At 52.3% G+C, this 130,659-nt stretch overlaps 31 protein-coding genes and 1 non-coding gene across 32 annotated transcripts in view; 19 read left to right on the plus strand and 13 right to left on the minus strand.

Moving 5' to 3' along the window:
- Window positions 1-6,511: 6,511 nt before the first annotated feature.
- CONPUDRAFT_156906 (uncharacterized protein) lies at window positions 6,512-9,826 on the plus strand (the record flags this gene model as incomplete). Its single annotated transcript, XM_007773900.1, has 11 exons — window positions 6,512-7,108; window positions 7,172-7,575; window positions 7,627-7,755; window positions 7,807-7,919; window positions 7,976-8,593; window positions 8,643-8,676; window positions 8,730-8,786; window positions 8,841-8,882; window positions 8,947-8,987; window positions 9,051-9,699; window positions 9,763-9,826. The coding sequence occupies 11 exons, from the start codon at window positions 6,512-6,514 to the stop codon at window positions 9,824-9,826; spliced, it is 2,748 nt and encodes a 915-aa protein (XP_007772090.1).
- A 941-nt stretch (window positions 9,827-10,767) lies between these two features.
- CONPUDRAFT_75528 (uncharacterized protein) lies at window positions 10,768-11,643 on the minus strand (the record flags this gene model as incomplete). Its single annotated transcript, XM_007773680.1, has 4 exons — window positions 10,768-10,834; window positions 10,944-11,240; window positions 11,293-11,454; window positions 11,504-11,643. The coding sequence occupies 4 exons, from the start codon at window positions 11,641-11,643 to the stop codon at window positions 10,768-10,770; spliced, it is 666 nt and encodes a 221-aa protein (XP_007771870.1).
- A 1,855-nt stretch (window positions 11,644-13,498) lies between these two features.
- On the minus strand, window positions 13,499-14,806 carry CONPUDRAFT_156908 (uncharacterized protein; the record flags this gene model as incomplete). Its single annotated transcript, XM_007773901.1, has 5 exons — window positions 13,499-13,625; window positions 13,678-13,973; window positions 14,034-14,148; window positions 14,227-14,359; window positions 14,413-14,806. 5 exons carry the CDS (start codon window positions 14,804-14,806, stop codon window positions 13,499-13,501), a joined length of 1,065 nt encoding a protein of 354 aa, XP_007772091.1.
- Window positions 14,807-15,660: 854 nt separating this feature from the next.
- Window positions 15,661-19,198, plus strand: CONPUDRAFT_61991 (uncharacterized protein; the record flags this gene model as incomplete). Its single annotated transcript, XM_007773612.1, has 9 exons — window positions 15,661-15,891; window positions 15,946-16,314; window positions 16,376-16,569; window positions 16,622-16,784; window positions 16,849-17,623; window positions 17,674-17,794; window positions 17,851-18,551; window positions 18,603-18,736; window positions 18,851-19,198. Coding segments are annotated over 9 exons (3,036 nt in total), but the record flags the coding sequence as incomplete, so codon positions are not given.
- A 4,019-nt stretch (window positions 19,199-23,217) lies between these two features.
- On the minus strand, window positions 23,218-23,895 carry CONPUDRAFT_61594 (uncharacterized protein; the record flags this gene model as incomplete). Its single annotated transcript, XM_007773578.1, has 1 exon — window positions 23,218-23,895. A coding segment is annotated over one exon (678 nt), but the record flags the coding sequence as incomplete, so codon positions are not given.
- Window positions 23,896-24,050: 155 nt separating this feature from the next.
- Window positions 24,051-24,842, minus strand: CONPUDRAFT_61979 (uncharacterized protein; the record flags this gene model as incomplete). Its single annotated transcript, XM_007773609.1, has 1 exon — window positions 24,051-24,842. One exon carries the CDS (start codon window positions 24,840-24,842, stop codon window positions 24,051-24,053), a length of 792 nt encoding a protein of 263 aa, XP_007771799.1.
- Window positions 24,819-25,471, minus strand: CONPUDRAFT_21885 (uncharacterized protein; the record flags this gene model as incomplete). Its single annotated transcript, XM_007773539.1, has 2 exons — window positions 24,819-25,061; window positions 25,115-25,471. Coding segments are annotated over 2 exons (600 nt in total), but the record flags the coding sequence as incomplete, so codon positions are not given.
- A 3,506-nt stretch (window positions 25,472-28,977) lies between these two features.
- On the plus strand, window positions 28,978-31,160 carry CONPUDRAFT_167798 (uncharacterized protein). Its single transcript, XM_007773902.1, has 11 exons — window positions 28,978-29,189; window positions 29,269-29,282; window positions 29,358-29,493; window positions 29,566-29,605; window positions 29,716-29,777; window positions 29,845-29,976; window positions 30,063-30,259; window positions 30,338-30,347; window positions 30,412-30,452; window positions 30,513-30,538; window positions 30,596-31,160. Exons 1-11 carry the CDS (start codon window positions 29,123-29,125, stop codon window positions 30,927-30,929), a joined length of 1,059 nt encoding a protein of 352 aa, XP_007772092.1. The 5' UTR covers window positions 28,978-29,122; the 3' UTR covers window positions 30,930-31,160.
- An 84-nt stretch (window positions 31,161-31,244) lies between these two features.
- Window positions 31,245-33,391, plus strand: CONPUDRAFT_138951 (PLC-like phosphodiesterase). The gene is made up of 7 exons (XM_007773903.1): window positions 31,245-31,433; window positions 31,542-31,624; window positions 31,680-32,079; window positions 32,141-32,351; window positions 32,419-32,775; window positions 32,835-33,018; window positions 33,077-33,391. Exons 1-7 carry the CDS (start codon window positions 31,287-31,289, stop codon window positions 33,246-33,248), a joined length of 1,554 nt encoding a protein of 517 aa, XP_007772093.1. The 5' UTR covers window positions 31,245-31,286; the 3' UTR covers window positions 33,249-33,391.
- A 23-nt stretch (window positions 33,392-33,414) lies between these two features.
- On the minus strand, window positions 33,415-34,926 carry CONPUDRAFT_128675 (MAGE-domain-containing protein; the record flags this gene model as incomplete). Its single annotated transcript, XM_007773904.1, has 6 exons — window positions 34,700-34,926; window positions 34,551-34,644; window positions 34,308-34,490; window positions 34,004-34,255; window positions 33,558-33,926; window positions 33,415-33,500 (listed from the first exon to the last, which is right to left on the minus strand). Exons 1-6 carry the CDS (start codon window positions 34,856-34,858, stop codon window positions 33,415-33,417), a joined length of 1,143 nt encoding a protein of 380 aa, XP_007772094.1. The 5' UTR covers window positions 34,859-34,926.
- Window positions 34,927-37,286: 2,360 nt separating this feature from the next.
- Window positions 37,287-39,390, plus strand: CONPUDRAFT_75535 (general substrate transporter; the record flags this gene model as incomplete). Its single annotated transcript, XM_007773681.1, has 10 exons — window positions 37,287-37,328; window positions 37,386-37,558; window positions 37,623-37,788; window positions 37,856-37,943; window positions 37,995-38,118; window positions 38,181-38,556; window positions 38,614-38,728; window positions 38,787-38,841; window positions 38,899-39,139; window positions 39,205-39,390. 10 exons carry the CDS (start codon window positions 37,287-37,289, stop codon window positions 39,388-39,390), a joined length of 1,566 nt encoding a protein of 521 aa, XP_007771871.1.
- Window positions 39,391-40,695: 1,305 nt separating this feature from the next.
- CONPUDRAFT_75536 (uncharacterized protein) lies at window positions 40,696-42,478 on the minus strand (the record flags this gene model as incomplete). Its single annotated transcript, XM_007773682.1, has 11 exons — window positions 40,696-40,775; window positions 40,971-41,028; window positions 41,082-41,136; window positions 41,175-41,322; window positions 41,684-41,732; window positions 41,816-41,881; window positions 42,064-42,102; window positions 42,170-42,184; window positions 42,242-42,261; window positions 42,312-42,329; window positions 42,406-42,478. The coding sequence occupies 11 exons, from the start codon at window positions 42,476-42,478 to the stop codon at window positions 40,696-40,698; spliced, it is 621 nt and encodes a 206-aa protein (XP_007771872.1).
- Window positions 42,479-48,236: 5,758 nt separating this feature from the next.
- CONPUDRAFT_156916 (uncharacterized protein) lies at window positions 48,237-48,926 on the plus strand (the record flags this gene model as incomplete). Its single annotated transcript, XM_007773905.1, has 6 exons — window positions 48,237-48,245; window positions 48,305-48,419; window positions 48,477-48,531; window positions 48,589-48,608; window positions 48,644-48,831; window positions 48,891-48,926. 6 exons carry the CDS (start codon window positions 48,237-48,239, stop codon window positions 48,924-48,926), a joined length of 423 nt encoding a protein of 140 aa, XP_007772095.1.
- Window positions 48,927-53,745: 4,819 nt separating this feature from the next.
- CONPUDRAFT_108970 (XPA-binding protein 1) lies at window positions 53,746-55,816 on the plus strand. Its single transcript, XM_007773906.1, has 7 exons — window positions 53,746-54,098; window positions 54,255-54,359; window positions 54,445-54,618; window positions 54,696-54,915; window positions 54,993-55,075; window positions 55,180-55,385; window positions 55,461-55,816. The coding sequence occupies exons 1-7, from the start codon at window positions 53,818-53,820 to the stop codon at window positions 55,547-55,549; spliced, it is 1,158 nt and encodes a 385-aa protein (XP_007772096.1). The 5' UTR covers window positions 53,746-53,817; the 3' UTR covers window positions 55,550-55,816.
- A 2,857-nt stretch (window positions 55,817-58,673) lies between these two features.
- CONPUDRAFT_138956 (Pkinase-domain-containing protein) lies at window positions 58,674-61,261 on the plus strand. The gene is made up of 9 exons (XM_007773907.1): window positions 58,674-58,945; window positions 59,012-59,094; window positions 59,158-59,184; window positions 59,336-59,494; window positions 59,688-59,814; window positions 60,282-60,452; window positions 60,553-60,719; window positions 60,806-60,947; window positions 61,005-61,261. Exons 2-9 carry the CDS (start codon window positions 59,087-59,089, stop codon window positions 61,086-61,088), a joined length of 885 nt encoding a protein of 294 aa, XP_007772097.1. The 5' UTR covers window positions 58,674-58,945; window positions 59,012-59,086; the 3' UTR covers window positions 61,089-61,261.
- Window positions 61,262-61,461: 200 nt separating this feature from the next.
- Window positions 61,462-65,273, plus strand: CONPUDRAFT_84117 (uncharacterized protein). Its single transcript, XM_007773908.1, has 5 exons — window positions 61,462-62,155; window positions 62,359-63,864; window positions 63,940-64,255; window positions 64,312-64,418; window positions 64,478-65,273. Exons 1-5 carry the CDS (start codon window positions 61,574-61,576, stop codon window positions 64,724-64,726), a joined length of 2,760 nt encoding a protein of 919 aa, XP_007772098.1. The 5' UTR covers window positions 61,462-61,573; the 3' UTR covers window positions 64,727-65,273.
- A 3,745-nt stretch (window positions 65,274-69,018) lies between these two features.
- CONPUDRAFT_75540 (uncharacterized protein) lies at window positions 69,019-70,836 on the plus strand (the record flags this gene model as incomplete). Its single annotated transcript, XM_007773683.1, has 11 exons — window positions 69,019-69,091; window positions 69,147-69,179; window positions 69,231-69,250; window positions 69,305-69,319; window positions 69,383-69,421; window positions 69,584-69,676; window positions 69,737-69,738; window positions 69,813-69,814; window positions 70,172-70,412; window positions 70,467-70,527; window positions 70,597-70,836. 11 exons carry the CDS (start codon window positions 69,019-69,021, stop codon window positions 70,834-70,836), a joined length of 819 nt encoding a protein of 272 aa, XP_007771873.1.
- Window positions 70,837-71,557: 721 nt separating this feature from the next.
- CONPUDRAFT_128686 (uncharacterized protein) lies at window positions 71,558-76,802 on the minus strand. The gene is made up of 10 exons (XM_007773909.1): window positions 76,515-76,802; window positions 76,344-76,451; window positions 76,053-76,290; window positions 75,014-75,994; window positions 73,587-74,950; window positions 72,724-73,513; window positions 72,594-72,671; window positions 72,393-72,540; window positions 72,239-72,342; window positions 71,558-72,175 (listed from the first exon to the last, which is right to left on the minus strand). Exons 1-10 carry the CDS (start codon window positions 76,641-76,643, stop codon window positions 71,652-71,654), a joined length of 4,464 nt encoding a protein of 1,487 aa, XP_007772099.1. The 5' UTR covers window positions 76,644-76,802; the 3' UTR covers window positions 71,558-71,651.
- A 1,052-nt stretch (window positions 76,803-77,854) lies between these two features.
- Window positions 77,855-78,182, minus strand: CONPUDRAFT_156921 (uncharacterized protein; the record flags this gene model as incomplete). Its single annotated transcript, XM_007773910.1, has 2 exons — window positions 77,855-77,909; window positions 77,968-78,182. The coding sequence occupies 2 exons, from the start codon at window positions 78,180-78,182 to the stop codon at window positions 77,855-77,857; spliced, it is 270 nt and encodes an 89-aa protein (XP_007772100.1).
- Window positions 78,183-79,469: 1,287 nt separating this feature from the next.
- On the plus strand, window positions 79,470-80,719 carry CONPUDRAFT_75542 (uncharacterized protein; the record flags this gene model as incomplete). Its single annotated transcript, XM_007773684.1, has 5 exons — window positions 79,470-79,568; window positions 79,633-79,841; window positions 79,898-80,124; window positions 80,187-80,526; window positions 80,590-80,719. The coding sequence occupies 5 exons, from the start codon at window positions 79,470-79,472 to the stop codon at window positions 80,717-80,719; spliced, it is 1,005 nt and encodes a 334-aa protein (XP_007771874.1).
- A 583-nt stretch (window positions 80,720-81,302) lies between these two features.
- On the minus strand, window positions 81,303-83,105 carry CONPUDRAFT_61912 (glycoside hydrolase family 16 protein; the record flags this gene model as incomplete). The annotated part of the gene is made up of 9 exons (XM_007773603.1): window positions 81,303-81,333; window positions 81,392-81,473; window positions 81,529-81,621; window positions 81,682-81,845; window positions 81,905-82,054; window positions 82,112-82,224; window positions 82,283-82,289; window positions 82,364-82,729; window positions 82,792-83,105. 9 exons carry the CDS (start codon window positions 83,103-83,105, stop codon window positions 81,303-81,305), a joined length of 1,320 nt encoding a protein of 439 aa, XP_007771793.1.
- Window positions 83,106-83,950: 845 nt separating this feature from the next.
- Window positions 83,951-84,860, minus strand: CONPUDRAFT_138960 (uncharacterized protein). Its single transcript, XM_007773911.1, has 4 exons — window positions 84,832-84,860; window positions 84,617-84,773; window positions 84,284-84,563; window positions 83,951-84,220 (listed from the first exon to the last, which is right to left on the minus strand). Exons 2-4 carry the CDS (start codon window positions 84,651-84,653, stop codon window positions 84,205-84,207), a joined length of 333 nt encoding a protein of 110 aa, XP_007772101.1. The 5' UTR covers window positions 84,654-84,773; window positions 84,832-84,860; the 3' UTR covers window positions 83,951-84,204.
- A 1,305-nt stretch (window positions 84,861-86,165) lies between these two features.
- On the plus strand, window positions 86,166-89,616 carry CONPUDRAFT_62202 (uncharacterized protein; the record flags this gene model as incomplete). Its single annotated transcript, XM_007773631.1, has 15 exons — window positions 86,166-86,213; window positions 86,269-86,465; window positions 86,534-86,642; window positions 86,702-87,116; window positions 87,174-87,283; window positions 87,340-87,377; window positions 87,426-87,566; window positions 87,627-88,171; window positions 88,223-88,464; window positions 88,517-88,625; window positions 88,682-88,804; window positions 88,863-88,877; window positions 88,928-89,150; window positions 89,215-89,481; window positions 89,547-89,616. The coding sequence occupies 15 exons, from the start codon at window positions 86,166-86,168 to the stop codon at window positions 89,614-89,616; spliced, it is 2,652 nt and encodes an 883-aa protein (XP_007771821.1).
- A 2,119-nt stretch (window positions 89,617-91,735) lies between these two features.
- Window positions 91,736-95,197, plus strand: CONPUDRAFT_108985 (uncharacterized protein; the record flags this gene model as incomplete). The annotated part of the gene is made up of 15 exons (XM_007773912.1): window positions 91,736-91,783; window positions 91,837-92,033; window positions 92,098-92,206; window positions 92,267-92,678; window positions 92,739-92,848; window positions 92,906-92,943; window positions 92,992-93,132; window positions 93,194-93,744; window positions 93,796-94,037; window positions 94,098-94,206; window positions 94,263-94,385; window positions 94,446-94,460; window positions 94,511-94,733; window positions 94,796-95,062; window positions 95,125-95,197. 15 exons carry the CDS (start codon window positions 91,736-91,738, stop codon window positions 95,192-95,194), a joined length of 2,655 nt encoding a protein of 884 aa, XP_007772102.1.
- Window positions 95,198-95,963: 766 nt separating this feature from the next.
- On the plus strand, window positions 95,964-97,422 carry CONPUDRAFT_62071 (P-loop containing nucleoside triphosphate hydrolase protein; the record flags this gene model as incomplete). The annotated part of the gene is made up of 5 exons (XM_007773620.1): window positions 95,964-96,246; window positions 96,320-96,558; window positions 96,619-96,811; window positions 96,872-96,993; window positions 97,048-97,422. The coding sequence occupies 5 exons, from the start codon at window positions 95,964-95,966 to the stop codon at window positions 97,420-97,422; spliced, it is 1,212 nt and encodes a 403-aa protein (XP_007771810.1).
- An 810-nt stretch (window positions 97,423-98,232) lies between these two features.
- On the plus strand, window positions 98,233-100,458 carry CONPUDRAFT_128699 (uncharacterized protein). The gene is made up of 8 exons (XM_007773913.1): window positions 98,233-98,537; window positions 98,597-98,650; window positions 98,709-98,801; window positions 98,886-99,432; window positions 99,495-99,730; window positions 99,795-100,175; window positions 100,237-100,285; window positions 100,345-100,458. The coding sequence occupies exons 1-8, from the start codon at window positions 98,464-98,466 to the stop codon at window positions 100,426-100,428; spliced, it is 1,518 nt and encodes a 505-aa protein (XP_007772103.1). The 5' UTR covers window positions 98,233-98,463; the 3' UTR covers window positions 100,429-100,458.
- A 798-nt stretch (window positions 100,459-101,256) lies between these two features.
- Window positions 101,257-101,933, plus strand: CONPUDRAFT_61870 (uncharacterized protein; the record flags this gene model as incomplete). Its single annotated transcript, XM_007773599.1, has 2 exons — window positions 101,257-101,441; window positions 101,723-101,933. The coding sequence occupies 2 exons, from the start codon at window positions 101,257-101,259 to the stop codon at window positions 101,931-101,933; spliced, it is 396 nt and encodes a 131-aa protein (XP_007771789.1).
- A 3,562-nt stretch (window positions 101,934-105,495) lies between these two features.
- Window positions 105,496-116,251, minus strand: CONPUDRAFT_167813 (uncharacterized protein). Its single transcript, XM_007773914.1, has 24 exons — window positions 115,866-116,251; window positions 115,446-115,616; window positions 114,522-115,377; window positions 114,355-114,437; window positions 113,995-114,295; window positions 113,750-113,925; window positions 113,228-113,675; window positions 112,879-113,164; window positions 112,552-112,826; window positions 112,307-112,494; window positions 111,207-112,256; window positions 110,926-111,156; window positions 110,827-110,870; window positions 110,513-110,777; window positions 110,286-110,462; window positions 110,206-110,235; window positions 110,039-110,156; window positions 109,959-109,983; window positions 109,752-109,909; window positions 109,404-109,696; window positions 109,186-109,349; window positions 108,781-109,125; window positions 105,892-108,725; window positions 105,496-105,840 (listed from the first exon to the last, which is right to left on the minus strand). Exons 1-23 carry the CDS (start codon window positions 116,075-116,077, stop codon window positions 108,691-108,693), a joined length of 5,931 nt encoding a protein of 1,976 aa, XP_007772104.1. The 5' UTR covers window positions 116,078-116,251; the 3' UTR covers window positions 105,496-105,840; window positions 105,892-108,690.
- A 10,446-nt stretch (window positions 116,252-126,697) lies between these two features.
- On the plus strand, window positions 126,698-127,534 carry CONPUDRAFT_62245 (HET-domain-containing protein; the record flags this gene model as incomplete). Its single annotated transcript, XM_007773634.1, has 1 exon — window positions 126,698-127,534. A coding segment is annotated over one exon (837 nt), but the record flags the coding sequence as incomplete, so codon positions are not given.
- A 648-nt stretch (window positions 127,535-128,182) lies between these two features.
- Window positions 128,183-128,254, plus strand: CONPUDRAFT_t90. The gene has a single exon. It is a non-coding gene; the product is annotated as a tRNA-Gly (tRNA).
- A 154-nt stretch (window positions 128,255-128,408) lies between these two features.
- CONPUDRAFT_84126 (uncharacterized protein) lies at window positions 128,409-129,188 on the plus strand. Its single transcript, XM_007773915.1, has 3 exons — window positions 128,409-128,575; window positions 128,692-128,982; window positions 129,044-129,188. Exon 2 carries the CDS (start codon window positions 128,692-128,694, stop codon window positions 128,887-128,889), a length of 198 nt encoding a protein of 65 aa, XP_007772105.1. The 5' UTR covers window positions 128,409-128,575; the 3' UTR covers window positions 128,890-128,982; window positions 129,044-129,188.
- A 37-nt stretch (window positions 129,189-129,225) lies between these two features.
- CONPUDRAFT_128710 (GIDA-domain-containing protein) overlaps window positions 129,226-130,659 on the minus strand; it is a gene marked incomplete at its 5' end in the record, with an annotated part of 3,305 nt that continues 1,871 nt past the window's right edge. Inside the window, 6 exons of the mRNA XM_007773916.1 lie at window positions 129,226-129,544; window positions 129,602-129,759; window positions 129,820-129,929; window positions 130,008-130,057; window positions 130,117-130,226; window positions 130,367-130,444. Coding sequence (XP_007772106.1) covers window positions 129,401-129,544; window positions 129,602-129,759; window positions 129,820-129,929; window positions 130,008-130,057; window positions 130,117-130,226; window positions 130,367-130,444 — 650 coding nt within the window. The 3' untranslated portion in view covers window positions 129,226-129,400. The remainder of the gene's footprint in view (window positions 129,545-129,601; window positions 129,760-129,819; window positions 129,930-130,007; window positions 130,058-130,116; window positions 130,227-130,366; window positions 130,445-130,659) is intronic.

Here is a 130,659-nt window from a genome sequence, read left to right on the forward strand (position 1 = left end):
GCTAGGACTAGCTAGCGCTTCTCGTATACACTTTCTTCTTGTTCTTGATCTGGTCTCACTGCTGCCTGTGCTCATTCTCGTTGCTCTGATTGCTCTCGATGCTCTGCTTCTCCTGGCCTCTCTCTGCTCACTGCTCGGTCTTTGGTGGTCTCAAATCTTAGTTTCGTTGTTCAAAAGTACTGTACCACATAGCTTCATCATGTATAAGTATAATGGCATATTTGTTTTGGGCTTAAACTTCGTTCGACGCGTGAAAAACGCGTCTCAGCGCTGGCGAGGGAGGAGGCGACAGAGGCCAACGCTCAGGTTGATCGCCCGATCACGATCTGATCGGCCGAGTCGCCGACCTGCCTGTTCGGGGCGGCTTCTTGACAGGTGGGGTGGTGGTGGTCCCCCCCCTCAAGTAGGCCAGTCGGTGTTTCGTTTCTCACTTACGCACGCCTCTTGACTCTGACACCGGGCTTGTACGTGCTGGCGCACTACTCCGGGCTAAGGTTAGGGTTAGTAACCCACACATGCATAGCTCTTTTTCATGGTAGTGTGTTAGGTGGGCATTAGTTTTTGGAGCCGAATCCACCATATGCTGTCAAAGGGAAGCACCCAGAACAATTATTGTGCCCAAGAGCGACTTCCTGTATGTGTGACAGCACATGCGGAGCGGCGAAGAAACAAAGGGGACTCGAAAGAGAAAAATTGACAGTGTCGCGAATTCAATTTCAGACTCCGATGACAAATGCGGCAACTCCCCTATATTCTACTTGGCTGCGACCATCCGAAATCAACCACACACCACAAGCTAATATATATACTGTATAGCGTAGATTCATTATCCCAGAATGTCTGAATGCAGAAGTAGACAGCTCATGACGGTTCGGGAGGTTCGGGAGAAGCAAGAGAACCAGAGAAGCGGGAACGGGTGAAAGGACAAAAGGGCGTAGAAGAAGCAGAAGGACTTTGGAATGCCAGAGCTTCTGATACTTAAGAGACAGGCGTCTCTCGCCTGACTTCCCCTCGCTGCTAACCTTCTCCCCGTCATGATGCACCACCCTCTCGCCGCCTGTCGTCTCCCCGTCACAATTCGGACATCAGCACCAAGGCCTCTGACAAAGACAGACTGCCTACCAAGGCAACAGACGTGCATCCCGGCCCTCAAACACGGTCCCCATACCCTTTCGTGCGTTTCTTCTGTCGTGTTTCCGAGTCTAACACGCCCACTTCTGTAGCTTGTCACTCATATCATGATAATTATTTGCTGCTCTCTTATTCAACGCGCTTTCTTCAAGGTAATTTCTTGAGCCCCTGTTCTCGTCCACTCGAGTTGTATGTGTTCTTGACCATCTGCATGCTTCGTGTACTCTCTCGTGTTGTCAACAATTATGTTAATTTTTGTCATGTACTATTGCTGCTGTACATTAGTCCGGCTCATGTATGTTATAACAATGGAAAATTACAAGTGTGCTATAATCATAAATTGGCTTGTAAGAGATGTGATCACTATAGTCCACTGCACTCATGACCTGGCCTTGCATCGTAAACAGCGCCTGTACAGCCTACAAGGGTCACAGTGCCTGTAAGCAGACTCAGCCTTGTAACCCTACCTGGATGCTGACACGCTCGAATCGGCTTCTGTCAAATCCTCCTTGTCTTGTCAAAGTTGAAGCTGCTTTGTTTGACTTGTGAGGTACCCTAAGTCGCTTCGACCACTGTGCTCCCTGTAAGCGATTGTGGGCCTTATTGCTTGCATGTAAGTCCACTGCACTTTTAGTGATGACTGTACCAACCTGTTACAACTCATTGACATTTTCCTCCAATATAACGAACGTCATATCGTGAGTCGAACAAAGCTAGAACCGGCTTACGCACCTATACTAGTCTTTGTCGGAAGCCTTGCGACCGTGAGCTGCGAGGTATTCGATTTTCGTGATGGCGGGAGTATCGAGGACGTGTTGAGGGAGCGGAGCGCCGAATCGAGACAGGTCGGGGAGGCCATAGCTGTCGTGATGAACGCGGAGATGCTCGAGGAAGTTGTACCTCCATACGGCGAGCACACGTTTGGTGCCGGTGCGGGATTTCTGTCGACCGGGAGCTGCAGGGACGGGCGGATGGCAGAGTGGGCAAGTGAGTGGGACATTACGAGATGGTCGGACAATCGAGCTCTTTGTTGCCCAGCCGTAAGTGATCGTGTGATGGAGAGGACACGAGCTCTCCGTGTCAGTGACAGCACCCTCGTTGGTGATGGTTACAAACGTGTCGCACTGCCCCACAGCGCACCAGCCGCAGGGCAATGACGACGCAACCTGAAACAAAACCAAAATGAGAAAACATGTGTGAACCCACAAGAATGAGGACGCACCGACGCGATAGACCCGTTGTCAGGCAGGTGCAGCAGACATCGAAGGAGGTGTAGACCATGATGGGAACGGTAGTCGGCGCCCTTGGGGATTTGTGTCCCACAGACATTGCACAGCCCGCGTGTGTCGTTACTGGAGTCGTGCTCGCCGGTGTCAATAACAAACGAGGGCTGACCTATAGACAAGTTAGCTTAATTGAAGAGATAAAATGATAAAAACGCGCACCGTCCATGGCATAGGGGAAAACACAAGAACCCGCAGAGGGGGTGACAGGCTTGAGCGTGCGCTTGGGTGTTAAAACTATGATATGTTAGACCTCACTCGGTGTGGTGCATAACGAGTGTATTCTGTACCTATGATATGTTAGACTAGGTACAGAACAATGTGAGCGTCGTGGTCATGTATCATAGACGAAAGCGTGCTTACCCTCACTCGGTGTGGTGCATAACGAGTGAGGGAAGCGAGACGAGGAACGCTGGTTCGAGTATATCTCACCAGCATTCCATACTGGACGCTTCGGTTGTGCTTCTGTCGGTAGCACTAACCCTGACGCGGTGGACTGGAACCTTCGGTTCCTAACACTCCTCCTCACCGCGAAAACACTCTCCTTCATCCTTCCATCCTCATCAACGACTCCTCCTGAACCTTCATAGCCATAGTCACTCCTCCTGAGCCCAAACATCCCCCCCGCACGTCTTGAGTCATCGCAAACCGAGGCTGTGACGGAGTCTCACGAAGGCAGGACAAGGTAGAGGCTTCGTGAAGATGTCCGCGACGTTGTCAGCCGAGGGTATATCGAGAAGGCGAATGGTGTTGTCTTCGACACGTTTGCGTATGAAGTGATAGCGAACATCGATATGTTTAGTAGCGGCGAAGTTATACGGGTCTTCTGCAATGTGGACTGCGGAGCGGTTGTCGCACCAGATAAAGGTGGGACCAGAGCGAGGGAGGCCAAGGCCGGCAAGTAGGTTACGAACCCACATGACTTCTTTAACAGCGCCATTGGCTGCGACGTATTCTGCCTCGCACGTAGAGCCGGTGACAATCGGCTGCTTGCGAGAGGACCAGGTGACGCAGCCGCCGCCAAGGGTCGTGCAATAGCCGGTGACAGAGCGTCTGGTGTCCGGACAAGCTGCGTAATTGGAGTCCGACCAGGCAGAGAGTTCGAAGGCGCCGAAACCACCCAGTGTGAGCGAGAGGTCCCGAGTACCTCGCAGATAACGCAAGACGCGCTTCGCGACACCCCAATGTTCGTGGCTGTAAGCGTCGAGGTATTGACTGAGCCACTGTACGGTGAAGGAGATATCGGGTCTGGTGCCGACAGCGAGGTAGTTGAGGGAACCGACGAGTGAACGATAGGGCAGTTTGCGAACTTCGGCGAGGACAGATGGGTCCATGAGGGAGTGTGGAGTGCGACGGATCTTCGACACGATATCGGACTCCATGGGAGTGTCGACGGGATTAGCATGCGTCATATTGAACTGTGCGAGAACCTTATCTATGAGAGCAGTCTGGGACAGGGAGACAGTGCGGCGAGCACGATCACGTTGGATGCCCAGACCGACGCAGAACTTGATTGGTCCAAGCTCCGAGATTTCCCATAAGGTCTTCATCTTGTCCTTGAGACGCGCGATGTCGGCTTGTGTCTTGCCGGCAACACCAAAGTCGTCGACGTGGACGGCGAGGGCAGTGAACGATGAGCCCTCGCGTCGGTAATAAACACAATGCTCGCAAGATAGGCGCGTGTATCCCCATTCCGTCAAGGCCTTGTGCAAGGTCTTGTTCCAGACACGCCCTCCCTGTTTCAAACCGTAGAGACCTTTTTCTACCTGCCATACCATGCCTGCGGAGTTGGGTTCCTCATAACCCTTGGGCTGATACATGTAGCAGTACTCCTCGGGCTCTAGGTCGCCGTAGAGGTAAGCAGTTTTGACGTCAATCTGCTCGCATTCGAGGTCAAAAGCGGCGGCAAGGTTGAGTAAGATGCGGAAGGACTCAAGACGGGCAGTGGGCGAAGTAGTGCTGGTATAGTCATGGCCATAGATGGCTTCGAAACCACGGTAAACCCATCGTGCTTTGAAACGTTCGGGGAGTCCCAGCTCGTTCATCTTCAGCTTGAAAACGGCCTTACCGCTCATGATGGTTTTATCCGCAGGGACAGAGGATTCTGGCACAAGACGGTAGACACCTTTGGCACGGAACCCAGAGAACTCTTCCACAAGAGCGCCATCCCACTGCGCACCGAACTCAGAGGCGAGAGCTTCTTTGATGGTAAGAGGATCACGATAGCCGGCCGCGACTGATATAGTGGGGAAGGCTAGAGCGGAGTAGTGAGCGTGAATGTCACCAAGCACACGATCAAACCGTTGTTGCCAGTCAAGGTGGCAAACTTCGGCAATCTTCTCGGAGGGTTTAGATGTACGAGAAGAGCGTCGAGGCTGAGGCGGTGTGGGAGGCATGGAAGAGGAAGGCTGTGGTGCGGGAGAACGTTCCCCCGAAGGTTCTTTAGGCTGTGGTGAAGGAGGACGTCCCCCCGAAGGTGTGTCATCAGGAGTATCGATAGCTGGAGCAGGCTCGGGTGAGATGGGTGAAACGGGTGGAGGACTGCTCACGAAGTGTTCGTCATCATGAGATTCGATGAACGAAACATGGTAGGATGTAAGAATGCGGCCGGTTGCTTTATGATAGCATCTGTACGCCTTGGAATCGACGGCGTAACCGACCAGGGTACACTCGACGGAACGGGCTTGGATTTTCGGATTGTGTGGTTGGGCTAGTACGAACGCTCGAGAACCGATCTCGCGAAGGTTCGAGAGGTCGGGCTTGTGACCATGCCAAAGTTCGTAGGGCGTCTTGCCCTGAACAGCGCGGCAGGGCGTGCGGACAGCGAGATATGTTGCCGTTGTGATGAACTCATCCCAGAATCGAGGAGGGAGTCCGCAAGCAATGCGCATTGCTCGAGCGCGCCCCATGACTGTACGATGATAGCGTTCGACAAGACCGTTTTGCGCAGATGTGTATGGTGCTGTGAACTGTACCTGAGTGCCTCTCGTAGCTAGCCAATCACGAAGATCGGTACGCTTAAGTTCGCCGTTGTCGAAACAAAAGATGCCGACGGTCAGTCCGGTCTCAAGGGACACAGCGCGTTCCCAGTCGCGCAGCGCCGAAAAGGCATCAGCCTTGGAGCGAAGCGGGATGGACCAAGAAAAGCGGCTGAAATCGTCGACAATGTTCATAATGTACAGATGGCCACGAGAGGACGGGCTACCGGAGTTATCCATCAAGTCTACGTGAATCCGCCCCAGCCTCCTAGTTGCCCTGGCACCCTCACGAACTTTTGGCACACTCGAACGCGTCTGCTTCCCCAGAATGCAGTGTTCGCATTTCGGTGGTCGTTCGGAGAGGTTAATTGACAACCCCGTCGCCATGCGGCCGCGTACCAGGTCGATGATTGACTGGTAGCTGGCGTGACCTAGACGACGGTGCCAGGTCAGCAAGGAGGGGACCCGGGAGGCAAGGAATACGTGCAGAGCAAGAGGTCGAGAACCCAGTAGACGATAGAGGTTGGTTCAGGCGTGGCCGTAGATCTAGACCATACTTAGATGGATCTTGCCACCCAATGACTTTGCAAAAGTGGTGGATCTTAGGGAAGCAGCCGGGGTTGTGGTTCTATCCAGGTGTATCAAAAGTGCTAGAATTAAAAAAAAAGATTGAACCGTTGGTGGATCTTTAGGGACCCGAGAAGGGCCAAATCATGGTTCTTGATTTAGCTGTGAAGGATCGATTTATGGATCTTGCGCAATGATAGCGTGTGAATTTCCCAATGCGGGAGCTCCGATTTGGTCAATGTGTGGGTCATGAACGTGAGATACTACCCGACGCCGCGATTTGAATACTGCAACTAGCCATAGCTTCATGTCGGATTTGGTAGGTCAAATATAGCAATGTTTGCCATCGTCACTTAAAGCACTTTAGCTCTCAAATCAGGACTTAGCGCTCGTGCTAGCGCCCTTTATAAAGCTGGGAAGATCCACCCGATTACTTTTCAACCTCGCGTTTTTTTCCTCCTCCCGCTGTCCCTCCCATTCGCACCCGGGCTCCTAATTACAAGGTGTGTAATATAATGTCGGCGAAGATTTCTGACCCTTTTTCTTTTGCAGATGAGCAACAACGGAGATCGTATCGTCGAGCAGCCTGACCCCGCCGATGTCGCGCGTACTGATGGCGCGGTCGCGCAGACTCACAATCCCGAGTTGGCAGTCCCCGTCGTCGCGCCGACTCATGATCCCGCGCCCGCGGCCATGGATAAACCCGCAGCCGGCCTCGGTGAGGCCGCGAGTACGGAAGCTACGACCACCGACGCTGCGCCCGTCGGAGCTGTGAACACCGATCACGCCGCCGCGCCGACCCCTGATGCCTCACCGGCTGTCAAGAAGGGTTCATCACCAGGCAAGAAGTTCCAGCGCCACCCCGACGACCCTCTCCTTTATGTTGAGACACTTACGAAAGGATGGGCTCAGGGCCGCACCCTGACGTTCATGGAGGGGCACCTCGAAGGTTACCGTGTTGCACGCTCCCAATCCTACTCGCGCGCTCGCGATTATACCGACACCGTCACAAATGAATACTTCAACTTCGTACCTTGGCGTAAAGGCGTGCTCGACCCCATTCCTGATGGCTTCAATCCCCAAGCCGTTGAACATCTCTCCGAAATCGAGGAAGATCAGAAGGCCCACAAGATCGAAGCCATGAAATCCGTAAGATCTTCGTTTTTTTTATTCCTCTCAGAGCGCTCATCCCATGATCATGTCTCGCTTTAGTCCATCAAAGCCTGGCTCGATCGTCGCATCGACGGTGCCAAGGCGGCGGGTCGCCCAGGTAGCAAAGAGAACGACGTCTGGACGCGTCTTCTGAAACAGCTATCCGGAGTTCCCAGTGCGAAGCCCAAGAAGCTCTCCGCCATGCAGTTCTGGTCCAAGCAGCACTACACCTCGCTCATCAAGGCCGACTGTGATAGTTGCTGGGACGCACAGAAGGGACGGCTCGGTACCAACCAACGCTCCCAGTTTCGCGAAAAGGTCACCACTGAGTATTTCCACCGGCTTTCCGAGGCCGAACAGCTTTCCTGGGCGGAGAAGGCGAAGCAAGACCACACCCGCGAGGTCGCCAAATGGAACGCGGCTCTCAGCGCTCCCATTGACAAATCCCCCGAGGCTCGACAAACGTACATTTTGAGCGTTGTCTTATTTCGCGCGTTACTGAACATGTCATTTAGTGCCATCGATACCGTGCAGACTTTCCTATCGCCTATACTTGATGAGTTACATGAAGCCACAGGCTTTCAGGTCGCTGTGTTTCTCGGAGGACCAGAGCCTCGCTTCGGCGGACGGATTAACGTCGTCGCGTACGTTTATTCTACTCTCATACAGCCGCAGCTTCTAACTTCATCGCGCAGAATGCATAGGGGGAAGAACATCGCTCCGTCACCGCAGCGCTGGCCAGCTGCTCAACCTCAGGCTCACAAGATCGCACTCAGAAAATTCATGGACTTCGTAGAAACTTGTTTCAGTAAGTCTATCTACTGTTCTGTCACGGAAACCAGCTAACATCGCGCCGTTTTTCAGCCGAGGATATGAAGGCGCAGTCTGCGCTAAAAAAAGCTGACCAATCGAGCAATCCACAGGAATCCTCGTCTGGTTCTTTGATGGGCACGAACGAGCCTGGCGACCAGTCGAAATCCAGCCACGAGGCATCTGGATCCTCCGCGCTTCCTCCTTCGGCTGCACCCCATCCAAATTCTGTGACGCCGCTCCCTCAATCTGACGCGATCCCTCCTCGATCTGCGCTATCCCAAAGTGGCGAAAACGCACGACCTCCGAACGCCAGTCAGCGTCCTGCGAACCCCCCTCAAGATAAATCACCACGAGGGGCGTCTGCCGTCCTGGCTAGCTCACCTCATATCCCCCCCTCCATCCCCAAGCCAAAACCCGCAGCGCGCAAGACTGCAGCCAGCAAAATGCCCTCGCAGCCCATCAGCAAATCCACGGCACGTAAGGCAAAGCGCAAGGATGTAGTGCGCTCCAGCGTCAAAGAAGAAAACGAGGCGATCTACACCACTTCCGAGTCCGAGAGCGCCGTCTCTACTGACGAACAGATTAGTCCACCTATCAAGAAGGTCTACAACATGCGTCGTCGCAGTATTCAAGCGGATGAAGAGCCCTCGCCGTCTCAGAACTCCGACGGTATGCGTCCTTTTGTTTTATTTTTCAGCATTTATTGACCGTCGCTTAGCTCACGCCAAGATCCAATCTGACCGAGGTGCCGCGTAAGTATCCCCGCGCCTTTGTTTCGTTATCTCAATCCCTTATTCCTCCTCAGAAAATCTCCGAAAAAAACCACAGCTACCGAAAAGGCGACGAAGAAGGGTCCCATAAGGTGAGTCAAATGTCGCATGTATACATCCTTCAGCGGTACTCACCAGTTTAGCAGTCCTACAGCAGATAACGAGAGCGCGATTGTCGTCGATCAGAGGTCAGTGTTTTGATTTTACTTTATTCCTAGGTTTTACGCGTGACTTATGATACACTGGCCTCAGACGCGAGCAAGAGTCAGAGGGAGCGGTCATCGTCAACAAAGGTGAGGAGTCTATCTAGCATTCTGGCCGATGTATTCTAATGCACTGATTCATTTATTTGATAGACCCCCGCGCTGGCGTTGAAGGAACCGCCAAGGCGCCCCTCAGCAACTTGAACCTCCTCATCAACCCTCCCGCCTGGATCCTCCATGCGCTGGAGTACCTCAGGCTCCCAGATATCCTCCTGCCCATCGATCGGCGTAAGGTCGATCGCGGTGGATCCCCCACGATCGGAGCACGGCAAGGCTGGACCTTACCCAACCTCTACACGCAGCTTCTGGAAGAATGGCTGCGCCTGGAGCAGTCTGCTGACTTCGCGTCTCCCCAGGGTCCCGCTGGAATGTTGGACTCCAAGGAGAGGCCCCGGGAGGTTCACTGGTGGATCGCGCGTAAGCGCCTCTTTACGGTCCGCCCGTCCATCCCAGACGTCGACAAGTTCGCGGGACAGTGGTGGAAATGGTGGGTCCGCCTTCAACCTGAGTGGCGAGAAATCGCGGCGCCTTCTGGACCGTCACCTTCTCCCCTTCCTCGCCACGGCCTTGATGGGGATTGGTCAGCGCTCGACAAGCCCGGCATCAACGGGTTCTTGTCTGTTGTTGTGTGTCTGAAGTGGTGGGGCTCAGAGACGGCGACTGCGAGCAATGACCCTTTATGGGTGACCGCTGTTGAGGACACCAAGTGGGTCATGAATTGCATCGTGCGCGCTCGCTCTCGGTAAGCCATTCCAACGTTTATGTCCCTCTGTCCCTAAACTACCACCTCCCTCGTTTTCAATAGACGTGACGAGCCAGTCGAAAAGACTGGTAAGGAGAGGCCTGCCAAGCGTCAGCGCACGGTCTAAGACGTCGTCTCACGTACAAGTCTTGTCATTCGAATAAATCTTGTTATTGATCACCGCATGTACGAAATATCATAATGCAGAAAGAAGTCTTTTGTTACTTGAATGAATCATGCGACTGACTTGTCTGAGTCAACTTCTCAAACTCTGAATCACTCTGATAGTTTGCGTCTTTCGCCAATTTTCTACGCCATACACTCGGCGGCGCACGGCGGCGCACGAAGTCCATCTTCCTTGTGTTCATCACGGCAATACAACCCTGTATCCGATTGGTTGATTGGATAGCAAATTTTCACGTTACCTCTGTCTGACTCAGGAAAGAAGTGGCCTATCCATATGCATGTATGTATGTTCAGACGGCTTCGATAAAGGGATGGCTTCTAATTAACTGCAACTACCATTACGAGAATCCTATGTAATACTCTTGTCCGTCCTAAGGTTCTTGCTTCTATCTAAGAAACCGAATAATCAGGCTTGATGTAACTCGGATCACTGTCCCGCGGCTATAACTACGATCACTAATATGATTGGGTTCCCTCTGAGCGTTCGAGCTCTTGCGTATATACGGAGTTATGAGATAATACCGGTATGGCTGCCTACTTACTTAAAATTATCGGCTGTCTATTTCTAGCAATAGGCAACCGAGTGAAGAATATCACTGCCTTGTTATTGGCCGGATTGAATGAGCTTGATTGGATGATATATATGGCACTGATCTAAGTCAATGCTTGAATGTTCGAACTCCAGCTCCTTCTATTTTGACGCAAGGACAGCGAAGGTTACAAGCTTCCACATGTAGGACATATATATCGAGAACCCAAATATGAACCTTCGAAGCTCCGAACCTTCAGCACTTCAGCTTCAATGTTCGATCTAATTATAGGCTCAGCTCGAGGCGAACAAGGCACTTCTGTCAATTTTTTATTCTCGACTATCTCGCGCGGCTAAGTATCCAATACGAGAAAAGCTTCAATAGTCGAGTTGCGCGTACGGCAGTACAACATCATGTAACTAATGAGGTTCAGATTTGTACAGTAATAGATCGCTTAGTAGTGAGTCGAAAATGTCGACCGTCCCACCGTACAAATGGTTCAGTAAGTCCCGGACTATAGCAACATACTTTGTCATCAAACATCCGACCCTATCTGTTTCACGCCATTCTGTTGAGTCGTCGCCGACAAGCTGGCGTAGCGCGTGCTGCACACGATGAATGCGATTATGGTAGCCAAGAAGGCAGTTCACCGTGTACTTCAACTCCTCCAGGACAAACTTTCCCTCCTCCACACCTCGCTCTATCGCCAATTGCCAGCGGAGAAACTCGAGGGAACCGAGCTCGAATGGCGTTCTATCCGATACCAGCTGCATGGTAAGGGATTCGAGATGATACGTAGCGTCCTCGCAGCCACGGACGGTCCACCTTGAACACGTTCAGAAATAGCGGGAGGGAAAACTGGAAAAAATACACTTACAGTCGGAAATGGTCATCGTTGTCCATATCGTCCCAGTCAGCGTACGATAACGTAGCTGTGAGGCAGACCAGCTCGTCGACAAACACGACCGGACGCAGAGGCTCTCCCTTGCGACGGTTTTCGTCGTTTCGGAGTTGCTCTCGGATTACAACCGCTTGCTGCCTGAGGAAATAATCAGCTAGTACTGGGCAGAATACGAGGATACACAAACGTTTTGTAGCCGCTGAGCTGCTCCTGGACCCTCAACCGGTCCCATTCGCGCCTGGCTTCGATGGCAGCAGAGGTCCATTTCCCAACCTGAAGGTCGGAGAAGAAGTCCTCGGTGGTGTTTGACTCGGAGGTAGGAGGCATGTAGGGGTAAGAAGGAAAGCAGGGGGACGGCGCTAGAGTAGGGGGTTGGATTTATATAAGGCGTAAGTCCAGATCCTCAAATCCCCGTTCGCGGATATAGTCTATCCGTTTTGGTAGATCTTGGACGAACTATACGGGCGCTCTTCGTATGAGAGCTCTACGAAGTATTTCAGTGAAATGTATCAGCGTGACAAAAGCAGAATTGACTGGAGACAACACGGATAGTATCAGTAGACTTCACCTTAATTCATTGAGACCTCGACGTGCATGTGTATTAGCATTGGGTAAGAATGTTTCGGAGGGCAGCTTACACGCACGCTGTACTAGGGTTACCAGAATAAAGTTGAGGACTTAGGTGTAGACGCTGAGTGCTGCGCTGAGTACTTGAGGACAAGCTGAACACATTGGATTGTTCTTGAACAAAAACCCTGGCAGCGCCGGATCTCGTGCGCTGCCTTAAACTTGGTCAAGCGCTCTAAATAGACTGTGATCTACACCGGTAGTTAGTAGTACCTAGCTATAGACCCATTTATGAAACGAGGTCGATTGAACCAACCTGTATGTATAGGTTTGAACGAATTCGAGTCACCTAGTGTAAAGTTCTTACAGTTAATGCACATATATATACATCCCGTTTAGTTCTCACCCAGTGGACTGCAGTTCTTCCAGCTGCGCATATACATTCTATTTAGTTCTAAATCAAGCAGATTACCCTGATCTCCCCGCCATGCGTGAATCCAGAAACGAGATCTCAGACATAAGCTCAAGGCATAAGGTACTATCGTACTAACTGTGGGTTCATACTGACCGCCGCATGATATCAGTGTAGTAAATTATAGATCGATACTAGAGTACTAGCTATATCTCAGACTTAAAGTACCATCATTACTGTGGTTTCATACAAGCAGCCGTACGGCGTAGAATAACGTAGTATATTATAGATCAGAACCTGAGCCGAGTGCCATCTACGTATACGTACATTATGCAAGACGAGATCTAGACGCTTATATACATTTCATGAAGCTAACTAGCTATAACATGTCAGGACTACGTACTATATGAAATATTGTTGAACTGGCCCGTTGCATCTAGCCATACCGCTATAGCCCACTTGCCACGTACTATTGCGCACCTCATTCGGGGTTTGCTTGGAGTCAAGCGCAACAATCGTATTCACACTGCTCCTTATGCAGGAGTTACAAACCTCTTGACGGAGATACCACACGTCGGCCGACGCTCGTCAACGTTTGCTTGTGTTCGTTGCTGATTATACCCATTTCGTGTGCATTATCGCTGGCTCTGCGTCAGTAAGTCTTATTCTTTTGGTTCTTCTCATTCTCGTACATTTAAGCCATGTAGTGTAGGGCTTGCACTTGCTATCTATCTAGTTCCTTGTTTATGTCACGGTATACTCGCAGATTGCCATCGTTGCACCTCAGACTTCGAGTTTCTATGTCTGGGCTGAGCTCTCTTTGTGTCATCGCTTGTTACGATGTGTGCTTACTCTACCTTAATAATGAACGCAGTGTTGTTTAGGTGACTATATGACATATATAACAAGACCTTGTCTTTCCGCGTCTGTGTTTTGACCGCGTTGTTCAGTTTCTACACCTCAGATCTACGTGAGCATCCGCTTGTGAACCGCTCAACACTCAATCAACATCATAAAAGAGAAGTATCTGATGTCATTGGTATCTGGTGAATAGTCGCACAGAATTAGGACAAAAGGTGTTTTAATGACATTCAAAAAAGAAACACGCGACAAGTAGATAGTGATACATGAGCTCAAGATGATAGTAACATGAAATGCCAAGCTTTCTACGGATGTATACAATTTACGGCGACAACAAGTCAACTAGCGGATAAGCCCGAAGTAGCCCTCCCGTAGTGCATTATCCATGGCGTCGAGGGCTTCCTCGAGCGAAAATACCTGGTGCCCCACGGACCCTCGACCGCCAGACCACAGACTGTGATATATATCCCTGAATAAATTACGTTAGAATGGTTCTGCAAACAGAGCGTATCAAGACTCACGCGTTCGAGAAGACACCAATTGCATAGCCATATGGGACCCAATAGTATGGCGGCGCGGAAGTAGCATGCGGAGTAATGTACGTTGCCACGACTGACGGCGAGAGCTTCACGGACCTAAGAGGCAGGTCCGCAACCAACGCTCGGAAAGCAGCGTTGAGGTTGCGGTTGATGATGCCGTCCGGCGGGATTACACCGAACGGGAGGCGATCCTCATTCACTCCACGAACCTTAGTGTATTCGACGTTCTGCGAGCGAGGACCGGAGGCAGCACGAGTATTGGTGGGGAGGTGGGAAAACTGCTGGGAAACAATGAGCAGTGAATATTGAGCCGGATTAGACGAGTAAAAACTACGTACCTCTTCGACGATTTCACCATCGCTTCGACTGCGCGCGCTATTGGCGGCAGCGACCCGCGCTCGAGCCAGCTCGTTCTGTCGATGTATCTCCTGCCCAGCGCACTGCTGGAAAAACCTACAAATGAAAGGAAATAGACAAATAAGACGTTAGTGAGGTATACTAGTACAGTTTAGCGAAACTAGAGATACATACCTTGTGAAGTTCTTGTCATTGTAGATGTTGAGGACCTCCTTGCGAACCGCCGCTTGGACCATCTCCTGAAAATCAACGCGATAGTCAGGAGAGTTGACGAAGAGCTCTGCAACGGTCTCTGAAATGAGGTCCACTGAGTGTATTGTGAGCCGACGTTTGCGGTGAATACGACAGACATAGACTTACAACAGCATCGTCGGACACAGGCGGTGACGATTTCGGAGTTGGTGCCGCTACCTTGCATATGGATATTGAAGTGACCGACGTTGAAGTCGACCGCGTACGCGGGCTTCTTGCTCAGAAACGCAAAGGCCTGCAGGGGATCGGAGGGAGAGGGTTGAGCTGGGAATGACGAGGGAGGGTGATGTTGGGTAGGCTGAGTAGGTATGGGAGATTCAGTGCCGGACGAAGGAGGTGCGACGCCAGTGGACGAAGGGGCCGCGTTGTCGGGGGACACAGGAGCAGGGACGTCAACAAAACCCGAGCCAGAGGCCGGCGAGTTGGGAGGGGAGCGCGGGTATGGGGAGCGCGGATAAGGGGAGCGCGGGTATGAGGAGTGCGGGTAGGGTGTATGGGACATGGCGACAAGAGGAGGAACTGAGGTGACGAGCGACTTCCCTTATCGTTTTATAGGTGCGCAGGCCGATCTGCGCCCGACGACGCTTTTGCAGAAGCGGGTACTTGAAATATCAACGGATCTGGATCCGGGATAATTGAAGGCCTCACGTCCGAGAATAGAACAGCGCGTGTAAGAATTCGCCTCGGAGAACGCTTTGATGCGCTTGCAAAGAAGCTTCAGGTTCTTCTTCCGGGAATGAAACAGCATGTGTAGCGTCGCCTCAAAGTACCCTTTGATGCGCTTGGAAAGAAGCTACGAAGACTGCGGGCGCTGGATTAGGCGGCGGAGATCTGGCTAGAAATCGAAGAAGTTAGTGTACCTAACTGGGCCGATGTACTCATTGACAGAGGGAACAGGCGTGCAGAGTATGAGCACCCGCTAATTTTGCTCATTATTCGCACCTATGAACAGAAGGAAACGTCGACAGTGTGAAGACTACAACCACCTTGAGGATAACGAAGACGATGATCCTAGACTAAGGAAGACATATGCGCGAGTAGAGGACGTGTCAAGAGACGGCAGACGCGTCAAAGTCGATTTTATCAGAGACCTGCCAAGGTCCGAGCATAAGGAGAGCGACGAGGGCGATGGAGAGCAGCTATACCGGATGTCAGATGACTGGGAACCTTACATGGACGCGATGGACCCAGAGGACGACGAAGATCGACCCTTGGACTTAGACACCGGCTCAGAGACGGCAGAGCCAAAGGCAAGCGACCATGTGGTCGTGACTTCGGTCCCAAGAAAACATTACTTGTCGTCGGTTCGTTTAGTGCGTCGCAACATGGGAGATATAGATGCTTACCACAACATAGGATACTCCTCTTCTGGTGTGGGTCGGCGGTTCCGAGCGCCCAGGATATCGTGACGAGTATCTCGGCGAATACATACGATCGGAGGGTCGCGGAAATGCGGCCGCTTTCCCGTGTCATTGCCAGAGTGGCAGAGTCAGAGAGTACCGCTGCGAGAGCTGTGGAGGCCGACAAATGTTGTGTAGAGAATGCTGTGTCGCAGCTCATCAGCATCTGCCTCTGCATTTCATTCAGGTATGTGCATATACACGAACCCTCCAGTGTAGACGTAACAAGAACTTGACGCAGAGATGGAATGGCTCATTCTTCGAGCGAGTTTCGCTCAAGTCTCTCGATCTACTGGTTAATATGGGTCACGAAGACGGGAGCAAGTGCATCTTACGACAGGCCGGACATGCAAAATTCGTCGTAATTCACACAAATGGTATACACCGCGTCTCCGTTAATTTTTGCGGCTGCGATAAGAAGATTCCCCATCGTCAACAGCTTCTAAGATACGGTTGGTACCCTTCCACTGTCGACACGCCCGAGACCGCCTGTACAGAGGAAGCCCTGGCGCAGTATTCAGCCCTTATGTCTCGAACAAAGGTATCTCCGCACGGTTATTATCAGGCCCTCGAGAATCTTACAGACCCCCTCGGACTTGATGTACCACCGGTACGTCTACCTTCTTGGGCTTTTTTTTAAATCTCTGTCTAACATTGATGGACGCCTCTAGAGTCACTATAAAGCATTCCTTCGTGTTCTTCGTCAGCATGGATACATAAGCCTCGTGAAGGAGGCTGGTCGCGGTAATGTAGCCAATGGAATAGAAACTACAGGTCCGGGTGAGCTCGCCGTCGCCTGCCCTGCATGTCCACATCCGAACATAAATCTGCCCGAGGGTTGGGAGAACGCCGACCCGTCTCAAAAGTGGGTGCATAAGCTTTATTCATGATTTTATCACCGGACTAATTGCTAGTAGGTTTCTGTATTGTCTTTTTCTCGCCATGGACGCAAATTTTTGGTTGAAGAACCGCGATCGTGGCGGATCGCCGTCCGATATTGAGCTATTCAATGGGTTAGCATACTTCGTAAAGACGGAGCCATACATGGACTACGTTCGAGGTTATCAGAGTCAGAAAGATGTGAGCCACTCTTGTCTTGAGTGTGGTTTGGAGATGAGCTGATCTAACATATTGTCACGCTCAGACGTCTACATGCAGTAGTTTCCGAGCGATGTCAGGCGTAAATTCCAAGCTTTCGAAAGGTCTACAAGCGACGGGCGTCGGCATGGTCATGTGCGCGCGTCATGAGTTCACCCTAGCCCTGGGGGTCGGCGATCTGCAGGCTGGCGAACGGTATGTTCTTATCATGTCCATTGTAGACTGTCTGACCGTAGTACACAGTAACTGCAACATGGACTATATATTCATCTCTGTCTTTGCACGCCTACTACTCCTTCTCGTCGTGATATCCTATGACATAGCCTGTCAGTGGAAAATAAACCTTTTCAAGCGAATGGATTCCCTGCCCCCCGAGATGCAAGTATCGATAGTGATGATGGCTCAGATTCTCGTCTTTGGCATTCCCAAGTTTCATGCCCCGGGCCATAATCAGAAATGCGCCACCGAACATTCTCTCAACCTTATAGCTGGGGCTGGTCGCACTGATGGGGAGGGCATCGAGCGTGGATGGGCGGAATTCAATCTCGCCAGTAACAGCACCAAGGAAATGACACTCGGGTTTCGGCACGACACCCTCAACATTGTATTCACCTCACACAACCTACGAAAATACTACACTTTAGGGAAGACGCTTCGGGGCCGATTACTTCTCGCAACGGAGGCGCACTCGATTCATAGAGACGCCCTGCTCGTCTTTGACGAGTCTATCGAAGAATCTGTCCGATCAGAGTGGACAGCGATGAAGGTCGCATGGCAGAACGACAAGACCAAATCAAATCCGTTCCTACACACGCAAGGCGGTAAGTATTGTCTCCAGCCCAGCACTGGCAGTATACTCATGGATCAGCAGATATTTCAGAGTCTGAGATTCGTGCACAGCTAGCGGATTCAGAGAAAAGCATTACATTCTTGCCGCACGATATGTTGCCTAGCAATTTCATAAAAATGGCTATGAGCATCGAAGACAAACAGTACGTATTTTTTATCATTTAATGCGCGGCGACCCAGGTCTGACGTGCATGTATAGACGCCGCCTTAGCTCGGACATGAAACGTGTGAAAGAGCTGACAGCCGAAGCTCGCGCCCAGATCGAGCTCCGCCGAGTGAACCTCCGCGGCGACATAGTAAAACTTCGAGAAGTACAGACCGTTTACATGCCGGGAATCGAGGCACTGATCAAGCAACACGAACGTCTCGATGGAACAACCTCGGGATGTAGCTGGGAGGATGAACGTCTCTGGCTCCCCTCGGGACTTAGCCCCGAAGAGCGCAGCATATGCACTCACGACGTTGAAAAGGCCGAAAGCAAGCTTCGACAATGGGAGTGCTACTCGTCGCTAAATAAGATTCGGGGCCTCCTGCAAACCAAGTACCATTTCTCGACTCACCAAAAGCTCCACTCTCGAGGACAGCGTGCGATGACGCGCGCTTACAGACTCATTAGCGACTATGAGAGGAAGATCCAGGCTGAACGTACCAAGTACGATAAGGCCCTCAAGGCGCTTGAATCCCTCGAAGGGCCAGACCTATCCCGCTTTCGTTTACAGCCGCTCCACTCCAAAGATATTCGCGCTCTTCGCGAGCCCGAGATTGAACCCAGCACGCCATCACGTCGAGCACGTGAGATGAAGAAGGGATTAGGGGAAGGGCATCGAACCGTCTCGTGGATATGGACGGCAAAACGGGGCGATGGCTCCGATACCGAGAAGGGGCTAGATGATACAGAAGGTAACACAGCCGGTTTTGTATGTTTCGAAAACTCACCATGAACGTTATAAGGTCTCCGTGTCGAGTGGCTAAAGGCATCCGAGCGTACAAAACGATGGGAAGAGGAAGTCAGCTTACTGAAGGAGGAAATGAGGCGGGTGCGGGTGTACCTGGAACACAAAGCGTGTTGGTGGGAAGGGCGCGCGGTCCTGAATGATCCTGACCCCATCGCAACAACATCGGCGACATCAGCAGCGACAGAAGATTCGACAGACTCACCGGGACATCCTGATGGCCGTGCATGGGGGTTCTCGTCTCAGTCTAACGAGAAGGTTCTGACGCGGCAGGCTTTGGCCGAAGGTGTGCATGCTCATGCTCTTCGTCAAGCCCGCCAACAGCGCCGGCTTCGAGAAGAGTTTACGCGCTTGTGGGAGCGTAAATGGGGCTTCGAAGAGGCGGCAAGTTTGACGACGGTCGGAGGACATCCCGACGTTGATTCGGATGTGGAGGAGCAATGCGCGACGCCGCCAGGAGCAACGCGGGGAGGCGACGCGGCGGCGCGGGAAGCGGCGCGGCAGGGAGCAGCAGAAGGGGCAGCGCGGGAAGTGCGGGAAGCGGCGGGGAAGGAAGCGGCGGAAGCGGCAGAGCGTAGCGATCAGAATAGCTAAACATAGACAATCGATGATGGGTTTATGTTCATTATGATGGCCTGAAATAGATTGACTCAACATAACAAAGCGCGAAACATCAACTCCTGCAATGCGTGAGAAATAACTACCTTAGTGATACCATTGTGATTAAAACCACAGGTTGACGAAAAGAGGCCAACAGACCGGGTGACAGAAGAACTACAAGTAGCACATGGATGAAACCATAACCAACGGCAGGGGGACCAGCCTGCAGGGATACCTAAGAACCACAGTCTTTGGAAAAGCCATTTGTGGGTTAATCCATTTTATTAGGGTCTAATCATCTGCCACTGGTGGTTGGTTCGCGTGAGCGATCCGCGCATGACAATAGCACCGCTAGGATTGCGGATGAGGCAATTAGCATCGTCAAAAGTGGATCTAAACTTGGACGAGCGAGCGAGCGACGAGATCGAGACAAGACGGACGGAAGCTGCCGGAATGTACAGTGCGTTGTCTAGATCGACATGAAGCCCTTTTCCGAAGGAGAGACGAATCTTCCCAATCCCTTCTGCATGGATACTAGTCCCTCCGACGCCGTGGACTTCGCGCGGAGAAATACGTGTGAGCTGAAAGAAGTCAGCGGCATCACTGGAAATGTGTGCCGATGCGCCGGAGTCCAAGTAAAAAGGGACAACGTTGGGATCAACAATGGTGGGCGCATGCTGGTTGAGGGCGGTCGACGCAATAAGAGCAGTGACAGGAGGCATCGACGACAGAGAAGACCAGTCAACAGAAGCGCGAAGCTCCTCGGAGTTGAGAAAGTATGACTGATGTTCTTGAACGTTAGCATCGACATCAATCGCAGCGATTTGGTCGTCAGTGAGCTGGTCGGCAGCGATGGACGTGTACTCGGAGTCCTCAGAGTACTCAGGCAAGTAGGCCTGAGATGCATCGTCAAAGAAGTACAGCTTCCGAGGGGGTGCGTTAGCACGCGTGGAGGAGGGTGCGAATGCCCGAGGACGGCGTGAGTCAGGCGCCTCAGGGCGGCGTCCCTCGAGAGCACCGCCTGGCTGCCAGCAGCGGTCGGTAGGGTGACGCCCACCACAAGTCCGACACGGAGGAAACGGTCGGCCACCAGGCAAGCGGGCAGCTAAAGCGGCCTCCGGATCGCGACGATCAATGTCAAGAGCACTCTGCTCCGTCTCGATGCGACGGAGGATCCGAGTCAGAGCTGTAGAGAAATCAGCGTGAGACCCAGCATCAGACAGCAGCGTCGCGACATCGTGTTTGATGTGACCGAAGTCGCGCGTCAGTGCGTTCATGAGAATGATGGCCATGAGCTTCTCCTCGGAGAGAGGGCCCATCAGAAGCAAGGAATGGCATGTCTCCCGAATCCATTTGATCGTGGTGTCAAGGCGATCACTCCGAGCAAAGAAGGTGCTGAAGAGTTTCTGCCACAGCTCAACCTCCATGAGTGGGGCAAGTTTCTCATGACGATCCCGTAGGATCGAGTAAGCAGCCATGCAGGTCTCCTCGGTGGCGATATACTGACGCTCCTCGGGCGCCAGTTTCTCCATGAGCAAGCCAAAAATGGCATTGTTCAGTTGTCCCCAAGTGACGGCGTCATCGTATGGCGTAGCGGCGTCCGGTACGGGATAGAGGCCATCAAAGAAGCCGTCAATGTTATGCATCCGCAAGAAGTTTTGGAATGCAATACTGAACGGCAGCCAGTTCCCTTTGGAGCGATCGAGGACCGGGATAGCGGCAGCGTGGTGGAGCTCGATCCTGACGTTCGAGAGCTTTCCAGGGCGGGGTGGTAGAAGATATGCGCGAGGGCCGAGGCCGCGAGGCAGAACTCCCAGAGGAGGCGGTACAGCGTATGCTAACGCCGCTGCTGGGGCAGGGGCGGGAGCAGGTGCTGGTGCCGGCGCCGGTGCCGGTGCTGGTGCAGGCGCCGGTGCAGGCGCAGGAGCGGATGCGGGAGCCGCAAAGTGGGCAGGCACGGGCTCGGGGACGGGCGCAGTGGTATACTGTGGTGCCGGTGGATGCATAGGTTGTTGGAATGCAAAGGCCGAATAGGGCATGGAATACGGGAAAGGATACTGCGCGAAGGGAAAGAAATTCTGCTGGGGGAACTGCTGTGCTGAGAAAGAAGGCTGTTGCGGGAGAAGCTGCTGCGGAGGGAAGAATTGCTGTTGGGGGAACTGCTGAGGGAGAGACTGTTGGAGAGGAAAAGATGGCTGCAAGGGGGCAATGGGATCGACTGGAGCAGGGTGCTGCAAAGGAGTGAATTGTTGCGGGATGGGTTCATCGATGCAATGGCGGACACGGCCTTGAGAAACGGAGGGAGCGTCAGGCTCGGAGATGTGGGGAGGGGCCTGACGGGCAGGGCGAGAACGCCAAGGTGGGGAGTCGAGAAGCGGTGTACGAGAACGCCGAGGAGGGGAAATGGGAGGTGGGGTTCCCTCGGAGTTCTCAGAGCCCGCGTCGGCGGTACGATACGAGCTACGGGAGGAAGGGCGGCGAATGTGGATGCGACGAGAGAAATTGGCAGGGAGTTGTTGACGAGAGGATAAAGAACTGGGTCGGGGAATGGAACGTAAGGGCAAATACGGGCTGCTGTTATAGACAGACGTCAAATCCATGGATGAGCCGCTGGGAGAAGTACCGCGACTTCGACGAGAAGACATGTGGAGAGCAACAAGAACAAGGACACAAAAGGTGGTCCTGCGGGTCAAGCAGGGACTCTAGCACCAGGTCTGGATCAAAAGAAACGCAGGGCGCTCATAACCTGTTAAAACTATGATATGTTAGACCTCACTCGGTGTGGTGCATAACGAGTGTATTCTGTACCTATGATATGTTAGACTAGGTACAGAACAATGTGAGCGTCGTGGTCATGTATCATAGACGAAAGCGTGCTTACCCTCACTCGGTGTGGTGCATAACGAGTGAGGGAAGCGAGACGAGGAACGCTGGTTCGAGTATATCTCACCAGCATTCCATACTGGACGCTTCGGTTGTGCTTCTGTCGGTAGCACTAACCCTGACGCGGTGGACTGGAACCTTCGGTTCCTAACATTGGGGAGGTTGGCCTCCACGAAACGCTGGTACACCTTCGAAAAGGCAGCACTCAGCGTTTCGTGGGGAATTTCCCAAGTGAAGCTGGCGGAGCTTGGGAGGGCTGGGAACGCGGAGCGGTTGAGGTGTGGGCGCTCGTCGAATGTGGCGAGGATGGGATTTGCTGGCTCGACGAGGGACCCCAGTGACGACACAACCGCAGCCTTCTCCGTAATATCGGTGCTGCCATGGGCAGTGGTGTCCTCGGTGACGTACTCGCCGGTCCAGTACCAGTTGATGACTGGGCCGGTGGTGGTGGTGACAGCAATGGGACAAAGGCGAAAGACCTGGCCCTCGAGTCGGTACTTGGGGTCTGCCATAGCCCCATATGTGATAGAGGGCACGGTGTACCGTTCTCGGATGATGGCAGTGGAGCGTGCGAGAGCGACTGTAAAAAAAGACCCTGTTCGTGCAAGGCAAAAGAATAGGTTGCCGTGGAGGAACGTGTCATTGGGAGAGGCAGATATGGGTGTACTGAGCAGGGACCTCGGTTTCGTTCTGGTGAAGGATCCACAGCGTTCGAGGCGATTGCGTGACTTGGGATCAAAATACCAATTGATGACGAGGCGGACAACCGAGGCTTTGTGAACGTGGTTGCCATTGTACACGCACCAGTCGAGTGGGCGGATCCCAGGGCCGGTGGGAAGCGAGAGCATGCAGTCAGCAGCAGATGAGCTGTCTGGGCAAGCATCCGGATCAATAGCCTCATCAGAGACCATATCACCAATCGCCTGCTCGAACTCTTGGCCCGGGGTGACGAAGCCGTCAGCCTCGCCGTCTTCGTCGTCACCAGAGGGAGTGGGGGGCATGGTCAAGGTAGGAGGAGGAGGAGGAGTATCGGTGGGCTCATCAGCAGCATCGTCAGATCCGATGCCGTAGTACTTGTTGTTGCCGAATGGACGCAGGAAGTCGACATCGCGAGTCTTGAGCAAGTTGTCTTAGTCGTAGAACCTGAATGGGACTTGAGAGATGGAAAGAATAGCAGCGGCGCGTGAACGACCGTGATGCCAAGATGCGGGGAGATTACAGCTGGCCGGCGTGAGGTCACCAGTCCAGTGACGACGGCGTAGATGATCAGATGCCTCGATCCGACCAAACTGCAGCCGACGAGCGCCTGCAACTAGCTCCGGGTGTGAATCGAACGTTGACTTGATGTCGCACGCAGCACCAAGGCGACTTTCGAGCTGGACAAGGCTCATTGCCAAGTCGTGGCTGCCGAGCATGCGGAGATAGGCGAAGAGGCCCTCGAGCTTGTCGTCACCAGTGTCACCAATCCAAATAGAGCGAGAAGGGTCCAGAAGAGACTGCTTGATGATACAAAAGATGAAGTTCTTGACCATGGATTGATAGTCGTAGTACAGCGGATAGGGAGAGAACTGGCGACGATGCTGGCGAAAAAGAGAAAATGCAAGATGGGCAAAAGCGGAGAGAGACGAGACTTGCTGAGAGAGCGAAAACGAAGTGTCAGTGAAGGCGTCAAGAAGAAATTTGAAGAGAGCGCTGAGGAGGCGAATCGCGTCGAGATCTGCAGCTGCTTGAAGGTCATTTGGGGGAGGTTGTATGTCTGCAAGAGAAATGATGGCACGGAGGAGTTTGATGGCACGTGGGACGTCTTGCGGATCGTCGGGGTACAGGAGCCGTGCCACGCTCTGCTCGGTCTCGTTGGGAAGTCAACAGAGATAAATGGCGAGCGTGCCCGGATTGATGACACAGCCACCATTCAGCGTGATACCCTTCGGGCTACGCAAAAACGTACAAAGTCCTAGTTTAATTATAAGCAATGCATAATGAATGTGAAATAGAAAAACTTACGCTTGAATATGTGCTTGGGGTCAAAGTCGAGGGTGACGCACTCGTCGCCAACGAAACAGTTCAGCCCCGGGAGCAAGCGAACATCACCAAAAGGGATGGAAAGCTGGCTGATTTCGGCGAGCTCGTTAATTTTGTGCTTGAGAAACTCGTCGTGAAATCCACGACGCCGGGTGGCATCCCCGTCTGTAGCAACAGACCAGATGGGCCCGAGCTTGTGCTTGGCGCCAGAGTCACTCCAGCTGCGGATTGCGTCCTTGATGATGGCGGCGATCTGAGCCGGCGTTTCGGATTTGCACGAAGCTGCAGCGAGTACAGGGTGGATTGAATCGTTGCCCCAGGTGGTGATCGCGATGACTGTCGCTTCCTTGCCCAGATGACACTCCTCTCCAGAAAGGCTCTCGGCTATGCGGATGGCGGACTCGGCGTCTCTGATGGTGAGGTTGACGGCGTCAGCGTGCTGATGACAGATGCCAACAACACGTTGCGACTTGCTGTCGAAGTCGGCCTTCTCCTGCAACGCGATCTCGTCAATGCAAACGGTATGGCCCGAAAAGGCGGGCGTCGTAGATGCAGAAAGGATTGCGTTCCGGATGTTGGTGATAAAGTCGGACTGCTGGATGGCACCAATCGTCGCGTTGATGTTGATGAAGGTGCCGTTGCGAATGAGAGTGCGGCGGGAGGGGAGTCCGAGACGCCGGTTGAGAGCTACAGAGAGCTGCTCACCGCCGAGGCGATAGATGAGGTTAGCCATCTCGAGATCTTCCTTGGCATAGCCACGGGGTCTGTACACGGTCTTGATGGCCTCCCCGACACGGTTGAGGATGGTGTGCAGGCTGTCACCATGACGGCGGGCTGCGCTGATGAGCTGGTGCACGCGTGGCACATCATGCTTGGCCAGGGCCATCAAGAGCACGTTGAAGGTGTCGAGGCGCGCGAGCGTGTTGCCGATTCGGCGAGTGTTGTTGAGCGACTGCAAGACTCAAATATTAGCACGAGATATAAAACAGCAAAGAAGGTACTTACATTGAGCTTGAGGTCATTGATCTGGGCTCGCAGCGAGCGAGCGAGCGAGCCGAGCTGAAGCATGCTGAGAAGCTGATAGCGGGTATGAGGAGCCGCGCTGACAGCCATTGGGCGAAGTCGGTCCACCTCCTTATGGATAGCCGCACACTCGGAGCAGGGGTCGGTGGTGGCGAGCTGTTGTTGACAAGTCTTGGCTCGCCCCTTGGGATTGTCGAAGGTGGGCATCTCCAGGGTGAACGGCAAAGCGCCGTGACCGTCTGAGAACCGGCCGACTGGGAAGGTTTCGAGGAACGAGCCACCAGGGACGTCCCAAGAGATGGGACACCCTTGGCAGCCGTCCGGAAGAGGTGGTGGTGGGCCAGGAAGGCGGAGAATGAGGGAACTTGAGGCCGAGCTGGTGGTAGACGAGAGCGAGGCCATCGACGAGAACTGGCTGACGCGTGCTGCAGTAGCAACATGATTGGCCGCCAGGACTCCAACAGAGCTCTGAGGGGTCAAGCTGGAGGTGTTGGCGCGAGAGCTGGGGCGGCAGCTGCGGCTGCCTCTGTGCTGGGCAAGCGAGTGCAGATGCCCTGGGACAGAGAACGTGGGGTCCGAGGGTGCCAGACACGTCTGGATCCAGTTGTTGCACTCGGGGCATTGAACCTCTCGGCGCCTGGGGCCAGCTCGGTCGTGGAGGTAGCCGTTTTCGTATAGCCAGAGTAGTGCATCGGTGGTGTTGACAGCGAGCATACGGTCCGGGTCGGGTTCTTCATTGTCCGAGCCAAGCTCTGTGAGGACGTCTGCGACCCGATCATTGCGTGAGTCGTTTGAAGCCTCCGATCGGCGGTCGTCCAGATCGTCACCTTGAAAGACGTTGTCGACATTTTGGTCGTCGTGAATGGGCCCGATATTGAACCAGGGCCGGTAGTCGGCAGGGACATCGCTGAAAGCAGATATATGCGTAAGTTTTGGTCATCAAAACTCATTCGAAGAGAGACTCATACCTCAGATAGTCGTAGCCGGGGATCGACGGACTCGGGTACACCTGGCCGACGTCGAACCAGTCGTTCCAATGTTCTGACGGCGGGATGTCGCTACATCCATATATGAGTAGCTGGTCAATGAAAAGACTGCTTTTCGTACCTCATATTGAGTCTTTTGGACAACTTGAGAGTGGTTTGAGGACTTGAAAGGAGTGTTGAGGGGTGGATGGATGAAGAGAGGAGTGGATGACAGCCGTTGATGGGGTGGTGCAGCGAGGAATGCAAAGAAGACGGTCGATATCGTTTACTACGATCGCGTCTGGGTCACGTGCAACGACTTTTCCGGCCTCCATACCTTGATGCCGCCCGGGTTCGTTTTTTTTGGTGGCAACATATCGATTAGATTACATATTCTGATAGATTCATGTTTATTACCATAACCCCATGTACATTACGGTTATATTTTAGATGATGAATAACGACTTGTGCACTTTCTAACGTCGATTATGGGCAACTCGCGAAAGTGGAGCACCTGAGAAGCCACCTGCTATATGCGGTGGCTCCAAAGATTAGTCGGTGTTTCGTTTCGCGCTAACGCACGCCTCTTGGTCAGAGTGTGAGTAGTATTGTACTCGGGTATCAAACATATACGATTCTGGCAAGGCAGCGACATAAATATAGTGACGATGACAAGCTAACTTGATGCCTTGCCAAATGGCACCCCATTTAGACAATATCTCACATGGCTTTACAATTCGATCTCGAACCTCACAGTGCCTTGCACGCGCGATTCGAGTTCTGCAGACTTCCGGTATAATTTACAAGAGCTCGTATATTAATGTAATTTCTCAGAATGCATGATAAGGTCAACCCTATTCTGACAACAGCCACAGTGGTCGATTGTCCGGCCGCACTTTCTGTGATGGTAAGCATCGTTCGACAAAACTTCGATCGTCCACAGGACGTCGGTCATTAGGCACATTACACGCAAGACCGATCGATGCCCTTTTGGTTTAGACTGCGTTGTGCAATGTGTGTGCCAGATGCGGCTTACCTCGGCTTACTTACTGCCACTGACTTATCCGAGCTTGCAGTAGCAGAGATTGAAGCTTCGAAGGACGGTGGCAGCGCGCACAGATTGGCAGCGACAGGACTCTGTCAGCGAGTTGAATCCCGGTGGGGCCGGTAGGACATGGTGAGATGATGTGTCTTCAAGTTGGACTGTTTCCTACTAATTCGACTAACATACCAGTGTGAAACACACATGCTCCGAACTGGTGCATCTCTCCGAGATCTCGAAAACGAGCCCGAGGACAGCTGAAACTCGGGTTGCACGGTGATATTCAACGCGTGTCTGACATGCAGAGGCGGCTGGCTGGAGCCTTTGTATCCAGCTGCTGTGTACTGATTCGATGTGCCGGCCCCGCACGTTGAACGACGTTGCAAGCCGCGTTGGTCTCGTCAGCAGCCTGCTGTCCCAAGAACTCCTGCATCATATGCATGGCATGAGATCTTTAATGTGCGTTCTCCACATTCCCCAATACACCGGCATGTTGACTTGTCTCGTGTTAGGCTTTCGGCACCTTGTACATATGAAACAGTGGTACGGTTATAATAGGTAGTGACCTGAAGTGTTCTCGTTCGCGTGGACGCCGGAGGAGGTTGCCAAGACAATAATGTCGGGCCCGCACCCGAACGCCACCCGAACGCTAATCCTTATACGCTCATTCGTTTCGTAAGCTCAGAAACAGATCATCTATCTCGAATCTAACAATGTGCTAATGCACGCTGGCGCGTTTTCGGAAGCAAGTTGCGTATCATGCTCGGGGCCTGTGCATTATACACGCACCAGATTGTGCCTGACCACGTCCGACCCTGTCCGACCTCGAGCGGGCGCCCCGCATCTGACAGGTGCTGACAGCGACAGCAGGAGAGACAGGCAGGAACAGCGAGCAATCATAGCGCGGTCGAATATGTGCTAATATGTGTATATGAACTAGTCACGCTGGTGCACGAGGGGTTGTATAAAGCACGCGGGGAGCGTGCTGCCACATCTTCAATGAGGAGATGATGGTGTTGTCGTATGCTGGAAAGGTCGTCAATCCCAGTTCTGAAACACGGCGGAAGACTCGAGTTCAAACCAAGTTCAAACGTTCAGCCTGCTTCTGTCGCATCATTGGCAAGACCGGGGCTTGGAGTCCACATGAGTCCACACGACCCACCACCTGGACTTGTTCAAAGCTTCTTCCATCTTCATCCGAACCTGTCATTTATTGACATCTGGGCCAGGGCTTTCATCCTGTTGCGTGAGCGCTGCCAGCCAAGAAACCGACATTACGCCGCCATTGACAGCCGCTTCTGGCCATTTGTTACCTTCCCGGGTCCATCCGCGAAGCTCGAGGACGAGGAATGAGATTGACGCACGAGAAGGACACGCGTGCGAGCCAACGTTCGATCGACCCTTGACTACCAACAAGCTAAACATATCCTCGAAGCTTCACATACGAAGCTTCTGGGCTTCATGTCGCCGGAACGTTTTAGCCGCCGGAGTCTGACTTGCAAAGTAGACGGTGGACATCGCTGTTGTCCCTGGGGTGCACGAGACCCGCTGGTTGCTAGAGGCAGTGATGTGCCACCATCGGCCACCAAACCAGGCCCCAGCCTTGCTGCTTTGACCAGACAGTAGCCAATGAAGAACGGCGGAGCAGGGCCGGGGAGGCTACGGATATGGCAGGTAAGAAGCTTTCGTCGGATCATTTAGTCGAGTTGTTGAGACAAATTGAAATGGAGATGAAATGAGAAACCGACATCGAAACGACACGAACAGTTTGACATATCCTGATCGCACATAACCGGGTATAAGTCTAAAACCGTTTGTGTGATAAGTCCCAGTGAGTGGGGGACGTGACATCTTGTCCACCGCCCGCCTCGTTCACAGTGCTCGTGCTAGTCGACGTTCCCCACTCGGGTCCCCCTTTCCTTTGGACGACGGCGCTGCAGCCCCCAGCTGAAGGCCCACGAGTCGCCCAGCTCGCAGGCGCACATGGCCGAGACACTGCACGACGTGGAGACGCTCCTGCTGCACCTTAGGGCGTGCCAGTACGTTGCTGGTGAGTCCCTCACCTCCAACCGCCCGTCTGCACAACTGACCACCGTATCTCCTTCCCTCGCGCATCTCACATTGTATAGCGTCCGGCTTCATCGTACGTGTCCTCCTTCAAACCCCTGTCGTCGATATCTTTTCTAAACGGAAACTATGTGCTCCCTAAATGCACCAGATCCTGCTCTACGACCACTTCCTCACGTTCGGCGAAGAGGTGCGGCTCATATGGCAGGCAAAATTCACGCTCGCCAAAGTGCTCTTCCTCTACACCCGCTACATCGTGCCGATGGCGATGTTCGTTCAAACTTTCTGTAAGTTCTTGCATTTTTCAAGTCTTGCCCGAGACCGCGTTAGGCTGAACATGGACCTTCTCGGTGTGGCAGCGTTCAGCGGTATTGGGGGGATAGTTTTCTCAGATGAGGTACGTTGTCCTTCCGTGCGTGGTGGTGCTTTGATGTGCTAATCAAGACCATTGCAGTTGTGCGTTGATTCTCACCTCTGATGTACATACATGAAGCTGAGACGGGTGTTAGCTGCAAGCAGTGGGGCATATCCGCGTTCGCGTTCGGGGTATCCTCGATAGCGATCAGCGACTGTGAGTCTCCGATTTCTGTGCCGTGCGCCACCACCCCATAACCAAATCGCCTGCCTATGGCATATAGTCATGGTTCTCCTGCGCCTCTGGGTGATATGGGACCGCCGGCTCAAGCTCGTCGTTTGGACGTTGTTCCTATTCATCCTCGCAGAAGTAATCACAGTGATCGTCTTTGGCTTTCTCACCGGCCACATCACAGGTACGTTCGCTCACTGCTGTTTTCCTGCCTCAGTCGCTTTGTTCTGCTTGCTAACACTAGCTATCACTTGATTCGGTCTTCTCCAGCCAGCACGTCATACAACCTCTCGCTCCACGTGTGCCAGGTCAGCACCGAGCTGCACCTGAGCAAGCTCTGGGCGCCCGGCGTCGCGTCGCAGATCATGGTCTTCGTGACGGCGCTCTGGAACGCGTACGATAAGCCGCGGGCGCACAATGTGAACCTGGGCGAGGTTCTTTGTCGAGATGGGACACTCTATTTCGCTGTGAGTCAAAGTCGAACTCGGGCTCGAATTCGGGTGCAAGGTGGCCGTTTTTGTTGACGACGTCTTTTTGCTTTTCAGGCCCTTGTTTGTAAGATACCCTAACCAGCTACATCAGTGTCAGGGCACCTCACACACGCTATTTTTTTTCACAGCTCTACGAGTCGTCAACTTGGTTTTGGCTACTTCAACCCCAGTAAGTGATATGACGTACGTCAAAGCAAGCGCCAGTAACAAACTGACCAACTTTTTTCAGGTGTCACTGCAGTTCCTCGGCCTTTTGTAAGCTCACATCCCCATGTTAATCCTCACGAGACTACTAACAAGGCCTCCCCTCAGCTTCGTGTGGTGCGCCACGACCGTGACCGTCTCGCGCCTGGTCCTCAACCTCCGCGCGGTCTCGGCAGACTACAATAACAGCGAATGCGACGACGACGAGTCCGAGGAGCTGACGTCGCTCCCGAGCCTGCACCTGCACGATAGCCTACGGCACTCGATCACGGCAGACATGCTCACGACGGACTCGATTACGGCGGTCGTCGCGCACGACTTCAACCCGCACAAGTCGCTCCCGACGCCGCGCGGCACGTTGAGAGGGTATCCGCGGACTCCGTCTGGGTTTTCGGTGTCGGGTCCGATTTTAGATGATGTGAAGAGTTCTTATCGGTTATGATGATGACGATTGGTATGGGGATATGGTATTTGCATCACATTTTTCGGTTTGGGTATGGATTTGTAGCAAGTTTGTTGTGCTTTTATTACTACTGCTCTGTATACACGACGGTTTTCACCTTTGACTCTTTGTTGCGATCTCCTACGTTATCTAGCCCATCCAGTATACTACTAGCTCTTCTGTACTCGTAATTACGCCCGCCTACGAGCATACCTGTGTTATCATATGGATCCTGCTGATCAATTCTCCGAAGACTCCGGCCTTCCCGGAGCCTGCTTGTGCGTCGGCTGCCTTACAGTGCCTCGTTGAGCTGCTCGTTATCGCACGCCGTCGCACCAGCACGACACTACGTTGACTATGGCGGCAACAACGCTCGAACAAGAGGTGCAGCAGCTCTCCCTCGAGTACGGCATCGAGACCGCGATCAATGTGCAACCGCCCGAGGACGGCAGCGCGGTCAGAATCAGCCCCGAGATTGTCGACTTTCTCAGCGAACAGGGTGTGGTGCGTGCTTTTCATTTCATTTTACTTGTCTGGTCGATCGACGCTTCTTGCACTTGGCGCACGTCAATCACCGCAAATCCGGGGTAAACTTACCACTCGGATGCACAGGACGCACAGGAGCTGCTCAGAAAGTCCGCGGTCAGCCCCGTCGAAGTGGACCCGTCGCGCTCGCTCAAGGACTACTTTATCTCGTGCGTCCTCGTCATCGTTTTCACACTGCACAATAATCGAATGCAACCCCACCAGCTCCTCGCACAACACCTACCTCCTCTCCTGGCAGGTCCTCGGACGCGCCTCGACCGCATCGTATGTGCACGCGCTCTCGCAGAACGCGCGCTGCGTCGAGATCGACGTCTGGTCCTCCCCCAAGGGGCCCATCGTCACGCATGGATACACGTTCAGCCGCAGCGTCCCGTTCGCCGCCGTGTGCGCGACGATCGGCGAGCTTGTGCGCACAGAGGCTGATAGCGTTAATGACTGGCCCGTGCTCGTCAGCCTCGAGTGCCATGTCGCGCCGCAGAAGCAGGGCGAGCTCGTCGAGATTATGCGGGAGGCGTGGGGTGATAAGCTCGTGAGGGGCGAGGTTGATGGGGTGGACGACGATAGTATTTCGCCTGCGGATTTGAAGGGGCGGATTTTGCTGATGGTGAGTCTCAGTTCGCACGTACTGTACTGTATGTAGCTGCTTATCGCTGTCTGCGCTGTAGGTGGAGTACTATCCCGGAACTGAAGATGTCGATCCTGGCGACGAGATCGACGGCTGCGTTGTCCCAGAGGACGATGAAGGACAAGAGCTAGAGATCGACCCCGTCATGGAAGCAGAGCACGAGCACAAGCACGGCAAGATCTCAGAGGAGCTCGCAGCCCTCGGGTTTTACACACGAAGCATGAAACCCTCCAAAGGCTGGGCCGAGCAGTGTACGCGCCTCCCCTCCCTTCACAAATAACGCATGCTCACCCCAGCCATCTCGCACACACGCACCAGACTTCCCCAGCCCGCCCTTCGTGCGCAACATCATGATCAACATCTCCGAGTCCGCGCTCTCCGCGCTCATACCCGAGAGCACCGCCGCGCTGACCGCGAGCGCGTCGCGGCACCTCCGGCGCATCTTCCCGATGGGCATCCGCCTGAGCTCGAGCAACCTCGACCCGCTCAAGTTCTGGCGCACCGGCTCGCAGGTCGCGTGTCTCAACTGGCAGCACTTTGATAGGGGCATGCAGATCAACGAGGCGATGTTCGTCGGCACGAACGGGTGGGTGCCGAAGCCAGCGATGCTCGGGCGGGAGGCTGTTGAGATCGGGAAGACGAGGATTACGGGGGAGGTCGTTGGTGTGAGCTCGTGTGAGTGGGAGCTCATCGTTGCTTTGGAACGGAACGGCGTTCACGGTTTTGAATTGTAGTGACACGGCCGACGAAGTCAAGCTTTTCGGCGTATGTCCAGGCAGAGCTGTTCCATGCCGACGGCGAAGAGAAGTGGCACACCGATCGCGTCAAGTGCAAGGACGAAGCCGAGCAGGTCGACGTGATGTGGAACAATAGGCAGTTTGAGTGGGAGTTTATTGATGACGAGTTGGCGTTCATACGGTGAGTACGGCTGAAACCCGACTTAGGCTGTGACGAAAAAACGCTGACTTTGTGCCAGGTTGACGATCTGCCACCCGGAAGAACTCATACTTCACGAGAACCTGGCCGTATTCTGTGCCCGTGTCAGCAGACTCGAGCAGGGGTGGAGGTTTGTGCGTTTGCTCAACACCAAGGGCAAGGACAGCGGGGCCACGCTTCTGGTTCGCTTCACGATCACCAATGTCGAGTGAGGCCAGCTTTTTGCTTGTTTTAAGGACGACAAGATATAGTAGATTATCTCTCGGAGACATAGCATACCTAGGGAAACAACATGTAGAATCAGCAGAAACCTGCGAACTGTAAAATATATACCCCGATCAACACGTATTGGCGCTCTTACGCGTGCGCACGCACCCATCATCGAATATCAGCCAACTTGCCCCCAGCGGCACGTTCAATGCCCTTGAACATCGCCTGGTGCTTCCGTTCAACCCCCTCCCCCCCTCCCCTCGCGCCCCCGCCCTGCCCTCCGCGCCCGGCACGTCCATTCGCAGCAACACCCTCCTCTTCCTCCTCCTCGATCGCCTCGCCCCTCGACCGCTCGACCATAAACTCCGCCATAAATTCCGCCACCGCCTTCTCCCCCACCTCCGAAAACGCGCGATTGCCCCAGCGCCACTCATACGCCGCCTGCGCGCCGTCTTCGCCCCCGCCCTGCGTCGCAGCAGGCGGGCGCCCGCGCTTACCGGCTCCGCCGCCAGCGCCGCCTTTGGGGTCGCCGAGCCGGACGCGGTCGAGGTAGCCCTGGCGGACGAGCTGGGAGAGGAAAGTGTCGATGGGCATATTGCGGTGCGTGGAGAGCGCGCTCGTCGGGACTGTGCCTGTCCCGGCGGGCAGGCGCAGGCGCTTGAGGTATGCGCGGAGGTCCACTGCGGACGAGGGAGGAGTCGGCGTCAGGATGCCAATGGGCTGGTTCCGATAAGCTTTAGAGAAAAGGAGGGCGTACTGTCGGTGATGACGCGGCCGTTGGCGAGGATGAGCGCGAGGACGACGTGCAGGACGCCGACGGCGCCCAGCTGGTCGGCGGTGCTCCATGACAGCACGCTGCCGTAGCTCCGCGGGAGCTCGTCGTCATCCAGCTCGGGCTCGTCCGCGGTCTGCTCCTCGAGGATGCGCTCGTCCGTGAGCGCCGCGTATTCAATGATTTTGGGGTGGAGCGTGGAGCGCAAGATGTACGTCTTCGACCCCTGCGCGGCGGCTGAGATGCGCGAAGTCAGTCGGAGCGGTACCTCGTGATAGTGGGAAGAGACGAGACGTGCCTTTCTTCCGAGGTCCTATGGCGTCTCGCGCTTCCTGCAGCTCATCCGCGCCGCCATCTGCTTCGCGGTAGTTGCGCGCTTGGAGCTCTACGAGCTCCATGGCGAAAGTCCGCCGGAGCAGGATCTGGGCTTTCTCGAGCACATGGTTGAACGAGCGCGAGCTCGAGCCAAGGACTGGGCGTCATTGCATCTTAGCTGTAAATCACAAGTGATGTGCTTGATGGTAATACAGACCTTTCTTCGTGATGTCCTCGCGCTTCAACGGGACGCGTTTCTGCTCCATGAAGAGCGCGAGACGCACCAAGTCGTTCGCTTTGCGGTCAAGTTCCTATGTCCAGAGGTTAAGTGCCTTTATACTCTGGCATCGAGCTGGCTGAACGTACCGCTTCCAGCCTACCGCCCTGAGTCTCGTCGAGATCCATCAGGTCCCCCTGGGTGGCAGGGAGCTCTTCCTCTTCCTCTTCCTCCTCCTCCTCTTCATGCCTGCGTCGACGAGTCCTCTGAGAAGGCTGCGTTCCGCGTCTTTGTGAGCGTGCAGGCATGTTCAGTTCTTGATATGGTGGATGTTCCGCGTAAATGACAAAACGCGTCGCTGCAATCAAAAGACGCGCTCGCGCTGCCTCCAGGAACGTCACGGCGTGACAACACAGCAATGTGATCATGTTGATGCTGTGATCACCCCGTGAATGTCACACCTACCGTGACGCTGTACCTGACTGCCAACCCGACAAAAATCCGACGCATATATTCAAGCTCCTTGGACCGCGGGCATATGGTAATGAATCCAGCGCTCGCCTCCCTGCACTACGCGTGCTTATCCTCCAGTCGACGCCCTGCACGTCCCAGCCAGCACGTCGTCCAAGTCGTGTACGGGCGTATACAACCTCGCAGCGACCAGCGTTATTGGATCGGCACAATTGCTCTGTCTCTGGGAGTCCAGTCCGATCTCATCGCTCCACCGAACTTGCTTATTCTTAGACCGCGGCCACCAGCTGGCCGAACGTCGCGAGGGCGTTCCCCAGACCTAGACAGCATCACCGCGTTTCAATCAGAACTTCGGAAGCTTCTGACACGACGCTGCAGGGCTGATAACACCATTTGTCTAGGTTCGAGACTCTTCAAGACCGAGTGATACGAGGCGATACGGGACGTGTACTTCAGAAACATCCGTCCACCCCGTTTCCGAACCCGAAGAGTCCGTGCGGCTCTCCACAGACGCCACCGCCTACCCCAGCGATGAGTTATCTGCTCGAAGCTATATTAATTTGAAGCTATATCAAGGAACACCTCTCTGTTCTTGGTATTGCTCTTCCGTAGAGAGACGCATACACTCAGCATAGCGAGTTCGCCCGAGTCCTAGCTTCGCTTCTTCTCTCGCCATGCACATCACGTCTCGGCTCGCAGTCTGCAATCTGGACGCACCCGTCTTATCGATAGCCCTCGATCTCTCAAACAGCTCTCCAGAGTGTCTCACGAATCGTTCCGACGTCTCATCTCTGCTTAATGTCGGAAGAAGTCCCGGGGTCGAATTTTCGCGGATCGCAGGCGCATATGCACTACACTTGGTGGAAAGGAGGATATCGTCCACTCGGGTCCGCCGGCACTCCGCACCGAACAACACAGTGCCACACTCCAGAATGTGTGCCTCGATCGCTGCGGACATTCTCATGACCCCGCCCCCACTGCACTTATTTTTAGGTGAAAATCTGGGACATCACGGCACGACTTTACACGATTGGTCTATCATGAGAAGAAGTGGGGGTGCACCGTGTCTGGGGCAATAGGGCTGAGGGTGAGATTATATCCTACCCACGAATATACGACCACGCCTGATTGCCAGCTTGTTTGCTAAACCTTTCTGCAGTCCGTCGGGCTGTCGTTGTTGTAACGTGTGTTCTTGCTATTCTAAACTGAGGCTCTAGCGCAACACGTACAGCCCGCGCGGGGTCATGTGGAGGACGCATAGTCCAAACCGAACGGCAGACTTTCGGCATAGTGGCCTATGGTGGCCCTGATGACAAAACTTTGACAACATTTGAAGGAGAACTGTGATGTGGCTGACTTTCGAGGGCGCTCTTCGACACTGAAGGTCACGTTAGCCTCTATGAAAGCAGATCCGGGCATTCGGAAGGAACGAAACATGTTGACGCCGATCTTACCGATATACTGAGCAGAAGGAGCAACTTGAAAGGCAGCCGTCGGCCGTAGGCATGCCATGTGCTCCAGGATATTCTTCCTGATCTCTGACGAACGTCGGGGTGAAAAGTCAGCATGAATTGGCGAGTGTTCTAAAGCCGAAGCAAGCCGCTCGATATTACCGACCCTCGGTGCTCCACCTCGATCATCGTTGTTCCTGGCCAGATGTCGTCTGACAGAGCTTACCGGCGGGATCGGGCAAGTCCTGTTATATCGGAAAGTGTGGTGAAAGCCGGCAATGGACTAAGCATGAGCCAGAAAGTTTGTTCCATTTCTCGCCCGCCGAAACCTTCCTGTCTCATAACAAGGCCTATGTTGATTGCAAAGGCATGGGCCTGAGATGTTGCTTACGGGCGGGCCGAGTGGGCTGTGTGGTATAGGAACGTGAGATTGATGCAAGAGCATTTGCCGACACACGCCGCTGTGGGCTGGTTGCATGGGTAAGCGGAGCCACGGAGGAGAGAACCCATAGGCGGGCAGGAGGCCGGGTATCCCAGTATGGCAGGATGACATCAACCCGAGAAGGTTCATAAGCAAGCCGGTCGTCTCGCAGAGAAGCCGGTTTCCCCTCCCCCATCGCCTTTAGCCCTCCATCGCATCCCCCGCACCCCAGAAGGGCTACACGCTATCGATATGGCGCTTTTTTACGTGTATGTTTATCCGTTTCTTATCTTTTTATCTTTTACCTTTGATCTCCTTTTCACGTCGTATGCCTCGTACTCACACTCGCCTCCACCACACAGCCAAGGACTGCCCATAGGATGGGTGGCCATCATGCTGGCGCTTCTCGCGTCTATGGGAGGATTTATCTTCGGTGTAAGCATCTTTCTTTTCATCCTTTCGCTATCTCCATGTCTAACATATCCTCCTCAGTATGACACAGGTCAAATTTCAGACATTCTTCTCATGGAGGACTTCCTTCTGCGCTTTGGAACATGCACAACCCCAGGAGTATCCTCTACCTGCACATTCTCCGTCGTCCGAGAAGGTCTCATCGTCTCTCTCCTCTCCATCGGCACCCTCGTTGGTGCCCTCGCCGGTGCACCGTAAGCATCCACAATTAACCCCTATCTGTCGCGTCGTCTGACAGGGATCGCCGGACACTGACAGGACCGCTGACAAGCTTGGCCGTCGCTGGGCTATGACGACAGAATGCATTGTCTTCATCATCGGTGTCATCATCCAGATTGCGTCCGAGAACGTTTGGCAGCAGTTCGCGTTCGGTCGCTTCATTAGTGGTCTCGGTGTTGGCTCGCTCAGTGCCGCCGTACCCATGGTGAGCATGAGTTACTTCAGGGCTGTGTGGGAGCTTCGTCACTGATGACTCGTTTCCGCGCGATTAGTATCAAGCTGAAACTGCTCCAGCGCAAATCCGTGGTACGCTGACCGCAACATACCAGCTGTTCATCACGTTCGGTATCTTGGTTGCCTGTAAGTTGCGCCCTCTGCGTATTCCTCGCTGGTATTGACAGCGGCTTCCAGACGCCATCTCCATTGGTACTAGATACGTCCCCATGTCGGCCTCCTGGCGTATCGTCGTCGGTATCGGCATCCTCTGGGCTTTGATCCTCGGTATTGGTATCCAATTCATGCCCGAATCTCCCAGGTGAGTCCATCAGAGTCTGCCCCCATTCATATTCGACACGAGGCTCTGACACTATTCACAAGATGGCTCGCAGCCCATGACCGCATGGACGAGGCCAAAGCCTCGCTTGCAACGGTCCGCGGCTTCTCCACCGCAGAGGCTGCTGACCACCCCATCATCCTCCGCGAAGCCGAGGAAATTCGGACCAACGTGACGGACTACATGAAGAACCGTGGTGGCTGGCTCGACTGCTTCAGCCCAGCGAACAAGACGCTCTACCGCACGATCCTGGGCATGACGTTGCAGAGTATACAGCAGCTCACGGGGGCCAACTACTTCTTCTACTACGGCGCGACCGTGTTCCAGTCTGTCGGTCTCCAGGACTCGTTCGTGACGCAGATCATCCTTGGAGCTGTCAACTTCTTCTGCACGTTTGGAGGCATGTACATCATGGAAAAGGTGAGGCTAGCTGCTTGCCGTATCAGCCTTCGTTTGATCTCATGAACTACACTACAGTTTGGTCGTCGCACACCTCTCATAGTAGGTGGTATCTGGCAATCGGCATGGCTGTTCGTGTTCGCGTCTGCCGGAACCGCTGGGAACCCGACACAGAACCAGGGTATTGGCAAGCGTGAGTATTCAGTATCACTTACGTTGCCGCCAGCTAATGGCCTGATTTATGGCAATAGTCATGATTGTTTCCGCTTGCATGTTCATTTTGGGCTATGCCATGACATGGGCTCCGTAAGTGGTCCGGATACATCCTAATATCAGATTGGTTTTCTTACGACTGCTTCGCAGCGGTGTATGGATTCTCATCGGTGAAACATTCCCAACCCGGACACGTGCCAAGCAGGCCAGTCTGTCGACCGCTGCCAACTGGGTTTGGAACTTCCTCCTCGCGTTCTTCACGCCCTTCATCACGAAGGCAATCGACTACCGCTACGGCTACGTTTTCGCGGCGTGCAACTTGACCGGTGCGGTCGTCGTCTACCTCTTCCTGTACGAATCGTCCGACCTCACGCTCGAGGCCGTCAACATGGTGCGTGCTCGTCTCACTCTTCGACGTCTCCGGGGTTTACAGCTAACTCATGTTCGCCTTGGTAGATGTACACCGACCCCGACTGCAAGCCGTGGACCTCGGGCCGCTGGGCACCTCCAGGCTTCACCTCCCGCCAGGATCTCGTCGAGCAGGCTCGGGCGGCCGAGTCGTCCAAGCCCCTCGCATCGGGCGCGCTCGAGGAGCAGCGGATCGAAAAGCGATCCCACACTGACTCCGACCCGGAGCACTAAAGAGAATGCCCACGTACTCTCACCCCTTTGCTTCCTCTATCCGTTTATATCCCAACCACATCTCCAAGACGTCTATCCACATCTCTCTCACTTGTCTCAATCTGAGGCATAGAGACTGTTTCTGGCTCAGCTAGCCAACTCAACAGCGATGACGGTGAAGCTGTGGTTGTGTCCATGGACTGATCACTGAGTGTTATTGCATATCCTACGATTTACGGAATACAATGTACGCTACGCATAATGACAACTTCCTTCTCATGAATCTTTCAGCTATGTTGAGCGATCGCGAAATGCTCATTGCGTCGATGATTGAGCCTAGGTGTGTGTATCTGTCCCGATATGTTTTTAAAATATCCGTCACCTCGCAGGGTGTAGGCGTGGCCATAAGATGACGGTCGATATGTACTCTTTACGGATGGTCAAGAAGACGCTCCTGGAGTTGTGCCCATCAGGCATGTCGAAGACAATGTGCTCAGTCGGGATCCTTCCCCAGTTGGACCACGAATGCGAAACTCCGCGTGTAGAAAAAGTAGACTCCGAGTTATCCAGCAGGGCGGCGTCAAGGCGATTAACATGGTAGACCGTGCGACGTTCCACTGAGAGGAAACCCGTCAGAGGCAGAAGGATGTATATACTGCGTCAACGCGATGGCGAACTCGAATAGAGACAGAGCCGATGGGTGGCGCTTGTGGAAATCGGCGCTGACGATGTGAACGGTAATCTCCACCGGCTCTTGTTGCAACGGACCTTTAAAAATACCACGCTGCTTCATCTTGTTTAGTGGCGGGCCTGCAAAGGATGCCTCGCGAGAGGTATTTCACTCATCCCCGCGTCCTCTGCCTATACCGCCCCTCGTATTCGGTACCCCCACATTAATCCGCTTCAATATGATGCGTCTCTGAGTCTCATTGAAGTAACGGAGCGTCTATAGAGAATTCCTATAAGTAAGTACACCGTCAAGCCCAAGAAACCAGTCGGAGATAATATCAGTACAAAGTCATAAATAGTGAAAGGCCGCTGATCATACAAGAGAGAGTTCTGCCAAATAAATAAATAAGAATGAACTAATAAGTTAAGTCGCAATATGGAAAGGCTAAAGGAAGACAAAGAGTAGCGAGACCGGCAAGTATGGCTAAATGAAATCCCGGTCCTCGCTAGCATCAAGGCGCTGATATATGTAGCTACATGTTCGAAAAGTTATCATAGACCTGTCTTACCTGCAGTACCTATGACCTAATAAGTATTCTGGCAGGTAGTCACCTTTTCATCAAGGTCCGTCATTTTCCAGCTGAGGAAGTTCTCTGTTTACTGATTCCTGTCGTCGAGAGCAGGCGGGTGCCTTCCGAATCCGATGGAGCTGATTGTGCCGGTGTTCATGCTGGACCCTCCATTCAAATGGGTCAAATGATTTCGGCGAATAGATAGGATCAGCCAAGGTCCCAGCATGCAGAAAAGTCCAATATTGAGGGAACTCTCGATGTCACTGAAGGTAGCTGTTGCAGTAACGGAGCCCTAAAATCGCCGGATATCCGAGTCAGTTCCCAGCAGGGCAATGTTATCGCTTAAATTGTGCTACTCACTAAGTTGAAATTTAATGGGAGGTTTGAGAATATGACCAGGGTGAAGCTTGCGAGCACCCTAGACAGAATATTGAAGCTTAATATTCTCAGACTATGGGATAAATTGCTTACCATAAAAAATATAGCAAACCTTGCCCCAGCAGTAACCTGATTATCCCACTGATGTCTGTTGAGGAGGACGCATTTCCATGAACTCTCAGGTACATCACTGAGCGGTAGACGAGCATTGCAACGAGCAAAAACTCGTATGCGCAGGTGCCTCCGTTGCCCACGACATCAAAAATCCATAATACTTGATTATTCGAATTAGAATACAGACATTCCCGGATGCCTAATAAGACGCCTTCTTGATCTGATCGGGATTATATATATCATACAGAATTAAGGAAATTCTCCCGTGACTTACAGACGAAAGAATAAAGTGGCAGAGATGGAACGACAGCCATTGAAACACTCAGCAGCTGTGTGATAATAAATATGCCAAAGAGGAGGAAGGTCACTCTCTTTGAATTTTCGTAGAGTGCACAGACTCGGGCGCACATGACTCCTGAAAACTCCAAGTTAGTTGTTTCACTGGATGTTAGCCGATAACACCACCTTGAATGACCATGATCAGCACGGTGGGAAGAACAGTGATGTTCAACACATTCAAAATCGTGCCTTCAAGTTATACTGCTGAGCACAAGCTACACACCATAGAATACTTGGCTTACATCTATGCGAGATATTTTTTCGTCTGTCAGCCAAACAAAACAAACAGGCCTAGAGAGATAGCAAGTATAATCACTCCTAGTAGAGCCACAATGGTAAGTTTCTCGTGTTTATTATCGGTACAGCCGACTTACTCTGTCTGACAGAATAACGGGAAGATTTGTAACTGGTAAAGTTAACGCAACCATGAAGAACAATAGCTGCGAGAATACCAACCAATGGTCATTCTTTATGAAGGGAGAAAAGGTTAGAAAATACGTAGAAAGCAAGTCTGCATCAAAACATACATAGGGATTATTAGGCCAACATAGCGTAACTAAGAGAAACGATTAAAATGTCTTCAGTATATAATATCAGCTGTAGTGCCAATACTACCACTCACAAAGGCATAACAATATGTCAGGGGAGATATTCCATATTGCTAAGGAACCCAAACCCGTAAAATTATCAATACAGCGTCATTCTGCATTCGCTAACTAAGCACGCACCCATATCAGCAAAACCTGACACAGTTCACTTCAGAAGGTAGTTTTATATTTGGAGGATGGAATATATCTCACCTCTTGACTCAGGTTGAGAGCTAATTCAAAAGAGTCACAAAACAATTCAGTGAAGCTATCTTCAACTAACCATAATCGTAGATCACCACTGTCAGAAGTGACACTACGGTATTCAATCTAGTTCAGCATCGTTGTGTCACTTGCGATTACGGGCGGCTACCTACCAAGAATATAATTTTGTTTCTGATATTCGATGAGGATAGGTATAAGAGCAGGAGAATTTAAGACTGCGGGCATGTTGGGTGTCTTCCGTGTGGGTGTTTCTATTAATGAGTATATTTGCTGACCTTTTATACGTGCGCACATGCATGGAACAGCAGCGACAGCTGTTCTTTGGACACGCCACTCTTTCACGCTAGTAGCGAGATCATAAATGTAGTTCGTGATGCCTTCCACGCATATCCCAAATATCCTCGATCCGGTGTCCAGTCCAAGACCAAAATGCAATGATATGTCATGATGGTATCCATTCGATCGTGGTTTGGTTTTGCGCACATGCATCAAGAATATCCTATAGATAGCCAGATGCTGAACGTAACTTACGAAGCAGCAGAACATTATCAATAGTATGAGTGGACATAGATCAGTGCAAGGAAATATTGGTACAGTGTGGCGGCTGTGCCATGTATATTTTACCAAGCCAGCTGCGGGAGCAATTATCGAGTCGATATCCTTGTCCAACTGTCCTCCACGTACCTACTTTGGCCTTTTGCCGTGCGAACTAGACTTGTGGTCAGGAGCATCATCATTTTGGAAGTTGATCAGCGTTTCTGGTACAAATACAATGCCACTCAGCAGATATGTTATATTTATACATATCGCTACACCTGTCAGGGGCGACATTAATCTAGGCGGAGAAGTTCAAACGCGCAGTGAAACAGTCCAAAGATGAATATACACTAATCTGTTTCTTGGCTCGACTTCGCTGGCCATCGCATAAGTCTTCATCATTTTCCAAGAAGGAATGTTGTTCAACAAGGGCGTTCCCCATCATATGCTCCGCAAGGAACTTCGCCTGGACGACCATACGCTGATGAATGTCCATCCCTTCTTGGACCACAGGTCAAGTACAGCCTTAACAGGGCATGGTGTCCAACCTCCGCTTCCTCCCATGGGACATCACATTTACCGAGGTATAACCCGTATCATTAAAATTGTGGACGAATTTTTGATCGTACCTGCTTTTGCCCCGTTTGTCCTAGGCAAGTCCAAGGCTTCCGTGCGCCCTGGGAGGCGCAACGCCACTGGTAAGCAATAACACAGCATGACGTTTTGCCTCACGCCTCTTCAAGTTACCGGATATAGTTCGTACTGCAATGTATAAATGATGGTGCGTTGCTCCTACTTCCATAGCTCGCCCAGCATCCCCTCCCAATTTCTGGTGTCCCCAATAACAGCTGCGTGTTGTGTTTTGCTTATCGCATGTAGCAGCCTATCATTGATGAGCTCCTAATGCCCTTCTCCTATGCTTTCGCCATAATCCATGTGGCTGATGTCGCTCCCAGTATCCGTCACGCATTGTTTCATCCATACCATTGTTGAGGGCGATGTTTCTCATATTGTTAATGTTTGTAACCCACTCTGTTCTTTTAACCAGATAGAATAAGTACCGAGATACCAAACTCAATCTCATAGCATGGTCTCTTTGTTTCCGTGTTCAGACGTGTCGTATGGCTCTCTTATGATTAAGAAGCAACAATAATATCCTGCGTTTTTGAGCTTTTGAATTTTCGAACAAGATTTGAGATTTTTGCTCTTGCCATATTAATGTGTTCTCGAAGTTGCTGGTGCTCTAGAGACGGCAGGCGTAAAACTGCTTTTCATGTCTATGTAATTTGTAGAGTTTAGTTTGTGCCTCTCCGAATACTAGTTGATAATGATGATAGTAGACCTTTTTCATGACATTTATCGACGTGCTGTAGTTGGATTTACTTGCACACAGGATACATGTCTTCAGTTTGTATAATTTCACCAAAGCTTTTGCTCATCGCATCAAAGACTCTTTGATCAAGTTTAATGAGATTCAGCGCTGAGCTGCAACAACGATACAATCCTTTTGCCTCTTCTACGAACAGCTCATTTTGTGGTTGTAACATTTTAGCATGAGTGTTGAGCACCCCGTCATATGCATGACAAGTGCATTGATCATTGAAAGTTCCGTGGCATGGTCCTATGATCATCAGTATCAGCTTAGTCATGTGAATCATGGCAAGATTTCATTCCACGGTCTGCCTACCGTATTTCACGGCACTGAATCAACTAATCACCGGTGGTGCTCTGCCAGACACTTCCGTGGCGCTCTTCCGTAGCGTGTTGCACCAAAAAATGTGAGGTAAACTCTTGAGGTGGCTATTTAGCGCCCAACTAACTGCTATTGGTTAGGCCGTTGCTCTTGGCGCCAATATGGTGGCAACATTAGCATTTTTTTCTCGTTTGCACAGCTTGCACAGCAAGGGTTTGTTCGCTCATTTGCACAGCAAGGGTTCATCTCTCGTTTGCGCCGCACAGCTGATTATTCCCATTCACACAGCACGATCGACTGTTCCCGTTTGCACAGCATGCACTTTTTTTCAGATGTGAACTACGTCTATCTCATGTTCGTCTCACCATTGTCTTGGTTCGGGTTTGCTAACCGCCGGGCGGCGAAAGAATTCACGGGTGGTATGACATATAGTACGTGTATTTAACAAAGGCTTATCTGGGACTAGGTTTACTATTATTCTCCTTTGTAGTCAGTATTCCAGGATTAATATTCAAGCAACTTCAGCCAAGTGGAACGGAGCACGTAAGCGCGAAGCGCCGGCCCAGTGGGACACAGTCTTGGTAGAGGTGGATTTGAGGTGGATCACGCTCAGCGTTCCAAGCACGGAGGACTGCACGGTGCGTGTCTATGTCAAATTTCAGTCTTTTATTTGCTAACTGTTTGCCCTCTTAGGTCTTCGTGTTGCTGAGGTGCGGGTTATATTTACATTGCCAGAACACCTCGGCCACGTCAAAGAGCCACTCGCGTATGTGCAGTGGTTCCGTGAGGTCAGACTCAGCAACCTCGACCGCGACTCTGGTATGTTCAAGCTCTCCCGAGCGTCCCGTCGGGGTTCTCCTCACGCCGAATGTGTCCCTCTGTCCCGTATCATCCGTCCGTGTCATCTCGTTTGCTACCATTTGCTTATTGCACTGCCCGGAAGCACCGGTGGCGTCTTTGCCTGACATTTACGTGGCACTTTCCCGTAGTGTTTGGCACTGCATTTCCATCACAAGCTGACTGAGACTGGCCAGGGTGTTACGCTGTTCTGACGCAGTGATCTATGATGAAACAACTACTAAGGAACCGCTCGATTTAAGCTTCCAATTCTGGGACTATCCACGTTTGTTGATGCTGCTGGAATGCCCTCGTTTCTCGGTGGGAATCGCTTTAGTGGCAGCCCTTGGGCAGCCCTTTGTCGCATTTCAGCTCATTTTCTATCATAGCATGATTCCTGGTATGATAGTCCACTCCATCTGTATAAGTACTCTGTGATGACCGTTACAATCACGGGCCTACAATCGTATCTTGGCTCTGAGGTTGTATCTTGGGTCTACGGTCGCGAGTAGCCCTGCGTATGGTATAACCCGTATCTTTAAAATTTTGAACGAATTTTTGATGTGCCTGATGCAGCCTGCCAAATTGAGGCATGACACTTTCGTTCCTGGAAGGTTTGCCCTGACATAACTAAGCCATTTTCAGGGCGCACACGTCATGACGCGCAACACGCGTCTCGTGAGCTGGAAAGGGGCTAACCCTGCTCGCATATAAAAAGCCAAAGAAATTCATTGAATCGCCAGCTCAGTTTTGTTCTCTCGTCCTCAGTCACAGTGCTGCATTGTCCGAGTCGGTGATCGTCCTTCTGAATGAATAATGGGTGTCGCGTCCAGCAGTCATCAGCTGCAGGACCTACCGTTACGGTTTTCCGCTGCCCCCACGATATACCGCTTTCATCAATACAACTGTGATGCTAGTACTAGTAATAAGAGTTGCCTGCACGCAGAGCTGCGTGTCTACAGTACCTACGGTCAGTCGGTCACGGATGGTGGGCTGGATCTCGTACTCACTTGACCTTAGTTTCTCCCCGAGTGCCAACATTTAACTAAACTCCCAGCTTCAGTCGTTCTTATGCATTCCTGGTGGCACTATTGATAGGCGCCTAACATACAGCATCCGTTTCTTATGGCGGTAGGCTATGTCTCGGATTTCACTGAGGCTTATGAGGGTTAGACTGGTTTGACTTGAGTGTTCAAGAGTTTGTTCGCAGCTCTCATTGGATGTTGGTTGTATAGGACACTAAATGTCCTTTTGTGTGTACGTATGATGCGCCATGCAGTCCTAGTCAGGGTCCGAATATCTGACGGCTTGACATTCATCGCACGAATGAAGGTAAGTACATCATTGATTTGTAGTGTATATATACATTTATATATTGCGGCACGACATTGTGTCTAGAACATCTGTCGCATGTACGAGTTTATCCTCCGCACCTCCCCTTGGAGCAGCTTTCGTGGTGTTTAATCCTGTCTATCAAGTTCGCGCTCAAGGGAGATGTTTTTGCGGCTCCTATTGTACCGTAGTTCTTATACCTCTTTCAATCGTATCTTGGCCCCCCATAATCTTCAGTAGCCCTGCATACAGTATGTCAGCCTTTTCTATCGTATCAAAGCCCTTAAGTGATGTCTCAGCACTTTATGAGAGTATTCAGTGGTTGCGATTGTACGAGACTCGTTAATGTAGCTGCATAACAGTGTCTTTCTTTCATGTCTCCAAAATCGTACGCACATATGCATGCCATTAGCCGAATATTTTGGGAAGCATTTTAACATACAGTCGGAGAATATTGAGGGTATTAGGCCCCTTATGAAACGTCTCAAAGCTGGAATCTATAGCACTAAAAATAACCGGAGTGAAAACGCAGGTATGGGCCTTGTTGGTTCTGTAAGGTGCTGGTTCGTCTGAAAGAACTGGACTGCACAGCATTACGTGCCCATCTCGGGAAACCCGGTCCGACGTCGCACGGATGTCTCTGCAGAGCCGCGACTTGGTCCTTCAATATTTAATGCTGCGATGTCCTAGTCTCCGAGCAGACCTTGATACGTGCTCAGCCAGAGGGCTTCGCTCGCTGCGCAGGAGGCTTGCTCTACGTGTCAAGCGATGTCCGTCTCCGCGTCCAAGAGTCGTTCAGAGTGCCCGCACAGGCGCGTGTCGATCCACCCCGGGGCGTTATCCATCCTAGGCCAACAATCGTCCGTCGAGGCCCGTCGCCTCAACTCCAGCGGCCCAATCGACAACAACGCGTCCCCGTCGATGATCTCGTCGTACGCCGACCCGCTCTTCAGCCTGAGAGCAGCCTCGACTGCGCTCCCGCTCCTAGTGACGCAGCTCCTCGACCTGCTCCACTAATCTCCGATTCTCCTCTCCCTCAAATCGCGCCCGCCTCGCGGATCCCCTCGCACTCGACCCGGTGCCGGTGCTCCATGCGCACGTGCTCCTCCGCATGGTGGCTCTTGAGCGCGAGAACATCGAGCCTGAACCGCTCCGCGCCGTCCGCGCCCTGTTCCTCGCAGCGCTCGAGGCGATGTTGGCGTCGAAGAGCATGATCGCGCTGCGTTCGAGTTGGCTCTCTAGTTTGTCCGCCCGCTCCAGGAGCTGACTTCGCTCGGCGTCCCTTGCGGCTTTGAAGTCCCTCAGCCACGCGGATGCGTTGTGGGCCTCGGCGGCGCTGCGCTTGGGCTGCGCCTCAAGCTTGGCGATCTTGTCTCGCAGCGTGTTCGCGTAGACGCTGTAGTCAAGGAGCGAGGACTCCATCTTATATAGCTTGGTACAAAAGGTGTCTTGTTCTTCGTCGAATGCTGCTTTGAGATCGGTGTCGTACTTCCACAGGCTCTCCACCTCGCCATGAAGGTCTCTGTTCCGAGTGTGTGAGCTCCGCCAAGAGCGAACTTCTGCAGGTTTGGAGGCATGTACATCATGGAGAAGGTGAGGTTGGTTGCTTCCTGTGCCAAAGTTTTCATTTGAGCTCATGAAATGCACCACAGGTTGGTCGTCGCACACCTCTCATAGTAGGTGATATCTGGCAGTCTGCGTGGCTAGTCGTGTTCGCGTCTGCCGGAACCGCTGAGGATCCGACGCACAACCAAGGCATTGGCAAGCGTGAGTGTTCAGCGTCATTACGTTGCTGCCAGCTAATGACCTGATTTATGGCAATAGTCATGATTGTTTCCGCTTGCATGTTCATTTTGGGTTACGCCATGACATGGGCACCGTAAGTGGTCTAGATACACCCTAATATCAGAATGAATACCTTACGTCCGCTTCGCAGCGGTGTATGGATTCTCATCCGTGAAACATTCCCAACCCGGACGCGTGCCAAGCAGGCCAGTCTGTCGACCGCCGCGCCAACTGGGTGTGGAACTTCCTCCTCGCTTTCTTCACGCCCTTCATCACGAAGGCAATCGACTACCGCTATGGCTACGTTTTCGCCGCGTGCAGCTTGACCGGTGCGGTCGTCGTCTACCTCTTCCTGTACGAATCGTCCGACCTCACGCTCGAGGCCGTCAACATGGTGCGTGCTCGTCTCACTCCTCGACGTCTCCCTGTCATTAGAACTGGATTGTGGTACAGCATTACATTGTCTTTTACCAAGTATTGAAGCAATGATGACCACAGCAGTCCCGGGTTCGGTTCCCGGCGTCGGAAACAATTTTGTACTTTTGCCTCCAAGTGATAGATCCAACGGCTAATGCATAACGGCGCGAGTCTTTCTGCTTCCGTGGAACCTTAGCGCGCGGTACTCGCTCATTTCCTTGTTGTTCGTCTGGTGGTTTCCTTTCCTGGTGCTCCCACTCTCAAAACCACGCAGTCACTAGACGTCAACGCCTTCCCAAGAGACCCAGCAATGATAAGGGCTAGGCCGCTCCTCCGCCTACGCCACGCCTAGCCCCAGAGAAAGCCACCCCTCCAACCGGTAAGCTTAGGCTCTGCGGCCCTTTTAATTCACCCCTCTCTCTTCATGTCCCTGGCGTGGCTCGTCTGCCATTTTGTCTCTTCTCTATGTCTCCGTTCCTCTCCTCTCATTTCCTCATCTTCTCTTCTTATTTATTACTACAGTGACCGCGAGTTTCCCATGCCGTACATCTCCCCATTCATTTCACGCATAACCGATACTAGGCCCGACGGACAGCACTTACCATAGACCACGACAGCACCTTACTGTATGGCCCGGCATCGCCGGACCTGCACCCTCGCGGCAAGAGAGTCTACTGAACACTACCTCACTGTTTTGTATGACAACCAGCAGTCGGACCCTTTGACATGATTATGATGATGATGAATCACGTTTATCGCTCTCTGGGGCCATATTGTATACAATCACAAAGCAGGTGGTGACGATGGAATAGTACCGGTGCCATGGTCATCTACGGTCACGCTGTCGTACATCCTTCAGCCAAGTGAGTTGTCTGGAGCGCCGGGTTATGTTGCACAGAGTGTGTCTGCGAATTTAATCGCACGCACACCGCTCCTTGCCTGGATCCGAATCCCAGAGAGGAAAAGCACGCGCCTGCGCGTACATGGAAGATCCTGGTTTTGTTTGCAGTGATATCGCATGATGCAAGCGGGTGAAATCATCTACAGAAGTTCTGTTGCTAAGTATAATTGGGACGCAATACCTGTCACAATCAAAATATCAGGTCCTACAAGAGGCCTCGTGACCCGGATACATAATAAACCTGAGATTGATTGAACTGGGTAATAGCAAAGTCAGATGGAAGAAGAAGAAAACGGCGGACATGCTGATACTTGAAGTGCTAAGAAAAGACCCAAATCGTGTTAATGTACGAGGTTAACTTGAAGTATGCAAAAGATTGCCGCGGATCTGCATTGCGGCGGTTGAGGCTGAAGCCTTTAAAGAAAGCTAAAAGATAACCACGCCTTCATCGTGGTTTGTCGTGTCCCAGCTGAAAATTCAGAACACTCTATTCGCTCGTGTGTCCGGTTCATTGAAGGTCGAAGGCTGCGCTGAAAACGCGACTGAGCTGAATGTGCCTCTACTCATGCCGGACTCCGCATTTAAACGAGTCGAATGGTTCCGGCGCAGGGAGAGGACTAGCCATGGCCCCAACATGCACAAGAGTCCAATATTGACCGCCACGATGATACTATCAAGGGTGTTGACCACCGTGGGTGATGCCTAGAGTTTTAAGGCTGTCAGGTTGGTTTCGACATAACACTATGGTTTACAAGACACAGCGTTACTCACCAGATCAAAGATTGCTGGGAGACTGTATATCATGGACAGGGTAACAGACATGAGCACCCTAGGCGCCGTGAGGATTTATGGCCTATAAGACGAAGGAACGAGCTTACCATATGAAATACAGCACACCTTGGCCCATCAGTAGCTTGATTAGCCCCCTGAGTTCTGTGGCGGCAGCTGAATTTCCGTGCTCTCTCAGGTAAACTACTGAGCGGTAGACGAGCATTGCAATGAGCAAAGCCTCATACGTAAAAATTCCTCCATCAGTCACAAGATTCAAGATCCAAAAGAATGGACTTTTCGGCTCAAAACCGAGGCATTGGCGGATGCCTAATAAGATGCTTTCTGAATCTAAACGGTGTGGTCAATCGACAAGGAATATCGATATTACCTGAGCGGTACTTCCTTGACTCACATGCATAATTATACTTTGGGGAAGATAGTGTGACAGCCATTGAAATGCTCAGCAGCTGCGTAAAGATAAATGCGCTGAGAAGGAAGACGATCACCGTCTTTGAATTGTCGTAGAGTGCACACACTCGCGCGCACATAACTCCTGAAACCCTCAAGTTAGCTACTTCACTGCATTTCAGCCAAATCTGCCACCTTGGATGACCATGATTAGCACGATAGGGAGAACGATGGTGAAGAGTATTTCCCATATTTCACCTTTGGGGTTTAAGTTTAGCTGGACATCAACAAGGATATTGACCTACAGCTGTATGGAATCCCGAGCCGTCAGTCATCTAAACCCGGACGACAGCAAGTACTACGCTCACGCCTATCAAAGCCGAACCCATAAGCGTTAATTATGTTTCTCGTTGGTAGTAAAGCCAGCTCACTCTGTCTGATAATGCGACGGAGAAATTGGTGACTGAAAATGATTAAACACATTCGTTCATGGAATTTATGGCAAGGCACTAACCGAGGCACGTCCTGATCAAAACATTCAATGCTTCAATAGCCATGAAGTTGATACGCTCGTTTCAGTACTCACGCAAGATATAGAAAGCCGACATATCGAAGCTGAATATATATATCAGGGAATTAAAGCTCACGTCAACGGGTCATGGTTACGCAGATCACTCACGAAGACGTAACAATACGTTAAAGAGGATCGTTTATGTTGCTGAAATTTGTTTTAAAAAATGGTTACATAAAAAATTCAGCCGTGTCGTCCCGTCATTATCGACTACGTACGCACCCATATAAGCGATACCTAAGGAAAGGCACATTAGAGAACAGTTGTATGATCATAGACGACATGAGCTTCACTTCTTGGCTTAGGTTGAGGGCTATTTGGAAGAAGGAAATGGTGGTTCAATGGAGCTGGTTTAGACTAACCATAATCGTAGACCACTACTGTAAGGAGCGATACTACGGCATCTACTTAGCGTGTTTGCAATGCTTGAGTTTAGATACATTTGCGCACCAATAAGATAGTTTGTAGCCTGATATTCAATGAGTACTGGTACGTCTTCCGGGGAATTAGAGATGTAGGGCATGGTGTATATCTTCCAAGTCTGTGGGATCGGTTTACACCCATGAGCATACTCGCTGGCCTTATAAGCATGCGCTCTATCGTGTGGCACTGCCATTTGGTATTTTAGTCTGATGTACTGGAAGTGAGAGAGTAGTTATAGTTAGCAAGGTTTTCTATGCGTGCGTCGGAGGCCGAGATTATGGTCCAGCTCTGAGTCTAAACTAAGTCATGATGATATGCGTTCAGTCATATGTCATTCAGATAACATCCATCCCAGCCCTTTTCATTTTGAAAATGATGAAGATGCGGGAGGCTGGGCAAACAAAATTATCAGACATAAATTATTACCATCAAGACAGTGCAAAGGCCAGCAGGGTATGTCACCTGCCCCATGTGCATATGTGATTTCTCGAGTGGGTGGCCAATCAATTACAGCTTCTAAGTCATATTGACATTGTTGCCCGATAGTCTGTCCGGCACGTAGAAGCTTAAGCGCTTTGTAAAGTATAAATAGACAGAATATACCCCTTGCATCGGAGAGCATCATCGTTAATCCTAGAGTCAGTATTTCCAGACCGAATGGTGGCCAGCATATTAAGCTGCGTATACGTGGTATTCAAAGACATCGCTGTGCACCATGCCTGGTGTGATAGCAGAACCCGCAATGCAATGTATAATGATGAGGAAAGTGCACATTCCAATAGTCCAAAGATGAAGATGTGCCAATTTGAATGATCATGTCAACGTTCGCCGGCAACAACAAGGACTTCCGCTGAGATACGCTTTGCAATGGACTCCACCTCGGCGACTACAATGGGTATTAGTTCCCCCACGTTGCCCTTTGAAATTTGAAGATGGGCTCATTAGATCAAGTGTAGTCTCTGGCGGGACGCTGTATTTACCCTCCGAGTTCCACCTTAACAATGACGCCCACATAGGTGTCGGGTCTACAGCGTGTGCTGGCGCATGTTAATGCGAATATAGTAAATTTACTCCTGGAGAGACCGAAATAGAACTTCATTATGATCATCTCGGAGATCTTGCCGATGGTGAAGCTAACTTAGTAAGAAACTGCTGGATGGGCACTCCCTTTTACCCATCCATCTCTTCCTGAACGTTATTGAATACGGCGTCGTCTTTCGTCTTTTGGAAAGCATTGTTGAAGATACGCGACAACTTGCAGTTGATTGTATTGCTGGGCGCATGCATCATCAGGCGTCCATTTGAGCTCGATCCGCGTAAGGAGTCCAGGAATATTCATGTGTCGCCTGCCAAAGTGTCGTCCACATTGCTTGTAACGATGTGAGTAGGCTGATGCTACACGGGCTGCGAGGGCGCGTCGTAGGGAGCTGGCGGGTGGTACGCGACGCTCAACAGGAGGAAATCAACGAGAGGGACGAGCAATGCGCCTAGCAGTCATAGACCTTGAACAGTGCGAGACGGAACAAAGTGCCGAATGAGGTGACCTGTATGTGGGCTTGAAGAAGTCGTTGTTGGGGAGCGTGTATGTTCGGGTTCCATGTGTTTGTATGCGAACAGAGCCGCCTCGACAACATAAAATAATGGCGTCGGCGCGAGAAGATCATTGCCACAGATCATTGCCGTCCCTAGGTCGAGAGAGGTTGACTAGTTCGGCAGTAGTTCGGGGAGATTACAAATGACGCGCCGCGCGACACTCTTTTTGATCTTGAACCCCTTTCATCCTTGCTCTTTACAATCACTGCTCACCACCGCGCATTGCTCAACATCTCACACTTCCGATCTTTGCTTTCATCTTTCTATCCAAGGCTCTGTCTCAAGAGGAAATCGTCATGGCCGAACCAATTCCCGGCCCTTCCACCTCCGCTGCCGCCGCCGCCGCATCTGACACCAACACATCCACCTCAAAAAAGCCCAGCGTCATCATCACCATTGGCATGGCCGGCGCAGGCAAGTCCACGTTCGTGCAGCGCATCAACTCGTACCTGCACACGAGCGAAAACGACACGCGGCCGCCGTACATCCTCAACTTGGACCCGGCGGTGCTCAACCTGCCGTTCGAGGCGAACATCGACATCCGGGACACGGTGAACTACGCCGAGGTCATGAAGCAGTCAGTGTGCCCCTCCTTTTTTTCTGCGATACGTTTTGTTTTGGTTGTGCTCGTGCGGAAGCGCCTGACGATGCAGCTCGATTCTTGCCTCCGCCTTCGCCTTTGGTGCAACTGGCTGTGCTCGCGTCTGTGTCTGCGGTCGCGTTCTGGATGAAGATACAATCTTGGTCCGAATGGAGGGATCTTGACCGCGCTCAATCTGTTCACGACCAAGTTCGACCAGGTGCTCGAGTTGGTAGAGAAGCGCGCGGAGACGACTGAGTGCGTAGCGTTGCCCTCTCTCTGACACACGACATATGCTGAGCTTAGTCATGCCTTGGTGCGGCACGCAACCTGCTGTTCATAGTCACATCATCCTGGACACGCCCGGGCAGATCGAGATCTTCACCTGGTCCGCGTCGGGGGCGATCATCACCGACGCGATTGCGTCGTCGTTCCCGACGGTGATAGCGTACATTATTGACACAGCCCGGTGCGTCGCGCCCGCGACGTTCATGTCCAACATGCTATACGCGTGCAGGTGAGTCTCCCCCCTCGTGCGCCCCCAGCCGAGTAAACTCGATTCTGAGCTGAAGAAATCTGTTTCGTGGCACATAGTATAATGTACAAGACGAAGCTACCGTTCGTACTCGTGTTCAACAAGACGGATGTCCAGCCGCACGACTTTGCGCTCGACTGGATGGCGGACTTTGAGGCGTTCCAGGCGGCGCTGGCGACGCACCCGGGCGCGCGCGATGCCGAGGGCGAGCCGACATACATGAACAGCCTTATGAACAGTATGAGTCTTGTGCTGGACGAGTTCTACAAGCATCTCAAGGTGTGTTTTCGTCGTTGTTTCTCATTCTCATGTATTGATGTTTGATGTCTGACGTTGGGGAAACCCCGTGCTTATAGGCTGTTGGGGTGTCGAGTATGACCGGGGCAGGCGTCAAAGAGTTCTTCGACGCCGTTGAGGAGTCACGGGGGATATACGAAAGGTGCGTGTTCTCCCCGACAGGAACCGCCTGCGGACCCGAGCTGACTGACGCCTTCATCGCACGGCGCTTACCGTGCGCCTCTGCTCGCTTCTCGCACAACACAGGGACTACCTCCCTGAGCTCGAGCGCGCGCGCGCGATGCGCGAGAAGACGCTGCAGGACGCGAAGGATGACTCGGTGAACAGGCTCATGAAGGACCTTGCGGTCGACCGGGCGAAGAACCCCCAGGCGGCGGCGAACGACCGGTGGGCCGAAGAAGACGAGGAAGACGAGGACGATGGTGATGCGGAAGTGAACATCATTGATCGAAGTACGTGTTGGCGCTCGAATATACCCTTGAGAGGCTATGTGATGCTTACTTCTGGGTTTTTGTTTTGGTGCACAGGCGAGGAGCGGTGGCCGGGGCAGTATATTGATGTGATGTCGATGCGTAGAGGGGGAGCCGAGGAGATAAACTGGCCGCGCCCGGGGTAAACGGCCGACGTTCAAAGTTCGACGTTGGCGCTCTGTTGTGACGGGATCTATCAAGATTGTTACTAGGACTTCAGCGAGATTAGGTGTGTGTCATAGGATCTAGACTAAAAGGATCTCGAGCAGAGTTTCGGACTGGCGACATGTATGCATGTGCGCTTGAGTACGTACTACATGTTCATGTGTGTGTATTCACCGAGACTACGGGTATCCATCCCATGTATCGTATCGATTTCACTGCCGCGATCGCGAAGGGAGATGTGTTTCTGGACGTGGTTTTCAGGGCTCGAGTTTCGTGGTTTCGGTGGCACAGCTCAGAATATCTCGTGATACCTCTGGACGATGTCGCTCCATTGATCATACATATGACTTTCTCCGATATAGCAGTGAAACATCTAGATGACTGATAGCCTGTATGAGTCTAGCACTGGAGTCGCCTCCACTGATAATAAGCACTGAGTCACCGGCCGCCCTTTGACACGATATGTGAAAGAATGTGTCGAGGGGCATCAATCCAACGTGTTAAGCGCCCGCGCCCGCGCTTGCGCTCGAGCTGACGCTGACGCTGAGCTGGCGAGAAGACAGGGTTTCTTGAATTCAGATCCAGATAGCCGCGGAGTCGGGATGAGGCCATCGCGAGTTCGTGTGTTGCCTGGATCTGACGTGCGGTGACTCGGATGGAGGACAGTGCCGACTCGGACGCTTCGGCGGGTGCGCGGGTGTCAATAACTAGAACGCGTCAGTCAGGTGTGGTAAGTGCGTACAGAGGGATGAATCATGCGAGAGAGCACGACATCATGGGCACCGTCAGCTCTGACGCGCCACAGCTACCGCAGCTACGTAGTGGAAAATCAAGATCAATACCAGTCAGGATTCGGACCGAGATGGGCGTGGGCGCGTGGTGTCGCTGTCGAAGATGTAGGCACGCAATGGGCGTGGCTCAAGTGCACAGGATTCCGGGGCTGGGGTGATCTGAGAGTCGGAGTCTCGGGGAGGGTCGGTCATGGACAAGAGCATGAGAGTATTAGCGTGTGTGATTATGGGAGGTGGGATTGGGAGGAGAAAGTTTGACTTTGGGGGCTGCGGAGATGAGTTTGGAGTTGGGTGTTGCGAAGGGGGTGTGGGGCGTGAGTGTGAGTATTAGACTGTAACTGTAGTTCAGATGTTGCGTTGTGTTGCCTAGTGTCATTGAGTGCCCTGCTACTTGTACTGTAGTGCCTATGATGAGAAACAGACGCGTCGAGGTTACTGTAGACTAGGGCGGTTGCACCGTGGTGTCGGGCGGTTGTCGGGGTCGGGGTCGCAGACTGCCGAGGCGTTGAAATTCTGGGCTTCCGGATTAGTGTTGTTCTTGGCTTGGCTTGGCCTGAAAGCCACTGGCTTTGGCTTGGCTTTGGGTGGCTTTTGGCTTGATCAGATCCCAAGCCAGGCCAACGCTATTGGTGTTTGGCTTGGCCCTGGCTTGGCTTGGCTCAAGCCATTGGCTTACATAGTGCATTTCGATTTTCTTACTTCTAATATACTATACTTGACTAGCCTTCATTTTATTATGCATAGATTAAGTTTAAACGGTCCGAAAGTTACAGGTGAGCCAGGAAACTGAAGCTGAGACTTATGTCTATTGAACGCACAATTATTCATGAATTTCCGTCTTGTAATGGCGAAGATATTAGACACTGAAACCATGTTATAGATTCTCACTTAAGCGGTGGCACAACTAGTTATGCAGTAAGTAATTCGATTAGAGGACAAAAACCACTAGGTCAGCAGTACAAAAACCTCTTTAAATACCATCTAGGCTAGTACTCGTTCTCGCTCTCAGAGTCAGTAGCATAAAGGTCACCACTCTCTGTTTCTAATCAAGCAGTATCCCACTCCTCCTCACCTTCTCCCTCATCTTCCAACGCCTCTTGCTCCTCCTCAGCCTCTTCAGCCACCTGGAGGAGTAAGTCACTCCTAATAGCACATTTCAGCACCTGAAGTGCCTCAACAATGTCCCCCTCAAGACGATTGCACTGCTTGCTGATAGTTATTCCCCCAGATGAAAATGAACGCTCACTAGACAAAGAAGAAGCCATAACAGACAAATAGTCACAAGCTATTGCATCTCAAGTGAGGTACTGCTCTGCATGGCGCTATAAGGACAGTCAGAATTCAATGACAGATGTTTATAAGAGTAAGACTTATTGCCCACCACTGAATTATAGTCATGCCACTTGGCAGATCATGTTTAACATCCAAGTAGCTGTGATACTGAATCTGCCATTGTGAGGATGTACTGTGAGAGAAAAGCGAGGCAGAGTCTTCTTCATCATCATCATCACTGTCACTGAGGGGTATAAGACAGTTCTGGGAGATTTTCTTGGTGTTAGAACCACTAGAGGACAGGTTCCTGGCGCTCCTGGCAGAACAGAAGTAGTCCTGAAACTGAGAACCAATCAGTAAAGATAACAATCACTGTCTATTGCCAGACACAAACCACAGACTCAATTTCTTCTTTCAAACCATCCTGCAGGTCTTCTGGCCAGTACTTCTTGAAGTATGCTAGCTTCTGGTTCGGAACAAGCACTGTAAAAAAATAGATAAAATATTTGTAGGCATTATCACCCTTTGACTCACCCATGGCCATTATATAGACGTCTGATTTGGTTGTCTTCTGGTAATACTTGTCAATCTTCTTGCATCCTGATGTCATGTTTCATGACAGCATTAGCCTGCTTAATCACATTTGATGTATATTCACTGGTGTAAGCTCAAAGATGAGCCAGATAGTATCATACCTAGATCTAGGAGGCAGCGCGCTTTTGATTGAAAATTTCCCACGGTTAGTAAAGGTGTCGTACATTAACTAATAATAGCTAAGCTATGGGGACTACTGTTATTATAGTAAAGCCCTGGCCTGTTGGCTTGGCTTTGGCCTGCCTCGGTTGTGAAGCCAGGCCAACAAAGCTTGGCCCGGTACTGGCTTTGGCCTGGCCTGGCTTGGCCTAAATCCTGGCTTGGCTTGGCCTGGCTTTGGCTTTTAGGCCAGGCCAAGAACAACACTATTCCGGATTGCAATCGGATGTATTATCTATGAGCATGTGTATAAGTAGGATGTTTCCGACTGTCTCGTGCCCTCCAACTACCAGCTGCAGCTTGTGCCGTGTACGACTTTTCAGTCTGCGCTGCGGTGTCAGAACTCGATCAGACTTCCGCCAGCAGACTCTAGGCCCGCTGTTCGCGACCGCCAATCTCCGGACTCCCTCTTACGCACTCATTGACGTCTGCAGACGTTCGTTAGGCGCCGGCCCCGCGATTCCAGGTTGGCGATTGGCGATTGGATCCCAACTGCGCAAGCCCGCTCATCAATCCGATTCAATTACTATTATAATAATCAAACGTAAAGGTTATCTGTTGGTCCGCCGACCCTCTAGCGTTCTCTTCTTCGGCTCACCTGCGCCTCCGCCTTCCCTCCTCCCACAGCTCCCTCTTCCGTCCCTCCACTTCCCTCCCGCTCTTTTCTTCCGCCTCCTTTGATTCCCCCGTTTGAAAGTACCCATGGATCGGTGAGCCAGTCGTCGGTATCGTGGTCGGTGCGAGGTGCTGATGTGTTCGACCGCATGTGCCAGCTATGCCAAGATAGAGAAAGTCGGTGCGTGCCGCCCCGTCCTCTGTCCTCTCACACACATCCTCACCACCGCGCCCGGTCCCACAGGCGAAGGTACGCTCCCCATCCTGCGCGGTCTCATCCCCGATCCTCACCCCAGCTCGGTTTCACCCCCATGATTGCGGTTGCTGCGCGCGGACAGGCACGTACGGTGTCGTGTACAAGGCGCGCGACGTGACGAACAACCATATCGTCGCGCTCAAGAAGATCCGGCTCGAGGCTGAGGACGAGGGCGTGCCCAGCACTGCTATTCGCGAGATCAGTCTGCTCAAGGAGCTCAAGGACGACAATATCGTCCGGTGCGTGCCTTGTCCGCCCCGCCCGCCCCACTCCACTCCACTTTGCCCACCTACCCCCGTTCCGCTCTTTTGACCGTCTCAGCGCCCGCGCTGGGTGTCTCAGTTCATGTCATATCAAATCATGCCCTCCACCCTCGCAATGTTTCATTGTCATGTGTGCGTGCTCGTGGTCGAGATACTGAACCTGAAACAGGCTGCTCGACATCGTGCACGCGGACCAGAAGCTCTACCTCGTGTGCGAGTTCCTCGACGTCGACCTCAAGCGCTACATGGAGCGGGCCAACAGCACCGGGTCGCCCATGACCGTCGACATTACCCGGGTGAGTCGCTGTGTTCCCTTCTACTGCCTGCCTGCATGCATCAAACGTGCGCGCAATGCGTGGGTGGCCATCTGCCACCCGCCAGTAGGCTGGCGGGCAGGAAGAGGCGTGTCACCTATGTCGAGTCGTTCTGCATGCGTGGGTGTGCCTCTGCCCTCGGCGCAGGCCGCTTTCACCCCTCCTTTCATGCCACTTTCACAATTCACAATCGATGTGAGATTGTGACGGTGTGCTTGTTGCCAGGCGTTTTAGGCGCCCGCCACCGCGCCGCACACGTGACGTCATCGCCTGAGTAGAACATGGGCTCGCGCGGGCATCTGATTCTTGCGTTGTTTCACGTTTATCTCTCTTATCTCTTTCTGCCTCTTTCTGCTGAAATTCGTTCTGGCTGGCTGACAAATGTGCTTTTGTTTCGATTTGGTTTTTGACATGTGGATGCGGATGTGGATGTGGATGTGGACGTGCAGAAATTCACGCACCAGCTGAACGCGGGCCTGTACTATTGCCACTCGCACCGGATCCTGCACCGCGATCTGAAGCCGCAGAATCTGTTGATTGACCGGAGGGATAATCTGAAGCTTGCGGATTTTGGGCTGGCGAGGGCGTTTGGGATTCCGATGCGGACGTATACGCATGAGGTGCGTTCTTCGCTTCGTGCTCTCCTTTGCGCCTTCCTGTGCCTCTTCCGCGTCTGGCTGCCTCTTCGCAACAAACACTAACGTGCATCGGCCATTACAGGTCGTCACGCTGTGGTACCGCGCGCCGGAGGTGCTCCTCGGCTCGCGGCACTACTCGACCGCGATCGACATGTGGTCGGTCGGGTGTATCTTTGCGGAGATGATTATGCGCGGGAACCCGCTGTTCCCGGGTGATTCGGAGATTGACCAGATTTTCAAGATTTTCAGGTACGCTCGCTCTGCGTTTGCGTTGCTGCGTGATGCTGACGATACCTCGGTTGTTGGTGGTGGTGGTGGTGGTGGTCGTGAAACAGGATCTTGGGTACGCCGAGCGAAAAGGTGTGGCCGGGCGTGAGCCAGTTGCCGGACTATAAGGAGACGTTTCCGCAGTGGTCGACGCAGGATCTGAGGAACATTTTGCCGCAGTTGGATGAGGATGGGATTGATTTGCTTATTGTGAGTTTGTGCCCTTTGATGCTTTGAGAAGTCGTATATGCTGATTTGCGCGCGTAGCAAACGCTGATGTATGATACTGCGAAGCGTATCTCGGCCAAGCGGGCGCTCATTCATCCGTGGTTCGCAAACTACGAGCCCTGAGATCTGAGAGCTGGGTCCTGAGGCCTGAAGGTTGAGAGGGAGGCTCGCATGTTGTTCGTTTCTGGTCCGTTTGTTTTCTAGATAATCCCTGTATCACGTATTCCCAGCCGTTTTTTCGACTATGTCATTGCATTTTGGTCAGGTGCAGAGTGCTGTTGTCACCTATAATATGCACGTCACTAGTTTGTAACTTGTTTGTATTAGCGAAAGCGAGACGGAAAGGAGGAAGACCGGAGATTGTACAAAGAAGGGACCGGGCCGGGGAAAGCCCCTATCTGAGAGATGAAAGCCGTGCTGTGGCTGGGTGTTACAGGTGACAGGGGAGTCACTCCTCGAACGCCCTACTCCTCGTCTCCTGCCCACAGCGACCCACCTTTGCACTTGCACCACCATCCATACCAGCTGATACTCTACTAGCTTACGAACGACTAGCTCACAAGCTAACTACTAGCCAACTCACTGAGATAGAGCCTCCCACCATCGCCATGGACGAAGACGTGCAGTACGTCGGGATGCGGCTGCCCCCCATCGACTTTCCAGATGGCACCTATGCAGCCCGTCGCAGCGGCACAGGCGGGAGCAGCGGCGGCGTGCAGCCCCGCATGGACACCTACGGTGGGCAGCTTGCGCTTGAACGACTCGGATGGCACCCGGCCGCTGCAGCCACGGCCACGGCCACGGCGAGCCTGCGTGGCGTCGCCGTGGGCCCGCCGGGCGCCTCATTCCCGTCCCCATCCCCATCCCCATCACTGTCATCGTTATCGTTATTTCCATCGTCGTCGTCGTCGCCGTTGTATAGGGCGGGAGCTAGGATGGACGTGCTGACGACTGTGCTCGCAGGCATCACGCTCGCTGTGCAGCGCCGTGCCGACCAGGCGCCGTACGATGTGTCGTTCCATAGATCGGGCGGGGGTACCGTTGAGATCGGCCGCAAGTCGTCCTCGTCGTCCTCGTCGAGATCGGGAGGCGGGGGCGGGCGCACGACGAATACGGAGAGATATGCGGTGTTTGCGTGTCAGGTTGTGAGCGCGAAGCATGCGAAGATGGTGTTCACGAACGGCGGGCAGGTGAGGGCTGGTTGTCTTTCAGTCTGTGACCTGTTCTCCCTTTGCTTCGCTTTCGTTATCGTGCGTCGGTGGTGCGCCTTACCCCCTGTTGTGCGGGTGCCCCCCTTTCTGCGCCATCTATCGCATCTTTGGGTTTAAGCGCCCATGATTCGGATCGCATCGTATTGTGTATGAGTAATGTGCTGACGCAATTCTTCTTATAGGTCTATCTTGTTGACCTCGATTCGCGTCACGGCACGCACCTCCTCAAGCGCGGCGAAGACATCTCTCACACGATCCAGCCGGGCGTCGAGACCGCGCTCGACGACGGCGACATCGTCACCTTTGGCAAGACCGTCGGCGCCGGGCGCCAGATGGTCGAGCCCGTCACGGTCCGGGTGAAGCTTCTCAGGCGCACGGTGCGGACCACAGCCACTGCCGTCGGCGCTAGTTCGGATGCTGCTGCTGCTGGCACGGACAAGAACCCTATCATGCTCAGCGGCTATCCGTCGGACTCGGACTCGTCGACGTCGTTGCCTAGTCCGCCGCGCGCGGACAAGAGGGGTAGTGTGGAGGATAGGAGCCACAGGGATATCTACGCGGAGCTGTTCCAGAACGACGGCAAGGGCGGCGGTGAGGGGGGTGGTCTCAAGCGGATCGGCAGCGCGGGCAGATACGGGCTCTTTGAGCCCCCGAGCGAGCCTGAGCGCTCGTCGGATGGTGAGAACGAGCATGAACATGAGAATGAGGAGGGCGATAAACCCGCGCAGAGGAGCGAGCACCACTCTGCTTCTGCCGCTCCTGCCACTGCCACTGCCGACGCTACGGCGCGGGAGAACAGCCCCGCGATGCCGATGCCGATGCCGACCTTTAGCTTTGACGGCGCGGATGGCCAGATCGATGTCGAGGACTGGCGCTCGACGTTGCACGAGCCGCTGTTTGGCGATCTGCTCCCCAAGGATGTGGATGCGGACTACCTTATTGACGAGCCCGATCATGAACGCGAGCGTGCGCTGGATGCTTTCGAGGCTGAAGCCCAGGAGCAAGAAGAAGACGATGATGAGGACGAAGAAGAGGGGGAAGAAGAAGAAGAGGACGAGGACGAGGACGAGGAGGAGGAAGAAGGTCCCGTCATATCTAGGCTTGAAACACCGAGCGAGATGGACATGGGCACGCCCGCGCCCGCTCTCTCCGCCGCTGGCGACGAGGCGCAGTCCGAGGCGGACATGGACATGGAGACGCCCCGCGAACAGAGCCGCGCGTCGTCGCACTCCCACTTTGACCTGCACCTGCCCGACGTGCCGACGCACCACCCGGAGCTGCTGTTCGAGCCGAGCGTCGAGCCCGAGGAGATCACGCTTATCTCTGCCGGCGCTGCTGCTTCTTTCGCTGGACAGGATGAAGGCCAGAGTAACAAGCTTCAGGAGATCTTGAAGGACGGCGTTGGGACTGCAATGGGAGAGCAGGTTGCGCGCGAGGATCTGCCGTCGCTGAGGACGATCTTCTCGGATATCACGCCGACGCCGTTTGGGCGGGACACTATCCCCGTCGCCAATGCGAGCAGGGCGCAGTCCGTAGGATCGCCTGTCGAGCGGCATGTGTCTGTGCCTGTCTCGGATGCTTCTGCGGGTGATTCGTCTGCGGACGACGAGGATGAAGACGATGAGATGGGCAATGAGGCGGATAGGGCGGCGATCTCGGAGCTGCAGGCGTCTTGCGAGCATATTCAGGTACGGTTTTTCTCTCCTATCGTCTTGGACACGATCTGGGCCAGTGGTGGCTGATGTTTTACTTGTTTTGTGTAGACCGAGCTCGGCGAGCTTTACTCGAGCGTCGACGCGCTCGAGAACGACGTTAACACGGTCTCGGAGGACCTCGAGGACGTGCACGCGCACTTTGAGCGCCTCGACCGGCTCTCGGATACGTCCCTGGGGCGCCTGCAGGCCGTCGAGAGCAGGCTGAGCGCGCTTGCGGGCGTCAAGACGCAGGTGGAGGGCTTGCAGGCGAGGGTGGACGCTGTTGCTGCGATGCCGCAGCCATCTCAGGAGGATAAGGAGGATAAGGAGGTGTATATGAAGGAGCTTAGGGAGACGGCGAGGGATCTGAACGATGTTGTTGCCGGTGAGTGGTTTTTGTTGTGAATGGGAATGGGCAGGCTGATAACGCTGGATTTTTAGATATTCGCGAGCTCCATCGGGAGACGAAGCAAAGGCTCGCTGGTGCTGTTGAGGAGATTTTGGCCGCGCGCAAGGAGGCACTGGCTGAGATTCAGTCTGAGGTCCAGGTATGTATTTCCTTCATTCTTGGTCTATATTCGGCGCTGATTGGACGTGCACTATGTAGGCCTTCAAGACGCTCAAGCGCAAGCGTTCTGACTCCGACATGACGGACGGCGAGGTGGCGGATGTTACTTCTCAATTGGACGTCACCGCAGTCACAGCTGCTCAGCCTCACCCGGCGTCGATCATCATCCAGGCCCCGCCTCCACCCCCGCGCAAGCGCATGAGACGCGTGTTGTCCCTGACGGCGCGCACTGCGACGGCGGTCGCGTTCGGTGCTGTTGCGACGTGGTCTGCGCTTGCTTTCTCTTAAAGCTCTCGAAGCTTTTTGAAGGCCTACAACTCAGGGGGGCACTTCGGTTTGAAGTTCTGGCTCAAGGCCAATAGACTTCGATCGAACATTGACCATCCCTCGGAAGCGTTAACATTTGAACGCTCCGCTGGCATATTCATGCCACGTTATGACTTACATGCTCTCCGACTTCTCTCCCCGTTTCGTTTCGTTCTCGTTCATTTCCATCCATCCAACTTCAGTTGAACTTCCAGCCTTCATGCCTCATGCAATTTTCCATCCATCCATCCATGTACATTTCCTCTGCCGCACCTCCTTCGTCTTTCTCCCATCCTGTGTCCCTCGTAGTTTTGGTTTGGCTGACTTCTTTTTGCGCTGTATTTTTATTTGTTGCGTGCGTGTGCGTGTACACCACGACTCCGTTGACATCGTTTTGCCATCATCCATCGTCTATCGCCCATTGACAAAATCGTGTATCCCTTCCACTTCTCTCGATCCTGTACCCTTCCTCCCCCTTCGTACTTCTACGTCTGCGTTGAAAGAGCAAGTTAATTATGACTCTGTTGTATCCACCCCTAGAGAGATGTGTGATGTTTTTGAGACGGTTGTGGGTGTGGTGTCTTGCGCTTTGTGCTAGTTAGGAGGGCGCACTTGGCTCGGTGTTTCCCTCTTAGCAGGGTCGCCGGCGCGAGAATCGGGTTACCCGTGCGCGTATGTAGTAGCTCAGAGCCAATCTCTTTTGAGCTGGGACGACGATACACCCTCTTGACGACACGAGTACCTTATCCCACCGACGTTGTTCACAGATAAAACATGTGGACACATTCGTCTCTACCCATATTTATACACCCGTCGACAACAATGCTGTCACATCACTAAATGGGCGGACCGAATATAAGTACATGAGCAGTAGTAGAATCCGTTATAACTGACACCGTACCTTAATGATATTTTGAATCTCCAGCACGAGTGGAGCGTAAAGTCCGTTTTTAACATACGGGAAATCAGACCAAAATCAGACGGTGAAATGGTCAGATCACGGATGATATTATAATATTGATGGCTATCTTACCGTTGACGGTGCCTGTATGATAATTACATGATAAGATCGGCTGGTGTTTTATGCTGTATGATAAAAACTCACACCATATGATGAGGACTCGCAATCTCGCCCATGATTCCAATGACAAGACATTCATTGTGAATATTATATATTACATGATAAAGCATTATTCGAGGTTAAAACGATTAACAAAGTTAAAACAAGAGAGCAGCAGCAGTAGACGAGTGCAGGAAGTCCAAGGAAATAATTAGAGTTTACAGACCGTGAAGCTAGCAGTCGATGACAGCACTCGTCTACTTTCGGGCTCCAACTCTGACAGAAGGCGGGTGGGGACGCAAATAGTGACAATCGGCTCGGAATGTGATAGCCTCAGACTTCAGGCTTGTGCTCCAGGTCCTCGCCGACAGCTGGGGGATGGAGCAGAAGCATGCACCTCATTGCCATCGAGTATATTGCTCCAGCATGCTGTTGGCTTCGTGTTTGAGGGGTTCTGGGTTTGGTGAGATGCTTAAATGCGTAATAAAACATACAAGATGTACCAGAGCCAAAACACCGGAAGAACTGGACAATTTTCCAGGACTTGAGGTGAGACAAGTGAGTGTGGTGACAATCGGTGGTGGAGAAGCGTGTAAGACAAGTAGGGAAATCAAACAGAGAGTACAGGGTAGGATTATTGCGGGGGGAAGAAAGAGAAAAGTCGAAGGGAGGAGAGAGAAAAGGTGGAGAGAGAGAGTTCAAAAAGGCGACACAAAGGTCTTATCTTATCTTATCTCTCTATCAGCTTTAGGGCTGGTTTCATCATCTGTCTCTGATTGGCCAATATTATATTTAGATGTTCGAGTGTCGCGCAACCCAGGCAGGAGCGCTCGCTTAAAATAACTGGACTTCTCCCGTACTACCTTCTTGTAGTTGGAATGCATGTCGCCGCTTCAGACATTGCTTCGCAAGAACTATAGGTAGGAACAGAAGCAGAAAGAGGCCGAGCAGTCAATATTCATGCGCCCAACGTGGTGTGGCCGGGTTTCTTCCCCCGCTCGCCTGTTCCACGAGTGTGCAAGGGTGAATTTATACGTTGTCTCAAGCATTTCTGCCACACTAACTCATTTTATAAATCTATTCATAAAACATGGGTGCTCAGACATGCTTGCTCGCTCCGTGAGCGCGTGGCTTAAAATACCTGTAGTTTAAGTTTACTTTTCAAAGGGAATGATCATATTTCAATGCGCCCGGATGCAAGGGTCTTGCAAGGCGATCTCGAGCAAGATCTCGAGCCTGAGTGAACATTGAAAAGTTGAAGTTATCGCTCAATGATAATTTCGTTTCTGAAATGGTCTCCGTATTTTATATTCGACTAACAAACGTACGAGCAAGATCATCAATTTTGGTCAATGGTAAAGTGTCCGCGACATGGTGTTCGGCCGAAATTCACTGCCACACCGTAACGATATGTTAACTCAATGGGAATGCGTCACCATCCGTGATCATACACAAATGTCTCGACGACGATATTATAACGGTGATCACTCGGTATAACGGTCAAACTTTTCCCACCCATTTAGTGATGCATGATCAAGCCCGACCACCCCGTCCGGCATCTTGTCATTGTCTTCGCTCTTTTGTAGGATTGTTAGATTTTCACGGTCCCTAGACGCATGAGTGGTCTCTTTCGTTGACGTTCTCCTCTTGCCCATCGCGCGCAGCTTGTCACTGCCAATGCGTCTTTGTGGCCAGAGTTGCGCCGGCATGCTCACAGCGTTACAACTTTCAAGCCTGGGCGGCACTTTAACAACGCTCTCATGCGAGCACAGGATAGCGTTCTGTACGAGGTGACAGTCCTTGATACAGCTAACTCAGCAGTGCATTAATTGCCCTGCTGAAAGGGTCTAGGTGGTGCAGGGCGGCGCATATGCGCGATATTCGAGCGGGGCCCATTGTTCGCTAGCAATACAAGGTAGGACCACTCGGACGTTCAATGGCTATGCCACCCTGTGGGTGAAAAGTCTTCCTTTCAATGCTCGTGGCTTCCATGTCTTTGGGTAGGAATAAGTTACCATAGGATGACAAAGCGACTCGCAAAAAGGCCTGTTTATTTGCAGTATGACTTGGCAATATCTCTGGACCATACTGATTGAGACCGAAGCCCTTGTGTGTAGTTGAATTCAGTTATCCTGTCCAGCATACGCGAAGTGCTACCGTCTTTCTCCGACGGCCTAGTGACTATACACGCAGAACGATCAATGGCTTCGGTAAGTGTCATAATTCTGGAGAGAAAGTATGAGGAGAGCAGTTTTTGCGAAACCGCAATCAGTATACCAAGGTCCAAAGGACATCGGAACAGGACGGAGGCACGTCTGCGTGTGTTGGATGAAGTCACGATGAAGACGTGAGTGATTGCATGCGTCACTGAGCTTGCACTGAGTCATGATGAAACAGATCGGCATATCTTCATCTTTGGACTGTTTTCATGAAATATTTCCGTATCACATCAACGTTGGCCACGTCGATCGCCCTGCTGTTTTTTCTGATGGTCATCCTATACAGGAGTACCACGATGCCTACAAATAAAACATCGCTCGCTATTCGTCACACTATTGAGACCGGACAGTTTCAGAAACTAAGCCACTAGTGGCTTAAGACGCAATGCCCGTGTATCTTTATGCTGTTACTCGCTAGATTACGCATGTATCAGACATTGATAACTCTAAGAGTGAAGCATATTTTTGTTCTTGGTTGTTCCTAGTGACTCGCTTCATCTCTGAATCAAGGGCCCTAAATAGTTTGGTCTTAATTAATCCGAAACGGTTTCATAGTTATCAGCAGATCATCGGACAATTAAACTGATACATCTTGAAGGTAGCTTTTTGAGTTGGATGGATAAGGGTGGCTTGGTACGGGTGTCATTCTTTTGCTAGTCATTTCGCGCCCCAAATACTTAGTATGTCTAATCACAGCGCTCTGACTCTTCAGCAGTTTGATTTGCACCTCGATAAATGCCGGAACACTTGACCCATTGTTGTGGACAAGAAAGTAACTGAATTAGCACCGCCACAGATGATTCGGTACTGAGAATCAGATTGAGCAACTTAAAAATACGCAGGGAATTCTTTACTATCTATAATTACATTCTCACTATACCAGATCAGTACGGGATATTTGCTAGTGACAGTGCCTCGCGGAGTGACTCAGGCATAAAAGGTTAATGGATGCGCTTGTCGATGAGGTTCAAACCCACGGGGATAGAATATTCAACATGCCTTACATTTCAAACTCTTCGTCGCTTATACCCTACCTCATCCAGAATCAGGCCGTAACATACGTTGCTGGTAAGCAGACATACAAATTCAGAAGCACTCTGCGCTACTAAAAGATATGTCGTAGTTTCGCTTCTTACGGTGGCGGTTTACGATTACGGTCAGTTAGTCATCGCTTTATTGATTCGGTTTATAACTCTTTCTTGCTCAGTTCTCAGCATGAGCGAGGAGGTGAGATAGATATCCCTCGATAAAATCGACTGATATTTAAAGCGAACAATTTAGGTGTTGCTGATATGGGTGTGTCTTGGCTCAGCTACAGAACGACGCTATAATGAACTTTGTGGTCTCATTATTTTTTAGCAATATGGAAAATCACCCTTAACATTCTGCTATGTTTTTGTAAGCGACCTACATAATCGTAATACCCAGGCAAAGTCAGTCTTACCCTTTGCTTGTTGTTCTTTTGTTTTCAAGCTTCGCTATGTTGGCCTCCTGTATTCTGTGTGGGTTGTGGAGTTGTGTTATCGAATTATTATTAATCAACATTCTTTCTTTCATCAGGATTTCCCTTGGTCGGTGCTTTCAAGCTATGGTTCCACACGATTGTACTCATCCTTTCCAGTGACTTCTTTTTCCATTGTTCTATCGGATAGAGTAAGCCGGCGGTACTGTGTTGAAACAATGTGACACTTATTACTGCGGCTTTGATACTAGGTGTAAGTTCCTGATGTCTCTTCATCCATGCCTGAGTTATTAGGCTCATGGATGAATTAAAAACGATGTCATGTAGTTGTAAGTTGGATTTTTCGCATTAGATCTACCTAGTGTTCACAGTTCAAAGGCACGATTTTGAACTTGCTCTTTACCAACATCATTCCTATCGTGCTAGTCGTGATTATTCAAGGTAGCACAATCTAATAGCGGGCAGTTAAAAATCTCACTTCGCGTTTTCAGGAGTCATGACAGCACGGATCTTTGCGTTCTACGGAAACTCAAAGAGAGTGGTCATCCTTCTCTCTGGCGTGTTTATTTTCACACAGCTCCTGGAATTCGCTACATGTGTCGCTCAATCTTTCCCACCTTATTCTTATCCTTGTGGGTCAAACGTATAGCCGGATCGTATCACTGGGAACTGATTGCTTTTGCTAGCTCAAGAAGGCATATTATTGGGCATTCGGGTGTGCGTGGAGTTAAATGCCCAAAGCCCTTTCTCCTGGGCTGTCAGCGTGGTGAATGATGTTGGTACATATGCGTACGAGCTCCTGCTTGTTGCAATGCTCGTCTACCGCTCAATTGTGTACTTACGAGAGGGTGGATATACGAACTCCTCAACGGGGCTTAAGGAGCTTATCAAGTTGCTGGTGGGGCAAGGTTTTTTATATTTCATATGGTAAGCCCGCATTTTCGTCTCATGCGATGCGACATATGAAATCTCATTGTTTAGGGTGCTCACAGGCACGACTCTTTCCATTGTTTATAGTGTCCCAGTAATTAGCAATAATCTGGTGAGCTACGAGATGGAAAGAATGGTGTTTTGTTTCGTGAATACTGACTGAGATATCCTGAAATTACAGAGCCCTATGGCTCAAAGAACCCTCGCCGTCATCAGTGTAGTCGTCGACACTGGACTTTTTTGCATGTTGGGGCCATGGCTGATCTTGTCCATCCGTCGGAACCACATGAATCATTTGAATGGGGGTCCAAGTATGAATAGAGCCACACTCAGCTCCGTCGCATTCGCCAGTCGTCCACTCGCTCTCGATGACTCGCTAGAGACATCACCAAACGAGGACCTTCTTCAATCTGAAGCTTGATGAAGAGGGCAACATCTACTGACATGCCACTACAGCTTCAGATACTGTTGGTAGCCAATTCTTACATCTCATTCTATTCATTATTGGCGGTCGAGATCTTGTTCATTACTTGTGTAGACTATATAGTGTAGTGCATTAACCTTGCCCCTTCTACAGTTTCTCATGTTCCGAATTAGTTCATGCAGTCGCTCTTACTTATCCATCTCTTTAATAGCCTTGTGTGATCACGGTAGTTCTTAAGGATAGTACTCTAGGAGCAGTGATACAGTCCTTTAAGCCGGTGTTTATTGCAATCATAGATTGATGTTGGAGTGAACGCTCTTAGCTGTCTAAAACATGCGAAAGTACTGCTAATTCAGAGTGTGAGCACGCGTTCACTCCTCCAGGTCCGGCCTCAGGTGAGACAAGAAATGATGAGCACTGCGAGCGTCGCAATACGCAGCCCCCTTTCTCTTCGTCTTTGCTCCCCTTCGATCATCCTGCTGGCGGTTTACCAATGTTAAACGTAATGCTGATATTTTCCGCCGCTTCCTCCTCTTTCGCGCATTTGACACTCGCCGCAGCACTAGACAGAAGTCATGCTCATTGTCTCACGGGTATGGGCGGCCCACTCATGGAAGCAAAGGACGCAACCGTTTCGAACAGTGATGCGAAATCAAAGCAGAGTTCAATGTTTCTATACGATCTACGACAGTTTGAGATACAGAAGCAAAGCAAGTTAGACCTAACATTAGATAAAAACAAGTGCAGCGTAAGTAATAAGCAAAGCCCTTTGGCGAGTGCCCTGCTCGCGTTTGCCCAGGAACCACAACAACCTAAGATTTACCCAGCGGAGAACTAAACTTCGTGCGCATGTCCTTGGTCAGCGCGCGCAGCATCGATGCGGTGATGAGCGGCGACGTCCGCTCCGAGAGCGAAGCGGACGAGATGGACCTGCTCATCAGCGGGGGCGAGAAGTCCGCTGGCGTCTCTGTGGCGTTGCTCGGCGGCGGGCTGTCTTCGCTCGTCAGGTCCGTGATCGACAGCCGCCGGCGCTTCGTTGGCGTCGGCGAGCGGCTGAAGAAGCTCGCGTCGACGGAGGGGCGGCGTTTGGATGCTGATGATGATGCAGGTGTAGAGTGGACGTGGGTGTGTGAGTGCTGTTGGCGCTGTGCGGTCTCGTGCAGACCTTGGAGCTCCTGTTCGTGTTCCTCGCCGGCTGATTTGACGGCTGCAGAGGCGGAGGCGAGCTGCGCGCGGCGAATGAAGTGCGCACGGGTGAGGTCGATGCCACGGCTTCGGCGGAGGAGTTCCTCGGAGAGAGTAAAAAGATGGGGAAGGAAGCTGTGCGATGGGAAATCTGGGAAGGTAAGCGCGGCGGTCAGACGAAGTTGTTACGCGAGATGTTGAACGGGGAACTCACCTCGGCCGAGAGCGCGATGTGAATCGAGGTCGTGCATCATGTCGCTAGAGGCGACTTGGATAGAGGAATGGCTCAGCCAGTCTCCTATGACGTCGAAAGTTTGTCTGTGACCTGAATGAGATGAGGTCTCAAGATGACATGACGCGCAACATACTCAGAGTCAACGCAATTCCGCAAGTCTGGAACGGGAAGAATATCCGGTTCGTCCTGTGGGCGTCCCAAGAGACCAATGAAGGCCCCAATAATGTGATTCAGGTACTCGATCAAGATTGTCAGGACTTTGCCGTGCAGTGTCCAGTCATCTTCAAGTGGCGATGAGGTCTTCAAACAAGGTTGGACAGCACAATTAACTTACAAAATCCGTTGATGAAGCATCGCTCGAGCCATCGCGAGGCAAACTCTAGCCATACTGCGCGAGGAGCCTTCAATAACTCTGCGGGAGTGCCAATCAGTACGTATGATAGCGTCAAAGTAATGGAGATTACCTGATAACGAAGTCTTGATAACCAGCTCCCCCGAGACGTCTATCTGCAATCCCTCTAGCGCCTCGCTAAAGCGACTATCGAGATCGCCAGTTGTGGTTGACAGCTTAAAGTCTCGGTGGGCCTTCAATGTCCCGTCCTTGATGTATCCTGCCACCATGCCATCAAAGTCGTCACCCGACCTGCTGTTCTCATCCTTGGAAGGATCTTTCTTGTTCCCGCCGGTCCACGAGATCGACAACAACGTCGGCACAAAATGACGTTCGCTCGGTAAAGCGCCAATGATCTCGCGCAGCCGAGCGCAGTCGTCCAGCGTGCGATACTTGAGCTCCAGCGGATCGCTCGAGTCGCCGGCCGGAGTGCGCTCGAACACGATCATGGCGGGGTACATGAACTCCTGCGCGATGGTCGGCGCGGGCGCGCTCGAGGAGGAAGAAGACGAGGACGGCGCCTCGACATGGAGCTGGAAGACGTTTGTGTTGCGCCAGCGCCCCGCCTCAGGCACGCCGAACTTCTGCTCGAGCCAGATCGCCGTGCCGTCGTTCTCGGGGTTGAGCGAGAGCCAGGCGCAGCTATATGGCGAGACACCGGCAGGGGCGAGATTGGAAGCTTTGTGGCCGTTGACGCTGGTGCTTAAGCTGCTGATGCTGTTACTCAAGCCGTTCATGCTGCGACCACTTATGCTATTTGAGAGGCCATTGGCGCTCGGTATTGAGCCAGCACGTTCAAATGCTAGACTCAACAGCCCGAGGAATGATCCGCGCGCCCATCGCCGTTCTTGTTCTTCCTGGTTCTAAAAAAGCGGAACACGCGTTTAAGCATAAATGCAGTCGGATAGCAAAACATTGCACTAGAACAACACTCACCAGCTCCAGCCTCCTCGCCATCTCCTCATCCCCAACCGGCGGCTTAAACGACCCGCTCAGCCTATTCTTCAGCCTCTTCCGCACCGGACTCCCATCCACCGACCCATCCACGCTCCCGGTACTCACACTCATGCTTACGCTCGGCTTGCGCTTGCGGTCGGGCGACGCGCCCGCGCGCCCCTTCACGCGCTCACGCCCTACCTTCTCGCTGTACGCGTCGCTGGCGCGGCACGCCTCCTCCCACACGCGCACGCGCGCCGACCTGTCTTTCCACCGCCTCCAGCACGGCCCGACGACGCCCTTAAAGCGGAACGCGTCCGCCTTCTCCTTTGCCCGTGTTTCCTCGTCCGACACCGCGAGCTGCATCGCGTTCTCCTGTTCTGTCTTTATCGCCTCCGCTCCGAACGCGGTCTGATTCTCCCTTTCTTTGCCCTTGCCCTTTAGCGAAAACGACGACGTCAGCATATCATCCCCACCGGCAAACCCAGCCGCAAACGGCAGCGAGCTCTGGCGCAGCGGTCCCAGCCCCGGTGCGACGGCGTTGCCGTTGCCCGGACTGCTCTCGAAGAAGCTCGGCATGCGCGACACCCCCGGCGAGCCGAGCACGAGCGGGCTCAGCACCGAGTCCCCGGCGCCCCCGGCGCCACCGCTGGTCTGGAGCCTGCCGAGCGTGCCAAAGATCGACTTTGGTATTCTGCCCCTCTCCCCTGATCCTGTGGTGGCTGGCCCGTCGAGCAAGGGCTCGGTGGGTGTGCGGGTGAGCCCGTTTGATGCGGCGGCGGCGGGAGTTGAGGAAGCGCCTGTGGGGGGTGTTTGGAAGGAGCCGAAATATGAGGTGGTAGTAGGAGTTGATGCGCTCGGTGTAGGCGGGAGGGAGAGGAGATGCTGCCTGCCGAGAGGCGGAGGTGCGGAGGGCGGTGTCGATGGCATTTGGAGGGGTGTGGGTAGTGGCTGGCTGAGGTTGAGGCCGAGACCGGTAGTTTGAATCGGCGGAGGAAGACGGGCGTGTGATTGCGATTGTGCTTGTGCTTGCGGGTGTGAAGGCGCCAGCATATTGCGTTGGGGCGGCTGAGGCGGAGGGAGCATTTGTGTCGCCGACTGAGCATCAAACGAGAAAGGAGCAGTCGACGCCGGAGCAGTTGCAGAGACTGCCCCGTTCTGTGCTGACTTGCTTGTTGCCGGACCAGCCTTGGCTGCACCCGAGGGTGTGAATGGTTGAGCGAATGCGTTGAGGGTTGCCTCTTGCTTCGCCGAGGAAGCTGTAACACCACCAAAACCTGTCGACGTTACAGTCGTTGTATGCGCTGCAGCGGCCCCGCCCGGGCCAGAAGATGAAACAGGCTTTTGTGTCCCAAAGATGCTCCCTACACCAAGGCATCCCCAGTTAGACGTCATCACTATATAATAACAAATGAAGCTCGGCGTACCTGATCCTTGAGACCCATTATTCCCCCCGTCGCCAGAGAAAACACTGAACGTCGAGCCGCCAAACGCGTTCGACGTTCCCTTTCCAAATGCACTCCCGCCAAACGCGCTCCCACTCGTCCCAGATGAGGCAAACGCACTCGGCGTAGGTGAAAAGCTCGTGAATGCTGACCCGGTGGCCGCTGAAGTCGGGGCAGGCGCAGGAAGAGGTTCGGAGACGGTCGCTGTGAGGACTGAAGCATCCGCCCCTAGAGCCGGTGCGTCCGCGAGCGAGCGTTTCGGTTTAGCAGTAGACGTCGACGCAGACGAGGACCCGATAACAGCGCTCTGCGTCGGCTTGACTCCGAACGTGTTCTTGAGCCACTCTGAACCCCGCCGCTGAACGATCTCCGCCGACTTGGTCCCAATGGCAGCGTGGTCCCGTGTTCCGTCCCCTTCGTCGTCGCCGTCGCCATCCATCTCTTCTTCCGTCAAAAACCCATCCATCCTCTCGTCTCCCTCTCCCTCCGTTGTCGCCCCGGCGCTTCCTCCGTCCTCTTGAACACCGACTTCTTCGACACCGGTGTCGACACCATCGATGACGTCCGGAAGAGTCATGTCCCCTCGGATCGCCTCGATATTATCGACCGTCTCCTTCCCAAACAGCCGCTCTAGAATGCACGCGACGAGGTACACCATGCCGCGCGCGCCGGTCGCCTGCAGCGTCGCCGCGAGCACGCCGAAGATCTGCATGCCCTCGGGGCCGACGACGAGCTTGGACGTCTTGGAAATGGGCGCGGAGCGCGCCTGGACGTGCTTCCGGAAGCGCGTGACGAGCGTGTACACGGGGTGCGAGGCGATTGCGTCGGGCAGAGGGACCGGCTCCGGGCGCTCGATTTGGTCGCGGATGTGGATGAGCCGGTGGTAGACGCGCATTTCGAGCTCGGTGGGAGATTGGTAGGTGTTGCGCTGGTCTGTGTAGAACTCCTTGAGGGATTGGAGAGCTAGAAGGTAGAGGATATGAGTGTTCAAAGTCGCGGGAAAGAATGCAGGGGGACGCACTGTTCATGAGCTGTTGCTCCTCGAGGGCTACCGAAAAGTTGGTGGTGTCCCGCTCGAGGTGAAGAGCAAGTATGTGGAAGCGGGCGCAGCGTGCGTGGCATTCCATAGCGAGCAGACCCGTCTCGTGCTGCATGGTGAAATCGTTGCGGACTGCTCTTGAGCGGTCGCGGATGAACGTGTACGTTGTGCCGAAGCCTCGCTCGGGCATAAGTTGATGGAACAAGTAGTCGAGCGTTTTCTGCGGAAAGACAGTGGTTGGATCGCGACAGACGCATAAGGCGTTGGGCGCACCTTGAGTACGTGAGGAGGCCGGAGGTCGGAAGGAAGAGTCTTGTCACCGGCTGCGCGTTCGTATATCTTAACTGCGCGTTTGTGGTCGACACGCTTGGTACCGGGAATCTTGAAGAAGTTTTATCAGCAGAGCAACTACCTGTTCGATTTCATTTGATGGAGTCGACATACGGTTTCAAACTCGGTAAGGTTGTTCTCGCGTTCACGGCGGTAGCGCTCGAACCTGGGGCACATGTCGAGGCAGGTGCCGACCATTGTAATTGCATCCTCGAGCCTCTTGGGTACAAGGGGGTCATCCATCTTGCCCTCTGCTATGGCCTTCTTCCGCTCGGCTTCGCGCGCCTTTACAAGCTGTGCAGAGGGTCAAGCGTCATCGTGAACGAGAACGGAGAAGGGAACCATGAATGCATGGGGCGCACCTCGTGCCAAAAGTTCTCTCTTTCCTGAGGTGTGTCGGGTGCCTCGTCGTCGGCAACGCCATGCACATCCTCTTCGTGCTCGTGCTCGTGTTCGTCCTCCATGCCGCTCATCTCGGTCTCGCTGCCCCCACCCGACACGTCTCCCTGATCACTGTCCCTATGGCCATGGCGTGGCCTTCCTCGACCCCCTCCGCGACCACGTCCACGCGAGGGCACGCCGAGGAAACCATTATGCTCCCAGCGTTCGCCGTCTCCGCCGGGCTGAGGAGTGCTGGATGTGCTCCGGCTAGAGGCGCCGTCAGCGACCCACTGCCTGTTCTTGAAGCCTCCTCGTCCACGTCGCCCACCGTCGTGAGCTGCACTGTTTGCTCGCCCGCGTCCGATGCCACGGTGGGAGGGATCCATGGGTGTAGTGGAGGTGGTGTGGTTGGGAGTCTCAAGAGCGTTGTTTGTTACTATTACTAGCTTTGTTTAGTACATTGTATTGCTTCCGCCGCCGACGCGCAGCTTGACCCCCACCGTCTTCCTCCTCACCACCACGCTACAGCACTTCATCATCGTCCAGAAACATGTCGGATACCTGCGCCGCGATAGCTATCACCGCCTGCATTGATGTTATGACAGGGTTTTGCGTAGACTTCGCTTCCATTCGTGAGTAGCACGCGCTCTGTTCCTACACTGTGTCCCATGTATTCACTGGACGTGTCTCGCAGGGCACATGTGTGCTGAGAACCTTTGCACTTGTGAAGGAGATTCCAGGATAAAGCTCCCCGATGATACAGAGGAGGACTCTCTGAACGCTTCCAAACCGACCTCTACTGCCTCGGCACAACCTCAGCCCCATCCTCCCATGCAGAGTTCGTCAGATTCATAGTATCGTACCTGCGTACTGGTCTTCCTTGGTTTTGATTTCTTTTTGGTGAGCACGTCTGTATCCACTATTAACATCCTTGAGTCAGTCTGACCGTGAACCCAAGAATCCGTCGAGCTATCCCATCTGCCGCTTTCTACAGGTCCCCACACAGCCCACTGTATATCAGTCACACATCAATCCATGTACATTATAGCATGCATATAACCTTGTGTGCTCGCTCACCATTCAGGGATTTCGGCTCGAAGCTCAAACAGCCTCCTTTCGTTGACGCTCCTACTTCGCGTTCGGCTGTGAGGGTGCAGACCACGAGCTGATCATGCACGGCGCGCACCTGAAGATGGACGCAAAGCCTGCTCTCCGCTTCTTAATGCCATCGTTGAGATTTTTGCGGAATCCTTGAAATTCTCCCTCGAAAAGTGGGGCGAGGAGGAGATGGCGCTCGCTGTTGATAGCGACATGCGGCGCCCACATTCGGTAAGTCAAGTAGCTGCGCTGCAGTACGAGATCGTGTCGATGCGGTTTGACGATGTGGTACGTCTTGCGCATTACTCGCAACTTTACTGCGCTGTCCGCACCTCGAAAAAAGTCACTCACAGCACGTCGAATCATGGATCATACATTCACCAAGGCTCACGCGCAGTGATATGTTCTTTTCTCTCTTGAGGCACTAGTCACTCAGGAAGTACTACAGAAGATTCTTTTGGAGAAGTACAGGAAGGCAGGATAGGTATTTCAAACTCAACAAGATCACTCGGAACCTGCTCTCGTCCTTGGGTCTAATCTTAGAATGAGGCGCAAAGGATAGCACTTCCAAACGCCGATGCCTTCCTGCAACATCTTGTCCACCGGAAGGGCCCGTTAACGGGTACTAGGAAGGTGGTAACGCAATTGCGCGAGCTCCTTCGTTGTTCGTTGGCCGCTGTCGTGAAGATGCGTCCGAGAACACGACATCTCGACCCCGACGTTTTTTGCCACGTTTCCTCCGCCTGTTTTTCTTTTTCCAGCAGCTCCTGTGCTTCACCTTTCTTTGATCAGTTCAACCCGAGACTCTAACCACGGGCGGTGATTACTTTCAAGGTACGAAAACGGGTAGTATCTCGCAAGACTTGCTTAGTATTTGACTGGTATTGGACTGGTACGCAGAGAATCTGATCTAGTATCTAGATCCAGGAACAGCTTGAGCGCGACCGAACAACGAACAAGCGCTACTCGCACGGCCAAACTCACGGTGAACTTGGGCGTAGCGCCAGGCAATCAGACGACATTCCGTGCCTGCAGGCAACCGCGTTGTGGGACTCAGTAATGCGAACGCTTTTCCCAAACATGGTACTCGTAGAATTCGATTTGCTCAGCTTAAGTTAACCACAGGAAGAGAAGAAGCTATTCGAAGCTGCCTCGAGTGCATCAAGGGTCCTGTTGGTTTTACCCTGTCAATGTGCTGGTGCGTTAACCTTTCTTAGTAGTTTCCTCATGCCAGTACTTTAAGAAAATATTAACTCTAAAAGTCGTTACCACGGACTACAAACCCAGGGATATGCATTGCAGGTGTTTTAGCTTCACTGGAGGTTCTGCTTCTTCTGACCTTCTGATACGAAAACATGCAGTATTCATGTACGGACAATGAGCGCAGCGTCCCTACCATACTACTTAGTATTGGTTTGGGGGCGCGAGATAACCGGCGCTTGAGAACGTATGCGTTACTAATGCCCAGATATAAGTATCAGTGTCACCACAAGCGCTGTATTGGATTTCTAATCTTCCCCCATCACTTAGCATCCGCTGACCATCGTCAGCTGGACCCGGACCCCTTCTTCGACTTCAGATTAACGAACAATGTTCGACCACAACAAGCACGCGTCTCGTAAATATATTGACCTTATACATCGAGCCTCATCCGAGTGGGCGAATTGGAAACCGTCCATCCGTATAAAGGTGAAGCCTTGAAAAAGGCTGTTTCTTGCATTTTATTCGTCTCTCTAACCTCGACGTCATCTAGGTCGGCAGCTTTGGCACTGTAGACAAGAAGACGGGTGAGCTACTTGTCGAGGGCAACATCTACGACGAGTGCAATATCCCACTCCTCGCGGCGCTTTGCCCTGGATTTGACCTTGCCAATCACAAGCCCGTGGAGACTGAGTCAAAGGGGTACATGGAGATATGCTCTGCAGAAGTGAAGCAGTTGGAACTTAGTCTCGATGGATCTTGGTGAGCGTATCCTCATGCTTTGATGTAGTGTCGACTAACCCTCATTTCTCCCTTAGTGAACTTCCATTAGCCCTCTCGGAAGCGTCGATCAAGAAAGAGTGGCACTTTCCCCAGCGACAGAGCAGTGCTCTGCTTGTGGTATATGCTCCATGCCACAGGCACATGCCCCCAGATGCCTTGCGAGTCCTAGCAAACCTCTGCACATTTCCAGCGTTTAAAGACAGGTGTCTCGTTACGAGCGTTACATCGTGTCCAGCTTACTCCCTCCACCTCTGTGACAAGAGTGAGTTTACTTCCCTAAAAATTATGCGATTGAATATATATTGAAAAAACTGAAATATTCAGGTGGAGGAAAAGTCAAAGTCGAACTCGGCTCCAAGGTTCTCATTCCCCATTCCCCAGTATCTGCAGGTGGCAACTGCGGCTTCAAATGGAACACTATCACGCAGACCTCGCTGTCCCGCGAGGAGGCGCATCCGGAGGGACACAGCATCTACGACCCTCTATTCACGCTGAAAAGGTTCCCTAAGCGGAATTTCTTGACAAGGTCTCACTCGCCCTCGTCCCTTCACATGGGTGCCTTCTTCGTGTCCCCGGATGTATCACCTATCAGTCCAGCCAGCTCAACCAGTTCAACTAGCTTGACTAGCTCATACTCGGACTCGGAGACCGACGTGGAAATCGAGTAAGATATTTCTCCGTATGGGCGACCTATGAAACATCGTCGCTCATAATGGCATCCTTGCAGATGGGATAATGCCAAGGAGCCATGGCTGGAGCTGGACGACGATGGGGAAGAACTTCCGTCCGAGGATCTCCAACCTGTCGATCATCAACGTTTGGGTCCGCTTCTCAGAATCCAAACAGCGGATATATAACCCAGATCAGTAGACACACTGCCGCTAACGAAGTCTGTAGGTGAATAAGAAGGTTTTCTGGCATGGGATTGCGGGAGAAATACGACGTAAACAATTGAAAACATCAAAGCAAAAGAAACGGCGCCGAGCCTTGGTGTAGGATAATCAAAGCAGAGTGTCGGCACGTATCTCGTTTCACGATGCGAGATTCAGACGCGCCCTCTTCAGCAGCTGTATAGTACTATAGAACTCAATGTGTACCAGTAGCAATCGACGATACATGCCATGCGCGAATTAGCAGACGGCTCAAATGGATCAAACATCGTACAGCTAGGCCTGTCGTGATTATTACAGACATATATGTCGCGATCGAATAAACCGACCCAAATGCCCTTTAGAGTTCGGTACTGATTGGTGAGAGTAGAGACGGAGCGGAATTGTCATATGTCTGAACTGACCACAATTTTGACAGAGAAACAGGAGTCTTTATGTGCATGTGTTGTCTATGATTATTTTATTAATACCCATCAAACCTACTAATTCTACACTTCTAAGCGAGGAACCATGTCGAAAAGAGCACCAAACACCACGTCTCCTGTCAGCCTCAACACAGTTGCCACATCTTCACATAATCTCTGCACGCCAAAGTGTTCAACACCATAATGGACAAGTTGAAAATTGAACTTTACTTACACAACGAGTGACTTTTCTTCCCCATCAGAACCCCACGTCGGATACCATTGGTCTTGCGCTAATGCAAAGTTCTTCATAGCATCTGCTCGCGCAATGAGTTACATTGAACATCTTAAGTAAGACTGCTGTTCGCCTACCACTCGAGCCATCGAGCCAAGGCTTGTCACCCATGTTGTCAGGGAACCATCCGTTTGTGCTGCCGACAGCAAGGTTGATGATGAGGTAGAATGCTAGATGAGATATAATGAGGTCAGCAATGTGTAATCAAGTGTAGTCAACGAGCGACGTACGCTGATCGAACGGGGTCGCGTTCGTCCCGTTCACCCAAGGGTTGGTCAAGACGATTGGCGCCGTGCCGTTTTCGACAACAGTAGGGAAGTCTCCTCGCGAGAAGAAGGGCTCGTTAAAGTTCAGATCTAACATATAGTTCAGACGCGAGTCGGTGTATATCCGCCTGAGTCATCCATGCGTGTGAGTAATCGACTTATGGGCGAACTGCACAACAGTACTCACAAGAAGCTCGAGTCCCACTCGAGAGTGTATGTGTGGAATCCCTCGCCATAATCAGTTCGGCGCTGTGTCCACCAGCCGAATGTCTTCGCCACGGCATTCAAAAATGGGAGGGGTCCCCAGTTGAGCGAGCCCCGAACGTAATTGATGCCTCTGGTACATGACGCTAAGTGAGTATCGATACCGTTCTAATTTTAGCGACAAACGTACTGTCCGGGATATGTCCTGCCATTCCCGCGCGACTCCATGATGTCGATCTCACCGCTCAGTGGCCACGCCCCGTAGGTGTTGTTCACTGGGAGCATCCAGATCGCGGGCCAGAGCTGGGTGATAACTGTTAGCCACCTCACCAACAGCAAACTATCCAGTGAGATCTCTCACCCAGTCACTAAGCGGAGGAACCAAAAAAAATTGCGATAAGCATACCAGCTTCGAGGCGATAAAGTGGTGAGCATGACTTACCCTCGTGGGAGCTTTGCGCGAACTTCAACTTTTCCATAGCGGATGCTGGCGCTGTTCCTCGTGCTGATACGAGCACTCTGCACGGGATTGATGATCGTACCGCTCGTGCTGTTGCTGACAGCGCCGCAAGACTGGTAGTACGCGGTCGCGTCGAACGTCGTTCCAGTAGCGCTTGCGGTGGACGACCCAGGGAGCGTGGCCGGGTTGGTGACGTTGTATGTACAGTCCGTAAGGTTGTAAGTGTACCCATTCATGACGTTCGACTGCCCAATTTCATCCGCAGTGAGCGTGGGCGTGAGGTATAGATAGCCGTTTTGGACGTAGGAGTTGTTCGATGACGACGTCGTCATCTCGAACTCTCCGTTTCTACACGTTTGGGTAGAAGCCAGATAAGATGACGCGTGTGAGCATGACTGCTGATGACGTACCCATATCCACCCAGTTCAACCTCGCGAAACCAGTTGCTGTTAGTGCCGAACACCGTGTCTGTGTCCGTGTTGAACTCCTCGTCGAGAACGGGACACAAGTTCCCATCGAGCATGAGCACGCTTTTATACCCAAAGTAGCACCGTATGGCAGAACCAGCGATACCGAGGAACGCGATGCCCCAGGTGAGCCAGTACGAGATCCTGAGGAAGGGGTCCTTGACCGCGACCCACGGCTTGTCGATAGTTGACGGATCCTCGAGCAAGGTTGAACGTAGCCGCTTAGCCTTCTTGAGCACGCCTGGGGTATTGCTCATCGTGCTGGTGGCGGGGACGAGGCGTGAACGAGGCGCAGCATAGGACTGGCGCATACCGGTGGCGGATATGTCAGGCCTGGAAAACATGTCGCCGGCGTACGGACTGCCAACACTGGCAAAGGATTCTTGTCGGGGTACAGCTGGCCGCCACGAGCTATCGCGCGAAGGTGAGTACGTGAAGGGGACGGTACTCGATGATTGATGATGGAGCCCGTCGCCGACTGGCATCTGGCGAGCCGAGTCGTTGATAGAGTCACCCATGATGCTGCGAGTGGGCGTGTCGAACGGGTTAGAGCCCTGCTCGGGCCCAGTGGTTTCGACATTCTCCCTGGGCTCCTGGACCTCAGCGAGGGATACGGAGGAATCTGAGAGACTCGAAGGGGCAGACATGAGCATGAAGGAGGCGAATTGGCGAGTTTCGCTGTCCTACAATTTTTCTGAAAGTTCGCGTTATAACATGCGGGAGATTGACAAGTACCTTCTGGGTGTAAGGTCGAATGTGTAGACGGGTGCCTGAGCGAGGATGCTGTTCCAAGTATGGCCTTTGGCTCACAGTGTTCAACTGGCGGAGGCTGCATGCTATAATTGAAAAAGAAAAGTGCCGGATCCGTCAACCGTCAATCCAACGGATGTTCGGAGTTGAAGGCAGTGAACACGATCAGTTCGGAGGCGGGATTGGTCCATTGGAACGTTATACGGCGCTACTTGGCTGACGCCTTTATCCTGCGGTGCATCGGCGGCCTGATGTTAATCTTATCAGCGTCATGAATAGAACAACAGCTCCAAGAAAAGACCTAGATCACCTCTTCGGCGGACGGTATCATGCCCGACGGCTCGCGGAATGTAGTTTTCGCCGGCATATTTCATTTCCACTTCCGACGTTTTGAGCCACAGAAGCCATACAGAGCAAGAGAGAGTTTTCCGGTGCGAGGACTCGCCTTCCCTCGAACGTGCCTTGTTCCTGTCATACTTTCGAAGATTTTCCAGAAAGGGGCTGCATCACCGCATGGATAGAAGTCGAGGAGTTGACGTGATTGATACTGCGGAAGGTCTGGGACGCACAATCGACGCGTCTCGCGGGTCGATTGCAGATTGTCATTCAACTGGTAAGGCTCCTTACGGATGCGGGGAAGACATCGACATCAGACAGGTCAATTTTGGTTGAACGACCACTATACCTCCGTGATACCATGAAGTGACGCTCGTTTATCGAGCATGGCAGCTGCTGTTCCATTGTATATCCGCTGCACAGTTGTTGCAGGCGCAAATGTACGTCCCTTATCTCCATGTTCCGGATATCGCAGGCGTCAGATGTATAGCAAATACACCAGCCACCCGAGAAATACCAACAGGGCAGAGTGCTGGCCCTCGGCGGACATGCACGTTGGTATTTGGATTGCTGTCCTTGATGTGGGTGAGAGTCCAAGTGCAAAGAGAAGCCTCTAGGTCCAGGGCCATCTGTCGTCGTAAAGAATGAGCCAGGAGTTGGTAAAGTGTGTAAAAATAGAGACCCAGACCGGAGGAGCGTATTTGCCGCTGGAGAGCCATCAAGTTGGTCACAAAGGCTTACCCTTCCTTTCTGTCATAGGCCATACGGTCAAATACCCGTGAATCGTCAGCCTTGGTTGTAGAGCCGCATGGTCGATGGTTGTATGCTAAGGACGACCTCTGTGAATTACTTGGTGCTGATCTGGTGCTGATCGGGACAAGTGCGATTACCACTTACTTGGGAGTCTGGGTTTGATTGTGAGGCACACCAACATAAGTCCTGGTTCCTTAGAGAAGCTTAATGAAAATAAGTAGCTGTGACTGAAACATCTGAAAGAGTACGCCGACGCCGAATCGGCATATCAAAGGCTGGCGAAGACCTCGGCGGAGTCGGACAGTGCTACATAGAGCACTCCGATTAAGAGGATTCGGTTTTCGCTCATCTTTACGTTCTTATCTTTCGCAGTGTATGCCTTGAAGGAGTTAGCTTGGGCATCCAGGCGAGGATGGAGTTGGGATGGAGTAGTAAACGTTGGTCGTTGACCAATAAACGCGCAAGGATACGCTCCCGGACATGCAATATTTGAGACTCAGCGGATAACCCCGGTACTGAAGATCAAAAAGGCAACCGTATTTGTTTTACCTGATTTTCTTCCCCGAGGATCGCCGCGCAGTTCATGAACGCGTCCTTATCAGTTTCTCGAGGCTCAGACGACAGACAAGTGGATGATGCACCAGTTCTTCATGCAGAACATTCAGGCCCAGGTCACACCGGCGGTGTAGCGGTAGATCGTCTCCTCTTTATCAGTCGTTGAACTTTATTTTGCAGGCTGCCAGTGACTCTCCGAGTTTCCGAGTCTGTGTGCGTTTCATCCCGGCTATCCTCTGTTCCTGCTGACATACGGTACTATCAGGTCATATTGTCATCACTGCGTCAGGTCAACGGGCCCGAGCAGGCCTGGTGCGAAGATACATCTCGATCTACCTACTTGCCTAGGCCTGCTGTGCGCGTTCCACACCGCCTGGCGCCCGCCGCACCCATAAAAATAGTCCCCAAACAGGAACCCGCTGATATGGTTCTAAACGTGCCAATATCTACCCGATTGTCGGTTATCCTCTCGAGGGCAATATTGTCATCCACGCGATATCTCCTACCTTGTCCCCTACGGACTTTGATATGCCCGGTTGTCTTTTACTCGCTCTAATCTTACTCGTCGAAGTCCGTCTAGGCACGTCGGATGACAGTACTTTGAAATTGCCACCCATCCCGATGGCTCTCTATTAGCTCACAGCAATACCGGTATTCCCTTCTGATCGCTCTGGTGGATGTGTCGTTTGTGTGTCATTCCAGGCACGACGCGTGCTCGATGTTCCTTGTTCTGTTCTTGAAGGGCGCCCCTAACCGTCACCATGCCCTGTGGAAGAGATGAAGCGCCTGTATAAAGCCGAGGCTGTGGAAAGGAATAAGAAGCAGAGGTCGCAGTGCTCATCCCTCGGATAGTTGCAGCTCGAGGTCCTGGGGCTAACTGCGAAGTTACTCTTCTCCCTAGCAGAAAAACTATGGCTACGGCGATGGACTACGATGCCTACGATGCTCTTCTTCACCACATCTTCAAGCAGGTAGGGTTTCCTACTGAATATAAGTAGACAACCGTACTCATGATAACGTCGTCAGACCCAGGGTGATGCTTGGTTCCGGCCAGAGGAGAACGTCACCTCTGGTGTCTGTCTCCGTGTCCAGCCAGGTCATTTTCGCCTCTTCCCGTACGAGGAGGAGCAGCTGGCTCCTTTTGAGGCAGCTGTTCGTAGCCTTAATCCCGTCGTGGCCGTTAAACTACGCAGTGCCGCCGTGCATGCTGCACTTGCAACGATGTAAGTAACTGCCATCGTCGTATATAGATAGACAGCCTGGCTCATATGAGGATCGTTTGGCGTCCCAGAACGGATAACGCAATTGCCCTATATGTCGACCATGATACCCGCATTCAGGTTCTTGACACCATGGGCGAACTGCCCAGAGCCGAAAAGGAACAGTGTGGCGCCTTCATAGTACGCCTTTCCCCATTCGTATACATATTCAGTGCTAAGAACGAAAACACCCCTGACAGAGGGATGAGCGTGTACTCGTATTGTGGTCCGACAACCTCGATAACATGATCCCACTCTGCCACGACTTTGAAGATAAGCTCATCAAGCTTGTCTGGAGATCGCGTGGCCTCGCGTCTGCTCCGTCCTCTACCCCTGCTACCTCGCAATTTCCTTCCAATCGTGCATCTGCAGAAAACCTCAACGCCGATGCGGAGAAGACCAAAGAATCCGAGGAAGTGATCCCAGTAACACAGAGGGAATTAGATAATCGCAAGAAGGAGAAGAAGTCCATGAGTTGGTGGATGCCGAGCTGGCGTCTATCGGGAGCGAGACCAGACCAGGAAGGCGGTGATCCTGAGAAAGCTGCTATCCGGCACAGGCGGGTAAGATTACTTGCCCCTGCGTACAACGGCTTTGGCGTTGCACTCTCTCTTTGTAAGTGTGAGATGAACGGTATCTGCGAAGTATGCCTAACGATGTTGATTTCACCAGTCTTCATCGGATGCGGTGTCAGCATGCTTCTTCAAGAAAGCCTCTTGGATGACGATTGGTCGCGTTTTGCTTTGCTCGCAACAGCGCCTTTTACATTTTGCGTTTCGCTGGTACGAGGACATGCATCCATTGTTGACTATGCCACCATTGATAGCTTTGCTCGTAGTTCTTTGCCTTGCAGATTGTTGGAAACCTTGGCATGATGTGAGATGCCGACCTTTATCTCGTCAAACACTGGCTGACTATAATCAGACTTGGGCCAATCGCTCAATACCACGAAAACTCGCGATACTATTCTGCCGTCAAGCCAGGACCCAACAAAGAGGTCGACTCGGCTCTTCCGCACATCAGCATTGAGCTTCCGGTGTACAAGGAAAGTCTCAAGGAAGTGATGTAAGCTAATTCGCGCCCCCTACCTCCACCCCTGCTAACGTTAGCCGTTCCCACGTCCAGCGCACCCTCTGTATACTCTATCAAGAAGGCAATGCAGACATATGCCCGCCAGGGCGGCACCTCCGCCATTTTCGTGCACGATGATGGATTACAGTTGCTCAGTCAAGCAGATCGTGCGGAGCGCATCTCATTCTACGCGGACCACAACATCGGCTGGGTCGCGCGTCCGCCGCACTCGGGTGCCCCGGACGGGTTCAAGCGCGCGGGGCGGTTCAAGAAGGCGTCGAACATGAACTATGGGCTTGCGCTCTCGCTCAAGCTCGAGAGACACCTCAAAGAACTCGAGGCTGCGGAGGCACGCGGTGAGCTCGAGGAGGGCGACGACGAGTGTCTTGAGGATCGGGCCATGAACATGGCTGTCGAGGATATGTTTGTAGAGAGTGGAAAGCGGTGGAGGCCGTGGGCGTGTAATGGAAAGTCGATCCGTGTTGGGGAGATCATCTTGCTTGTGGACTCGGACACGATCGTCCCCGAGGATTGTCTCCGCGATGCTGCGCGCGAGATGGCTGAGAGCCCCGAGGTTGGGATCATCCAGCACGAGTCAGGTAGGTGGTCTATCTTCGAACGTGTCGCTATGCCCTAACATCGGATTTCAGACGTCATGCAGGTCGCACACCACTACTTCGAGAATGGCATTGCGCATTTTACGCGGAGAATCAACAGGTGTATCTCGCTCGGCACCGCGAACGGAGAGGTTGCTCCTTTCGTGGGGCATAATGCGTTTCTCCGGTGGTCCGCTCTCCAGGACGCGGCTTTCATTGATGGGGACGACGGCAAATCGAAGATCTGGTCCGAGTCGAATGTATCAGAGGACTTTGACATGGCTCTTCGTCTTCAGGTGCCGTACTTTTGTCCATGGACTAGCATCAGCTTTCTGACATATTCTGTAGTTGAAAAACTATATCATTCGCTGGGCCACGTACTCTGATGGTGGATTCAAGGAGGGTGTTTCTCTGACAGTCGACGATGAACTGAATCGCTGGCAAAAATACTCGTATGGTAAGTTGGTAAAATTCACTTCTGTGCACTTGGGCTCACAACAGACAATCCGCTAGGCTGCAGCGAACTCATCTTCAACCCACTCATTGCTTGGTGGAGGCTTGGTCCTATCAACAAACAGCTTCGCGTCTTTGTGTGGTCAGACGCTCCGATCCATTACAAGTTCAGTATGATGGCATGTACGTGATCAGAGCTCTCCTTCGTTGAGAAGAGTCTACTGACATATTTGATCCACAGACATGTTCTCTTATTGTAAGAACTCTCCGTCATTTAAAAGTGACTGTACTAATTCTTCCCCCTAGATGGTATCTCCGCGTCAGCAGTCCTATCACTGCTTAACTACATCCTGCTCGGACTAGCAATATCAACAGATGGATACTATCTTCACAGCTTTGAGATCTTCCTAGCTATCTTGGTTGTCTTCCCTGGATCTGGGAATTTGGGTTACATTCTGCTCGAATACAGGCTAGGCTACCGCGGCCTCATGGCCTCGCTCATTGAGACTGCGACCTGGGTTCCATTCTTGTACGTCTTCCTATAACCTTGATGATCATTTACTATTTTACAACGTTGCTGACGCCCTTCCAAGCTTCTTCTTCTTCGGCGGCCTCAGCATCCACCTCACCACCGCCCTCCTCGCCCACCTATTCTCGTATAACATCACATGGGGAGCGACGAAGAAGGAGGTTGAGCGCTCCAACTTCTTCATCGAGGTGCCGCGTATCCTGAAGCGCTTCTGGCTCGCTTTCTTGCTGTGCTTTGCCACGTTCGCGCTCATCATCATCATGAGTCTGCCCTTCGTCGGGCCTGACTGGCAGATCTCGGGTGACTACTGGGCGGTCATTCTGCCCCTCACGTAAGATGCTTTCGCTGAGGCTGTGTGAGGGATATCCTACTGACAAAAATCTACGCTCTTCACAGGCTTGTTGCGGGTAGTCACATTCTCTTCCCGATTGTGCTTAACCCGTATTTGATGGTTTTTTCTTATTGATTCTTTTCCCTCCGTTCTACTGCTAGATTATGCATTTCATCATTATAACGACTGCTGTCGTTGATATCGATTAGATTTCCTTGGCTTAGATGGGGCTCCTTTAAAGGCGTAGTGGGTTGATAGATCTTTCTTGGGCACGATAATTTATTTCATAGGTATTACCTCAAGGAGTGTTTACAGCGTTGGAAATATATGACATCAATATAACTTAGAATTATGGGCTTGACGCACTAATCTAGTTTGCTACAGATAAGTGATAACTGTCTCACCTAAGATAACGCATCCGCGATTGGGTAACGCTCATGTCGTTTTCGATGGTAACCAATGACCCCGTATTGTGGCGTATATCCATACTGATTATGCGATGCTACAAAGCAGGACTCTCACTCATCATATAACACATATCAAGCATGAGTACAGCAAATACACCACCCGCCCGAGGAATTCAAACATGGGGAGCGCCCGCTCCCAATGGGCACGTCGATTGGCATGTGTTTTTTTATGCGGCCCTTAATTTGGATGAGAGTTCGATTTTAGAGTCAAGAGATTGGGTGCAGGGCAATCTTTCTCGGGAACAAAATTGTCAGGAGTGGGTAAAGTGTGTAAAAATAGAGACACAGCCCGGAGGTGCATATCTTCCGCTGGAGCGCCACTCTTCATTGCAAAGGGTTCACCTATCATTTTTGCTGGGAGGCCATTTGGTCAACCATTCGGGAATCATCAGACTCGACCGCAGGGCCGCATGGTCAACGGTTGTAAGCCGAGGGCTGCGTCTATGCAATATTGCTTGTACCAGAGCGTGGTGAGTGCGATTACTACTAACTTGGGAGTCTCAATTAATTGGGAGGCACACCAGCAGAAGTCCGTTGTGCCTGAGAGAAGCTTTATGAAAACAACAAGTAGTTGATAGAGTATGCCGACGCCGAATCGGCATTTCACCTTGGTTCTGGTTCCAACGGCTGGCAAATACGCCGTGACCTCGGTGTATTCGGACAGTGCTACCTCAAGCGCCCTAGTGAGCAGAATTTGGCTGTCAACACGATGCAGGACCTTATATTCCGCATGGACGAAGTGATTGATCATCGATGCGACGGCGTAGTAAAAACTGTTGATCAGCAAAAGCGCCAGGGAATTACGCTCACAGAAACTTGCTTGAACACTTGAGACTCGACGGAAAAGTCCGGTGCTAAAATAAACAAAAAAGGCAACCAAGTCGCACGCTTAACGAACTCGACCGCGCCTCAAACTCGCCCGCAAACTCAACCGCAAACTCCTTGCCGAGCGGGGCCTTTTTTAGAGTCTCGAGACTCGGAAGACCAGCGACTGACTGATGCAGCTTCTCAACAGGTCCTATCGACAGTGCATAAAATGGGCCGTCTCCTGCTTATCAGCTTTTGAACTCTACCTTGAAGGCCGCCAGTGCCTTCCGAGAAAGCTTCCGATTGGCTTCCGAGTCTGAGCGGAGCGCGTGCCATACGTTTCACAAGGGCCACCCTCTGTGCCTACCCAAACGCTCACATACGGTACCGTCAAGTCATTGTCATTACCTATGCACCATGTCAATGATCCCAGCAGGCTGGAAAGATACGTCCCAATCGACCTACTTGCCTAGGCTTGCCTTGCGCCTTCTACACTAGGCATCCACAAAAATAGCTCGGAACAGGAACCCGCTGATATGGCTCTCCAACGTGCCCATCTCAGACTTGGTTTTCGTGTGCTACCTTCGCGGTATTGTCTTGAGCGCGACATCTATCAATAATGATCTGCCCGATCATCCACTATTGGTCCTTCTTACTCACCGAGCTCCGTCTAGGCCCGTCGGAGGACAGCATGTTCGCGGGTTTCGTCCATCCCGATGGCACGCCTAGTTCTCAGCAATACCATCATCCGTTCTGATCCCTTGGGCGGAAATCAGATCCTAAGGGACGAGCACAAAGGGTGCCCCTATTCGTGAACATATTCATGCGAAAGAGTAAAAGCGTCTATCTAGAGCAACAGTGGCAGAAGGGATAAGAAGGAGAGATCGTGAGTACCTATTCCTTTGACACTCACAACTCGAGATTCCGGGACTTATTGTGAATCATCTCATCTCCCTGTCAGACACATCACGGCCATTGCCATGGACTATGATGCCTACGATGCTCTCCTTCACCACATCTTCAAACAGGTATGGCTTTCCTGATCGATGATAAGAGGCCGTACTTACGTTGACATCATCAGACCCAAGGAGATGCTTGGTTTAGGCCAGAGGAGAACGTCACCGCTGGTGTCTGCCTCCGCGTGCAGCCAGGTCATTTTCGCCTGTTCCCGTACGAGAAAGGGCAGCTAGCTTCCTTCGAGGCGGCTGTTCGTAGTCTCAATCCCGTCGTGGCCGTGAAGCTACGAAGTGCCGCCGTGCACGCTGCGTTCGCAACGATGTAGGTGCTTGTTATCCTATGCTGATCAACGTCAAGGCTAACCTAGGATCATTTGACGTCCCAGAACGGATAATGCGTATGCCCTATATGTCGATCATGATACTCGCATTCAGGTCCTTGACACCATGGGCGAACTGCCCAGAGCGGAAAAGGAACAATGTGGCGCCTTCATTGTACGTATTTACCCCATTCGTATCCAGGGTCAAGCTCAGAACGAGAATCGACCCTAACAGAGAGATGAACGGGTTCTCGTATTATGGTCCGACAACCTCGACAACATCATCCCTCTATGCCGTGATTTCGACGATAAACTCATCAAGCTTGTCTGGAGATTGCGTGGTTTCAACACTCTTCCCTCCTCTACGCTTGCCTCGGTGATCCCTTCCAATCCTCAATCCTCAGAGAACCTCAGCAGCGATATGGAGAAGATCAATGACTCCGTGGAAGTGATCCCAGTCACGCAGAGAGAACTCGACAACCGAAATAAGGAGAAGACATCCTTTAAGTGGTGGGTCCCGAGCTGGCGCCTGTCGGCAGCGAGACCGGACCAGGAGGGTGGTGATCCCGAAAAGGCTGCTACTAGTCACCGGCGTGTGAGGCTGCTCGCGCCTGCATACAACGGCTTTGGTGTAGCGCTCTCTTTGTGTGAGTGGAAAGCATGCGATACTCCGTGAAGTATGCATCTGACGGCATTGACACGACAAGTCTTCATTGGATGCGGTGTCAGCATGCTTCTTCAGGAGAGCATGTTAGACGAGAACTGGTCGCGCTTTGGGCTGCTAGCAACGGCGCCTTTCACTTTTTGTGTTTCTCTGGTTAGCGTAACTTTGGTCTCTTATTGAGTATGCCGCCGCTGACAACCTCGATTGTAGTTCTTTGCACTGCAGATTGTTGGAAACCTTGGCATGATGTAAGGTGCAAACTTTTACCTCATCCTAATTTTACTAACTTTGATCAGACTTGGACCGATCGCTCAGTACCACGAAAACTCGCGATACTACTCTGCAGTCAAGCCAGCGCCCAACAAGGAGGTCGATTCGGCTCTGCCGCATATCAGTATTGAACTCCCGGTGTACAAGGAAAGCCTCAAGGAAGTAATGTAAGCTGAGATGGTCCTTGCCTCTGTATCTGCCTTTGATAACACCAGCCATCCCGCCCAGTGCACCCTCTGTATACTCTATCAAGAAAGCTATGCAGACGTACGCCCGCCAGGGCGGCACCTCCGCCATCTTCGTACACGATGACGGCCTCCAGCTCATGAGCGAGGAAGAACGCGCGGAGCGCATCTCGTTCTACGCGGACCACAATATCGGGTGGGTCGCGCGTCCGCCACACTCTGGTGCGCCAGATGGGTTCAAGCGCGCGGGGCGGTTTAAGAAAGCATCGAACATGAACTACGGGCTTGCGCTTTCTCTTAAGCTCGAGAGGCATCTCAAGGAGATCGAGGCTGCGGAGGCTCGTGGTGAGCTCGAGGAGGGCGATGGAGATGGCGAGGGTCTCGAAGACCGGGCGATGAACATGGCCGTTGAGGAGATGTTCGACGAGAGCGGGAGAAGGTGGAGGCCTTGGGTGTGCAACGCCAAGAGCATCCGTGTTGGAGAGATCATCTTGCTCGTGGACTCTGATACGATCGTACCCGAGGACTGTCTCCGCGATGCTGCGCGCGAGATGGCTGAGAGCCCCGAGGTTGGGATCATCCAACATGAGTCTGGTAGGTGGTCTATCTTCGGACGTGTCATCATGTCCTAACTTTGGATTTCAGACGTCATGCAGGTCGCACACCACTACTTCGAGAATGGCATTGCGCATTTTACGCGGAGAATCAATAGGTGCATCTCGCTCGGCACCGCGAACGGAGAGGTTGCGCCTTTCGTGGGTCACAACGCGTTCCTCCGGTGGTCTGCTCTCCAGGATGCGGCTTTCATCGATGCGGACGATGGTAAATCGAAGATCTGGTCCGAGTCGAATGTGTCGGAAGATTTCGACATGGCTCTCCGCCTGCAGGTGACTTTCTGTTGTGCATGTCTTGTTAGCAATGTCCCTCTGACATGTATCGGTTTCTAGCTGAAGCACTACATCATTCGTTGGGCTACCTACTCCGAAGGTAGTTTCAAGGAGGGTGTTTCCCTGACGGTTGACGACGAGCTCAATCGCTGGCAAAAATATTCCTATGGTAAGCTAGCAATTAGTTCGTCTTTCACTCGAGCTCATGATGCCCAACCCGCTTAGGCTGCAGCGAGCTCATCTTCAACCCTCTTATATCTTGGTGGAAGCTTGGTCCGATCAACAAGCAACTCCACATCTTTGTGTGGTCCGATGCTCCGATCCATTACAAGTTCAGTATGATGGCATGTACGTGATTGGTGCTTCATTTACTCGAAAATTCCGTTGACAGTCATTGTCTGCATGCAGATATGTTTTCCTACTGTAAGGACCTTCTATCAGTCAGACGTGGTCGTGCTAACTCTTCTCGTCAGACGGTATCTCGGCGTCGGCCATCCTTTCGCTGCTCAACTACGTCTTGCTCGGATTGGCGCTGCCGACCGATGGCTATTATCTCCACAGCTTCGAAATCTTCCTGGCCATCATGGTCGTCTTCCCTGGCTCCGGGAACGTGGGGTACATCCTGCTCGAGTATCGTCTCGGCTACCGCGGCCTTATCCCCTCCATCATCGAAACCGTGACATGGATTCCATTCTTGTACGTCTACTCACTTGTCTTTACCTTCGCTTACTTGAACATACTGCTGATGTAAACCCAAGCTTCTTCTTCTTTGGCGGTCTCAGTATCCACCTCACCACCGCCCTCCTCGCCCACCTATTCTCGTACAACATCACCTGGGGAGCGACGAAGAAGGAGGTCGAGCGCTCCAACTTCTTCATCGAGGTGCCGCGCATCCTGAAGCGCTTCTGGCTCGCATTCTTGCTGTGCTTCGCCACATTCGCACTCATCATCGTCATGAGTCTGCCCTTTGTCGGGCCCGACTACCAGATCCCGGGCGACTATTGGGCTGTCATCCTACCTCTCACGTGAGATTATCTCGCTGTGATCATTCAATGAACGTCCAGCTGACAAACCCCTCTCTCGACAGGCTGGTTGCGGGTAGTCATATTCTCTTCCCGATCGTGCTCAACCCGTATTTGATGGTGTTTTCGTACTGATTCCCAAGGATCTTTTTTCTTCGAGGTACTTTATATTACGCATTTATGTTTTTAATACGTGTTGTGGTCGGACTTCTCTCGTCATAGATTGGGCTTTTCGACGTAGTTTACTGATATTTCTTTCTTGGTGCAAAGGCTGAAACAATAATTTACATGTAGAGTACTGCGAGGCCGTCGTTACGCAGCGTTGGCATGACATGGTCCTGTTCAATATCAATTCAAATGTCTTTTTCTATGTGGGCGATCCGTTAATTAGAAAACAACTCGGAGGAGACCAATAGGCATGTAGAACTCGGCGTTTATTCGGAAGCTTTGAGTGTATGTGTGGCTGTGCCGAAAAGAGCAGATTGATCTCGGGGACCGCCAAGATTTGTCCTCCTTCTATCGTCCCTTTTCAACGTTTCCACCTTCAACGTTTCAATTATGGCAAGGAACAGTCAGTCTCTACTCTAATAAAATAAAATATTGATAGGATTACTAACACTCGTCGCCCAGAATCGCATAAGAATGCCCTTCCCGTAAAATGCAGTGAGACCGCTTTCCTAGCTCTGCGGCAGACAGCCATGTTCTGAGCCCCGCTTGATAGAACTCAAGAAGGACCCGGGCGTACCCAAGTTGCCTGATCTTAAGCACAAGAATGCCGAGAAGCAGAAGGTGCACTCGGTAAGATCGTTGGCCCAGGTTTCGCCTCACGGCAAACGCTAACTAGAACTCCCCGGCTCACCACACCAAGGCGAACGAATCCCGCCGGTCCAATCCCGACGCTAATATGGCCGCGGAACCGACGTTGGCCTCGCTAGCTGCTCTGGCGTCCACGTCCGCCGCGCTTGGGGAGGACGCGTGGGCGGACCCGTCGTCTTCGCTGCGGACCAAGGAGCAGGTCAGGAGGCATTACGTGCGTCAGCTGCACAAGGTCATCGACGAGAGCGATATTGTCGTGCTCGTGCTCGATGCGCGCGATCCGGATGGGTGCCGGAGCCGGTTGGTCGAGGAGGAGGTGAGGAGGAAGGAGAGTGAGGGGAAGAGGTTGGTGTTTGTGTTGAATAAGATTGGTGCGTCTTTTGTTGCGTTGCTGCTCGCGTTTGTGGTGGGGTGCCGTCGGGACGTTGATGTTGGTGATGTCAGATCTCGTTCCACGGGACAACGCGGAGCAGTGGCTAAGGCATCTGAGGCATTCGGCGCCGACGCTGCCGTTCCGCTCGGCGACGTCGAATCAGCGGTCGAATTTGTCGTCGACGACGGCGCCGGCGCTGCTGAGGCTGCTCAAGGCTTACAAGCCGTCGGCGAAGAGCGTGACGGTCGGTATCGTCGGATTCCCCAATGTCGGGAAGAGCAGTCTGATCAACTCTCTCAAAAGGTCTAAGGTGAGCGCACACGTTGGACATGGCTGCGCATATACTTATGTGCTAATGGGTTTGATTAAGGTCTGCAGCGTTGCAGCTCAGCCAGGACACACCAAGGACTTGCAGTCCATTCAACTCGAACGCGGTATTCGTATCATTGACTCGCCAGGAGTCGTTTTCGACGATGACACCGACACGAAGAGCGCTCAGAAGACTAGTATTCTTCTCAGGAACGTGGTCAAGGTTGAGGATGTCGACGATCCTATCGCCGTTGGTGAGTTGACGCTCATCTCGAGTTCTCCTCTTCAGCTTCTCATTTCATTCGTCCGCTTAGTGGAGGAGATTCTCGCACGAACGGCGGAGGAAACGGTACAGAAGATATACAACGTCCCGCAGTTCTCCTCTACGATCGAGTTTCTGACTATGCTGGCGCTGAGTAGCGGACGACTGCTCAAGGTACGCAGACAGTCTCGCTCTGTGGTCTTAGCGTCACGCTCACAACATTTTAAGGGCGGAACTCCAGATGTCCTGGCAGCGGCCCGGCACGTCCTGATGGACTGGAACCACCAAAAGATTCCATACATGAGCACACCGCCCGTCGTGCACCCGTCGTTGGTGCCGGCGACCATGGCAGGATCTGAGACCGTCGCTCCGGGAGCGGAAGCCACGGGCCAAGCGCAGATCCTCAACGAGCTGTCGAAGCCGTTCGAACTCGCGGGTTTTTTCGGTGCTGCGGACGCTGGGGCGTTTGGCGGGGACGCTGCGGATCAGGAGATGGAGGAGGACGGGGGGTTTGTGCCGGACCAGGAGGAGCAGATGGCGGAGGATGTCGTTGATGATGGGTTAGTTCTCCCCGAGGATTCTACGTTTGAGGAGTCTGACTGAACGTGGTGCCATCTTCCAATTCAGCACCCGGATATCGCACATCAAACTGGACGGCGACCCCGAGCCCTCCGTCCCGCGCAAACGCGCGCGCTCGCCGACGGTATCGTCTGTCGCGGGCTTCTCCGTGATGGACAGCGCTGCGGTGCTCGAGGCGCAGAACCCTGGTGTGGGCCGGATGCCGAAGCGGTTCCGGAAGGCGAAGGATCTGTCGGCATACGAGGCGGCGGCGGCGGCGGCGCAGGGCGGGTCGTTGAATAGGCGGTCGTTGAAGAAGGATGCGAAGAAGGCGCGGAGGGCGGCGACGAGGGCGATGCGTGGTGAGGGTGGTGGTGGGGTGGGGGTAGGGTTGGGAGGGATGGAGGTGGAGGAGTTGAATAGTACGTTTATGGTTGGGGTGGAGTGAGATGTGAGTACGGGTTTGTGTCGATATTATTTGGATCCACATTATCGACGATGTCTGCGGGTTCATGAATGACCCCCTACCCATTTCTTCCTCTACATCGCCAGAGCCAATGGCAGGAAAGGAAATGACGCTTTGACAGATGCTTGAACTATCCGATTCCTCAGTTTATAGTCGCGAAGATCGGAGCATCGTTTGATTCTTCGCAGACTGTGTATATGTACACTTTGGCTCGTCGAATACTTGATAGGGGCTAACCGGATCCGGAGACGCGTGCGAATATCTCAGAACAAGAAGTCGACAGAGCGACATCGCTGCGCGACCGACGCCGCCTTCATTCATGCCATCAAGCAGGCTATAAACCATGCAATACTCCTTAGGGGTAGCCTCGCTGCCTGGTTGGTCTTATACTAGTCATTCCGAGTCGGTTCCGGGACCGTTTGCGCAACTCTCCCGTTCACTACGGGCACCAAGTGCTTCGCCGGTGTGCTATATAACAGCTGCTCTAGTGTCCGTGTCTGGCACCCATTCCAAACACCACAACTGGGTTATAGGTCTTCCATTCCTTGGGTATCGGCTGTCTTGCGTCCATCGAAATTATCGCAAACTCCTCTTCTTCACTCGGAACTAAGTGCTCAAGGATGCCTCACCCACTTGCTGATGGCGAGCCCCAGTGGACGCAGGGGGAAATCGACGGGCGGACGTGCTGGAGTAGGTGAGTTTGAAGTGTTGCAGATGGTGACACGTGTTTGCTAATCGGAGGTTTCATGTCAGGGACTTCATTGGCGCGGAGAAGGTTGTCGATATTGGTCGGACACATGGCGATGGGTTCGTCTCGGCGTTTCTTTCGTGGCCTTGCTTCTTCTCTGATTGGATATCACCGTAGATACGTCAATGGATGCATTGGTGTATCGTTCAAGACGCCGTTGTCACAGGACGTTGTGAAAACCCGTGTGCGGGAGGCAATCAAGAAAGCGAGGTCAGTCTCTGTCTTTCTCCACCATGGGGTTTAAGCTCCTTGATCGTCACATACATCGACATGTTCTCACTCTGACTTGCCCAGATGGATCATACCCGTGCTCGCATCGTGCGTCATCCCCTACCCCGACAACGCATGGACCAAGAACTGGCGATACTACCCCTTCTCCGAGCCAGGCGTCGAGACACCCGACGCGGCCATCGACGCCTGGGCGGACGGCAACATCGAGATCCGCACGGGCCCCAGCTTCTCGACGCATGATTTCATCAGGGAGATGGACAACCGCCCGCTGCCGTACACGTTCACGCACGCGGACGGTACGCCGGGGGAGTCGCTCGTGCGGTTCTACCTTGCTGTGCCTGATGATCGGGACGGGGAGTACTCGATTGTTATGCACGGCGCGCATGTGATAATGGACGGGCCGCCGACGCTGCGGCTGATTAACTTTGTGCTGCAGTACGTTGTGGACCCTGTGAAGCACGATGAGGAGTATGTGGTTGGGAGTTGGGGTAATGAGTGGCGCAATTTGCCGGTGGGGCCAATGACGGCGACGGGTGGGGCGAGGGACGATTGGGATACGGAGGGGGTTAAGCTGAAGGAGAAGATTGCTGGGTTGTATGCTGGGTCTGAGGTACGTCTTGTCGTTTCGTCGTTGGTTTTATCGTGAGATGCTTATTGTTGAATATTTTAAAGCCCCCGCTCACGATCACGCCGCCCCGGGAGAAGGTAGCAAGGGTGGGTGACATGCAGCGACCACAGCAGACGATTGATGAAGTGTCGACGCGCGAGATGCTAAGGCAGCTGAAGGAGGCCGGGTTCACGTTCACGCATCTCGTGGATGCTGCTACGGCGCTGACGATCGTCAAGTTCGCGAAGGAGACCTCAGGCGCGATAATCACGGATGAGTCGAACGTCATCGTGAGCCCGCCGTACGTCGTCATCATCGGTATCTCCATACACAGAATTCCTTACATGTTTTTTGTGTGTGGATAGAATCGGCCAAGACCGCTACCGTCTCCCGCAGTACAACACCATCTCCCAGATCGCGACGGGGCTCATCATGGGCCCCGCAATCAAGATGTACGTCGTGCGGGATATGCAAGGGCAGCCGACGCAACGCGAGCAGCTGCTGCACATGATGGCGCGCATCAAGGCGCAGTACGCGCTGTTCACGGCGAACAAAAACCTGCCGCACCTCGCTGCGGCGGACAAGGTTGAGGAGACGGATGTGGTGGCTGCGATGGAGGGGATTCGTGCGGGGTTGGGCGCGGGGCCGACGAATTTGGGGAGGATTGAGGGTGTGGTGAGGACGGATCCGGGGGTGCTGAGGGTGACGGCGTTTTGTGTGGGGCATCGGTGTATTGGGAGGCAGCTGTGAGTTTTGTTGTTGCTGTTTGAGAATTCTGAGGAGCGGGGCTGATGGGGTTGGGTGCAGGTATTATCATGTGTGGACTGTCGGGTCGGTGTTGACTTTGCAGGTTCAGGTGAGTTTTGGGTGTGCCTTGTGGGGGGTTATGTGGTGACTGATGATCTTGCGACGTAGACGACGGACGCGTGGGACGAGCCGTTTCTCCAGCGGTTGACGAACGAGATTAGGGAGACTATGCTCTCGTTTATCGCGCAGTAGCCTTGGGGGTAGTTGCAGCTGTACTTATTCAAGTGGATGGTTGTACAGGCTTTCAGTGTGTGCTTTCTTTGATGTCTTTTATCCATCCAGTTGCGACTCTACGAGTCGCAAGTTGACGATAAGCCTTATTTGAATCGTATCGAGCTGTGGGGAACGTATGATTATCTTCCGCTACCTTGGCGCTTCGAGCTAAAGCACCCCTTGAAATTTTGCTCGTTCATGCGTCTATCGATTTGTCGAAGGTTCTCTGATCGCTCGTTTCTCATTGGCATCGCTCACACATGTGAATAGGTTACCGCGGACGTTTTGAACTTGGAAGTAGCGTCTGGAATAGCTCGTCTCAACGTTGTCCTACAGCGTCCATCTGACTGCGTGACACGAGGCTATGCTTAACGGGCATCAGAAAGTGACTTTTCTGATATCAGAACTCTGATTCCTTCTCACTGTATTATATGCTATATGCACATTTTACTCGCTCTTCAGACCGAAATTGAAAGAGATAGAAATCCCAGTCTGTAAACATCAGTGTTTCATTGATCACCGGTGAGTCATGGACAACTTCTCTGTCGTCACGTACAAGTTCTTCAAAGTCAGTGACAGTGATCTGGCTTTGTGCACAGTTTCAGATTGTGAGACGACGGAGTCAATTAACTGCTGATTTACACAGCTAGATATAACACGGGGAGTGGTGTGCGTGAACTGCCCTTGATTTCTTCCCTTTCTTCGTCCCAGCGCTCACCGTCTTTGGAGCCGTCTTCGAGTATTCATCTCTACATCCAAAGTATAGTATCCCTCAGAAACCAAGCAATCGCGCTCAGCTATACCAGCATGTCGACTCCACAACAAAATCAGGACATTACAAAAATTCGCGAGACGTGCCCTGTTTTCCGCGTTTTGATCATAGGCAGGGCCAACGCGGGGAAGACCACGATTTTACAGAAGGTCTGTAACGTCGACCCGAATACCGATCCCATCGTGCACGATGCGCATGGTCGCAAGGTAAGCCCTCCCACGTCTTTCAGCTATTGAACAGCTGGATCCAACTACGCGAATATCGCACAGATTGAGGATACACCTTTGGATGATACTACGTCGAAGGGACTGCGAGTACGGTTTCGATGCTGATTCTCATTCTAACACTAAATCATCATTGTGTTCCTTGTCGCAACTGCTACAGAGTAAAACAAGTAAACTGCTCGCAAAACTCAAGACAGGCTTGCCCCGGAAAAATGTCTATGAGGAAAATGACATACTTCGACCATCAACGCAGGTGTGTCACTCTTAGCATTGAAAGCGGCAATGACACTGACGGATCTCTCCATTACTGCCAGCGCGGTCAGCACGACATAAAGTACCAAATCATGTATCCTGGCAGCCACTTCATATTCCATGACTCCCGAGGTATCGAGGCCGGCAGCGCTGACGAGCTCAGGATTATTCGCGACTTTCTGCGCGAGCGTGAATCGCAGACGTTGCTTGAAAACCAACTGCATGCAATTTGGTAATCATTTCTTACAGTATCTTACATTGTGTGAGCACAGTGGTGTTTACTCGCTCAACAGGTTTTGTGTCCCCATGGATAATCGGCGCTCTCTTGCTGCCAAGGAACTCGCGTTTTTTCGATGAGACCGCAGGAAAGGGTGCGAGTCCTACTTCTTGCCCGGCCCTTGCCCTGCTGACGTCTGGCTAGTCCACATTGTGGTTATTGTCACCAAGTACGATGCACTGCTGGACAGAGTGCAAAATGATCTATGGCTTGATCGTGGTACCAGCTTCGACGACTTGCTCAACAGCTCGGTGGATGCTGGTGCTAAAGCCGAAGAGATCTACAGAGAACACTACTATAACTGGATAATGAGCACGGCTCACCCTCCCAAGCAAGTTGTCCGGCTTCAGGGTGAGCATTCCACTACTTAATCAATTATTAGCTGCTGGGTCTCTTCTGATAGACATGCATCACCCAGAGGCTATGTGCCATGAGCTGTCAGCGAGAACTGCTGAAGCAATTGACGATGTATCCTTGCAACAGGTGTTTGTCTCTGTGCAGCAGAATAATCTGGAGCTTTGTGTGCACCAGGCTATCAAGTAGGTTCATAACCAATGAAATTGTGGCATGCACTGACTTGAAACACTGTAGAACTTCAATTTACCAGTCGGCTGTGAATAAGCAGTCAATTGTGATGACAGTTTGGAACATATGGTTGTGCTTTCCCCATGGTTGGGTATGACTCAGGCTGAGTCAAACATTTGTTTCACTCATTGTGTTCCTTTTTCAGAAAGATATTAAAGTAAGTGTTGTCTAGCTGCTGGGTGGCACAGATGCATATAATGGAGTGGCTGACACTGCATGGATGGCAGTGGGATGAGGTATGCTCTGAGATCTAACTGGATACCAAGTTTTAATTCATTATCAGCCACAAACTGTGAGTGCCACCCATTTCATGATATACCCACTAGACCCCTCTAACCTATTCATGGGAGAAATAGTGGATAAACCAGATACAAACATATGTAAGAGGTACTCATATTATAATGCTGTTGCATACTCATTCATGCTCTTCTCATTTATTAGGGAGTGAGCATTTAGTGATTTATCTTATTTCTTGCTCCTGCTCACCAGCACCTCTTATCTGCAAGGGGGTAAGTGCTTGAAGTCTGCCCTGCTTCTTGCTCACATTCACCTGCATATGTCACTTGCAAGGAGGTGAGCATTTGTAGCCCACTCTGCAATTATCTCATGCTTAGTTGGCAACTCTCATTTAAAAGCCGGTAAGTACTTATAGTCCATCCCCTGCTTGCTCATGCTTATGTGACACTTTTTCTTTACAAGCCTGTGAGTTATAATCTTGTATTTCTATTTTACTCATGCTGATTTATTATCTCTTGCTTATAGGTGGGTGAGTGCTACTGGTTAATCCTCCTCTTTGCTCATGTTGACCTGAAACATCTTGTCTACAAGGTGGTAAGTGGCTATTCATTATGTCCCTTACTCATGCTAACTTAACACCTCTTGTCTACAAGTTGGTGAGTGTATGTAGTGCAGTTCATTTCCCCTAATTCTCACCTAGCACTTATCATTCTCAAGTGGGTAAGTAACTGTAGTCCATCATGCTTCTTGCTCATCCTCATCTGACATATTCTACATGCAAGCCTGTAAGTGAACATAGTCTACTCTGCATTTGCTGATGCTGATGCAAGAGCTCTTATTCATAAAGCCAGTGAGTATTTGTAGTCCATCCTACACCTTGTTTATGCTGACCCACTTTCTGCCTTCAAGATGGTGAGTACTGCTAAGCTGTCTAAAACCTTTCATATTCTAATCTAATCCTATTTCTCAAGACTGTGAGTTTTGTTTATTTCATACAAAATTATTTGCTTTAATTGTATAATCCAGGAGGTGAGCACCATTTTCTATTTTAACTTTAGGAAATACTGATGTTTCTGGCCTTGGAAAGGTAACCATGAATATTTGTATGGATATAATGTTCTCATATAAACAATGAGTTAAGTTTGCTAGAGTAAGTCTGCTGTATACTGAACAGACAGTCATCACTTTGATGTCTTTGTATTATTGTTCCCAAACTGACTGGCCTACCCAAGTTCTTTGAGGCTTCATTAGATGATCCTTCCAAGTGGGAGGATGTTTTTGTGAAAGCACAGCTAAAAACTGGTGTGTCTCATTATACACGGTCATGCTATATCTGACTCTAATTTATCTATAGCTGCTATCATGATAGCATTGGACTCCTTTTCACAGTGGAGAAAGCTGGATAATGAATGGATGTGGTCCATCCGGCACTACCAACATGCTAACCACATCCAGGTTTATATTCGAGAGGAGGTTGAAGCAAAGTTCAAGCCAGAGTCAAGTGAAGATGATGAGGTCCATATGATTCTTGGAATAGCCAAATCAGCATTGGTGGGGTTTATTTTCTCTGTTATTGTTATCTGGTATGCTGATGATGCCCCCAGAAAAGGTTAAGAGAGAGTTATGACAACTGAGGCCAAGTAATTATGCAATGTGAACTTGAATCCACATGCACCCCGCAAGATGGCGGGAATTCATGCTCATATTTCAGTGTACTCAGATACATCGAGCGGTCAAATATATATCAACTTAGTGGGGGGAAAGAAAGGGAAGATTATAAGTTGAAGTACTGGCGAGTGACTGTATCGACCAAGTTGCGACCAAGTGTGGACCGCAGTGGACAATTTATATAGATAGGGGCTATCACCTCCTGTTTGGGAAAAGCTAGGTTCCCACGGGGGTGAACCTTGTTTTTTTCTCATCAAAGCCATCGTCTTAGACGCATCTAACCGTCGCAAGGGCAGGAAAACATCAAAGGCGATCTCCAAGGATCCACCACACCCAAGCCCTGTGAGTATCAGATCGTACTGGTAGACCTCCTTCATCGAGCTTACGACCCACACCACTCGCAAGATCTCAACATGGCGCCGTACTCTAAGCCAGAGACGGTCCTCAAGCAGGCAGAGGGCCTCGTCTCCGTCGGCCAGACACACGCTGCACTCCAGTCTCTCTCAGAGATGTTCACCGGAAAACGATTCCGCTCGACCCCGCTCGCATCCCTCGAACCCATCATGCTCCGATTTGTCGAACTCTGTGTCGACATGCGCAAGGGCCGCACAGCCAAGGAGGGCCTCATGCAGTACAAAAACATCGCCCAGAACACCTCCGTCGGCTCGATAGAGGTCGTCATCAACAAGTTCATCCAGCTCGCGGATGCGAAGGTCCAGGAGGCGCAGGAGAAGGCGGACAAGCAGGTTGCCCTCACCGACGTCGACGACCTCGAGGCCAGCGAGACGCCCGAGAGCATCCTCCTTGGCGCCGTTAGCGGCGATCAGAGCAAGGACCGCACGGATCGTGCGCTTGTCACCCCCTGGCTCAAGTTCCTCTGGGAGAGTTATCGTACTTCGTTGGAGACGCTCAAAAACAATGCACGCTTGGAGGCCGTTTACCAGGTGAGTCAGCGCTTCAGCCTCTCCTATCGGGACGATAACCTAATGTATGCTACCACTTCATCAGCAAGTCGCCCAACAAGCCTTCCGCTTCTGTTTGAAGCACCAGCGAAAAGTCGAGTTCCGTCGCCTCTGCGAGACCCTCCGCCTCCACCTCGCCAATGTCGCCAAATACTCCCACCAGATCCACGCCATCAACCTCAACGATGCCGAGACGCTCCAGCACCACCTCGACACCCGCTTCGCCCAGCTCAACACCTCCGTCGAGCTCGAGCTCTGGCAGGAGGCCTTCCGCTCCGTCGAGGACATCCACAACCTCCTCACCATGGCCAAGAAGGCGCCTCGCCCCGCCATGATGGCCAACTACTACGAGAAGCTGACCAAGATTTTCCTCATGAGCGGCAACGCGCTCTATCACGCCGCTGCCTGGGGCCGCTATTACGCCATCATTACCTCCATCGGCGGAAAGTCTCAGGAGGAGCTTACTCGCCTCGCGGGCCAGGTCCTCGTTAGCGCCTTGGCCGTCCCTGTCGGCCTTGCGGAGGAAGAAGAGGAGGGCAAAGGCAAGGCGGGCCGTCTCGCGGCTCTGCTCGGGCTGACAAAGTCCCCCACTCGGTCCGGACTCCTCGCTGACGCGGTACGTTACTCAGGTTATTGTATGTGTCACGATCATTTACTCATCAATGATTCTGCAGCTGTCCCGCAACGTCCTCCTCTTATCCCCGGAGCCCGTCAAGCTGCTGTACAACCTCCTCGAAGTCTCCTTCGATCCCCTTACCCTATGTGCATCCACCGCTCCCGTCCTCTCGACCATCTGTGAAGCCCCCGAGGATGGCTTGAACCCGTACGCGGGCTATCGCCCTCTCCTCGAGCGTGCGCTTCTGTCGCGCCTCCTCTCCCAGCTCTCGCAGGTGTATGGCACCATCACGACCTCGCACCTCCAGACGCTCGTCGCCCCGCTGAACGCGTTCACGCCCGAGCAGATCGAGGCGTACATGATGGGCGCCGCGCGCCGTAACGAGCTCGCCGTGCGCGTCGACCACGCCAAGGAGACGGTCATCTTCGCCGACGAGGCGTTCGGCCCCGCGGACGACTCTGCCACCGCGGGCCCGTCGTCGCTCTCGCCGTCGTTCCGGGAGTCGCACGTCGTGCAGCCGTCGGCGTCGGACCTCGTGCGCACGCGGCTGAGTGCGCTCGCGCGCACGCTCGAGGTGTCGCTGCGCGCGATTTATCCGCCGGTGCAGCGTGCGGCTGAGGAGGAGCGCGCGGAGCAGGAGGCGAGGGTGCAGGCGCTTGTGCAGGCTGCGGAGGCGGAGAGGCGGGCGATGAAGCTCCGTAGGGACTTTGTTGCGCGGAGGAGGGAGCTGATGAGCGAGCTGAGCGCGCGGCTCGAGAAGGAGCAGGCGAGTTTGAAGGCGGAGACGATGAGGCGGAGGAGGGACGAGGAGAGTAAGCGGGCCAAGGAGGATGCGCGCAAGAAGGAGGTGGAGCGTGCGAGGAGGGAGATCGAGACGATCCGTGCGGAGGAGGCGAAGAAGCTTGCGGAGAACTTGATCAAGCGCGGTGGGCTCAAGGTGTCTGCCAATGTGGGTTCTTTTCTGCGACGCGTACCTGCGAGATATGCTGATTGGCTCTGTAGGAGATGGAGGAGCTAAGCACGGAGGGCCTCATGCGCATGCAGGTCGAGCAGCTCGAGAAGGAGAAGAAGGAACTCAACGACCGGCTCCGGCTCGCGTCGAAGCGCGTGGACCACATCGAGCGCGCGTACCGCAAGGAGGAGCGGCCGCTGCTTGCCAAGGACTACGAGGAGCAGCAGGCCGAGGACCGGCGCACGTTCGAGACGCTGCAGAAGGCGAGGATCGTAAACAGCCGGGAGATGCATGTGCATGCTGTCGAGACCAAGAAGAGGCTGGCGCGCATGATGGAGGACTTCAAGGGGCGCCGGGAGGCGATTGCGGAGAAGAAGGGGGAGGAGTACAAGAGGCGGGTGGCGGAGGCGGAGAGGAGGAAGGAGGCGGAGAAGGAGGACAGGAGGGAAGAGTACCGCAGGGCGAAGGAGGAGGAGAGGCAGAAGGCCGAGGAGGAGGAGAGGGAACGCAGGGAGGCAGAGGAGGAGGAGGCGAGGCTCGAGGCCGGTGAGCTCGCTGATTTGCTGCTTGTTCCTGATATGGGTGTTCTGATGTTCTTGCTTTTCTCAGAACGAATTGCAGAAGAGGAGGCCGCCGAAGCCAAAAAGCGCATTGCAGAAGAAGAGGCAGCAGCCGCCCGCGCTAAAAGGGAAGCAGAGCGCCAAGCTACGCTCGAACAGGCCCGCCTCCAGCAACAGCGCGAGGAGGAGGCCGAGCGCAACCGGGAAGAACGCAGGCGCGCGGAGCGCGAGCGGGCTGCTGCTCCTGTTGCTGCCCCCGCCGCCGCACCTGCCGCCGCTGGCGGTCCTCCGCGCATCATCGGTACCGGGGAGAGTGGTTGGCGTAACCGCGTGCAGTCCCAGGCGAAGCCGCCTTCACGCTCGGAGAGCCCTGTCCCTACCCCTGCTCCGGCTTCGCCCGCGCCCGCGCCCGCGCCCGCGCCCGCGGCGTCACAGGGTGCGTACAGGCCCGGTGCGCTCCGTGGTGCTGCCCCCGGAGGCGGAGGGTGGAGAGATCGCGAGGCCAGGCGCGCTGGCGGAAGTCCTGCTGCTGCGGCCGCGCCTGCTGCAACGCCGAGCCCGCCGCCCGCGGCGCCGTCGCCGCCTGCTGGAAGGGACCAGGAGCAGAGAGATAAGGATGGGTTCCAAGCTGTGCCTGAGAGGAAGGTTTGGAAGCCGCGGGCGTTGCGCGGATAAGCGACGCGCGACGAGACTGTTTTATGTTTCCCCGATTCTCCCCCATTTGTTCCCTTCTCGTTCAGTTTTACGCACATAACGACAGTATGAGAATATGCGCATTTATAGTGTTTTCCTTTGCTGTCGTTCTGTTGTTGTTATAGCCCCTGATGAATACATGTGTCTGTTGTGATATTACTACCGCCTTCTTAGTTCTGCACACACGAGTAGTTGAGCTTCCGCGAGTATAGACATTCTCCTCCCCGCGCTATGTAGGTGGGTAATGTGGTGCTACTATATTATACGAGAAAACATGCGCATCTAACAACGGCTGCCCTGGCTTCTCTATACCCAATGATATGATACGTACAAATTCCTGTTATGATTATCCGTAAAGGTCCCAGAAAAAAGTATAAGATATGCAATAAGATGAACATAGTCCACAGCATATTGATCGAAATTGCGCTCTTGTTTTTTTTTTATCAACTCGCCTCGTTTTCGGCCTCCATCATCATTTCTGAGAATCAAGAGCGTTGAATATGTGAGAGACAGGAAAGACGATGAGGACTTACCGCCCCACAGCGACTGCTGCATCGTCTCCACCACGTCGTCGTGGCCCTCGGGAGGCGTCATCGAGCCGTCTCTGCTCGAGCCCAGGCCAGCATCGGCGGACAGCATACTCGTGTCGCTGACCCGGCGCGCGCGCTGTAGGCTGGAGCGGAAGCCGGGGTCGAGCACGGGCGTGTCTACGGGCGACGAGCCGGGGTGGAGGCGGCGCGGGGAGGGCGTGGGCGAGACGTTGGGCGAGGCGCTGTCGTACTCGGATCTTGCGGAGTCGGTGAAGGGCGAGGTGATGTCGCGCGAGCCGAGGGGCGGGGTGCTTGGGGGTAGGGGTTCGACTAGGATGGCGGGGATGTCTGGGGAGGATCAGCGTAAGTTTCTGGTAGTTGAGATAGACTGCGGAGAGGTGCACGTACCGCGGCTGAAGAAGGGGTTTCGGGCCTTCTCCCGTTCCGCTTCGCGTTCGAGTAGGTACCGACGGCGTAGAGAGAACATCTTCAGTAACGAACGGACTCGGTCGAGGTTGACGAGATCAGTGACGAGCTTGTTCTGCTCTGTTCGCACGACCAGATCTTTGAGTCTATGTATCCGGTCGATTTAGCTCATAAGCGTCTATGAAGGGGAGGAAACCCACACAAGAGCTTCGCGGTCCACAATAAGCTTGTGATGTGCAAGCAGCAGAAGCATGTTGGTGAATGAGATTCCCCTGCCTTTTGAATGGAAGTACGTCGCTTCGTGGTACAGTCTACTATAGACGTTCCGCCGCTTGCGTATCGCGTCATAATCGACATCGTTTAGCGCGCGGTTGAGTTGTTTGATGTTAAGACCTTGCGTCTTTTTGGATTTGCCGTTGCTGCATTCGGCGACAAGAACCTTGACATTGTAGTTCTCTGGGTATATGCGCGTCTCGAATACACCCCCGAGTTTCTACGGGATTATGTGAGGACTTGGGTGACAAGTGACCACGCTAATATGCGCTTACCCCTAAGAATGGAACAAGGTTTTGACGTTCCAGGTATCCGGTCTTGGGGTTAGCATACATGGCCCATATTTTCTTGAAAGATCGCATCTCCTCGCGATTGATGGACTTGACACCGCCGGTAGATTGGAACACGTATGAAAAGTTTTCGACGACAATACCTTGGTGGTGGTTAGTAAAGTGGGGTTTGCCCAGGTCAGAATCACGTACCAGTAAACAAGTTGACGAAGATGTACTTCGTGGGAGATATACCTCAGTTTCATGTGAGGTTCGCCGAAATTTTCACTCACCATGCTCAACAGATTCCACGCAATGAACAGAGTATACGCCCAGCCAGGACTGCCGCAGTCCGTCGTGTTGATGTAGCCAAATTCGATCGTAGAGGTACACTTAGGGTATGACAAGGTACTGTTTCGGGCGTTAGCATAGCAAATTTGGTACGCTGACGCAAACTCACTAGTCATGCATGTACTGATTCCATCCCTCTCTAGTCAGGAGTTTAGCAAACGCAAATCCAGAAAGAAACGGACGACCTACCCAGTGCTCATGAACGCCAGCATGAGTAAGGCCGAGCCCATCGTCTGGTAGTTTTGACTCTCTGTTTCGGCGGAGTACCACTTGGTGAGACCAAACACCTCCATGTACATAATGGCGAAGAATAGGAACAGGACCAGCCAAAGAGCCAGCAAACTCAAAACGACCGGTAAACTCGCACTACAACCTCCTGTCAGCATACCTTCACGAGTCAAGAAAAGCATACGCACACAGCAGTCTTGAACAGTTGATTGAGACTGTTCGTCCGCTGCACCAGCTTGAACGAGATGCTGACGAGAAACAGCTTCTGGAGCTGCTCCACGACGAAACTCGTCTCTCCGAAGCGGACAATGAGCGTCGTCACGAAACTACCTGCGGCGACGGTGATGTCGAACAGGTTCCACCCATTGCCGCGGAAACTAGTCCAGCCCAGGCCGAACAGGCGGACCCCGATATCGATCACGTAGGAGAAGGTAATGAAGAGAGCGAAGTCGTCTTTGAGAAATGTCAGCACGCGAGGATGAAATGGGGGCACAGGACGCACCTCGGAAGTGATCGACCACGTCGATGGATTGGTACGTCTGCGTCCTTTAACACGGTTGAGAACGAATTGATGAGGGAAATGAAAGGGTCGCCAACGTACATCATTAGGATGATTTGGATGACGAAGAACGTCGTCATCATCCGAGACCACCACCCGTGCTTGTGAATGGCCCTATCGTAGCACCACGCCCGTATGCGTCCATTTGGTCGAGCCTCAGGTCGCTTGGATGGCTTTTGACGCTTGATCAGTTTCTGCAGGTCAATCCACTCTCGCTGTGGTTGGGTGAGGAACGCTGAACCGGTCTTTGACGAGAAATTGCCGATGATGATACTGAAAACCAGTTAGTCACGGGTCCCGAAACTGTACTAGATGGCGCCTACCTGACGAAGATCGTCAAGATGATAACACCACCAAGGAGATTGTAGATCAAGAAAAAGATCGCGTTAGTCTGTGCTGCATTCGTCTGCGGCTGATTGTCGAATCCTGTCAGAGCCATAGCCGCAGTCATAACGTCTATCCATCCCTCCAGCGAGATAATCTCGAACAGGATAAGCAGCGACGCCTGGAAGTTGTCGAACGAAAACGTGGTCGACGGCGATGGGTCGCTCCAGACACGTGGGACCGGAAAGCCAAAGGCATCGCCGTAGATCGTGTTGACGTATTCGTTCGTGCAACCGCTGTAGCCTGAGGCGTTCTGGTCGTTGCACTGCTTGAACAGGCCCGCGAAGACGTTCGTGCCCCACACGCTGAACGGAATGAGATACAAGATAGCGAGCACGGCCGCGTCGAGCATGCGAGGCAGGCCGGAGAGAATGAGCGACTCGAATGTGTTGCGCATCATCTCGATGAGCGTGACGAAGCGCAGAGCGCGCAGCGCCTTGAGACAGCGGACAAAGCGGTTGAGCCCATCTATGTATACGAGTAGGAAGCAGATGTTGACGAGGATGCCAGACATGATGAAGAAGTCGAGGATGTTCCAGATGCTGCGCACGTACGCGTTGGGCGTGAAGAGGAAGCCGTCGGCGATGATCTTGATGATGAACTCGATGAAGAGGACAAGGCCAAAGGTAGCTTCAGCTACATTGAACCACGAGGCACGGTATAAGCCCCATTGCAAAAAGTAGTTGCGGCGGTAAATGGGTGTCGCGATGCCCTCAGTGATGATACCTCCGACGACCGCGAGGAAGATGATCAGCTGGAAAATAGGATGCGCGACGTTTGATGGTGGTGTGCCAAAGATACGCTCGCCGTTTGGCGGTCGCACGAGCTTCTGGCAGAACTTTCGTAGGCTATTCTTCTGTGAAAACACCCAGAAAGTCTTGTCGAATGTCGGGTGGTCTCGAATAAAGTCTGCCTTCTGGGCTCTCCGCTCGTAAAGCACATCGTCAAACTCTTCTTGGGTGGTAGGTTGCATGGCAGCTAAAAGCTCCCTGTCGTGCATATGAAGTCGGTCATGTAACGAATAGAACGGAGAACCTACAAATGCCGATCTGTTTCTTCGATATTTGGATCCTCGCCTGCCATTGACTGTCGTTGAGGATTACGTATGGTGGTGAGCGGTATGTCGTTGTTGGTGGAACTACCAGCAAAAAGCTGCTGCAGCATCGTTAACGACTTCTTGGGCATATGCCTGGCTCCTCTCAGAGATCTCTGGGCTGACACCCGTGTCTGTACGTGCATTTAATGAACCGCCCAGAGCACGAGAAGCGACGTGAAATTGCGTACCGAAGCTTTCCTGTTCTGACTCGGCAGCGCAGAGTCCTGAACGAGCGTCTTTTGCATCGGCAGGACAAGGTTACTCGGCAGATTCTCGACCTTGACGCGCACAGGGTCAGGACGGACCCAGCGGTACGGGTTCAGACGCCGCATCCATGTGCCGTGCGTGATCTGCTGTTGCTGCTGCCGCGCCCAGTATTCGTTTGCCTGCTGCTTCCGCTTCGCCTCCTCCGCAACGTTGAAGTTCTCGTTGATGACGGCAATGAACATCTGCATCAGTATGACTGCGCCCTATCATCAGCACGCTGGGCCATGAGATAAAAACTGGGGACTTGCAGTTTCCAAACAGCAGCCACCCGCTGATGAAGATGGCGACGATGACGGACTGTCCGAGGGGAAGCTCGGCATCCGCGGTACCGTACAGGACGTCGGTCCAGTTTTCCGAGGACGCGACCTGATAGACGGCCAGAAACGAGTTCCAGATCTCGCTAAAGTTCATGGCGTTGTCGTCGCCCATATCACCCCGGATGAGCTGCACGCCAGCGAGCGCGGCGATGAAGTCGATGAGGAGCAGGAATATCGTCATGTTCGCGAGACCGTACATGTTCCCAAACACGGTCATCTACATCACACCATGAGCGACTCAAATTCAGATGGAGAAACGGAGCGTCGCGGGGAGGCTCACCATGAGCGGCTTCATCTTCGGCACAACGAGAATAACCCTATAGAACCTGCCTAGCTGAAAAATCGTCAACCACGCATACACCCCCGAGCGCTTCACCGCCGGAATCTGGATCACACTGCTCCCCACCGCGAGCACCGTGTCGATCCAGTTGCGCCCGCTGCGAAAGAAGGCGCGCCAGTCGGGCAGCTCCGCGAGGAAGCGCACCACGATCTCGGCGTCGAACGCGAGCGTGAGCACGACCTCGGCGAGATCGAGCACGTCCGCGTGTACGTCGGACATGAGCGATGTGCCCGTCGCCTGGAGGACGACCGTCGCGAGCGCGAGGAAGACCCAGATCCATGTGGTGTAGGCGTAGTACACTTTGAGCCGGTTCGCGCGCTGTGCGATGACGCGCTTCCCGCCGACGGTCGTCCAGCCTTCTTCTTGCTGGTCGATGAGCAGGCCTGTGCTGGGGACGCGGTTAAGGGAGGATATTATGAGTGATGGGTAAAGCAAGGATTTGGGAATGGGAGAGCGACTTACGACTCCGCGCCGAACGCGCTCTTGTGCGTCTCGCTCCTGATCGCGCCGAACGTGTTCGTGATGACGGCGACGAACAGGTTGATGAGCCAGAAGTTGAGCACGAGGATGCAAACGATGAAAAAGAAACACGAGACGAAGAACTCGGACTCGATCATGCTGTACATCAGCGGAGACCACTGCATACATTCGGCCAGTCAGCTCAACCACATTGGAGTTTGCTCTGGTAAGAGTCTATGGTCACGCACCCCGTTGGCAGAAGCAACGATCACAACCTGCTGCAGCGCATAGTATATCGTATCGAAGCTCTCGATGCCGCTATACGGATTATCCCCCTCCATGCAGATAGTGCCCGCGGGGCACACATACCCCTTCTCGACGTTGCCCGACGCGTTCCCGTCGGCAAGGACGTAGGGCGCGACCTCGAGCGTCGTCGCGTTAATGTACGACCCGCACTGGTTGTTCAGCTGCGTTGCGGGCTCGCCGAGCATGGCGGGGAGATAGCACGCGCGGCGGAAGGAGCCTTTGAACGACTGGATGCCGATGATCCTTCAATGAGAGGGAAGACGTGAGTGGGGCTCATGGTGAGGGGCCTATTCTGGACTCACGAGAATAGAACGATAGCGAAGATCACAAAGTACGCTACACTCGCGAGCAGCGGACGCGCAGTCTTGAGCGAGGTCATGATCGTCTACCAACACCAAATACGCCACCCCCACATTCTCGTCAACAACCTCACTTCACCACAGCACACAACAGAAACCACAACACTCACCGCCGTGCCCTTTGTAACACCCAACAGTCTCGCAACCCTCAACACACTCAACGCCCTAAAAATCCCAATATGCAGCCCGCTCGACGTGCGCTCCACGCCCGCCACACACAGCGCAAAGCTCACCCAGAACCCGAGCAGCGCGAGACTGTCGATGCGCCCCCACGACTGCCGCCAGAACGGCACGTGCCGGCGCAGCGTCGAGCGCGTCTGCGCAATGTTGATCGAAAAGGGCAACGCGAGCTGGCGTGCGCGGCGCCGTTTCTGGCGCGTTGTCGCTGTCGTCGCGGGTGCAGTGGCTGCTGCTGCGCCCGCGGCCATGGCTGCCAGAGTTCCGGTGCGCTGGTGGAATGCGGTGGGTCCTCCGAGCGATTTGGACGCCATGTGTGCCTTGCCTGGCACATAGCTTCCGTTCGAGAGTCCCGAGCCGTCGCTGTTGACGCGTGAAGGGAGGTGCAGGGGCTTCGGCACCGTCCCCGAGTTCATGCTCGCGACAGAGTGCGATGGCAACGCAAATGGACGCGTCAAGCCTTCCCAGAAGCGCTTGAACGTCTTGCCCCGCGCGAGCCCTCCTGCGGCCGAGGGCTGCCGTGCGATGCCTGGGCCAAGGGGCACGCTGTTGGTGTTGCTGTTTGCCTTCCCGAGCGCGCTCACGTCGAGCGAGGACGACGACGCGGTTGGTGCGGATGCGTATATTGCTTCAGATGCACGTGCGCGTGGTGGTGCCGTTCGCAAAGATGGCGTGCGGCGCGTGAACGAGCTGACGGATAGTGTGGAGAACGCCGCGCCAAAGGAGGAGATCGGGATTTCCGGGTCGAGTAGAAGGCCAGAGACGCACATACGCATGAATGCCTCGATGCTACAGCGTGAGCGGGGTGCAAAGATGGGTAAGCGTGAGTCTCGGTAGATGTGATTATTGAGACGTACGTGAACAAGACGAAGAGCGCGAAGAGCGCATAGTCCTCCCACCTCCGAAAGTATCCCTTCTGTGGGGCGGGTGCATTGGCTGAGTCTGGCAGGAGCAGGGCTCGTGATCCCTGGAGGGTCAGCACGACCGCGTTCAGGAGAATCAGGATTAGGATAATGGGTTCGGTGTATCTGCAGTGCCAGAAATTGACAAGTGCCAAGAGTAAACGAGGGCATGGGCCAGCATGTATGGGTGTATGCGCGTTAGAAACGGAGATGAACGAATGCGTTTTTGATGAGCCAAGGTCGAGCAAGATCGCGTGTATAGTGAAGGCGCAGTGATCGTGAATGAACGCGTGTCCGAGGATGTATGCGCGCAGTAGGACGTGATTGTAAGAAGTGAGTGGGTTCGAATGATGAATGAAGAGAAGAACCACATACGGATGCACAAGGATATCAAAGCACCTCCTCCGTAATCTGCTCCGTGGACCAAGAAAGCCCAGCGTCCGCCCTCGAATAGGTCCAAACGACCTCGGCCGCTCCTCTTCGGACTTTTTGGCCACCACATCCTCCTCCTCCGCCTCCTCCTTTTGCACGTCTATCTCGTCACCAGAGCTGTCCTCGGAACCCGAGCTCTCGTTCACATTCGCCATCCTCACGGCTTCTTTCTCCTCGTGATGATCGTCCTCGTCGCGCAGACGAACGCCGCCGAAACCGGCGCCGACGCCCGCGACGCGCTGGCTCGCTCGTCGAATGCTGCGTGACACCCTGCCCAATGCCGTGCCTGTTCGGCGGAGTGGAGTCTGATGAGCAGACGCGTACCGAATGGAACGTCTGCTCGGTGTGGTGGTAGATGAAGGGGGCGCCTCGGGGTCGGCGGTGGATGAGTCGGGGTTGAGAGGTGTGATGGAGTATACGGAGGGTGTGCTGGTGCGCCAGTCCGAGGGCCCAGCTGTGTGTGGGTCCAGGTCCAGCTCGTGTTCGTAGAAGAAGGAAGAAGAGGTGGGGTCGTCGTACTCGGAACCGTCGAGGTGGCTTATGAGCGCGGTGGAGGACTGGCCCGGGTGTGCGGTGGGGAGGGAAATGTGCGGCGGGTTGCCAAGCGGAAGCGAGGAGACTGGGCTAGTACGTACGCGTCCTGGGCTTGCCGGTGTCATGAATAGGCCAGGGTTCTCCGAGTTCTGAACGTCTCCTCCTCTCCGCGTTTCAGCCTCGTTCAGTCTCCGTGCACCCAGTGGGTCCGGAATGGGATCGCCACGTCCCCAACTCCTTCGCCTCGAGAAATTGGAACGCGAGATTGGGTCGTCCATATGCAGCGTGCCATCCGTGGATGGAGGTGCGAGTGCCGGTGAAGTCGGTGTCGTGGGCCTCGAAGGCAACGCGTCTGCGGTGTGTAGACGAGATATGCCAGATGGTGTAGTAGAAAGGTCGATGGCTGAGGATGAGGAACTGTGCGAGGAGTGTGTACCGATGGTATGGCTGCTGAGCTGATTAGAGTGGCCTGCACTAGTTGTTCCAGAGTAACTTGCTGCTTGGTCGTTGCCCCGTTCATTTTGAGAGTAGTGGTGAGAGTGCATCCTGCTACGGATGTCTCCGCTGCAAGGAGCGATGTGGTGAAGATGATTGAGCGAGCAGGCCGTGCGTCACGACGACGACAGGCCTATCGCAACTCGGCGCGTCGACAGGCTCCGGTGATATTTCTACCCCGGCGATCATCCTGCCGTGGGAATAAAGTGCGCCGAATCAATTGAATGTGGACGCTTGTTTGATCCCTTTTCTCTTCCTTGCTTCTCAAAGTTTGGTGAATCTCTTCCGGTTCTTCATCCCAGCGGAAGTTCTATTTAGCATTGAAACAGCCCAACACGAACATCGGCCACTTTTTCTGCCGCATTTTATGCCAACTTGACACTCGTGGTTTCTACGGTGCACAACTTGAAGATTGGCATCCATTGTGTTTGAGTTGGATATGAAGTTCGTATTGTAAGAGTCAGTTATGGGAGAACAGGGCAATAATTGGAGACTCCTGAAAAGGCTGCAACGAGGCCATAGAGGTTTAGTTTTCGCTGTATTTGTCATGGCAAGGAAGACGCGGTGCTGGTTGACTTGGGTTTAGGGCCTTGTCGGTGCTTGGTCCACCAAGTCTGCACCACGTTTCATCTCAAGGTGACCTATACATGCACTCCAAACGTGGAAAAGCTGTGCAGATAACACTGTAGTACTGCCGAATCTTTCGATTTTCAGCCTTTACTGAGTGCCATCGGCTGTCCTAGACCTTTGAAGTTAGCGGAACTGTTTCAGAGATTACCTTACTACCGTGACCGTGTGCGGAGCGTTGCTGGCGTATACGTCAATAGTATTGCCTGTGTATCATGCCACCGAACAGAAATCAGCACTTCCAAGTCCGTACAGACGCTTTCATTTGCTTCACGCATTGTGAATCTGAGCGTACGAAATAGCCCGGGTCTACTATCATATGACCCAGAGCATGGCGGCGCTGCAAATGGCATGTTGACTTACGCTTGACCTTGGCGATAATCCAGGCCCCCATCTAAAATCGACATTGGAGGGTATCACGCGCATCAACTCACACCGAGGCCTCACCCGAATCAATTTCTTAAGCTGTGGGAGACGGTTGAAAGCATCTTGAGGTGTCCTCTGTATTAGATGCAGGTGTATTGGAAGCGATGTCTACCATGTATGTGGTTCGCAAGCCTCAGGCTGTTCGAAGGGAGATACCAATTCAGAGTCTCGAGCGAGAGATAAGCAAGAAGTACATAAACTGCTGATTCTAACATAATGGATAATTAAAGAGGAGCCACTACGGTGACCGGGTCATAACGAAAATAACTTCAGGGGGGAAAGAAGAGGTGGAAACGGCGGGAGAAAGTTATAGTAACCCTGCTTTAGCTAGCTCGTTAACAGCCTCTGACAGGCATTTTTCTTTTCATCATACTTGGGTTCCGTTACTCCCGTAAAGACCTTCTTCGTTTGCCGAAGCCTCGAATGGTTCATTGAGAGCCGACGGGCGCCTTTGGAACGCCAAAGAGCTGACTATGCCTCTGTCCATGCTAGGCCCTCCATTCAAACGAGTCGAATGGTTCTGGCGGATGGATAGGATCAGCCACGGTCCCAACATGGATATCAATCCGGTATCAAAGACCGTGTTAATAGCACTGAGGATATTGATCGCCGTAACAGAACTCTAAAAATGTAGGCCTCCCAGTAAGTTCTCCGTACTACACCACGATTCTCACGTCACGTAGCTTACCAGATCAACGATTGCTGGGGTGACAATTAAGACAGATAAGAGCATATCTGTAAACGTCCTTCTAGATCGTGAGAGCTTGCATCCTAAGGGCCAAATAGAGTTTCCTACCATAAAAAGTAAATCAAGCCCTGCCCCACCAGTTCCTTGATCAGTCCCGTGAACTCCGTTGAGACACGGCGATTTCCATGCTCTCTCAAGTAAGTCACTGAGCGGAATACGAGCATTGCAATGAGTAATAACTCGTATGCACAGGATTCTCCATTGGTCACGACACTAAATATCCAGAACGATAGACTTGTTGGCGGGAGATTCGTGCATTGATGGGTACCTAACATAATACTTTCTTGAACTGAACAGTGCAATCAGCTATCGGCAAGGGTACGACTTCAATAGTACTGTGGCCACTTACAAGTAAAAGAAAAGGACGGGATACCGAGCATAACAAATGAGGAAATATTCAACAGCTGTGTAGGTACAAATGCGATGCAGAGAAGGATGGACACTTTCGTTGAATTTCCGTAGAGTGCACAGACTCGTGCAGTCATGACTCCTAAGAAATTAAAATTAGCAGTTTCACTAGAATATACCCGATGTAGTAGCGTCACCTTCAACGAGCATGAGTATCAATGTAGGGAGAACGGCTATGGACAACAAATTCAAGATTGTACCTTCGGGGTTCTAGCTGTGAGAATTGGATATACGTCAAGGCAACCTCGACTTACAGCTGTATAGCATGGTTACCATCTTCTAGTCAGACAAGCGAACCGTATATGAAGAAATGGCAAGAGTACTAACGCCTGTCAGAGTAGCAGCTGTGAGCATCGCACATTTTTATTATACTACCAACTTACTTTGTCCGACAGAGCGATGGGAAAATTGGACACTGAAAAAGATTAATACAATCGCGCATAACCATAGCTGGCAGAATGTACTGACCAATAAGCATTCTAGTCAAGGGGCAGAATGTTCACAAACATGAGTAGAAAGTGTTTGCTTCACGACGTACACCGGGTATAGTATGCCAGCATAACGAAGCTATAAATTCAAGCAAAAATGTCGATAAAGACTTCGGCGGCCAACTTTGGTCATGTATGCCACTTACGAAGATATAGCAATATGTTAGTAGCGTTTTCTTGTATTGCTAAAGATAAATATCGGAACGTCAATGTGAAGTCGCTAGCTGCATCGATGAAATGAGAATTACGAACCCATATGAGTGACACCTAACCCATTTTCATATCTCTGAGGACACTCGTTTGACGATAGAGGGGTATATCTCACCTCTTGGCTTAGGCTGAGGACTATAGTTCACAAGAATTATCAAGGAGTTATAAAGCAGTTCGATGAAAGAAATCTTGACTAACCGTAATCATAGACCACCACTGTACACAGTGATGCTACGACAGTCAGTATACTTTAGCAGGTGTGCAACGCTTGAATTTAGATAGGTACGCCCACCCGTAAGATAGTTCTGTGCCCGATATTGAATGAGTACGGGTATTAGTGCTGGCGAGTTTGATATGGTAGGCATATTCGCGACGTCTTCTCCTTGTGGTGCTGGATCTTATCGATAGTGTACACTCGCTGGCTTTTTATGTGTGTTCCCTTCCGTGTGGCACTGTATTTGCGTATGTTCATCTGCTATCCTTGCATTGAGTGGGTAATTATAGCCCGGGATATCGGCTTTCACATGTCTGTATCAAGGGCTATCTACACTCATTTGAAAACCATTGGTGATGATCTACATCCTATCGTATTTTCGTTCAGAGCACATGTCTTCTGGTACTATTCCCGCTGCGGGTTATTGACGATGCAGCGTGACAGAGAGATAACATAAGTGGACAAGGACAGCGCAGGCACTAGTAGGTGTGACGCTTGAACCTGTACCATACATCATTTATCAGGTCAACCACGAGAGCTTCCGCTAGGAAGCATCCATACTATTTCCAAGTGGTCTGCGCGGTGCATACATAGTCTGGTGATTTAGGTAACGTAAAGATAGACATGTTTCAGATATGCTTCAACCAATGACACTGTTGCGGTGGATGATCGGATGACTAGCGTTCCCGGTCCAGATACTAGCATGGCCAGATGACTATGTTCTGTCCCGAGCGCAGCACGGTCATCAGCAAACTATCATAGCGATGGAGATTGGAGAGAATAATTCGCAGTGCCTGTTCCAAAGATAAAGTCTTGTGAATGTGTTTCATGCTAAGCGTCGCAGGTAACGGCCGATGTCTCCACCTTTTTCCGAGAAGGATTTCTTACATGCGCTTTGCATCTCTGCCTTGTCAGCCACGACCAGATGCATCTACGTTTCCTTTCGGCTATCCTCTGGAACTGAGTCCCAGTGAAAATTCATTGAAAGCAGCTAAGAGAATTGGGACAGCGCAAATTTAGTGGTTAGTCTTGCATCAGGAAAATCAGAGCAGTTGGGAGAAAATCGGAGCGCATCCTCACGATGCGAGAAGCATCAAAACCCAGTGAGAACTTGCTCTGAGTAATTCAGGGCCATTCAGAGCTTCAGTTCAGTCGTTGACATTCCATTAAGAGAATCGTAGCACATTGGAAAAATCAATTTATGTAAGTAAGGCGCAATGAAAATAGTAACGAACTCATTGTTTTTGGGTAGTGTCGGCGGGAGACAGATATCGGAACTACCCACTGCCGTCTCGAACTTCGCCACATAGCCTCAGTTTGATGAAGTTGTGGCTAGGCTATTATTCGGCTCTGCCTGTGGCAAATTCGTCCCTTTTGCCATCGCTGTTTCGATCTCCGATTTATACTGTATCTGCAGCTGTCTCTACTAGGCCGATGCGTGCGAATGTTGCCTTCCCTTCCTTCCATTACCACCAGCCTCCAAACCACAGCGAGCCGCCTTCGGACACCTGCTCAGCCGAAACGAAAAAGTCATATAGTGCCCTTCTGATCAATAACTAGTATCCCAACGGTCGGTCGAGGTCTCACATATCATTGAAAGAGAAGCTGTTCGAAGAAGGCTAGACTAACCTCCAAACCACCGGTAGGTTAGGTCGTCGTTACCCCATCAAGTACTCGCTGTGTCTCTGATTTCTATGGTACATTCGTATCAAGCATTCAAGATGACTGTGGCTTCATGCGGATATGACGTGTCTATACATGCGCAGTGAGAGCCATGAGGAATTTCGAGGAGTGACGTGAACTCGTATGCAATGAAATACTTTGAAGGTGGATGAAACCATAAGGTAAAAAGTTGCCATTGGTCAATAGTTTAGTGCGTCCTATTTGTGCACGCCACGGTCTTTTGGAGTCATCGGAACCACTCAGCTTGAAGAGACTATCAATCTGTTGTGGTGTCAATCTGTTGTACGGAGTACCCTTTGAAATATACATGGATATTTTTACCCTACGAAGTTACGCACACTCTAACACATTTAATTCTAGGGAGGCGTTTTCATAGCACATCCCAAACTATGCAAAGGGGCATCCCAAGACAGCTCTTCCCCTTCATACGAATCAGAATGCATTGGTATTTAGAATGCGGACGCACAATCGTCCATGTCGATACTTCAGTGACAATCTCTTAACTGGGATCCGAATGTGGGAAACAACGCGATACTTGTCGCGCGTACATCCGAATCAGCCTCTTAAGGTGCCAGGGGTTCAAAGAGTCAACGTTCAACAGTCGCTCTCTACATCTATATCGTGTCAATGCTGATATTCAAATAAGATGTGACCTGGCCTCTAGGTACAATAATATAGAGAAGTAAGAGTGGCTACTGCTTGTTGAGCTGTGACAGAACCGACTTCAGGGAATAAATGAGTGGTACTGTACGAGGCGAATAAAAATCGACTCTCGATGTTCATAAATGGGAATAAATATTCATATATATGCTGGAAGTCTGCACCACTTGCAGCTCCTAAAACTTCACTATGTCGTCAAAGACTGCTGACAGTTATCGGATACTGATGCCTTGGTCAAGGTTCATGATGTTCTACCTGAGGGAATTCCCCATTTGCTGATGTCCTCGCCGGCGGTTCGTTGAGAACTGATGGGTGCCTTTGGAATGCAATGGTACTAACTGTGGCACCATCAACGCTGGATCCTCCATTCAAACGAGTCAAGTGGTTCTGGCGAATGGATAGGATGAGCCATGGTCCCGAAATGCAAAACAGCCCAATATCGACGGCCACGCTGATAGTATCAAGGGTAGTGAGCACCGCATCAGAAGCCTAGAGTTCCAGCACCTCTCAGTCAGTTCTCCGTACATCATCATTACTATACACACTGTGTTGCTTACCAGATCAGATGTTTCTGGGGTGCTACTTATTATGGAAAAGATAGAGTTTGCAAGAACCCTACGAAAACGTAAGCGTCGGTATTGCCCGGCGCGGGGAGAGCGCTTCACCATAAGAAGTTCAACAAGCCTTGCCCCATAAGTAACTTAATCAATTTCTTGAGCTGCATTGAACTTGAACCACTTGGATTTCCTTGCTCTCTCAAGTAAAGAACTGAGCGATATATGAGCATTGCGATGAGAATTAACTCGTAGGCACACGAGGCTACACTAGTACAAAATTGAAAATCCAGACGGACGGATTATTTGGCTGGAAGATTATACATTGCCGGATGCCTAATAGGATGCCTTCTTGGTCTGACCAGGACGATCAGTTTACAAGGATAATATGCCAATAGTACTCTCGTGACTCACAAGTATAACCAAAGGATGGTAAAGACAGGACAACAGCCGCCAAAACGTTCGGCAGCTGTGCGGATATAAATGCGCTGATGAGGAGGATCTTCACTCTCTTTGAGTTTTCGTAGAGGGCACAGACTCGTGCAGACATTACTCCTGAGAAATCTAGTTTGAGTTGAAGTTTCTCTCAGATATTGGCTGATAGGACTAGTGCCACCTTGAATAAGCATGACAAATATGGCAGGCAAAGTGTTGCCAGCTACCGCGTTCAAAATCATACCTTCAAGTCGTGAATTTTCAATTGGATATCAATGAGACTTTGGCTTACAGCTGTACGTTTTGGATTTACATTGATCAGTAAGACAAGCTAGCAAGACAAATGAGACAAAGTACACTCACCCCTATCAAAAACAGTAGCCGTGAGCGTTGGAAAATTCTCTTTAACATCACAACTTACTTTATCTGACAAAATGACGGGGAAGACGTCCACTGGGAAGGATTCGCAAATTTAGACAGAGCCACAGGTGGAACAAGACCTACCAAGGGTCATTCTGACAAAGAACACAATGTTATCATTTATGAAATGAGAGTTTGCTTGAATACGTACACGGTGTATAATAAGCCAACATAGCGAAGCTCGAGAAAAGGGGGAAATATTAATTAATCAATGTACAGAGATTGATTATGACGGCAGACACTTACAAAGATATAACAGTACGTTAATGGGGATTTCCCGTGTTTCTAAAAGCCGAGACCATGTATTATTGCAGCATCAATATCATTTTAAATTGCGAATTGCCTCAATAGCATGAATTCACGCACCCATATCAGCAATACCTAACGTATCCATGTATGCTTCAGAGTAAATTCCTCCGGTAGTAGAAGGAGTGCGTCTCACCTCTTGGCTCAAATTGAGAACTGATCAAGACAAGTTAATAAAAGCGATTTGATGAAGCTAGCTCCACCTGACCGTAATCATATATCACCACTGTAAGAAGCGATACTACGACGTTCAGTTTAACTTAGTAGGTATGCAATGCTTGCCTTTAAGAGTCTCTGCCCACCTATGAGATAATTTTCTGCTTGGTATTGAAGGAGAGAAGGTATCAGTTCCGGAGAGTTTGAGACAACAGGCATATTGGACACGTTCCCCGTATTTGGGACTGCGTTTTGACTGCGTTTCATCGATAAGTACACTGGCCCGGCTATTTATGCGTGCTCCTTCCTTGTGGCACTGTTATTGCATATCCCCACCTGATACACTGATATTGGTATAGCTCGAGAGGGCTTCCACCACATTCATGTATTGCCAATATTCAACATTCCAAATCCAGCGTGTATGATGGTATCCAATCGACCATATAAGTGCTGTTCTCCAAAGCACATGGGCCCCAGAATTTCTCACTGCAACAACAAAATGAAGGTGCAAACCAATGTAAAATGATATGAACGAACAGTTACGGCACAACGACTGACAGGATGTGGTGTCTGCACTAAACGGAGTCGAATGCAAGAATGAATTGGCGTTGAGTTGAATCAGTACCAATTCCCCATGGTTTGTCTGGCACATGATTAGCTCAGCTTTTCCGTTGTGTGAATATAGACAAGTACATCTGCGTGGACCAGTAATATCCTCGCTCTTGGTTGGTGATCGGTATTTCTATTCCGTGGCTAGAAGACTCTATATTCTACTCAAACACTACGTGGCGTTTCTACAAAGGTTGACCGACATCAACAAAACATACACACGATGGACAACGATGAGAAGGAATGCGCACTGTAATAATCCAAAGATGATGTTTTATTTGATGTGTTTCATGATGTGTTTCATCATATTAGGGTCACCGCTCGCAGACAGCTGTCCACACCCCCCACCATTTTCAAGTGACTCCACGTCGGCAGCCATAAGTAAACTCGCCGCACTTTGTAGGTGGAATTGTACAGGTTGATTGCGGGCTTTGACCAGACGCAGCGTCCATCATTAACTTTACTTTGAGACCACATTCACTATAGAGGCATGGGTCTGGAACGTATTCTAGGTTGACACGAAGATGCGGCACGAAATATGAATTCACTCGCGGAGCGACCTCACGAAGGTCTCATCACGGCTCACTCGGAAATCTCGTCAACGGCGAGCCTCGAGTAAGTCACCGATGGATAGGTATGTCATTCCACGTATTTGCCTCTCTTGGGGGTCGTCGGATGCGAGAAGTCATCATTCGTCATCCATCGTTTCGTGTTGCACATGGACCACCGAAGAAGGGCTGTGCATCTTACTTACCCTAGACAAGGTCACCAAGCACGGCAATGGTCTGGACAGATACTGACGGTGAGCCATGATCCAGGGGTCTCGGAGCCAGTCTCCCAGAACATCATATTACATGCTATGCGACTGATCCTGAACAAGCAGGACTGCCATCGCGGATGAGAAACATGATTGAAAAGATGGGTCTACGAGCCCTCTTTCCAATTAGTCTGCATGATCTGAATGAAAGGTGAGAACAAAGAAATATCGAAGGCGCACCGAATAGGTGCACCAGTCCGCGGATGGCAGCATCGCTAGACGCATGCATCGTCGCGAGTTAACGTTCAAACATTCACCTGTGCGCTTGATTTACATAATGTATCGAGAGACAGCACTGTGTCATGTATAATGACATGCGTACCTCTTATGAATGACTCGGTCAACAGTAAGTTATCACCTAGATAAAATCATAAGAATCCACGAGCATTGAAGAAGTGGACAGATCCTCTTGCAGACGTTGTTTGTCTATCTGAGCGATATGATCACACATCTTCCTGGTCTGTAAACGGTGATCGACACAGCTTCACCCCAGGTACACAGTCTCAGGTTTGTTCAGCTGGTAGTACATCTTTACTCAGAAGAATGATTCCCTCCTTTGTTGATGCGACACGCTTGGTGCAATACGTTGAGCTACTTGCTTGCAAGATATATTATATGGAGTCCAGCCTTTCGACGAGCGAACCGTGTCCACCTAGTGTACTAAACTGGATTAGCGCTGATTGCCACGAGAAGAAGGATCTGGTAAGTTGCTCTCACTGTTTCCACAACTCTGCCGACCGTGCCGGCTACTAAGGCACAACCTTGACGAATCGACGATCGTGATTGAAGACCTCCCTTTAGTGTCCTCCATTCACATTTCGTGCCTTGCGAATCCTAGTGAGTTGGACAGTGATGACGTCCATGAGGATCTCCTAATACAGTGTCTGATGCCAGCTAGCGCCAGATGGCGGTTCCAAGAGTGGTCAACGAATTTGAACGCTATGTTCTGAACGAGATCCCGATCCGCTTGATCCACATTCCAGAGATGAACCTCGTCGACAGAGCCTTCGTCAGATCATACTACCAAGAAGCAATCCAAAACATCACAGAACAGGAAGCGGACATCTGGGGCCCTACGCCTCACCTCGTCACAGGACTCGTCAAATCCAAAGCACGCTACGCAATCCTGTCACATCGGTGGGGCGCTGACGAGCCCACATACCTCGATCTCTCCACCCCCGCCAGACTCGCACAGCTTGAAGACGAGCAGCCTCAGGGCCCGGGGTACAGCAAGCTCAAGAACTTCTGCCGCGAAGCCCGCAAGCACGGGATGGTCTTTGGCTGGTCGGACACGTGCTGCATCGACAAGAGCAGCAGTGCAGAGCTGGACGAGTCCATACGGTCGATGTTCCGGTGGTACCGCAACGCGGAGCTCTGCCTCGTGCACCTTGCGCAGACACGCGGGCTGCATGAGGTGCACCGTGACCCGTGGTTTCGACTCGGCTGGACGCTACAGGAGTTGCTCGCACCGCGCAGGATCAAGTTCTTTGCTGCGGACTGGGTGGTGCTCACGGTGGAGGAGAACGACAAAGCTGTGAACGCGTCACTCTTGGAGCCCCTGGAGCGCGCGACGGGGATCCGCGAGGTCGATCTGCGCAACTTCGCGCCAGATCCGTTTGATGTGGATATAAGGATGACATGGGCAGCGCAGCGGGTGACGACACGCGCTGAAGACGCAGCGTATGCGCTGATGGGCATGTTCGACGTGAGCATCCAGATTGCGTACGGCGAAGGCGCGGACCGGGCGTTTGCGCGCGTCGTCGAGGCAATCATGCTCGCTGGCGGGAGCCCGACGGTGCTGAACTGGGCGGGCCCCGCTGCGGTGCACCACGCGAGCACCGCGTTGCCCAAGTCACCAGCGAGCTATATCGGACATCGCGAGCTCAAGGTCATCAGCAAGCCGAGGCTGAATATGGCGCTCACCAGTCGAGGGCTGAGGCTGCCTATGCTCATCATACATGTTAGTTATAGCGCGAAGCTGGACGAGAGTGGCTTCGTCAAACATTTGAAGCTAACGGTAGATAGAGGGCCTTTTCAAGCTGAGGTGGAGGTGCAGCTGAGCCAAGAAGAAGTGATGCTGGGTCTCAATCTCGCGCTGGGGGTGTTCAGCTACGGTCTCGTCGTAGAGGGTGCCAACCCGTCGCTGCCTGCGGTGTCTACGGCCTATCTTCTAGTGAGTAACTCGATGGATGAAGACGCGCGCTCGAGACACAGAGGGTATTTCGGGTGGACTACCAAGGACATGGAGGAGGACTGGTACTTTGGGGAGCAGTGGAGAAGGGTGCCGACTGACTTTATCACCTTCAGAATACAGGGCGCGCCTGAGGACCATCCGAATCCCAGCCTTTACCTTAGTAACACTTTTATTGAGGATGTGTACTTGTAGCCCAGCACTCGTCAGTGACTGCTGTCAAGGAGCAGTGGGATATCCAAGCACGTATTCATATTTTGTTGTTTGCAACATTTATCCACACCGATGGTGAAGCGGTTATCATGCTTGCCTTCCAAGCAAGCGGCAGGGGTTCGACTCCCCTTCGGTGTACGCGTATTTTTTTTTCCCATGTTTTTCTCTCTTGCTCGTCAATAAGCCCCTATTTGGCCTCAAGTCAACCAGCGACTGGCCTGACCAACCCTAATACTTTTTGGCCTCAATGGCTCAACATAAGCGACGCAAGCTCTCTCACTCGTCCAGCTCTATCCTAACACCTCTCACCACCAACTGCGTCGACGTCCAACCCCCTTTCTCGTTGAACGCCATTAATATACCAAATGGAGTGGTAACAAAGTCGGCCACTCGCATAACATCAGCGCTCTGTCACTCTTGCCATCGGGCGTCCATCAGACCACTCCTTACGTGCCAGCGGTGAGTTGCATACTTCAAACAGTCTCTGCTGGCTAGGTGCTGATTCTATGGATCTTGCTGGTCTCTTCGCCCCCGCACCGAACACGCGTCCTGTGAACGTCGGGTCCGCGTGTTAGATGCGCGTCTCCGACGTGTACGATATGCTCGCGCACATGCCACCCGCCTCCTACCACCACTTCTACGAGTTACATGATCCAGCTTTCCGGAGTGAACAAGGTTCAGGTTCCTCAGCACATCGGGGCCACAAAGACGAAACGAACGCGTGCGGATGCGGAAGGAGATTCGTATCCAGACATACAGGAATGGGAAGATGACTATAATGAGGGTGGAAGGCATGGGTCTCGTGAAGACATGACGTGTTGCGCGCGCACGATCTGTCGCGGGTGTTGTGTTGAGGATGCACGAACGTACGTCTCTTAGTGCACTCTTATAACCCCTATCGTGTCTTACAACCGCGAACAACCGCAGTGACCTTGTCCAGTGTCTTGACTGCCGCTCAGCAACTAGCAAGTTAGCGGCTGATGCTCCTGATCCTGAACTCTCCCCGGCCCCCATCGACACTGTCGACATCTCTTAGACAGCGTACCAGGAAGTCCATCTCGATACCTTCATCATCGCATCTCCATTTTATTCTTAGATTTACTCCCATTGCATCTCTACAAACTCATACGCTTTGACTAATTTAACAAAGATCGCGCACTCTCAATCTAGAGTAGTATTGTCCCCTCCCCTTTTAATATAATATATCGATTCGTGATTAGGAATTAGTATGTCGTTGGATTGAGTAGGGATTATACCAAGCCATTAATGGAGCAGTCCGCAAGCCTATGCTCGTAACACAGCTGGCATAGCAGCAACATCTAGTTCGGAACCTTCTTCGAGCGACCCTTGAGCACTTTTCCGCTGCGTATGCCGGGCCAGGTAGAGGTACGACGAAGGTGTCATGCCCTCCACGCGCTTTGCAGCGCCCTATGCCCACCACCTCGTTGAGACATAATTCAATGTGGGAAAGCAAAAGGGACTAACCAGACTGCTCGGCCGGACGCGCTCCAGCCTCTCCTTGATTTCTTCGCTGATGCCGCGGATGGCCGAGTAGTCGAGATCGGGCGGTAGGAGCCGCTGCTCGTCCGAGAGGAAGGCGAGTACGTCCGCCTGCTGGCGGTACATCATAGGTGCGTATTTCCCTGGGAGGTGACTAACCGTTAGCCTGCATGCATCTATGTACAGAGCAGGGATTGGCGTACCGTCCACACCGACACGGGTAAGCGCCCAGCGCGGTGCGTCTTGCAGGCCGGGGACGACGCGTCCTATGTGATGCACCTCGACGAGGGGACCGCGGAGCATTTCGAATGCGCTGCATATTCACAGAAAGAGCGACCAATCAGATCAGTGTGTCTGGCCTCAGCCGAGGCCAGCTAACGACACGGCATACCTTCTCTTAATACCGTCGTTGTTAATTATGAACCCGTGTTCCCGCCATAACTGCGTGGATTGGTCGATGTTAGATGATGTAACACGGCCTGAGGAAACTAGGAACGAACCAGCGGACTAAGCACATAAGCTTCCATCACCTCCCTGATACGAGCCAGCTCGGCCTTGTCCCGCTCGAACGCGGCCCAACGCGCATCCGACACAATGCCGGCGGTCCGACCTATATCCCATCACGGACAAAGAAGTGGAAGAGGAACGGTGAGCGTGTGGGTCCCAGGGGACGCGTGATGACGCCCAGGAAGAGACCCGAGAGGAGCCAATTGGACGAATGAATGGAGGATGGATGAAACGGGCGCTCACCAAGCTCCGTCAGCCGCAGGTCCGCGTTATCGCTCCTGAGCGTCATCCGATACTCCGAGCGTGACGTGAACATCCGATCTTCTCGCCCCGAGCGCGAGCGCAATGATCAGTGTTCGCGGGCGAGCATGGTCGAACGAAGCGTGACCAGAATAAAGGGGTGCAAAGAGTCGAGGGAGCGCCGATGGGCAGTGCACAATTCATTGAGATAAAAAGATGATGGTGGTTTATCGCGGGAGCATCACATCACGATAACGAGGGGGCAATGGCGATCAGCTCATGTGAGATGGAAACGT

Source organism: Coniophora puteana, assembly GCF_000271625.1.
Source record: "Coniophora puteana RWD-64-598 SS2 unplaced genomic scaffold CONPUscaffold_11, whole genome shotgun sequence".
NCBI classification, from domain to species: domain Eukaryota; kingdom Fungi; phylum Basidiomycota; class Agaricomycetes; order Boletales; family Coniophoraceae; genus Coniophora; species Coniophora puteana.

What these genes read in the sequence shown, in the direction of transcription:
- CONPUDRAFT_84117 (XM_007773908.1), top strand. Translation starts at nt 61,574, where the DNA reads ATGGACGAAGACGTGCAGTACGTCGGGATGCGGCTGCCCCCCATCGAC. An exon ending in TGTTCACGAACGGCGGGCAG is followed by an intron (nt 62,156 to 62,358) that starts GTGAGGGCTGGT and finishes TTCTTCTTATAG; the next exon opens with GTCTATCTTGTTGACCTCGA. An exon ending in TCTGAACGATGTTGTTGCCG is followed by an intron (nt 64,256 to 64,311) that starts GTGAGTGGTTTT and finishes CTGGATTTTTAG; the next exon opens with ATATTCGCGAGCTCCATCGG.
- CONPUDRAFT_138951 (XM_007773903.1), top strand. Translation starts at nt 31,287, where the DNA reads ATGGCGGCAACAACGCTCGAACAAGAGGTGCAGCAGCTCTCCCTCGAG. An exon ending in CTCAAGGACTACTTTATCTC is followed by an intron (nt 31,625 to 31,679) that starts GTGCGTCCTCGT and finishes CAACCCCACCAG; the next exon opens with CTCCTCGCACAACACCTACC. An exon ending in GGTCGTTGGTGTGAGCTCGT is followed by an intron (nt 32,776 to 32,834) that starts GTGAGTGGGAGC and finishes TTTGAATTGTAG; the next exon opens with TGACACGGCCGACGAAGTCA.
- CONPUDRAFT_138956 (XM_007773907.1), top strand. An exon ending in AAGGACGACAATATCGTCCG is followed by an intron (nt 59,495 to 59,687) that starts GTGCGTGCCTTG and finishes AACCTGAAACAG; the next exon opens with GCTGCTCGACATCGTGCACG. An exon ending in TGCGGACGTATACGCATGAG is followed by an intron (nt 60,453 to 60,552) that starts GTGCGTTCTTCG and finishes CGGCCATTACAG; the next exon opens with GTCGTCACGCTGTGGTACCG.
- CONPUDRAFT_138960 (XM_007773911.1), bottom strand. Translation starts at nt 84,653, where the DNA reads ATGGCTCTCCAGCGGCAAATACGCTCCTCCGGTCTGG. An exon ending in AATACGCTCCTCCGGTCTGG is followed by an intron (nt 84,564 to 84,616) that starts GTCTCTATTTTT and finishes TTACGACGACAG; the next exon opens with ATGGCCCTGGACCTAGAGGC.
- CONPUDRAFT_128699 (XM_007773913.1), top strand. Translation starts at nt 98,464, where the DNA reads ATGCCTCACCCACTTGCTGATGGCGAGCCCCAGTGGACGCAGGGGGAA. An exon ending in CGGTGTATTGGGAGGCAGCT is followed by an intron (nt 100,176 to 100,236) that starts GTGAGTTTTGTT and finishes GGTTGGGTGCAG; the next exon opens with GTATTATCATGTGTGGACTG. An exon ending in TGTTGACTTTGCAGGTTCAG is followed by an intron (nt 100,286 to 100,344) that starts GTGAGTTTTGGG and finishes CTTGCGACGTAG; the next exon opens with ACGACGGACGCGTGGGACGA.
- CONPUDRAFT_128686 (XM_007773909.1), bottom strand. Translation starts at nt 76,643, where the DNA reads ATGGATGACCCCCTTGTACCCAAGAGGCTCGAGGATGCAATTACAATG. An exon ending in GGCCTCCTCACGTACTCAAG is followed by an intron (nt 76,291 to 76,343) that starts GTGCGCCCAACG and finishes GTCTTTCCGCAG; the next exon opens with AAAACGCTCGACTACTTGTT. An exon ending in ATGCTTCATCAACGGATTTT is followed by an intron (nt 72,541 to 72,593) that starts GTAAGTTAATTG and finishes CGCCACTTGAAG; the next exon opens with ATGACTGGACACTGCACGGC.
- CONPUDRAFT_108970 (XM_007773906.1), top strand. Translation starts at nt 53,818, where the DNA reads ATGGCCGAACCAATTCCCGGCCCTTCCACCTCCGCTGCCGCCGCCGCC. An exon ending in TCACGGGGGATATACGAAAG is followed by an intron (nt 55,076 to 55,179) that starts GTGCGTGTTCTC and finishes CGCACAACACAG; the next exon opens with GGACTACCTCCCTGAGCTCG. An exon ending in AGTGAACATCATTGATCGAA is followed by an intron (nt 55,386 to 55,460) that starts GTACGTGTTGGC and finishes TTTGGTGCACAG; the next exon opens with GCGAGGAGCGGTGGCCGGGG.
- CONPUDRAFT_84126 (XM_007773915.1), top strand. Translation starts at nt 128,692, where the DNA reads ATGCGCGTCTCCGACGTGTACGATATGCTCGCGCACATGCCACCCGCC.
- CONPUDRAFT_167798 (XM_007773902.1), top strand. Translation starts at nt 29,123, where the DNA reads ATGGCCGAGACACTGCACGACGTGGAGACGCTCCTGCTGCACCTTAGG. An exon ending in ATAGTTTTCTCAGATGAGGT is followed by an intron (nt 29,606 to 29,715) that starts ACGTTGTCCTTC and finishes GACGGGTGTTAG; the next exon opens with CTGCAAGCAGTGGGGCATAT. An exon ending in CTGCAGTTCCTCGGCCTTTT is followed by an intron (nt 30,539 to 30,595) that starts GTAAGCTCACAT and finishes GCCTCCCCTCAG; the next exon opens with CTTCGTGTGGTGCGCCACGA.
- CONPUDRAFT_167813 (XM_007773914.1), bottom strand. Translation starts at nt 116,077, where the DNA reads ATGGCGAATGTGAACGAGAGCTCGGGTTCCGAGGACAGCTCTGGTGAC. An exon ending in AGCGCGTTCGGCGCGGAGTC is followed by an intron (nt 113,676 to 113,749) that starts GTAAGTCGCTCT and finishes CCGCGTCCCCAG; the next exon opens with CACAGGCCTGCTCATCGACC. An exon ending in CGTGGTCGATCACTTCCGAG is followed by an intron (nt 110,778 to 110,826) that starts GTGCGTCCTGTG and finishes CATTTCTCAAAG; the next exon opens with ACGACTTCGCTCTCTTCATT.